Below are 144179 nucleotides of genomic sequence, written 5' to 3'. Positions count from 1 at the left end.
AGAGAAGGCTGGAGTGGGTGGAGAGGGGTGTTCATCTGAGCCACAAGCATTTCCGGGGCCTTCAGACCCTGACTGAGCCCCAGGCGTCTCTCCTCCAACACCTTTGTTCTAATACATTTGTGATTGAGAAACCAAACTTAATTTAAAACCTCCAGAGACTGGCCTTTCCCTGCACCCCCGGCGGCACCCTCCTTTCCTGCTCTGGCTGGGCTGGGTGAGGGAGGCAATGCTCCTGCTCCTCACCAGGAGCCCAGAGAGAGGCAGCAGCTTGATGACTCATGTTCACGCTGTATCTCTGATCCCAAGACTTGGCAAAGGCCTAGATGAGCCCTCCCCATCGCTGCTGAGCACGCAGCCCCTTCCAGGGTGGAACGCAGAGCTGCCCACTCACCTGCCATCACCATTTAAGGTCGTCTTGCACACGGCCCACTCATGCAGGCTGATTAGCAATTTCTGCCAGGAGCTCAGAGAAAGCAAATTGTCTTTTATCCATAATCTCCTGGGTGAGCGGGAGTTCAGACCATCACATGTACATTTTCCCCAACTGGATTTCAAGCTCCTTGCTGCTGGGGCCACGTCTTACGTGCTTTTTGTGTCCCCACAGCACTGAGGGTAGGACTGAGCATGAAAGGGTGCTTGTGAGTGGATATAAATAGTGAAACGTAATCTTCCCATAACCGTGTGTGTAGGCAGAGAAGGGATTATTTAGTCTCCTTTTGCAGGGGAAGTAACTGAGGCTCTAAAAGGTTAAGTGACTTGTCAGCTTCTACATGGCAGGGTCGACATTCAAACCCAGGTCTTGCCCCGGCAGCCCAGCCAATGCTCACCGCCTGGCGGATCAATGCCTGCCTTACAAGGACAGAGCGCAGGGCGGACCCAGGGAGGTGGCCTTGGACACAGACCCCTTCAGGACGGCCTCTGTCCTCAGCTCTTCCTCCCTGATGCTTACCTGCCAGGCCCCTCCATAGCCAGACACTATTCCTTGACTCCTGGCTAGAGTGACCTGCTGGGGGGACAGCATGGGGAAGATCCGGTTCCTGTGTGAGTGTGGCTGGGCCTGGAACCACAGGGCCAAACAGCAGCCTCACACAGGCCCTAGCCCGCCTTCTGACTTGGGGCTGGGGGCTGCCCGCACTGCCGGCAGCAGGGCCTTCAGGGATGAAGACAGAGAGCCCTGGGGGCCACAGTCAGGGAAGTAAAGTCGCCCACTCCAGAGGCAAGTTCTCTCTTGGAAGGGCTGGCTCTGCAAGCCCCATCGGCCCGCCTTCTCCAGGCAGCTGCTTTGGATCTCGCAGGAGGTGTGGAATTGATCTCCTATACTCCCTCGTACACTAAGACCCTTGGCAATGCGCTAAATGACGATATTTGGAGAAACTTTTGTCAGGAGTCAGAGCTGCCTTTCCCGCCTTCTCCAGCAAGGCCCGGTGCTCCTACCACACATTTAGGTCGCTGTTCTTCCAGCGGGCTGGTGGATGCAGCCTCTCCCCGCCCTCCTCCCCCTTCCTCTCCCCTTCCTGGCAGCCTCTGCCCTGCCCCTGGGAGCTGAGTGTCTGGAGGGAGGAGCAGGCAGGTGGTGATCGATTGCCTGGCCTTCTTTGCTTCAGTGCCAGGTCCCCCTGAGCTGCAGAGACAGATGGGCAGCATAATTGAGTACAGCGTTGATAAACTCCAGCCTCCTCACCAGCAGATAAGCGCTGGGTGGAAGGGATGCAGAGGGAGGGAGGGCAGCCCTCCATCTGTACACCTGGCCTCAGCTTCTCCTGGGAGGTGAGCATGGCCCCTCACTCCCACTTTTCATTTAATCACAGACAACCAGGACCTCAGAGCTGAAGGAGACCTCAGCGTTTATCTAGTCTTCCAGAGCCTGAATTCCATAAATAACTTATGGAGCGGAGAAGCCTGGGCTTTGCAAACAGAGTTTGAGCCTGGCTCTGCCTCTTGCTGTGTGACCTTGGGCAAAGTGGGTAACCCTCTGAACCTCAAATGTTCAAGCAGGGAAATGGGGATAAAACACTAGCTGTGAAGAGCACATGGATATAAGGGGTACGCAGTGCTTGTCAGTGCCCTTCATTTGCCCCATCACTGCTGCCTCTCATTGCATCTGACCATCTGCTTCTCATCTCTCACCTTTTGTAATAAACTTTAAAAAATATTATTGAGGTACAGGAGAGTACATTAATGGCACTAATTCTCAGTGTACAGCTGGAATCTCTACGTTTGCAGATACCAGTACAACCACTGACACCCAGATCAAGATATAAATATCTCCAGTATTCTAGAAGGTTCCTGGGAAGCTTCCTTCCTAGTCTATACCCAGCATGCATCTGGAGTTAGCCAGTGTCCTGACTACTATCACCATCAATCAGTTTCATCTTTTCAACCCAGACTTCCCTTTCCTTTTCCATCACAACTTGGGACCACATTCTTTGGAAACTTTAGGGAAGGCCAGGACTTCAGACTTGAAATGCACTTAATTCATCCTCCTCTCCTGAGGGCTATAGCTTTTCTGGGTCTCCTGTTTAATCAGCCATCCCCAGAAAGAGAGACTGATTCCTCCTCGTTCTGTACTTCCCATAGCTAGCGATTGCTCTATGCCTTAGGGCCCTGCTCTGGCTGGAATCCAATGGCCTGGGCCTGTGAGTGCCAACTGCCTCAAGGCAGGGAGATGGCAGGACGACCTCCTGGCCCCACGCACCCCTTGCAACCCTGTGACTCTCAGCCAACTTCCCTCCTTCAAAGCCCTGCTGGGTCTTGGCCACCTCCTGGCGCAGTGCTGCTCACCCCCCTTTCTCCTGCAGACCCCAGGTCTTCTCATTACAGAGCTCGAGGACATTAGGCAAGAGGACAAATGGAAGAGTGTCCAGAAAGGAGGGACCCAGACTCACTTCCAGCGGCCCCTGACCTCTCCCTGGCTGTCTCAGAGGGAGAGACACACTCAACTTGCCCCAAACTCAGCATCTCCCACCAAACCTGCTCTTGCTTCTTCGGTTCCATCTCTGTCAGTCAGCACCACCAGCCACGTTCTCCAAGACTGCAAACATGTGCCATCTTGCCCTGCCCCCCCAACCCCCCCCCCCCCACAGTGCTCACACTTCCCTTTTCATCTCTTGTCTTACCCTTATGAGAGCCTCTTTGGTCTCTCCTCCTCACCCTTAAGTGACCCTCTCACTCCTAGACACCCCACACTCCTGCTAAACGAGACTTGCTACCTCTTTCCACATCTCAGGAGTATCACACCGCCTGAAAATCCCTGCCCCAACTTCAACTACCAATCTCCCCTTCAGCCATAGAAATCCATCCCAAATGCTGCCTCCTCTATGATGCTTTCCCTGATCCCCTTGAGAAGCTTGCTTACTTCCCCCTCCCGCCTTCCCCAGCACCCCTGAAACTCTGAGCAGACCCCACGACAGCACGTTCCTTGCTGTTGGGCTGCAGATCTGTCTTCCCAGCCAGGCTGTGAGCTGTTCCAGGAGAGGATGGTTTCTCATTGATTTCTGTTTCCCCAGAGCCTAGTGCAGTACAGACTTTCCCTGCAGGGGTGGGAGGTGAACGGCAACCCATTAGTGGGTCATGAAAACAATTTAAAGTGGGTCACAATCTGCATTTAAAAAAAAAGAGATAAAATAGAAAATATCAGAGTGAATCGTATGCAGCTAGACTAAGCATTGTTTTGAGAAGTTTGTCCCCTATTTCACACACACATACAGAGGGAGGTACAGGGACATGATGAAAAAAATCATGCTTTTTTTTTTTCTTTTTTGTCTTGGGTTGCAGCTACAAGAGCTTGGAAACCATTATTCTTTCTTGGTAAGGTGAGTCCCTTCAACTCTAGTTTACGCCACTGGAAGGAAGACATGAAGCAAAGTCTCAGAGGAAAGATGTGACATTCCTGAGCACCTTCTGTGTGCCAGGATTTCCATTTGCTGGCCACGCTGTCTACCTCATCCCGTCCTCCAGACAACCCTGGGAAGGAGGCACTTTTTAGATAAGAAACCCCAAGCTCAGTGGAGCTAAGCGATCAGACCAAATTCCCACAGCAAAATGTGGAAGAGCCAGGATTTGAGCCCAGGTGTGTCTCATTTGCCAGCCCTTTCTAGTTCCATGATTTTGGTGCCAGGAGCTGACTTCCAAGAGTAGATGATGGTGCAGGAACCGGGAAGAAAGTTGGAGGGCATCCCATGGAGAAGGATGAGGTTTCTCACATCCACCCTTGCCCTCTGCCTCTCTCTGGAGTTCTCTGGAATGAAAGGAGTCAGTGTTCCCGTAAAAACCCCTTCCTGGGCCTGGGAGGGAAGGGACTTGTCCCCGGGGAACACTCTCTCTCGCTGGCCCCGGGAGAGGGTGTTTGAGCTCTGATGCCTGGAAGGGAACCTGCCTCGTTATTTCTTAATTAGGAGTGGAAGGTGCCAGTAGGAAGCACACAAAGCCACTTCTGCCTGGTTGCACTGCACCAAAAGCGCTGCAGGGGAATGGAGCCAGGCTGCTGGCGCATGCAGAGCAGTGCCATGCTGAGCCCCACCCCCACGCGCTGCCAGGCTTCTGCTGGTCATCCAAGGAAGCCTGACACCTCCACACCGCCCTCTCCTGGGCTCCCCTGGCGCCCCAGCATCTCTCCATCATAAACTTGTCTGTCTGTCTCTCTCACTAGACTGTGAGCCCCTCAGGGGAAGGAACTGTGCTCCAAGTTGCCAGTTCCTCCAACTTCTGGCACATAGTAGGAGCTCAGAAAACGTCGGTGGAAGGAGGGAAAGAGGGAGGAAAGGAGCGGGGAAAAGGCAAGGAAGGGCACGGAGAGAGGAAGGAAGCTGGTTATTTCGGAGCTCCTAAAGACCAGGTGGATCAGAGTTTGGGCTCAGGCCCCTTCTGCCTCCGCCGTCGCCAACTGGAAGGCGGCACACACTGCTCAGGTACATCTTCCTCAGGTACACGCCTCTGGCCGCTGCACAGCCACTTTGACCCTTACCTCAGGGGGAGCAGGAACTTCTCTCTGACTCAGCTTTCCACCTCTGGATTTGACACGACCCACGATGGTCCTCACCCTTCTGGAGCTCTGGCCTCCACTGACCTCTCTGAGGGCTTTAGAGGCGGCTCTGCACCCGAGTCCTGGCGCGGGCTGTGTGAACTTGAGCACCCTCTCTCAGCTTCTCCTACCTCCTGGGGGATGTTTGTAAAGTGCCTGGTGCTCAGGAGAGTCCCTTCCCTTTTCATCCAGCTCAGTTTGTCTGAGGCACAATCCCCGGTTTCTAGCCCATCTTGGTACCTGGCCACCACCAGGTGGTCATGTGGTTTCTACGGCAGGCGTGCTCTCCTAGAAACCCTTCCACTGCAGGATGTGGTCTCTACGGCAGGCGTGCTCTCCTAGAAACCCTTCCACTGCAGGCTGACACTCCTTCCTGATGGAGCTGCCCTCTCCTGGATCAGATATAAGCGTTTCCCGGGGCCTCCAACGGGGTCCTGTTTCTAGTCTCCAGGGCAGCTCAGTTCATTTACAGAGCATGGATGTCTGACACAACTCTCACCCAGTAAACAATCCAGCGCCTCCTGGCTTAGCTGAGCAGCTCCTTGTTTCCCCAGGTGCTTGCTCCTGGGAAGGGTCAGTAGAGAGGGCCCCTCCAGCAGATTTCTAAATGTCCCAGCTTGATGGTGGCCCACAGTCATTCCACGTTGGCCACAGTCACAAGACAGAGGGTCAGCCAAGCCCAGCTGCTGACCCATGAATCTCTCTAGACTTCCTCCCTGTAATTCCTCCCGTTTTTCTAGAATCAGGTGGGGTGCTGGGCAGACCCTGTAGTATTCTTGAAAGGCTTCCTCCCAGAGCCAGGACCCCAGGACATCCCTTTAGACACAGTGGATCCCTGGGAACTAGGAGCACGGGCAGGGGACGGAAGGGAAAGCCTTTAGAGAGATGCAGGCAGTAGTCCTTCCTGCTCCAGTGCCTTTGCATATGCAGGGTCCTTGCCCGGAAGTCCCTTTTTCATCAGTGTATTTCGGGAATGTCTTCCCATGGCTGAAATTTCAGTTCACATTGCACCTCTCTGAAGTCCTCCCTGACCACGGCCATCCACCCTCTTCCGTAATTAATCAATCCCTTGCTCCTTCTTGCATCCTCTAAGAATCCACATCCTGTACCTGCTCATCCATTCTCTCAGAATGAACTGCTCCAGGGCAGCTCTATGGCTTTGTGGCTCCAGAACTAATAGGAAGGGAAGCACCAATACGTTTTCCAGTCTTGTTTGAGGTGAGTAAGGAGTTAGATGGGGAGGTTTGGGTTTCTGTCTCCACAGTGTTTGTGATACTGAGGGAGGGAGCCTTAGGGCACGTTGGGGGCAGATGCTGGCAGAAGGTTTGGGGCTTGGATGGCTGAGAAAAGGCTGCGGCTCAAATGGGGAGAAGACCAGTTAAACAAGGAGAAAGGCCACAGCTCCTCTAATGGAAAAGGAAAATGAAATCAGAATGAAAATTGATGAGGCAGAGAGAAAAGGAGCCGCGTTTCATCAGCACGTTTGCCAGATGAAGCTGAGAGATAAATCACCCAGCGGCGGAAGGAGCCTTGGTGGCTCCTCGGGGCTCACTGCCTGCTCCCGCCGTCAGCTGTCTCAGGCAGGCCTGCCAGATAAGTGGCTGCAGCTGAGGCCTGTGGAAGTTTTTCCCCTCTAAATGCAGTGAGAATGGCCTGTCAGTCCTCACCACCTCCTGCAGGCCTGCCCGGCCATTCCTTCGCTGGGTCCTCCTCCTTGGTCCCCTCGCCAATCCCTCCGACCTCTCTCTCAGCAGCCCCTCCTTGCTGCCTCTTCCCCAGCTTGGGGCCATGCCTACGGAGAACATGTCTCAGCTCTATCGACCTTCTGCCCCCTCATCCTACTTCTCCAAAGCCAGAGGGGGCAGCAGAGCTCAGGACACAGGAACAGGTGGTGGAGAACACAGGACAGGACAGGGCTGGGTTTTAGTCCCAACGTGGGGACAGACCTTGGAATAGGTCCTCTCACTTCTCTAGGCCTTGCGCCCCTCATCCATGAAATGAGGGGTTTGGGCCAGAGCAGTGAGCTGTTCTACAACTGTGGTCTCTGGACCAGCAGTATCAACATGTTAGCAATGCAGGTTCTTGGGCCCACCCCAGCCCTCCTGACTCAGAATCTCTGAGGTGGGGCCTTGTAGCCAGTGTTGGAACAAACCCTCTTTGAAAATCCTATTTGAAAATCGCTGGGCTAGCCAATCGTTACGGTCCCTCCAGCTGAGATTAGAAATGTATATGTATGTGTGTAAGTATATGTATATACATATACGACGAACATCTTATCATTATTCTGACAGATAAGACTTGAGTGTCCAGAACCCCCTTGCACCTTCTCTGTCCTGGACACAAGGAAAATGCTCCCTAATGGGCATTCATAGAGCCCTGACTGTATGCTGGCACTGTGAGGGGCGAGGGTGCAAGGTCATAGGAAGGGCAGGCAGGGAGTCAACAAATGAAAACAACCTCTCTACTATAGTATGATCAATGGGGTCACAGAAGTATTTACCAAGGGCGACAGAGAGGCACAGCCTAGAAGAGAGAGCACGATTCTGCTTCATGTGGGAAGTTGGGCAGAAAAATCAGAGGAGCTTTACTAAAAGTCATTGAATTGTACACAAAAAATGGGTGATTTTGATGGAATGCAAATTGACTTTATTAAAGTTGTTTAAAAAAAAATCACAAGGGAAGTGTTGCCTGAATCGGTAGGTCAGCAGGTACACAGATGGTGGAAGGCATTGCACGCCTATTGGGGACAGCAGGAGCAAAGGTTCTGGGATAAAAATATATGAAGCAAATTCCAAGAGGTGACTCCCCTGAGGTCCCAAGAGTGTGGTTGGGGCGGGAAAGAGGCTGGAGCAGCAGGCCAGAACCAGAATTGTCTGGACACGATGGCAAAGGCAGAGGGCGGCCGAAGGGGGTATGTATGGCCGTGACCACTATAGCCATCGATAATCATAATTGATTAGGACCGGATGCATTTTGCAATTTAAATTCTTCCATATCCACTGTCCTATATGATTTTCACAACAGCCCTGCAAGGTCATAGGTGCCATTACCTCCATTGTAATGGAAAAGATATTAAGTGACTTGCCCAAGAGCATACAGCAAACGAGTAACAGAGCCAGGGCTAGAAGACAGTGTGCTGCCAAGCGAGGCCTTGTTTTCCCAGTGGGATGACAATGATGTTGACGGTTACCACTGACAGGACTGCTTATGAGCCAGGCCTGGGGCTAGGAACCTGATATGAGTGGCTGCACTGAACGCTCAGAACAATGCTATGATATAGAATGATTAGCCCTTTTCACAGATGTGAAATTCTCAAGAATACCCAGCTGGTCGAGCCAGAACTCCAACTGGGTCGTGGCTGGTGCCAAAGCCTGTGCTCTGAACCCTGGCCTGCATTACCCTCCTCCAGGCCCCACTGCCTCGCTCTCCTCGAGCCCGGAAGGAATGAAGAGATTTCTAGTTGACTTCTCCTTATTCAAACTCCCCTGAGCCTGGGCCAGCCCAAGACAAAGACACTGGCCCCTGGCCTATGCGGAGCAGCCCTTCCTCGCGGGAGGCCCTTCTCTGTCTGGCCGAGGCTCCCTCTCTCCCTGAGCCTGCGTATGCCTTCCGAGCCCACTGGGGACCAGGGGCTCCTGCGGACCCCAGAGCACAGTGGCTGGAAACGCTTCCATCCACGATCAATAGCATAATTCAGGGACTGCCGCAAGTACAAAGGAGTGCAGGTTAAATCAATATTTAGAAGCTTCAAAATTAAACTAATTAAGAGCAAGCCTTAATGATTTTTACTGTCTGGGAATAAAAAAGACAAAAAGTCCATCTATACTTCATCATTCTACCTTAGGAGCTTGTAATAATCTGGGAAGAGCAGAAGATGAAAAGTGCTCCCAGCCAGCCCCACTTTCTGCATTGCAGGAAAGGGGAGCACCTTGACCTTCATAGTGAAAGACGAGGAGAAAGGGGATGGGATGGAGCACAGGATGCAAGTAGCATGCTGTAGAAGGCCACTGGCTTGGGGGAGGGACCGTTATGAATTGAACTGTGTCCCCCCAAAAGATACACTGAAGTCGTAATTTCCAGTACCTGTGAATGTCACCTTAATCTGGAAATAGGGTCTTTGCAGATGTTGTCAAGTGACAGTGAGGTGGGCCCTTACCCAATGACTATAACTCCTTATAAGAAGAGGGAAATTTGGACGCAGACACAGAGGCACCAGGAGAGTTCCTTGTGACGATGGACACAGAGACTGGAGTGCTGCAGCTGCAAGCTGACAAATGACAGTGACGGACTGCCATGGCCAGAAGCTGGGAGAAGGCAAGGAAGGGTTCTCCCCTACAGGTTTCAGACGGAGCATGGTCCTGCCCGCACCTCGGTTTCAGACTTCTGGCTTCCAGAGCTGTGAGACAATAGACTTCTGTTGTTTTAAGCCACCCGGTTTACAGCACTTTGATCCAGCAGCTCTAGGAAACTAACACGATCTTGGATGCTAGTTCCCACTCTACACAGTATAACTGTGCAAACTGGGTAAGATGCTTAACCTCTGGAAGCCTGTTTTTCCCTCTGAAAAATGAGGATAAGATCTTCTGTCTTTTGTACAGAGAAGTAGTACAGATGAAATGAAAACATGAGTGTGAAATATGCGCTATGAGCTGTACGTGCTCCATCACCTGGCCTCATCACGAGTGCAAAGAATCTGAGAAGGGACGCAGGAGCCATCTGTCAGATGGGCAGGACATTCTCTGCCAGCTTGTAGGACTTGTCTAAAAATCCAATCAGGTCACAGGTGTGAGGTGTCTTTGCTTCGTTAGACACATTGTATACATGAAGGGTATTTTTATTATCGTTCTCAACAAGGATTTTATTTGCTGCCCACTTGGCCCAAGTTTTCTCATCTATAAAATGAAAGGGTTGGACAACATATTTTTAAAGCACCATTTCAGCAGCATTCTCTGAGCTTATTTATATATTTAAAAAAAAAATTCTTAGCAGCCCAACCTCGTTCTCATTCCTTACACCTCAGCCCAGTCACCCAGGGTAATTCAGAGGGTGCCAACTAAGCACTGTGGCTTTGCTCCCTTGTCCCCTGCTGCCTGGGTTAAGGGAGGGCGGCACCAGAGCACTTCTCCTCTGTCCTCCCTCAAGAGTGTACCAGGCATGGAAGGAACAGGAAACCACGCAGGCAGCAAATAAAAGCTCTATCGATCATGAGATGGCTGGCATCCCAAGTCCGGCTGGCTCCCAGAACTGTTCATCTTCAATAAACGTTCCTAATGATCCACTCGTACTTAATACTGGAGCCGTGTCTTGTTAAAGTGCAGTGGAACCGGGTGGCTGAGCACTGGCGCTACCGCTGCCCCGTCCAGGCCTCTTCCAGGGCTCCAGGGGGAGGGGTTCTCAGGTGGTCTCAGATTTTTGGAAGGAGCTGCACCTTTCAGCAGTGGGGTTCTCCACTGGGGAGACCAATTTTCTTGCCATGTAACAACGAACATTCTTCCCAGACAGCTATCAGTGAGCGAATGAGCATCTGTCTGCACATCACTCTCATAGGAAAGGTGACATTAGCAGTGTCACCATAATAACCACCTATGCAACGCCATCGCCTGGTCTCCCTACCTGCATCCCACCATCTCTGTCAATATCACCAGCCCCACCGTTACCACTGTTCTTAGCTGTGATCACTGAGACCTCCACGCTCACTGCCATCACCACACGTCACCCTGAACACCCACTACTAGCAGAGCATCGGCTCTTCCATCCACTGTCACAATCCTAGTCATCATAAGTACCCTGATAATCAAAAGAAAATTTATATGGCTTCATCACTCTGACATGTACAGAATCTGAGATAGATATGGATTCTGTCACTGGGAAACATCATGAGACAATGAGACCCATTACAATGCTTACACGAGAACAAGTGGATTTGCATATACACAGAGGTGCTCCCTAAGCATGAGCAAAGCGTGAACATGGAGGTGGGATGCTCAGATGGAGAGCACTGGAGGAGAGGGGAGAGGGGGTGGAGGGATAAGTAGGGGACAGGCCTCACTGTGGCCAGGTGAGCGCCACGTTCTGTTTGGGGAAAAATGAGCATCCTTTGCCTCCTATTAGCTCTGTGTTTTTCAACTCTGGCTGCACAATAGCATCAGATGGGGAATCTTTTAAAATAAACTGATGTCTATGTCCCACTCTAGACCAATTAAATCAATCTCTGGAGCATCATATAAAAAAAAACAAAACTCTCCAGGATTTCTTTGCATGCAAATTTTACATCAAAAGAAAAAAGAAAAAACTTGTAAAACAAAACTAAAGTCCATAGTTATTGATACTGAAAAATACTTCAGGGAACAGTGTACTGAAGTCAGCGATTCACTTTGAAATACACAAAAAATAAGATGGATTGAGGGATAGATGGAGAAAGATGTAATAAAGCAAGTCTAGGAAATGGTTAATGGTAGAATATTATAGATGGTAGGTATATGGTTGCTCACTGTAAAATTCCTTCCACTTTGCTGTATATTTGAAAATTTTTATAATAAAATATTGGTGAAAAAAATCCCCAACTGGTTTTAATGTGAAGCCAGGACTGAGAACCACTGCATCTAAAGAAAAAAATCCATAAGCAAGTAAGTTCCTCTTTCCTCCACCCTCCATGTGTAAAAGAATATACCCTCTTTCTAACAAATCAGACTCTGGTTCAGTGCTTCCCAGCCCGTCTCAAGTCGTGGCTCACGTAGAAAGTGTATTTGTACGGTGCACCTGGGGAAATGGAGGTGGCTGCTTGCTTGTAGCAGGAGCCTGTGGCTGGGGAGCTGAGACATGAGGCTGCCCCAGACCCCATAGGGCAGCCCTGCGTGGCTGGGCTGGGCCCAGGACCTGCCACAGCCGTACAGTTCGGCCAGCTCTGCTCTGCTCAAATGCCTACCCTGAGTCTCCCTTTTCTAAAGCCCGGGCTCAGCATTCTTAGCCAGGATTAAATCCTTTCCCAGGCAAACCAGAGCAGAGCCTGACTACGGCAGTGTGTGTGTGCATGTGCGCACGTGGCGTGTCAGATGGGCACCTCGGGGAGGGCCAACCCCATGGCCCATCTGTATGCTCCTCCATACCCACGGGCCCTGTCGGGGACTGCCATGGCAACACCATGCTCTTTAAACACAGGAGTTTGTGCTACCATTGCAAAGCAGCATTAGGCAATTTAATTAAGGAGCTGGCAGCAGACAAACTTTGTGAGTTAGAGGCATTTTATTAAATCCCACTGTATTATGCAGCTCAGTTCCCCCAGGAGCTGCAGAGCTGGGGAGAGGAGAGAATTTGCTGGGGTTTTCTTTTCTCTTTTCTGCTTTTCCTGGCCTCCCTTCTGCTTCACGAAAGCATTCCAAGTGCAGGGAGACCCCAACTGTGATTGTCTGCTCCCCCAGCCCAAGCAGCAGGCCTTGGCATAAGGGCTACAGGCAGCAGTCTAGGGATATAATCACCAGCATTGATCCCATGTATTACCGTTCAGAGAGCACTTTCACATGCATGATCCGGGGCCAGGCCTCCAATCCTGGCTTCAGTAGTCACAGCAGCACATTTCATGTTGCCGGTACCAAGCTCAGGGCTTCCCACGCACGGTCTCATTGAATGTTCCCACACCCTAGGGTAAGAATGCTGGCATTTCCATTATATGGATAAGGAAACTGAGGCTTATAGATGTGAAGTAACCTGTCCAAGATTTGTAAGTAGTGTGAGGCAAAGAAGCAAACACAGACAGGCTGACTGCAGAGCTAGGGTTCAGACCACGACTCTCTGCTGCTACCTCTTACGGCTGGTGATCTCCTCCTATGTCACCCTGCAGACTGGGTTCTACTCCAGTCACCCAGCCAGGGAAATAATTCCACGGTGAAGCTGAGGTGGGAATGGGGTTCTCCAGGACGCTGACCCAACCTACCAGGCCAGAACGTGCTTTGTGAAAGGTCACACCCGGACCTAAGAACTTGCCAACATGCTCAGAGAGCACAAGCTCTCTTCCTGGCCGCCGTAGGGAGAGTGTTTGGCTGGGACTTGAAGTCAAGTTCATTATCCTCTGTGGCTGCATATAGGGAAGAACTTCCTGGATAAGGGAGAGGTACAAACCAAAAAGGCAAGATTCGCCAAGAAACCACCTGACACCTCACCTGCCCTCAGTGGAGCAGGCTCTGGGCCCGTCCATGGGAGGCCATCCCAGGCGCCTGCCCTCAGGCTAGGGAAGGGCCTTGGGGTTCCATAACCTTGAGACTCAGCTCCCACCTCTGGGAGTCCCTTCTGCGTGAGCATGGGTAGGGCAGCTGTGGAGAGGCCCTCGTCCTCTAGGGCTGCAGTCGGCTCCTGGGCCACCAGGCCTCCTCAGCCTCCTGTGGTCGGCTCGGCTGATGGGAGAGCCCAGGTCTAGGTGTGGTGCCAGCAAGGGGCCAGAGGCCTCTCACTCTGCAAACATTCACTGAACCGCTCCGGGTGCACAGCCTCCCAGACGTGAGGAAGAGAGGGTACGTGCCCTGTAGACCTATGCCGGGGACCATTCTCATGGGCTCAGTTTCCTCAATCCTAAAATGGGGCTATCAACTGAATAAAAGTAAAAAATAAATAAAGCGGGGGCAATGACATATGCCTTGAATAGCTAAAACAGATGCAAAAAATAGCTAATTTCATCAAGGGCTTATTCTCTGCTGAGAACCTGCCACTCTTTTATCCTCATAAGTCGATTACAGTGGTACCTCGGTTTTCGAACGTAATCCGTTCGGAAGACCATTCGAGTTCTGACACGTTCGAAAACAGCCGACAGCGAGGCCTCAGGATCTTGCACTGAGAGGAAGCCACGTGACATGTTCGACTTCCGAGGCGTGTTTGAAAACCAAGGCATTTACTTCCACGTTTATGGCGTTCATAAACCGAAATGTTTGTCAACGGAGACGTTCGAAACCAAGGTACTACTGTATATTATCCCCACTGTGCAGATGAGGAAACTGAGGCTAAAAGAAGTTAAGCCTATTGCTCAAGGTCAGACAGCTAGTAAGGGGCAACAACCAGTGCTCTTAACAATCTCATTTTCTCTCTCTCTATGTGTGTATATATATGTGTGTATATATATGTGTGTATATATATATATATATATATATATATATATATATATATATATGCGTATATATACATATATATATCCATATGTGTGTACATATGTATACATGCATATACACATATACATATTATATAATCATATATATTAATACGTTTTGAGGTATAATTCATATACTATAAATTCACAATTGCATTATATTTGAAAAGTAAATTTAATAGCTGTATTTGCCACCCAGCTTAAGGATACGTTATTATTATCTGCTAGGAAGAAAGATTTCGTGAGTGCGGGGCTTCTCCTCTTGGAAGGGGGCTCAGGAGCCACAGCCCTGGAGCGGTGAAGCCCAGCTGGGCAGACCCTCTGGAGGAGGACCTTGTGAGGCCCAGTCCTCTCTGCCCCTCCCCCACTTTGCTCTTCATCCATCACCATCCTCTCCCCGCCCCCACAGGACCTGAGGCTTCCAACGGGCTCTGGGGCCTCTTCTATTGGTCTCCATTCCCTTGCTCCACCTGGCAGAGAGTGAGCCACAGCAGATGCCCTCCAGGTGACCCCTTTGAGAAGTTCGGGGTGGAGGGCATGTGTGTGAGGTAGGCCAGCGAGGACAGAGCTAGCTGCAGGAGAAGGCCAAAGGGCCAACTTGAGGGATGCCCAGTACCACACTCCACAGGGTAAGTCTGCCAGGGAAACAGCAGCCTTTGAATAGTCTAGCAGTAGGAGATCTGGTCTGGGTGGAAATCCAGAGGTTCTAATCCCAGTTCTACCATTTATCAACTATGGGACAATCTCACTGAGTCCCAGTTTCTTCTCATCTGTAAGATGAGGATAAGAATATGTGCCTTGATTTTAACAGGTACAATTCGCTGACTGCTTACTATGATCTGGGCCTTCACAAAGCTTTTTTCTTAGTTAATCCACAAAACAATCCTATGAGAGCAGCAGCGTTATATTTACTGAAAGGGAAATGAAGGCTCAGAGAAGTTAAGCAACGTGCCCAAGGTCACACAGCAAGTACATGTAGAAGCCATGATTCCAGTCAGTGTGATGCCAAAGCCCTCACTCTGCCAGGCTGTGAGGGAAACTATGGGATAGGTGAGTGCAAAGGGGCCCCAGCAGGGGCTACACCACACTAAGGCAGAGGCCTTCCCCCAACCCTCACATGGCTGTGCTATAGTTTGGCCAGTTTTCTTCCAGTGAGATAAGAACAAGTGTTCCAGGGGTTGTGCACCCTCCCCTCCCCTGGAGCAGTGTGGGCAGCTCACGTGTGTGAGTGTGTGTGTGTGTGTATCTGCACAAGCATGCATGTGTGTGTGTGAGCAAGTATGTGAGTGTATCTGTGCACGAGTGTGTGTGAGTGTGTGTGTCTGTACAAGCATGCATGTGTGTGAGTATGTGAGCAAGTGTGTGAGTGTATCTGTGCACGAGTGTATGTGTGTGAGTGTGTGTGTGTGTGTATGTTGGGGGATGTGGCAGGCAGAAAGGCACCATTCTCGGCCAGGTGAACCAGCCTGGAGGGGAACGGATTTGGAGGATGTATTTTGCCAGTGCTTGCTTTCCTGGGCACAAGGCCTGGGTGGTGCCAGCTCATTTTCACAGCCAGTTCCCCAGGGAATTAACAGGGGAACATTCTCCTCTGGAATAATGATAAAAACAATAATAATTAAAAGGGTTGTAGCTAATATTTCTCTAGTGCCTATCTCCCCAGACCTCAAAGCTCTGGGCAAAGAGCAAATCTGCTGGCTTTATAGCCACACCGCAGGGCCCAAGAAGCCTCAGGAATTGCCAGATTTTCTGTCTCCTCCAGCTAGGAGGTAAGTGCAGGCGCATACTTGAGATTGACTTGTGCCAGGAGCTGCCTTTGCGTGCCAGTGGCAGAGCTGGGAAATGACCTAGGTCCCTGCCTCCTGCCTCCCCTCTCTACTATCCCTCATGTTCTGGGATCACCCTGTGCCCAGGAGTAGCTAAGGGACGGATCCAGGTGTCAGCTATCCTCACCCAACCTCCACAAGCCCCCATCAACCTCTGGGCTCCCCTACCCAGCTGGCTCTGCCTCAGGGAGGACTGCCCCTGCTCCTGCAGCCAGTGGGGCCACGTCTGCCCGCATGTCTGGTCCCTGCAGAGGACAGCTGATGGCTTTCTCTGGTCCCAGCCAGGAGTCATTACACACCAAATGTCTAGTTTAAACAAGTGATTAGGCAGCTCTATTAAGAGCAAACGTGCTTCCCACCAGGGAGGTACAGGAACTCCCTGAGGTGGCTGAAGCGGGAGGGAGGGCCAACTCAGGGCCTCACAGCAATGGGCTCTTCTCCTCCAAAGCATTTTCCAGAGAATTCAGTGCAAGGTGGAGCTCCCAGGTTCTGAGACCTGGCATCCTGAGCGGCTCAGAGCCTGACAGATTTTCAGACACAGAGCCCACTCCCGACTGCAGGCAGCCCACCCACACCTGGAAATGAAGGACCTGGAACAATTTAAATGGACAGAGAAGCCACGGCTCTCATGTGGCCGTGACCAGCCTCCCCATATACACTCTTGAAAAGCAATGACTACATCTGAGTTACACTGCTTTTCTTTCTCCAGCAGCTGCAGGACAAGGAAAGGTCAGGAACTGTGCTTATCATCAACATATTCCCCCAGCATCTCCAGAGAGAAAGCCTACTGAATCTCTTGAGTCCACAGAGGGACTGAAGAGTCTGGAAATACCTCCATTTGTATGCTGACATGATTGTGTGTGTGTAAGTGTGTGTGTGCATGGGTGTGTTTTTCTGGGGGGAAGTTCCATAGCTTGTATCGGATTTTCAATGGAGTCTATGACTCTACTCCTTGGTCAGTTCTGAAGGGAATGGGCTGTTCCCTTCCATAAAGGTGACTTCATCTTCCAGAAGCCATAGGTGGACTTTGAGGCCTGGATTCCAGATGCTTGAAGAGGGGCGTTAGGACGAGTTTGGGGACATACTGAAGCAGGACACACTATGACAGACAGACTTGCCCGGCAGAGCCGTGGCTGCCTCTAATCCAGACCAGGTGGCTAAGTACCTTCCTCATCACCTCATTTTTCCTATTGGGACAGCTCCATGTCTACTGTTCCCTGTCACCACAGTGACAGCTTTCTAGTGATGATATTGGCATCAATGTCATATAAATTCCTCCAGATCCCCAGGGGCTAGGAGGTCAGTTTCAGGAAGCTGGGCACTAAAGCTCTGCATAGCAGAGTGGAAAGAACAAAGCCTTTAGCACATGAAAGACCTGACTTCAGATCCTGCTTCTGCCTCTTACTAGCAGTGTAACCTTGAACAAATAACTTAACCTTTCTGAGTGTCAGTTTCTATATCTGTAAAATGGGAATAATACCTCACAGAGTTTGAGGTATTAAACACAGGTTTGAGGTAATTTGAGGTATTTTGAGGATTAAATGAGGTCATGCTGACCGACTCTCTGGCATTGTGCTGGCACAGAGCAGGAACTCAGTAAAAGTTCTCTTTCCCCGCAGGCATGGGTGGGGCATGTACCCCTCTAGCCACTGGCTGTACACTACAATATCAGGAAAAGGGGGCCCAGGGGAATGGTTGCTTGGTAAGATGTGAATGCAGTCAGAAGCCATGTCCCCCAACACGAAGTCTCCCAATCCTTCGCGGCTCGCCGGGGCCTTCTCCTCCGTGAAACTCCCCTTACAGTGCTCTTTCCCAACGTCGCATGATTCCCATTGGGGCTCTTCATGCATCTCATGCAGTCTCCACTCCATCTCTCTCTTTACGATGAGAGAGGCCACTGGCTCATCTAGATCCAAGGGTAGATCCCGAGGCTGCTCAGCAGCAGCCTGAACCGCCCCCAGTCCCATCCTGGCCCACCTCTCCAGTCCTCCCCTCCTCTTCTCTTTCCCTGGACCTCTACAGGAACTGTGCTTTTGTACGCTTTCAGGTCTCTGAGCTTGTTGTTCTGGAATACCCTTCTATTCTCTGCTTGGAGAGCTTTTAATTATCCCCCAAGTGTCAGCTCAATTGTCATCTCTTTTGTGACATCCTGCCTCCCTCCTGCTCCCACAGATCCTACCCTAGCTTAGCAAGAGCCACGAATTGGCCATCCCCCTCCCTAGACTGAGCTTCTCCAGAGCAGGGGCTGGGCCTGCTCCACCCTGGTTTCCCCTTCACCTTGCACAGGGCCTGGCACATGGTTGGCGCTCAGTAAATGAGGGTTGGGATAAAAGAACACATGGCATGGTGGCCCATGGCTGGCAGGGGGGTCCCCTTTAACAGAAGACTTCTTGAAAATGTGGTAGGTAGTCCCCCCTCATGGGTTCTGCTGGAGTAGGTCCAACCCGCTCCAGACTAGATGAGCAGGTGGGTGAGGTTAGAGGGCTAATGCGCTCATCCCACCTGGATTCCGCACTTGTCCAATCCAAACATGGGGCCAGTGCAGAGGGCTTCTGCCAGTCACTCCAGAACCTTCTCTACCTTGCATCTGCAGAGGGAGAGGATGGAGAGGGGATGAGCATGGGAGCTAACAATTGTGAGCCCTGGGGGCATTAGGCCTGGCTCTGTGACACTGGCATCATGAACGCATTGCACAGAGGAGGACACTGAGGCTCTGAGGTGACTCACTTGTTCGGGCTGCGTAAGGAGTCGCACAGGGCTAACATTGGAGTCAGGTTGGTCCACCTCTACAGTGAGGTTCTTTTCTTTCTTTATAAGATGCTGCCTTCTGCAGAAATCACAACATGGCACCCAGAGGAGACAGGAATGGGGAAAGACTGACCCTGGACAATTGTGTGTGTGTGTGTGTGTGTGTGTGTGTGGTATTTCTCTGCCACTGATGATGAACACAAAGTGGGTGGATGGAGGGTAGTTTGAATCAGTTGCCAACATGGCTTTGCGCAGCCTTTCCTGCCACCTGTCTAGATGTGGGTCAGAGGACTGAACATTGGGGCAACCTTCTAAGCAGCTATCTCAGTTACCTCCATCTCCAGTTCTGAGCAGGAATGGCTATTTTAGCACAGAGATGTCTTCCTCTAACTTAGTAACAACCCAGGCAGCTTTATCCCACCCATGTTTCTAACCCACCATGCTTGCTTACTTGCACTACCTTGCCAAAGCCTCCACTCCAAAAGGGGGGGGAGGAAGATGGAAGGAAGAAGTGTGGGAGGGGAGGAGGAAGCCCTCCATGGGGAGAAAAACAGGGGGACTCCAGACAGAAGGGGGAAACGAGGGGAAAGGGTTGGGGGCCAGGCTGCTTGGATTGATCCAGCAGGACTTGAGGGCCTTTATTTTTTATTAGAAATACGTGACCTGAAAAAACCTGGGACTTATTTCTATGCTTTTGGTGTTTTGTTGTGTTACCATTTTTCTTTAGTTTTTAATGAATGCTCCATTCTAAAAAACCACTCTTGTTTCTATTGAATTGAGAGAAAATAGGGATGGTAGGCACCTACAGTACAGCCCCTCAGGGATGGCAGCTAGCAACAGACTCAGGAGAGCTGGGGGAACTGAGGGAAGGTGGTAGAGGGGGAAGGGAGGGAGAACCAGCCGTGGCGCCCAGGAAGGAGCAATGGCCCGGAAGAAGGCAGAAGGCTGGATTTCCGCCCTACACAGGAGTTGTTTCAGGCCCCAGGTTAGATTCCCAAGCAACCCCAAGCACCTAGATTCCAAGCCAAGTTCTATAGCAGCTTTTACAGCTTCCTGCGAGGGTGCCACGAGGATGGCTTGACTCCTAGTGGAGTGGGAAATTCTGACTCCAGGTACCAAAGGAGCAAGGAGGCAAAAAAGGGGCTGGTAATTTAAGGGGGAAAGGCCTCAAGGGGACTGGCGTGGCAGGGTTAACAGTTTCTTTCCTTCAAGAGAGATGTCATGCCACGCTGGAAAAATAAAACACTGCGCAATTGCAAAGGATGGCTTCCACAGTGTATTAGATACCACCACACTGCTACCCCTCTGTCAGCGGCATCAGGGTGACTGATGATTTATCAAAAGTCACTTTGACATTTCCAAATGAGATGTTTTGATAGAGGTGCCATTCAACTGGGCCAAAAAAGCCAGATAGAACCTGAATGTAAATGAGGAACATTTGTCACCTTTGTCTCACCTATTTAAAGTATTCTTGTCTGACAACAAGGCCTTCTCCAGGACAGCACTAGGAGGGAGGGAGGGAAGGAGAGACAGAGACGGAGAGAGAATGAACACTGGGAAATGAGCAGGTGGGAGGGAAGGGAAGAACAGTAGGAAGTTGGGGGCAGCAGAGGCCACGTGAGACTGGCTCTCAGTGACTCAGCAGAACGGAGCAGCAGCAAAAGTACAGGCCTGTGCTGTCCAGTATGGCAGCCCCTTGTGTGGCCGTTGAGCATTTGAAATGTTGCCAGTCCAAACTGAGATGTGCTGAATGTAAATGAATACCAGCTTGTAAAGATTTAATATGGAAAAAGAATGCAAAAATATCTCATTAATAAATTTGTTATACTGATTACATTTTGAAATGATAATATTCTGGGTTAAATAATTTACTAATTTCATGTGTTTCTTTTTTTTTTAATGTTAACTACTCGAATATTAAAATCACATATGTGGTTTGCATTATATTTCTACTGAACAGTGCTAGTATAGACTGTGGATCAGAAAGATGTAGGTTCACCTGTGGCTGTGGAAACGCGGTCCGCACCTTCGGATGTAGAGACGCGGCCCGCATCTGCGGCGGTGGAAATGCGGCCGGCATCCGCAGCTGCAGAGACACAGGGGATCCCAGGATGAAACAGAGAACACAAAAGCCAGGAGGTGGGCTCTTTCCCTGCGTCCCACAGCTGATCTCTCCCGCCGACGGGGAAGCATATCCAGCATTTGAGGCAATAACCTCAGTGAAATCTCCAGTTGGGCCCTAGGCCGGACAACGGACACAAACTCCATACCTGGGTCCCCCCCCCACCCCTTCCAATCCTACCCCCGACCTTCCAGAGACTTAAACTGGCCCCTGAACTGAGGAGTAGTGTCAGATTACAGCGGAGCCTTAGTGCTCAGGCTCTGGGAAGACTGGAGTGCAGCTCTGACCCAGGGAAGAGGCTGGGAAGAGTGTGATTTTTGCTGGGCTAGGAGAGAAGAGACTCCTCCAGCCCCAGCCACCACCTTTTCTGGCCTGTGGGAAGAGTGTGACACGGCTGGGCTGGGAAAGAAGAGACCCCTCCATCCCCAGCCCCCACCCTTTCTGGCCTGCCCAGGGCGGGGCAATTACAACTGCGGAGGCACTCCCAGGGATCAGCAGTAGGTGGCAGATGCAGCTCTGGGCTTTTAGCAGCTCAGAAATCTCCCTCCCACATACACACACACACACACACACACACACACACACACACACACGAAAGAAGTGCCCTAAGACTCAGGAGAACTGGACACAGGGATGGTGGTGCTACTCTCAGTGCACATATGTGCAGGCAAGAGCAGAAACTGCACTGACTTTGTAGAAACTACCATCCAGACCACTCAGCCCCACACATCTAAATCTGCAGTCCCAACGTCACTCTAGGCACCAGGTGACCGACAAGAGTCACCTTTGATGCACACGCAGAGGAGAAGAACGAAGTAGGGCAAGTCAAATATAAAGGACACATACTACATAAGATAACCCAGCAAGAACTAAGAACTCTAGGGGATCTACCTAATACATCAAAGCAAACACAGAGAGTCAGCCAGAATGGGGAAACAAAGAAACATGTCCCAAATAAAAGAACAGAAGAAACCTCCAGAAATGGAACCAAATGAAACAGAGGTAACCAACCTATCAGAGACAGAGTTCAGAACACTGATGATAAGAATGTTTAAGGAGCTTAGAGATGCCATAAAGAAGAATAGAGAAATCATAATGAACGACCAGTTAGAACTAAAGAACACAATTACCGAAATAAAGAACACACTTGAAGGAATTAACAGCAGGTTAGATGAAGCAGAGGATCGAATCAGCGACTTAGAAGACAAGTTAGCAGAGATCACCCAAACGGAACAAAAAGAAACAAGAATAAAAAACAATGAAGATGGTTTAAGAGACCTCTGGGACAACATCAAGCGCAACAACATGTGCATCATAGGAATACCAGAAGGTGAAGAGAAGAAGCAAGGGATCGAGAACATGTTTGAAGTAATAATGTCTGAAAACTTCCCTACCCTGATGAAGGAAACCAACGTACAAGCCCAGGAAGTGCAGAGAGTTCCAACCAGGATAAACCCAAACAGGCCCACACCAAGACATATTATAGTTAAAATGGCAAAGGTTAAAGACAAAGAGAGAATCCTAAAAGCAGCAAGAGAAAGACAGAGGGTTACATACAGGGGAACTCCTATAAGACTATCAAATGACTTTTCTGCAGAAACATTGAAGGCCAGGAGGGAGTGGCAGGAGATACTCAAAGTGATGGAAAACAAAGGCCTACAACCTACATTGCTTTATCCAGCAAGGCTATCATTTAAGGTTGATGGAGAGATAAAGAGCTTCCCAGAAAAGAATAAGCTAAAGGAATTCATTACCACCAGGCCAGCATTGCAAGAAACACTTAAAGGACTTCTGTAAATAGAAGAAAGATGAAAACAATCTAACTACAAATTTAAAAATGGCAATAACTATGTACGTATCAATAATCACTTTAAATGTAAATGGATTAAATGCTCCCATCAAGAGACAGGGTGGCTGAGTGGATAAGAAAACAAGACCATTGTATATGCTGTATACAAGAGACTCACCTCAGATCAAAAGACACACACAGGCTGAAAGTGAAGGGTTGGAGTAAGATATTTCATGCAAATGGAAATGAGAAAAAAGCTGGAGTTGCAATACTTATATCTGACAAAATAGACTTTAAAATGAAGAACTTATTAAAAGACAAAGATGGGCACTATATAATAATAAAGGGATCGATCCGACAAGAGGACATAACCCTAGTAAACATCTATGCACCCAACATAGGAGCACCTAAATATATAAAACAGATATTGGCTGACATAAAGACAGAGATCAACGGTAACACGATCATAGTAGGGGACTTCAACACACCTCTGGCAACAAGGGACAGGTCTTCCAGACAGAAAATCAATATGGAAACAACAGCCTTAACTGACACATTGGACTACTTGGATTTAATCGATATTTTCAGAGCATTTCACCCCAAAGCTGCAGAATACATGTTCTTCTCAAGCACACATGGAACATTTTCCAAGATAGACCATATGTTAGGCCACAAAACAAGTCTTGATAAATTTAAGAAAATTGAAATCATACCAGTTGTCTTCTCTGACCACAGTGCTATGAAATTAGAAATGAACTACAGGAAAAAAACTGGAAGACACACCAATTCATGGAGGCTGAATAACATGTTACTAAATAATGAATGGGTCAACCAGGAGATCAAGGAAGAAATCAAAAGATATCTCGAAACAAACGAAAATGAAAACACCGATGACCCAAAATTTATGGGATGCCGCGAAAGCAGTCCTAAGAGGGAACTTCATAGCATTGCAGGCCTACCTAAAGAAACAAAAAACATCACTAATCAACAGTTTATCTTCACACTTAAGGGATCTGGAAAAAGAACAGCAAAATAAGCCCAAAGGGAGTACAAAGAAGGAGATAATAAAGATCAGAGCAGAAATAAGTGAAATAGAAACCAGAAAAACAATAGAAAAGATAAATGAATCCAAGAATTGGTTCTTAGAGAAGATAAACAAAATTGACAAACCTTTAGCCAGACTCATTAAAAAAGAGAGAGAGGGGACCCAAATTAATAAAATCAGAAATGAAAGAGGAGAAGTGACAACAGAAATACAAAAAATTTTAAGAAATCACTATGAGCAACTATATGCCAACGAATTTGACAATCTGGAAGAAATGGACAATTTTCTAGAGGCGTACAACCTTCCCTGGCTAACTCAAGAAGAAACAAAAAACCTCAATAGACTGATTACCGCCAGAGAAATTGAATCAGTAATCAACAATCTCCCAACAAACAAAAGCCCTGGATCAGATGGCTTTACAGGTGAATTTCACAAAACATTCAAAAAAGAATTATCATCTATTCTCCTCAAGCTCTTCCAAAAAATCCAGAAGGAGGGAAGACTCCCCAACCCTTTTTACGAAGCCGCTATCAGCCTGATCCCAAAATCAGACAAAGACACCACAAAAAAAGAAAACTACAGGCTGATTACTCTAATGAACATAGATGCAAAAATCCTCAACAAAATACTGGCGAACAGAATTCAGCAATACATTAAAAAGATCATACACCATGATCAAGTGGGATTCATCCCTGGTATGCAAGGGTGGTTCAACATCCGCAAATCAATTAATGTGATACACCACATTAACAAAATGAAAAATAAAAATCACATGATCATATCAGTAGATGCAGAAAAAGTATTTGATAAAATCCAGCAGCCATTTATGATAAAAACCCTTAAGAAAGTGGGAATAGAGGGATCATATCTCAGCATAATAAAGGCCATATATGATAAACCCACAGCTAACATCATACTCAATGGGGAAAAGCTAAAACCATTCCCCTTAAGATCAGGAACAAGGCAATGTTGCCCACTTTCTCCACTTCTATTCAACATAGTGCTGGAAGTTCTAGCCACAGCAATCAGACAAGAAAAAGAAATAAAAGGCATCCAAATCGGTAAGGAGGACATAAAATTGACATTATATGCAGATGACATGATACTATATATAGAGAACCCTAAGGACTCCACCAAGAAACTATTAGAGCTGATAGATGAATTTAGTAAAGTAGCAGGATACAAAATTAATATTCAGAAATCAGTTGCATTTGTATATACCAATAATAAAACATCAGAAGGAGAAATGAAAAAAAACAATCCCATTTACAATTGCTCCAAAGACTATATAATACCTGGGAATAAATTTAACCAAAGAAGTAAAAGATCTGTACTCAGAAAATTATAATACACTGAAGAAAGAAATGAAAGAAGATACAAATAGATGGATAGAGGACGTATCAGATATTAAACTGATAAGAACAGATACTACACTTGACCTTAGCCAAAAGGCCGAGAAGCGATTGTATATGCTTACAGGAAGTGGAGTACAGCATTAGGAATAGAGACAGTGGAAATGTAATGGCTCTGTGCGATGTCAGAGGGATAGTGGATGGGGGGAGGGGGCTGCACACAGTGTGAGGGATATAAATGATAAACGTCTAAGTATTGCTTTGTCTTGTGCACCTGAAACTAATAAAATTATATATACAAGAAAAGACATGATGTCTAAATGTAATGTGGTATTCTGGATTGGACCCTGGAACTATAAAAGGACACTAAGGAAAAAAACTGAAGAAATCCAAATAAAGTCTATAGTTCAGTTAAAAGGAAAAAAAAAAAGATATGGGGTAGCTGATAGAATCAAAGACTAAACATCAAATCCTGAAAGGGTAGAGCTAGAGCATCTGTCCCTTTCTAGGATCTATCATTCAGGAATAATGCCCCACCTTGAATCACTCATCTTGAGATTCAAAGACTCAGGAAAGAATGTCTGGCTGGTCTAAGAAAACAGCTCCAATGTCTTTGTGGGGACTTTACATCTTCATTGAAATTCACCAGTATTATCTAAAGTGAGAGAGCTAACTCACAAGAAAGGAGCTAGGAAAAGAAAAAAAACTTTAGTATTTTCTCAATGTTCCTTCTTTTGACTAGAATGGTACCTTGAAACCTGAGGTTTATGTTGAGTAAATGCATACTTTTTCTTCTACATAGTTATGATCATTTTAAGTCATTAATGGTCTATGTTGCATCTGAGAACTTAAGAAAGTTCCCGCGTCAGTCTTGTGGTTATTGATTGTGTTTTCTGGTCCCCTCACCTTCCCCATTGTCCCCACATTCCCCTCCCATCTGGCGACCCTCAGTTTTTCCTCTATGTCTCTTGGACTGTTTCTGATTGGTTCGTTCATTTGTTCTTTTCTTTGGATTCCGCATGTGGGTGGGATGATGTGGTGTTTGTCTTTCTCTGTCTGACAGGGGTATATGAAACTCAATTTGGGAAATGTAATCAATAATGTTGTAAAGATTTTGTAGGGTATCCGATGGACACTTGTCTTATTAGGGAGACCACCTCAGGGATGATGTAGATGCCTGATCACTGCATTGTACACCTGAAGCTGAAGCTGAACAATAATGAATGTCAACTACAAGTTTATATACATATATACATATATATATATATATATATATATATATATATATATATATATATGTATACATATATACATATATATAGTTACAAGAAGTGGAGTACAGCATTAGGAACAGAGACAGTGGGAATGTAGTGGCTGTATGTGATGTCTGAGGGGTAGTAGATGGGGGGAGGGGGGTTATCACTGTGTGAGGGATATAAATGATAAATGTCTATTACATTGCTTTGTACACTGGAAACTAATAAAAAAAGAATATAGTTATGATATTGTGAAATAAATAATAAACCAGTATCTAATAAAACAAAAAAAACAAAAAAAGAAAAAAACCCAAAAAATAAATAGATGGAAACACATACCATGTTCATGGATAGGAAGAATTAATATAGTTAAAATGTCCATACAGCCTAAAGCAATATGCAGATTCAACACAATTCTTATCAAACTACCAACGACGTTTTTCACAGAAATAGAACATATAATCCTAAATTTATATGGGACCATAAAAGACCAAGGATAGCCTTGGCAATCTTGAGAAATGAGAACAAAGTGGGAGGTATAACAATACCTGACATCAGATTATACTACAAGGCTACAGTAATCAAAACAGCATGGTACTGGCATAAAAACAGACACATAGATCAATGGAACAGAATAGAGAGTCCAGAAATAAATCCATGCCTATATGGCCATTTAATCTATGACAATGGAAGCAGGAATGTAAAGCAGGTGGGGTAAAGACAGTCTATTCAATAAATGGTGCTGGGAAACCTGGACAGACACATGCAAAAAAATGAAGCTGGACCACCTCCTTACACCATATACAAAAATAAATTCAAAATGGCTTAAAGACTTAAATGTAACATCTGAAACCATAAAATTCCTAGAAGAAAATACAGGAAGAAACTTCACAGACATTACCCGGAGTAAGATTTTTACTGATATATCCCCTCGCGCAAGGAAAGTAAGAGAAAAAATAAACATGTGGGATTACATCAAACTAAAAAGATTTTTCACAGCAAAGGAAACCATCAATAATACAAAAAGGGATCCTACTGAATGGGAAAAGATATTTGCCAATGATATATGTGATAAGGGGTTACTATCACAAATTTATAAAAAACTCACTCAACTCAACTCCAAAAAAACAAACAACCCAATTAAAAAATGGGCAGAGGACATGAAGAGACATTTTTGTAAAAAGGACATACAGATGGCAAACAGACACATGAAGAAATGCTCAACCTCACTAACCATCAGAGAAATGCAAATAAAAACCACAATGAGATACCACCTCACCCCAGTCAAGATGGCTATCATCAATAAATCAACAAACAGCAAGTGCTGGCGCGGATGTGGAGAAAAGCGAACGCTTGTGCACTGTTGGTGGGACTGCAGATTGGTGCAGCCACTATGGAAAACAGTATGGAGGTATCTCAAAAATGAAAATGGAACTACCTTATGATCCAGCAATTCTACTCCTAGGTATCTATCCAGAGATCCAAAACTCTAATTCAAAAATCTTTATGCACTCCTATGTTTATTGCAGCACTATACACAATAGCCAAGACATGGAAACAACCGAAATGCCCATCGGTAGATGACTGGATTAAGAAACTGTGGTACATTTATACAATGGAGTATTACGCAGCCATAAAGAAGAAAGAAATCTTACCATTTGCAACAACATGGATGGACCTAGAGAACATTATGTTAAGTGAAATAAGTCAGAGTGAGAAAGACAAATGCCATATGATCTCACTTATATGTGGAATCTAAAGAAAAGAATAAGTGAATGAACTAATCAGAAACAGTTTTGGAGACATAGAGGAAAACCTGAGGGTTGCTAGACGGGCAAGGGGTGGGGATAAGGGGGAAGGTGAGGGGATTAGAAAACAGTCAGTAACCACAAGATGGCCACAGGGTTTTGAAAATTAATTTGAGGAACGTAATCAATAATGTTGTAAAGATTTTGTAGGGTATCCGATGGACACGTGTCCCATTTGGGAGACCACCTCAGGGATGATGTAGACACCTGAGCACTGCACTGTACACCTGAAGCTGAACAATAATGAATGCCAACTATAATTATATATATATATATATATATATATATATATATATATATGTATATATATGTATGTATATACTTATAAAAAGTGGAGTGCAGCATTAGGAATAGAGACAGTGGAAATGTAATGGCTCTGTGCGATGTCAGAGGGATAGGGGATGGGGAGGGGGGTTCACACAGTGTGAAGGATATAAATGACAAACGTCTAAGTATTTGTCTTGTGTACCTGAAACGAATGAAAAAATAAAAATAAAAATAAAAACAACTGAGGCAAAAAAAAAAAAAAAAAGATGTAGGTTCAAATCCCACCTCTACCACTTAGACAAGGACTATTGGTTGAGTCTCTTAACCTCTGCGAGACACCTCAATTTCCTCATCTTGTCAAATGGGAAAATATGGTATGTGTTCTTGTGAGGTTGCTGTGATGATTGAATACAAAGATACGTAGAAAACACTGGGTATGATACCAGCTACACGGACAATTAGGAAACATCAGCAGCCCCCCTCCTCCCCCTCCTCCCCCTCCTCCCCGGGAGCTGCAAGAGTGCTCTCCTGGCCTCATCACTAATTAGCTTCATGCTTAGCTTTGTTACCAGCCCTGTGAGAATTTGGGAAACTATTGCCCCTTTATAGACATCGGTTTTCTCAACTGTAAAATGAAGGGGTTGGGTCAAATGACTTCTGAGACCCTCCCAAAACTATATGGCCCTTCATCTGAATTACCTAACCTTTGTGGGCCTCAGTTTCCTCATCTGAATCATGGCAAGTGTCAATAGTGGCCCGAAGGGGACATGATGAGTTTGTGCCTTATGGCAAAGACACCACTGTCCTCTGGGCTGGGCTCTGGAACCAGTGAGGGGCTGTGCTGAAGCGCTCGCACCATTAGTGTCTGAGGCCTGGGCTGTAAGCAGCTCAGTGAGGCCAGGCAAGGAACTCAGAAGTGCTTGATCTTCCAGTGCATCTAGAGAGGGTGGAGGAGACTGTAAAACCTTTAGCCAGGAGCATCATAGCATTGACTAATCCCTGAGGAAATAAACATATTTCCTACAGAGCCTGTCCCTGTTCCCAGTTGCTGCTCCCAACAAGTCCCTCACCTCTCCTGAGGTTCCCACCTTCCCATGCCAGTGCAGTGGGGATGGAGGTCAGAATTATCAGGGGTATCAAGGAGGGAAGAGGGTGCTGACAACAACTTGAAGATCTAGGGTCAACTAGTCCTTGAGGCCTCTGACCAAGGCCAGGTGGGGGCTGATGGTAGAAAACCTCTGACTGAATGCCAAGGTCTCACACATCAGGACACAAGAGCTCTTGGCAGATACGGATCAAACGGGTGGTCCATACAAATCAGAGGGTGGTCCATGGAGCCCTTGAACCAGAACCAGCCAGCCGGGGCGACATTCATTACGAAGATTCCTGAACTCCACCCCAGACTTCCGGAATCGAACTCTCTGGAGATGAGACCCAGGAGCTTGTGTGCCAAACACACCCTGGAGGTGGTCTCTGATAACCACTGATGGAGAGCCCAGGTGACGACCTGTCTAGTGACCGCCACCAGTCTGGCACCCATTTCTCCACTGAGTAGCCTTCATTTCTGCCAACCTCGTCAGCAGGCAGGCATGAGATGTTTGAGCAGAAGGCATTATAAGAGCAAGGGAAAGCTGGGGGTGACTGCACACCTCTTCTCACAGCCACCCAGCCTATATGCAGAACGAGGTTTCCCAGGCCCTGAGGGAAATGGTCACACTGCATCAGTAGGTGTCATGATGAGAATGTCCTGTGATAAGGAGCCAGCTATACTGGAATGACTGGTTTCTTTAGTGAGAAGAGATGGGTACAAAACATGAGCTCTAAGCCCCCTGAGGGGAATGGGCACTGTCGGGGCTGTGGACCCAACCTCCCAACACCCTTCCTTTGGGTCAGGCCGAGGAAGGAGACGTGGCAACCCGTGGAGGCAGACATGGGTGTGGGGCAGCGTAGGGAGAGGAAGAACTCGGGGCAGGTGGCCCAGCCTAAGCCACCAAGACAAGACAGCAGTGGTGAAACCATACAAGGCTGTAACTGGTTGGGTGGGGTCAGGGGGTGGCGGGTGACAGACACTGGGAAAAATGCAAAGAGAAGGTTGGAGAGGAGCAGCTAATCGTGCCTTCTGTCAGGAGGTGGTGAAAGAGGGGCCTGGGCAGGACACAGATGCAGCTGTTCTTCTCCCACGGCTGCGCTCACGGTTGGATGAGTCTCAACTGCTGAATCCTGCATGGCAGACTTGGAAGCCTGAGAGAGGACCCAGTCCAGAGGCCCAGGAAGCTGAGCCTCCAAAAGGAGAAATCGCATCCTCCCTCATTCCCAGTTCATGTATTTTCTACCTCCCCACATGCTTCTGGTTAGTGCTTCCACCAAACTGAAGGATGGCATCTGAGGTGAGACGTAGTAGAGACAAACACGGCATACCAACAAGAGCCTCTTGCACACAACTGCAGGTTTTATTCAAGGGGTCACATGGGGCACTCAGTGCTTATCCGCTGATTTGCAAACACCTTCACTTGCACAGCCTCATTATCACGCAGTCGGTCACCACCTTCTCCACTTTACAGATGAGGAACGAGAGGCTCAGGGGCTTCATGTTACCTGATGATGGTGGCAGGCCTGGACCCAGGCTGCTCCTGACACGATGGGAGCCTTTGCACCAGTCATGCTGTCTCCATGAGCATGTGAGGAGGCAGCACGTGGAGCTGGGATGAGGTCCTGCCAGAGTCACAAAATGCAGAAATAGAGGTACTCGCCCCAAGGTGTAAAGCCAGGACAGGAACTCTGGATTCCCGGTTACAAACTTAACTCCTCAAGCAGCAGTGACTCAGACGTGGGTGGGCTTAGGGTCGCTCCGCAGTTGGGGGCAGAAGCTGGGAGCCAGGGTCCGTTTCCTTACTTGTGGCTGCTCAGGATTTAGGGAGGTTCTCACTGAGGAGCCTCCGGGGGGTTGGGGACCCAGGGCTAAACAGCTCTGCATTTGGAAACCACTAGGCTGTGAGGTCCTTGAGGGCAGGACTAGGTCTTGTCTCTATATCCCAGCACCCTGCATGATTCCCAGTACACGGCTGTGACGGTGAACGAATGAGTGATGTGTGAATGAATGAATCAAACCAAACTAATCAGAAATAAGGCTAAGTGGAGCGAGGCATGTGGTAGAACATGGACTGGGACTCAGGATTTTGCCTTCTCCTCTCCTGTATCAGCGAGTATGCCAGGAATTGTGTTGGGTGTAAATCATGGGCAAGAGAGGACAGAAATGTCCAAGGCGAGAAGGGATAATTAAGCAATAATAAGGAAGCATACGGGTTGTGTGTTCCTGCTGAGCCGGGACCCGGGTTGACCCAAAGCAAGTCCCTGCCCTCTCTAGGCCTCAGTTTGTTTAGTAGGAATTGGTGGTAGACTAAATGATCTGAGGTCACTTCCCACACCGCCTCCCATGACTGGCAGGTGATGGGCACGCAGCCCTTCCCGGCATCAGAGAATTGTACGGGGGTGGGGAAGAGCAAGGCCAGGCAAAAGCACCCTGGCCCAAGGGAGGCAGACAGATGCTCCTGGAAGTTGGGTCCCCAGACACCGTGCAGCCAGAGGTAACTGGCTGTGACAGAAGAGCAAGCCAGTAGTCAATTTCATTCACTAAATCTCTGAATGCCTCGGAGCCCTGTAAATAGCAGGCCCCCCGTGGGCCTGAGGCGCTCTCTGCTTCCCGCCCTCTTGCTGGCACCTGCTTTACTCTGTCCAGCCAAGCCCTGTGCCAGCCTGAAAACGTCCCTCAGCCTCTGGGGCAAGGTGGGCAGCAGAGGGTTACATGTCCCTTGGCAGGTGAGGGCCCAGGCCATAGGGCAGTGGGAGGAGGGAGCCAGAATCACTTACTCCTCATTAGTCCAAATTAAAATCAGGAGTGAGATGACAATTACAATTTGCAGTGGGCTAATTGTTTTCCCTCAGAAGCTGATCGTTTTGCAGATTGGGGAAATTAATTGTTTCAAGTCCCAGGTGGATTAGCTTTGAACCTAGCTGCAGCAAAGCAGTCTCTGCCTCCTCCATCTCTTCACCACCCGTCAGGCCAGCCACTCAGCCTCAGGCTTCTGCTCTTCCAGATCCTCAGGCAAGGAGACACTGAGGGTCTGGGGGTCCTGGGTGGGAGAAGGGGAGAGCACTGGCAGAGAGGCAGGGCTGGAAAGCAGCGGGTCAGAAGGTGCAGCTGCCAGGAGGGGGTGCTATTGCCTGTAGGTGTCCCTGCCTAACCACCTGTCCTCTGCCCAGCTGAGGGGTGGGGTCTGGGAAGCTTCTTTGGACCTGCCAGAAGTTCCTATTTCCACCAAACATCTGACAGTCATTGTAACATTCATTCATTCATTCATTCATTCATTCATTCATTCATTCAACAAACACTAATGACCTACTATGTGCCAACCACTGTTTAAGGAGGGACCCTGCAGTGAACAATACAGACACCATCCCTTCTTTCATGGAACTTATGGGGGGGGGGGGATGGACAATAAGTGGAGAATAAACGTGTAAGTAGGTAAGACATCAGATGGTGACAAGGGCTCAGAACATGGTAAGCAGAATGGCCCTCAAAGATGTCCCTACCCTAGTCCCTGGAACCTGTTAAATCTGTGACCTTATGTGGCAAAAGGGACAGTGCAGATGTAACTAAGGTTATGGACATTAAGATTAGGGTGAGTCTCACCTGGGGGGGACAAATCTAATCAAATCTAAGTCCTTAAAAGCAGAGAACTTTCTCCGGTCAGAAGCAGAAGAGGGATCCAAGCATGCGAGGACTTGATATCCTGTTACTGGTCCTGAGACATAGGGGGTTATGCACTAGGTGTGAAGAGAGGCATCTGGAGTTGACAGCCAGTAAGCAAATGGTGACCTCAATCCTACAACAGCAAGGAGCGGCACCCCACCAGCCACCTAAAGGAGCTAGAACTTCCAAAGCTGACACCTTGATTTTGGCCTTTTGAAACCTGGAGCAGAGAAGAGAGCCAACCTAGATGGACTTCTGACCCACTGAGCTGTGAGACAGCAAATGTGTGCTGCTCCAAGCTGCTACATTTGTGCTTAATTTGTTACGGCAGCAATAGAAACCTAATTCAGGAATGAAACAGGGGGACAGGATAGAGTGACTTGGTGCTGGTTTGCTCTGGGTGCTCAGGTAAGGCCTCTGAGGAGGGGACATTGGGACTGAGACTGGAAAGATGAGGCAGAGCAGGGTGACCAATTCGTCCCCATTTCCTAGCTTGAGCACATCAATTCTGAGTGCCCCCCAAGCGCCTCAGTCCCAGGCAAACCAAGTGGTTGTTACTATAAAGTAGAGGGAACAGCCAGGGCAAAGGCCCAGAAGTGGGGGCTTTCAGGGGAGATACTACAAACAGCATCATGAGGGAAGTGCTGTCAGATACAGGAGCAGGTGACAGGGCTGCTGGGGCATCTTGCTCAAAAAACTCTTTAGAATGGGGACCACGAGATTCTAGCTAAGGTGTGGAAGTTAGGTAAGAACTCTCCTTTCCAGAACCTTCTAGACTCCCCCTCCTCCCAGCTGTGTGCTTAACAATGACCGTTGCCTTCCCAGTCCCACCCCAGGGCTACTTCCTGTCTCCCCTACTCTGCCTTCCTTCCCCAGCTGGTCTCTGTCAGGGCCCAGGTGTCTCCACGGTGCCTGGGTACCAGGTGCGGTGCTGCTTCCTCAGTAGGATGTTGGTGCCTGCCAGCAGCACACAGCAGGGGGAATTATTCAAGGCATCTTTAATTAGTGAGACAATAGGAGGCTGGGAAGGAGGGAAGACAGGTTATGGCTGGCTTCCCACCCTGTCAAAATGTCACCTCTGAGCCTGAAGAATGCCTGAGAGACAGGACAGAGGAAAAGCAGAGATGGACAATGGGCCCCTCATACCCTCCGCTCCCCCCTCCCAACAGCTGCTCCACCTTTACATGAACCCACCCCTCCCTGCTCAGTTCAGCTGGTTACCTCCAGACTGAGACAGGCAGGAAGCAGCTGTTTAGGCCCGAAGCAAGGAGCCCAAGTTGTGTAGTGGGAGAGCAAAGAAGGACCTGAGTTAATATTTTGGCTCTTTGTCTCATTAGCTATTAGCTGTGTGATGTCTGGCAAGTTAATTGCTCTGGGTCTCAGTTTTCTCTTCTGTACAATTAGAGTAATAATACCTACTTTGCAGGGTGGTTGTTGTAAAGATTAGAGATGTCAAAAAGTGCCCCACGTGGAGTAGGTACCGGATAAATGGTATAGCTATTTCGATTATGAGTGCAGAACTTCCCATCCCAAATCCCAGCCCCCTTAATCCAATGTTTCTCAAATCAGAGTGTGCCCAGGAATCACCTACAACACTCGTTAACATGCAAAAACCCGCCCCACTCCCCTCATCCCTATTCTGCAGGTCTGGGAGAGGAACTAGCTCCCAAGGAGGTGGTTCTGAGCTGCGTAATAAGTGAGCTGTCTCCACACTTATTGTCCACACAGGCCAGTGTCTGCCTCCTGGGAAAGAAAGAGCTGGCTGGAGGCTGTCCCACACCTGTTCCCATTTCAGAAGCTGCCTCCACAGATGGAAAGAGCTGTCTGAGAGGTGACACCTTCCCCGACCTTCTACCCTGACTTGGGGGTCTGTGCCTTGGGCAACCTCCACACCTAAGCAAGGAGAGCTGGTCCTCAGCCTCCTGGGAAGTTGTGGATGCTCAGAAGGTCAGAGCTGGTAGGCACCTGTGCAGCCACCTCAGTTTGCTTCCTCATTTTTTTCAATGGAAGAAACTGAGGCCCAGAGCAGGGGAATGACTTGTGTAAAGGCACACACTGCCCCTCTGGGCTTCTGACTGATATGCAATGTGAGAGTTCTTGGCTCCATGACTGCTAGTCTCTCTCAACTCTAAAGCTCTATGTTTGGGAGATTATTTACTCCAGGAGTCGGCTCCACTGGTCCCAGGTGAGGCAACCCTGAGGGACTTCCAAGGCTGACTGACTTCCTAGATGACTAATTGACCTGATTTCCTGACCAGGAGGTTGGCAAAACCTTTATCACATCCCTACTCCAGGTCTTAGTCAGTTTATTGTCTACATTTGGTGGAAGTTTCTCCTTTTCCCTCTTTTTCTTTTTTCCTCCTCCTTTTCTCTTTCTCTCTATACATTCATTGAAGCATTGACTCCCTACCTGCTGTCTGCCAGGAACTGGGGATACACAAGGTGAACAAGACCAGATGTCCTGAGGAAGCTCTAAGCTCAGCTTAGCAGGGCAGACAGACGCTCACAGGTCTGATGTGGCCCCAGGGGCTGTGAGATGTGTCCTGGGCACCAGCCATGTAGGATAATGTAAGTTAGAACAGCCCAGTGGCCCTCAGAGTGTCCCATCTTTCCTCTGTACCTCTCTCCTGCCTCTGGCTATCTGCTGACAAATACACAGCAATTTAGGTACGATACACCACTATTATTGAAGTTAGAAGATATGGAAAAATATATGGAGAAAATTTAAACAATTTCCTTTTCCACTTCCTAATGCTAACCACTGTTATTTTGGTGCATATCTGTCATGCAGGGTGTCATGCGGGGTCTCAGCTCCCACTCCCCACATAAGAACGCAGGACATGGTCAGGCCAAAAAGGAACACCCACGGAGCCATAGGTAGGGGAGTCAACCATTATAGTCTCGCTGGTGGCTGGGTTGGAGACACAGGAAGCAGGAGCCACACGATCCGCAATCCACACTCCGCCAATCAACCTCACTTGCTAGCTGCAATCCACCGTGCTAACTGTAATCCACCGTGCTAACTGCAATCCGCTCTTGCTAGCTCAGCGACCATCTTCTTGCTAGCCCCCAGTTGCTGCTAGCATAGCCATGGCAGTTATATTAGTGGCCAGTGGCTCACTGTTTACAGCTGATGGCCAACTAGCCACAGCTGATGGCCATCCAATCACAGTTGATGGCCATTTACTACCGGAGCCAGCACTTTTCCACGTGAGGCCGAGAGCCTGGAAACTGCACTCCTGGCTCTGTCCCCACAATATCTTTTCAGGCTTTTTCCTATGGTGGTAAATAATCTTACTATTCGTCTCTCTCCCTGGGTTTCATGTCATTTTTCTTGTTTTGGTGGAGCACATCCTTAAGTTACTTTTGAAAAAGAGGGAAGTTTCTTGAAAATTTACATGTTTGACAATATCTTTATTTGATCTCCATAATTAATTGATATATTGACCGGAAATATAATTTCAGATTGAAAATAACTTCCCCTCATATGTTTGAGGGCATTTTTCCATTACTTACAGTACTTGCTTCTAAGGTTCTGTTGAGAAGTCTGCTGCTATCTTAAAACCTGTCTTTTTCTTTCCAGATACTTGCAGACTCTTCACTTTATTCCTGACATTGTATCTTTGTGAGGAGCCTTCTTCATTAATTGTGCTGGGCACCTAGTGGATTCTTGCAATCTGGAAAGTGATCATTTTCATTTGAGGAAACAGAATATAGTTTCAATTTCTAACAGCTCATTCTAGTTCTCTGCATTTTCCTTAAAAAACAAAAATCACCTAAATGTCCATCAACTTGATAAATGGATAAATAAAATGTGAAAAAGCCATACAATGCAATATTATCCAGCCATAAAAAAGAAGAAAGTACTGAAACATGCTACAACATGGATGAATCTTGAAAACATCATGCAAAGTGAAAGACGCCAGACACAAAGGCCATGTATTATATGATTCCATTTATATGAAAACATCCAGGACAGGCAAATTCATAAAGACAGAAAGCAGATTAGTGGTTGCTAGGGTCTGGGGGCAGAAAGAATTGAGGAAGAGTGACAGCTATGGGTCTGTGGTTCCATTTTGGGATGAGGAAAAGTTTTAGAATTAGTGCATAAGGTTGTACAACCTTCTGAGTATATGAAAAAAATCACTAAATTGTATACTTTAAAAGGATGATTTTTATGGTATGCGAATTATATCTCAGTTTTTTAAAAAAGTCCACTTGTTCTTGTTCTGTGGGCATGAAACCCTCCCTTAAGTCTCAGAGAATGTCAGTTGTGGTGGTGGTGGCAGTGGTTTTATGTTTTCTTTTACTCCCTGCATAATGTTTGCTTTCTTCAAGTGGTTTTTTGTTTATTTTGGCATACACTTTTTTTTTTTTTTAAACATTGGACGCTTTCCTTAAAAATCTAGTAATCCTTGGCTGATGGCTCATATTCTTGAGGTAAGGCATTTAAAAGCTGACTGGAAGCTCTGTGCATGCACAGAGCTTGCTGACTGGTGGTGGGTCTCACCATGGAAGGTTTCAGTGAAGTCTCCCAAATGTCACCACTAGCTCAGTTACCAACATTCCTAGAGCCAATAGGAGGAAAAGGGCAGGGAGCTTCTCCGTTTGGCTTGCAAACTTTCAGCAAATCCCCGTTTTTCATATATTGCCTCGTCTCCGCCCATGTCCCCAAGTGAGGGCTTTTGGGTTCAGTCTCTCTGGCGAATAAAGTTCTCTCCACGATGCTGTTTAGGTAGAGCAGGGATAGTTCTATGGTGAAATGGGGTAAGGAATCACTCTGTGGTGTCACTGTCCTGATTTGCGCCCTGCTCCATACCCTGTCTTCAGACGGCACCAATTTCTGAGCCTTCTGTGATTCTATGGCCCATTTCTCATTGGCTTCTTCTTTGGGGTTCTCTAGGTTTTTCTTTCTCTTATCAAGTCAAGTCAGTCAGCTTCTCACCTTCCCAAACTGTTTAGACATCACTGATTTGCTCTGGGCTCCTCTCCGTACCCTTGTGGGCTGGTGCCGATTTTATTCCTTTCTTCTTGTTTTAGTGTGGCAGCACAGAGAAACATGGATGTGTTTAGTCAAAGTCCCTCTTCGCTGTATGTCATTTGAGAAGCAGCATACACTTGGTATTCTCAGGCTTATCACAAAGTGGCATCTTGTAACTACCAACCCGGATGTGACACGAAACAGTGCTGGCTTGCTGTGAGTGACGCAGGGAACGCTCCTGGCAGGCTGGGAGCTGGGTGTCTGCCCTCACTAGCCTTCATTACATTTCTCAGTCATACTTTACTGCCTTTTATGGGGAAAATTACATGGTAGTCTCTATTCCACGAATCCATGAAGGGCTGTGATGTATCCCTTGAGAATGTCAAGGGTCTAGTGTACCTCTGTCGCTATGGAAACTAGTTCCCTGGTGACAGTCAGGCTTAATGACATCCACAATGGCGTGATGCACATGGATTCTAGTGCTGGTAATGGGCAGAGAGCAGTCCCTGGGGAGAGGGCCACACTCACCCTGACGAGTAGCTATATCCTCCAAGATGTCTCCTGGGCCTTGTCTCCCGCTGAGTACCCATCATGGGGCCCGTCTTGGAGGACTTCAGCTCGGAGAATGAGGAGGGAGAGGGTGAGCCTCGCCGGCCCACCAAGAACTGGGATCAGTCAAGTGTCCCTGGAATTGCTTCCAAAGCCACCTCCCAGGACTTCAGCTTCATGACCACCCAAGCGAGGGGGAGTCGGCTCAGAGCTCCCTCAGCGGTCAGCCGTCCACAACCAACTCTCAGAGTGTGTGTGGAAGGAGAACGTAGATAGTTCAAAAGTCACTGGTGCTTGGCTTTGAAACGCATTACTACTTTTTGTCCCTGGCATATTTACTATGCAAATGCATTAATACATGTCAAGGATTTAAAACAGCCTGGCTCATGGTAAGTGCTTTATAAATGTTTGCTATTACAAGTTGTATTTAGCTTGGGTCCATATGAAAACAAATTTGCATTCCCTGCCTCTCTGCCACTCTCTCAACTCAGAAAATGGATAAACTAGAGACCCAGGGATGGAGAACTCCTGGGTCGTCAACTCCTCTTTTTACAAGGAATAAACCACCATCCAGAATATTTTGCTTATTGGTTCACCCCATTCACTGGACTAGTGAATTCACTGCCTGTCAGCCCCACTCCTGGATACTTCACCAAGAACCCACTGGCTGTTTATAAAGCCATTTGTGAGCTCTCTCCCCAGGCTGTGCTCATGGCTGCCCCTCCCTGGCCCAGGGGTAAGAGGCTGGCCCAGCTCTCCTCCTCCCAGGTCCCTCCTCCCTGCTTTGTGCCTGCCCCTCCAGCACATGCCTGGTCTTGATAGGGTGCTCGCTCCTCCTTCCCAGCCATGTATGCTCTCTTTTCCCTTCCGGCTGCTCCTTCTGCCTTTTACAGATGTATCTCCATCTCTCCTTGCCTTTTCTGTCAGAACCACCATCTTCTCACTTTTCCTCTTTTCTTCCCTTAAGGGAGCCCCTTAAGGGCAGGTCTTGTCTGTCTTTACAGTCTGAACACATCACACAGAGCTTGGCGCACAGTAAATGGTTGAAATATCTTTTTTTTTCTTTTTTTGGGATGACAGAATCGTCTTTCTGTATTGCCTCATTTCTGTATCTGCTTTGTGTCCTTTGCCTGTCCCCTCAGATACACACACATACCCTCACACCCTCGCTAGTTTCCCCTCCAAGCTTCTGGGGTGGCTCCTCTGCCTGGCTGGGATGAAGGAGGGGGTGTTTCCAGTTGTGGGAAAGCCTTTCTGACCTCAGCTGCAGGAAAGGCCTAAATGGGTTGCCCAGCTCAGCATGTCAGGACTGATACCTGCTGATGAGGAGCAGGCTTGTTCCGTGCAATTTCCAACTCATTTGTCTTTTCATTTGTAGCTTAAATTGGCCAATTTCATCTGGAATGTGCTTGGACTCTCTGGCAATCCACACATAACAAATGAATGTCCCTAGTAGCTATGACAGAGAGTCAGACAGGGGAATGGGCCCAGATCTCCCACGGCAGCACAGTGATGGTCCTGACCTTCTAGAAGCACGAATGCTTGAAGGATGGTGACCAGGCCTGAGAAGGGAGGGCAGAGAGGAACCTGCAAGGAGAGAGCCCTGGAAATATCTGTTTTTTCTTTCTTATATTTGCTCCTATCCCTCTCTACCTGCCTTGAGGGAGAAGGTCAAGTGCAAGGAATGGAAGATAGTTCTTAGGGCTTTGAAGACTAGGCAGCACTGACATACTGTTGAGTGAAAGAAGCCAAAAACTCCAATCATATAAAACTTAAAACAGGCAAAACTAATCCATGTTGCTAGGATTCTGCACAGTGGTTACCTCTGCAGGTGTTATTGAGGGTGAGGGTGCATGACAGAGCCTTAGCGGCCTGGAGGTTCTATATCTTGATCTGGGCTGTGGTAACATGGAGGCATTTTACACCTGGGAATAAATTCATCAAGTCGCACACTTAGAATCAGTGTGCTTCACTGTATGAGATCTACCTCAATAAAAATGAGAGAGAAGTCACACCAAAAATCTCATCCAAACTTTACTATGCATGAGATTCACACTGGAGCTGATTTGAAATGGAGATTTCTGGACGCCCACCCTGGAATCTATTTAGTTGGTCTGGAGTGCTGTCTGAGAACCTGCATTGGTAACACCCCCCTCCTCCCCAAGGGTGGTCACAGACCAGACAAGACCACATGGGGGTATGGATGTCTGCCCAGTCAAATGGCCTAAGTGCCATCCTGCTGGGAGCCATGAAGGACAGCTGGGTGGTTAAGGGCCCCCAGGTGCCGTTGGCAGGGAGGGTTAGAGTTTGGCCACGCTGTGGCACAGAGGAAGCACTGTCAGAGAGCCCAAGTTGTGGTGGGCACCGAGGGGCTAATTAGGGTCGGGACAGGGAGTGGGCCCCTCACCAGGGAAGAGAATTGCTCCGAGCAAGGAGCCCTCTTGTCCTGAGCTCCCTTTGCCAGAATGGATGGCTGGGCACACATAGGGAGTGGTCTGCTGGTCCCCAGCAGAAGTGGATGTCACAGAATGGCCTAATGGCTCCACAATGACCGGGTTTGGTCAGTTGTACGTTCCCCCGCAAGCACCAGAAAGAAGGAACCCAAGACTGAAGACACATGGCTGTAAAGAGGAGACTCTGGGGAGGGCGTAGGCAAGACAGCATTTCCATAGATAAATGCCAAGACAGACTGAACTTCAGCTCAGAGAATGAGTCTGAAAATGTGTGCAGATGAGGTCTTCTGAGCCATCCTTGACTGGAAGGCCTGGGAGAACTGAGGTATAGGGACGGGGAGCTTGACTCAGGGCATGAGGAAAGGGAAGTGAGCAACACACCTACCATACGCCAGACCCTTAAAAAAACTGTCATTGACCCTCACAATCATGCTCTGACATGGCTCACTTATGTGTACTTCACAGATGATGAAACCAAGACTAAGAGACGTTCACCAACTTGTCCAAGGCCACAAACCTACAAACAGTTGGAATTTGAACTCATGGCCATAGGATTCAAGCCCCACAATCTTTCCATAATTCCTGCTACCTCTCCCTCTCAACCTCTAACAGTGATCGAACATTGAAGAATTTGCAAAACGCTTCCTCACACATTATCTTATTTAATTTTCACAAATACCTTGTGTTAGGCAGGTATGAGTCCCATTTTAAGGATGAATAATTGACCTTCAGGTAAAGAATAACCTGTCTAAGATCAAATAGCTGGTAAGTGCCTGGGAACTGGGCCTTAAACACAAGTCATATGGCTCTAAATTTGTCACAATCCCTTGCCTGGACACCAAGAAACATAATCCAGCCCTGTCATAAGTCTTGGAGAATCTGGGAACACCACTGCTTAGAGCACAGCTTGGTTTCATGATGACTGGACACCGGTTTTCCTAACTCCTTTAGGGACTGAGATGGAAAAATGGTCTCATCGGGGACATGAAAGCCCAGAAAGCTTGGTGAGTGTCTCAATTATACAGGACACTGAGGACGGAGCTGAGATTAGAACCCACGTTTCCTCCAATGGATAATTATCAGAGGCCTTCTGGAAAATTTCTTCCATCTCGTGTTCTCTGCCTCAGGGCCCCTTCCCTCCATTCTTCATTTGGACCATGAACTGACAAAGGTGAGAAGGAAACATCAACAAATGCTGGGAGGGGGCTGGGGTGGGGCAGAGCAGCAGTCGCTGGGGGTTTTCATAGTTCCTCTGCCAAAGCGCATCTGGAAGCATCAGCTCATGGATCTGGGCATGTCAGCCAGGGACAGGCAGGCACAGGGACTGATCACTTCCCTGACACTACCTATAAGGGATTTCCCAGGTCTTCTCCCTGGTTTACCTGGCCATTAGGAAGTCAACACGTGACATGTGAGGAATATGCTGGTGAGGAAACTGTGTTCTGGGGTGACCTGCCAGTATCTGGACTGCTCTGATATGTCACGTCTTTCAACAGCAGCTATCTTGGACCCTCCATTTGGCTTGTGTATACAGTTGGGGATTATTCGCGTGGCAGCTTCTCCCCAGCAAAAATTCTTTGCTCTCCTGGTTTCTCTTCACTGACTAATGTACTCTGGGAAATGCAACCAGTGCTCTCCAAGTCAGCCCTAATTAGCCCAGCAAGTCGGCGGCTCTGAGTCATCACAGGACATTGCAAGCTCAGGGGCAAACGCTGTTTGGACTATCGTGCGAGCTGTTTGTTGTGTCTGTTTGTGTTTCCTTGGTTTATCCATTCTCTGCTCCCTGCCTTCCATCATCTCTCTAATGGAGAGGCAGGGCGCAGTCTCCCACAGGCTGGCATTCATCTTCCCAGCCTGACCTGCTTGCAGCCTATTAAGCTGCTGTTGCAAGATCGAGGAGGGGAGAATAATGAAAACAGTGCAGAGAGCAGAGGAGGGCAAATGGGAGTCTCTTAGAATCCGATCCATTGATAAGTCAGGCAGAGAAGAAATGGCCTCAAGCTTTGAAAAGTGGAGAGCTTCTCAGACAGCAAGGCCAGGTGAATGGACCTCCTTACTGGGTGGTTCACAGGAAGAGGCCTGGCTAGGAGGATCTCTGCAGAAGGCTGGGCAGCCTAGGAGCCCAGGCAAAGGTTACTAAGGTCATTACTTCCCTTGTCTCAATGAAAAAAATTAGCAATTCTCCGTCCCCTCCTCTGCGCCTCTCCTCCCAAAGTATTGCAGGGAGGAAAAAGAAAACCAAAACAGAAGCCTGCAGTCCAGCCCTGTTATAGATTCGTGATTCCAGCTTCACGCAGCCCTCTCTGCTGACCCTTTCATTCCTCTCTCCCTGCTGCCCTGGCACACACTGCTTCTCACTGAGCCTGTACCTGACCTCAGGACAGATGTCCTTGCTGACCTCACGGGGCTGGTGGGATGGACAGGCGTGACCTCCTTTGCCCTCCGTCAGAGCGCCTCTCTCCCCACCCCTCTGCCCCGCTGCCCATTTTCTTCTTTCCCTCTGACTTAAGGAAAGAGGTTTCTTCTTTTTAAAAACCACCCTCATCCCTCCCCACCTCCTCAGGAAACTCAGTCCTTTACTTACTCTCTCTCCACCTTTAAAAACAAAAGAAATGCAACTTTAGTCTGTTATTTCCTTTAAACACAGACCCTACTTGCTTATATCCCTTTGAGTTGCTTTTCAATATCACAGCGCTTCTGATCCAGCAGCATTTTCTCAGCTTTCAGCCTCTGGAAGCTTTTGACTGAAAGCCAAAAACCCTGCATCTTGCAACTCTCGCCCTGTCTCTGGGCGTCCCTGTGCTCCCCTTCCCTCTGAGATCAGCCTCTCGTGTTCTCAATGCAGTTTCTTGTCACGTTGGCAGCTCCACCCTGTGACCATCTCACACTGTCATCTTTTCTCCCATCAATTCCCGTGAGTACCAAACTTCCACTTGGGTCCTTAGAATACTGGTCCTAAATCAGACTAGGAACACCCTCCACCCCAGCATTGGCCCTGCGTCCTAACTGGCCCATTGTCCCAATCGTCCATGTGCTCTCCCCAACTACTTGTTCCATTCTATTTAGGGAGATAATCCGTGAGCTCTTCCTTTGAAGTGCCCGTGACAACAGAGTGATGGTGTACTCCCAGGGGTCCGAGAACACAACCCCAGACGCCTGCCGGAAGTTCACAATGACGCTGAAGCCTTGTTTTAAACTTCCCTGTAAACGTCGTACTTAATCCTGTTTGCTTTCCTCTAACAGTCGCTCCCTGAGTCTCTGAGTCAATGCGGTACCACTGCTGAGACCTGTTCCGCAGCCTCCAGCTGAGTCTCACCCCCTCGGAACACTTTCTCCAATCTCTCTCTTCTACCAGCTACCCCTGGCTTTAGAGCTTGGACAATTTACTCTGGCATTTAATTATTAACACGTTGCGTACGGCGGGGTTTAAATCACTCATACCCCTCTGTTCCGGCAGGTTTTTAAAAGAAACTACTTTAAAATGCACTCTTCTCTTTAAAGCGTAAATGCTTCTATGTCATTTATTATTTTTCTATGGAATTTTTTAGGATTTACTCACCTATAATGTTAGTAATCCCTCCTGGTGTGATACTGCAGAAAGCAGCTTCCCTTGTTATTAACGAATCACAAATAATTCAATAAAATGTGCAAAGTAAAAAGAGTCAACAGTAAAAACGAGAATTTTCGTTATCCGTCCTTAACGCATGGCTCAGAAAAAACGAAGAGTCTCGTGATCCATATGCAACGTGTTAATTGCTTTAGGGTGGGTTAATACAGTTCCCTGACAGCAGGGCCCACAGTCTCACAGTTTTTATCTGTCCCTCCAATCTGTGGCCCTTGGTAAGGCATTGATTTGGACTAAAACCACAGGTTCCCGTTGAGGCCATGAGACATGTTTCTAAAAACCCTCTGTGAAAGTCCCACCCTGGAGACCCCACTTACTCCAATGTGTCGCTTGTGGCTGGGATTGCCTCTCTTGTTACCTCACCTCTCTAGACAGAGGGATGGCAGAGGTGCTCAAGCAAGCCCATCTCCTGGGCACTGTGCCCAAGATTGAGACAAGTCCAACTTGTGGTTCCTTTCCAATCACTTAATTGCGTTTGGCTCTCCACACCTGAGGCTGAGGACTTCTAGCCGCTCCACAAATCCTCCTTAATTAAACCTCCTGAGGCCCCTGCCGAGTGGCAATAACTCTGCTCCTCTTTTATAGGTAAAAGTGCCCTGGTGGACTTTCCAGCTTGGAATGGGCACTTTCAGGACCCAACCCATTATTTCTGCAGACTGCACCAGCACAGCCTGGACCTGTGAATAGCTGGGAGTGTGGTGGTGGCAGAAGCAGGAGCTGAAAGGGCTCCTCTGCAGTGTGCTAAAGTGAGCAACCTGCAAATTAGATGCAAGATACTGTGCAAACATGGCACGTATTAATTTGGAACCATTAGCTTTGGGTATTTTAGGCAATAAAATGTCAGCCCTGTATGTGATCATATTTATTGCCCCAATTGCCCTTTTCTGATATTCCAAGTAAAACTGAAGGTGCAGTTATGGAAGATATTTAAAGGGATATATTCCTCTCTTGTGACTGTTAAGGCACAGGGGTAAGCTGGACATGACTGCTACCTAGGTAAACGTAGATGTTATTTCATCCCCATCCTTACTGGCAAACATTTGCTGAGCCCGTGCTCTGTGTGAACACCGTGCTGGGCGCTAAGAGAAGAACACGAAGGCCTTCATTCCGCTGAGCTCCGTGCAATAAATATCTATTAGGTGCCTATTACTAAACATTTATTAAGTACCACGTACTAGTTGTGTGACCCCAGGCCAGTCAGTTTTCTCACTTGTAAAACGGGGTCTTGCAGGTGTTCTTCAGACTGTGGCAAATCCCTATCACAGAACAGCCTTCAGCAACAAAGAGGAGCAGACTATTGAGATGAACAGCTTAGATGAACCTCAAGGAAATTATGCTGATGAAAAAAGAGCCAGCAGAAAAACATTATAGACTGTATGATTCAATTTATATAACATTTGCCACAGGTTAGGGATAGGGGTGTGTGACTATAAACATCAGCACAACTGTTGGTGGGATTGCAGATTGGTGCAGTCACTATGGGAAACAGTATGGAGGTGTCTCAAAAATCTGAAAATGGAACTACCTTATGACCCAGCAATTCCACTCCTAGGTATCTATCCAGAGAAATCCAAAACTCTAATTCAAAAAACTTTATGCACCCCTATGTTTATTGCAGCACTATACACAATAGCCAAGACATGAAAACAACTAAAATGCCCATCGGTAGATGACTGGATTAACAAACTGTGGTACATTTATACAACGGAGTATTATACAGCCATAAAGAAGAAAGAAATCTTACCATTTGCAACAACATGGATGGACCTAGAGAACATTATGTTAAGTGAAATAAGTCAGACAGAGAAAGACAAATACCATATGATCTCAGTTATATGTGGAATCTAAAGAAAAGAATAAGTGAATGAACTAATCAGAAACAGTTTCAGAGACATAGAGGAAAAACTGAGGATTGCTAGATGGGGGGGTGGAGATAAAGGGAAAGGTGAGGGGATTAGAAAGCACAATCAGCAACCACAAGATGGCCACGGGGTTACAAAAGTCAATTTGGGGAATATAATTAATAATGTTGTAAAGATTTTGTAGGGTATCTGATGGACACTTGTCTCGTTAGGGAGACCACCTCAGGGAAGATGTAGATGCCTGATCACTGCACTGTACACCTGAAGCTGAATATGAACAATAATGAATGTCAACTACAAGTTTGTATATTTATATATAGTTACAAGAAGCGGAGTACAGCATTAGGAATAGAGACAGTGGAAATGTACTGGCTCTGTGCGATGTCAGAGGGATAGTAGATGGGGGAGGGGAGTTGCCACTGTGTGAGGCATATAAATGATAAACATCTAACTATTACATTGTTTTATGCACCTGAAACTAATACAAAAAAAAGTTATTAAAAAGAAAAAAGATCAGCACAAGGGAGCTTTGTGATGGTATATTTAAGTGTCTTGATTGTTGTGGTGGTTACACAAAACTACACACACACACACACACACACACATATCAATGCATGCGTAACTGGTGAAATTTGGAAAAGCTCTATGAATTATATCAATGGCAGCTTCCTGGTTTTGATATTGCACTATAATTATGTAATATGTTAATATTAATATGGGGGTGGGGAGGCTGGATGAAGGGGACTCAGGACTTCCCTGTATGTTTCTTTGCTCTACCAGTGAATCTAAACTTATTTTAAAATAAAAAGTCTTTAAAAAAATAGAGTATACTACCTACAGCATAAGGTTGTTTTTAGGGTATGGAGAGTTAATGTAAAGCACTTAGCATAGCGTCTAGCACATAGTAAGCCTTCATTGTATGTTGTTGTTGTTACTACCACCACATGCCAGGCACTGGAGCTTCAATATGAACAAGCCATGGTCTCTGTCCTGAAGGAACTTCCAATTCAGCAGCAGCAGAAGACGCAGCAAAGAGATTTTTAACAGAATATGCTGAGCATGCTCAGTAATGGGAGGAGGTCTCTGAGCATGCAGGAAGGAAGGTTTCCTGGAAAAGATGCCACGAGAGCTGAGTCCTGAAGCACGGGAAGTGTCAGGAGAGGAGCGGATGTATGAAGGGCATTGGGAAGAAGGAACAGTCGAGCCCAAAGGTGTGGAACAGCTGAGGTGGCTGGGAAACCAGAGGCACTTGGTTTTACTTGGGCATTTGGGAGGCAGAGAGTGGAGGAAAAGAGGCTGGCAAAGTAGGCAGAAGCCAAGCCAGACAGGCCATGTAGGCGCCAGGAGCCCAGACATCACCCCTCAGGAGGTGGGTGAGGAGCCACTGTCCTTCAGCCCAGACCCCGTTGTTCAGTGCTCTGGATTCTCTGGGCACTCCTTCCCTTGGGACCCCAGAGAGGGCTCGATCAGTTACTGTCCCCAGCACTGAATGAGAGACGGACTATGAGTATCCGAGAAAAGCCAGAGGCCCACCACGGGCTCTGCAAAGCCAACCTGGAGTGGCCTTAACTGCAGAGATGGTAAATCTACAAACGAAACTGTGAGACACATTCCAGACCCACCTTCATCTTCCCACCTGATGTGGGGTATATATATATATATATATATATATATATATATATATATATATATATATATATGATCTCACTATTCCTTGTACTGCTGTGCACAATACAGAACTCACCGCAGCCTCTTTTCTGCAAGGATATATGTGCAGCAATACAGACAACACGGAAGTCAGGCCACAAGCACCAGGCTCAAGCCTAAGGCTTTGTTGACCAGCCTGTGACCACATGCAAGTCACTAAACTTTCTGAGCTGTACTTTCCCCCACTGTGAAACAAGTGATCATAACACACACCCAGCTTCCTCGCAGGGGTGGCTCAAAGAACATTAAAAAAGCAAACACCATAATACCATGTTTCCCCGAAAATAAGACCGGGTCTTATATTAAGTTTTGCTCCAAAGGACGCATTAGGGCTTATGTTCAGGGGATGTCCTCCTGAAAAATCCTGCTAGGGCTTATTTTCCTGTTAGGTCTTATTTTCGGGGAAACACGGTATATGTGAAAGAGCTTTGTAGGTGTTCAGACGTGAAAAGTTATTGCTATTGATCCTGAAAGAACTGTTGGTGAAGAGGAGCCTACACCTCTGACAGGAAAATCAGAATAAATCTCCTTTGAATCTGGGCACAGTCTTTAATTGAGGAAGGACAGTGAAGAGAAAAGAAGGGACAGGAACAGGAGCCTTGCTTACACTGTAAGGCAACAGTCATCTGGTCTACCCACGCCACACTCAGAGGGTAGCTTTTCCTCCAGCTTTTTCAAGGAAATCCTTTGTATATAAAAACTTTTCATTAATGAATTCACTCCCCCAATACTTTTGAACACCTAATCTGTGCCAGGCACTAGTGCTACAATAATGAAATTAACAGATAGGGTCTCTGTCCTCATGGGGTCACTGTCTAGTGGCAGAGACAGACATTGATCTAATACACACCCAACTATATAATTAGATACCATAATGTGTGTTGAGAGAAGAGTACAGTACACACAAGAGTGTTTAACAGCAGCCTGATAAAATTCTGGAGGTACCCTAGGGAAGCTTTTCTAAGGAAGAGCTATTTGAGCTGAGATCTGAAAGACAGTAGAATTTAGAGAGGAGAACTATGGAGTGGGAAACGTGATGAAGGGCCAAGGAACAGTACCTGTGAAGGCCATGAGGCAAAGAGGAGCTTAGCAGTCAAGAAACTGTAAGAAGGCAGTGTGCAGAGCATGGGGGTTGGGGACGGGGTGGTAGAACCGGAGAGGTAGGCTCCGGCCAGGTTCCACAGGGGTTGTCAGCCACTGCTCATCCTAAAGAGCCTTAAGAATCATTGAAGAGTTTTGAGAGTGAGAAAATATGACCAGATCGGATTATGTCCTTATAAGGTTATTCTAGCAGCTATTTGGAGACTGAATTAGAGGGGCGAGTGTAGAGCAAGCATGCCAATGAGAAAGTGATTCCTGTGGTCCAGGTGAGAGGTGAGGGCAGCCTGAAGTGTAATAACATAGAGGCTGTGAACATGGGAAAGGCTGCATGGATCTAGGTGCTGTTTTGGAAGTAGATTAGGCAAGACCTGCTGATGGACGGGGTGTAAACGGTAAAGGGAAGAGTTGACAATGACTCCCAGCTTATGGCATACACAGCTGGTGTGCAGTGGTGCCAGTCACACAAACAGGCAATGCTGGAGGGGGATCGGGCAGGGGTGGAGAAGACAGTGGGTGATTTAGGAGGAGAATCATGACTCTGTCTTTGAGGTTTCTTGAGACATCTAACTTAGTCAACTAGGGAGATGGTTATAAGAACATGGAGTTCAGATGAAGAGGCTACAGGTGTAGATTCGGGTCTCACCTGAAGGCGGCTGATAATGGAAGTCATTCATGAGATGGCCTAGGGACACGTATCCAGTCAGAAGAGAATACCTTGAACCAGATTATAAAGAACACCAAGGTTTAAAGATCGAGAAGGGAAGGCTGAGTCAGCAAAGAAGACTTAGGGGCAACCAGAAAAGGCAAGAATATGCGGTCAGAGACCCCAAGGGAGAGGAAAGTGTCAGAAAGGAGGGAAAAATGCTTCTGAGAACTAAAAAATGTTCCCTGTGCTTAGTGACATGGAGCGTTGTTGCAGCAGAGTGACGGGGGAGGAAGCCAGAGTGAAGTGGGACAGAGGAAGTGGGAGGTGCAGAACTGGAGAGAGCTAGTAGAGCCAAGTCTTTCAAGAAACGTGGCTTGTAAGGAGAAAAGAGACAAGGTAGTGGCGGAAAGTGGGGTTGGACTTGAGGAAGCTGTTTGTCGTTTTGAAGATGGGAGAAACTTTAGCATGGTGGGAAGGCTGTTCCAGAGAAGACCAGAGGACAGGATCTAGAGCAGAGGCGGTAGAGGAACTGGCCTGCAACGGAAACGCGTCCTGCAGAAACAGGAGGGAATGGAGGAGAGGGCTGCTGCAGCGGCAGGTACGTGTGAGGGTGTGGAGGGGATGAGCTGAGGGAGTTCTGCCTGACGACTTCTATTTCTCTGGGAAGTAGGAGGTAAGGTCATCAGCTGAGTGAGGGTGTAGGTGGTGGTTTGGGGAGGAAGTTGTGAAATGGCCATTGAGAGTAGGCGAGAGATAACCAGAGGTAACCAGCACTTTTGAAGAATAAATTGGGCTGGTGATGGTGAATTTTTAAAGGTACCAATCTGCCTCATTTTGTTTTTTCTAGCAGGTTGTTGGATAAAGGCAGAAGAAGCAGACAGAGTGATTAAATCCAGACTGGGACCTTGCCAGACTGGGGCAATAAAAAGACAGAGTCACGAGAGTTTAGGATATTGGCAGGAGAGCTCTTAAAATGATGGAACATGGAATCTATCTGGACTCAGAGAAGAAAGACAGAGGAAGGTAATGGACGGCAAGAAAGCAGAAGAGCCAATGGACCAAAGGTCCCAGTGAGGTTAAGGAATGGCTACGTGGGAGTCATTAGACAGCAGGCTGGGAGGCCAGGAGGTGGTGACCAGAAAGCAGGGATCTCTACCAGGTGACCATCAGATGATGGCAAGATCTAAGGTGTGACGTTGGGAACGAGTAGCTGAAGTATGGAAGCCAGTGAAGGGGACGACGGTCTGGGGGCAGGATGAGTTCCCATGTAGTCACTGATCTCGTCAGGGCAATGGACGGACTTAGAAAAGAGAGGATGCCTATGAGTAGACGGCAAAGGCTTCACTGAAGCAGAAAGGTGGCTGGGGATGGCAAGGGGAGGTGGAGATGAGCCTGATTTTACGAGAGTTGGGGAATAACCATCTCTTAGAGAAATTACATTCCCTTACATCTGAAGTACATTCGCCAGAGTGAAAGGTCAGGAAAGAAAGTGGAAGGAATCTTGGGAAGACATAATAGATACAGCCCAGGGCCAGAAGTTAGGAGATATATATCCAGTCCTATGACACTAACACGCTCTGACCTTGGGCAAATCCTTTCCCCATCCTGGGCCACAGGTTTCTCATCCATAAAAATAGGATGGAGGAAATGGCTAAGCTAGAGCTTCCCAACTGACCTTAGAGAGCCATGAACGGGTTACAGGTGTACCAAAATCGTGATCCTCTTTACCCTGGGTCAGTCAGAGTCCCTGAGCCATTGTCATTGTATATGTGTGCTGTGATGTGAATGAGAAGGTGAGGAAGCAGTGGCCCAGACACTCTCCAGGGCCCCAGCCATCTCTGACATTCTGTTTGTACATCTCTGGTATATCGTCTTGGAGGAGGCTGTGGAGAGGCCAAGAGAAGAACAGACAAGACTCCTGCTACAGCCAGAAGTCCGTCAGCTGGCAGAGAGGAAATCAAGCTTCCCAGCTCCCCCTGGCTCTCCTCACCTCCCTCCTAGCACCAACCAAGGAAGCTGTGATCTGTGCTTAGATGCCAAGGTGAATGCAGGTGCCCCTGCTCCTCTTTTGCCTGGTGGCTCGGTGGTCACTGGTGGCCCCTTCAAGCCTCAGCAGCAACTTATGTACTTGGAGGAGCAATCATCCACTGGCTCCTTCTTTCATTTTCCAGTTCTAAAAACAGACTCAGCATTTCTGAGGAGTCGGCAGCGTGTCTCACTGACATGACCCAGACATAGCCATCACAATGCAGATCTTCCTCTTGGGACCAGACACTTCTCAGAAATCCATGGAAGATCCACTTACGTGGTTGACCTTGGGCTACCCTCTCTCTGTTACTAGCCCTCCTTGGCTTCCCTCTCCCTCCATCTCCTGTCAGATACTATATGCTTAGAGAATGCACAGACAACCTAATTTTACCCTAATCATGAAATACCAGGAAAGACCCAGCACCTGCAATAAATATTTACTGAATCAATGAAGGGTATTCTTGAATATTTCAGAAAGAAAACTCTATCAAGCTCACCAGGATTTTCAAAATTATTGATCACATTGCTCCTATTTATTTGAGTAGATAATTAAAAGATTACTTTGAAAATTCTTTCATATTTATTGGTGCCTACTATGTGCCACACGTTTCACAAGTATGAGCTGGTTTCATTTTCACAAGCCGGTGAGATGGTTATGTTAACCCCATTTTACAGACCGGCAAACTGAGGCTCAAAGAGAGCTTCGGAGGCATGTCCAAGGTCATAGAACTGGTGAGCAGTGGCCACAGGATTCTAACCCAGATGTCTGCAACTTTAAAGCTGGTGCTGTTCAGCATACCAGGCTGCCTCATACTAGGGCATAAACAGAATAGAATCAATCGAGAGACAGAAGAAAAGGGGGAGGCAGAGAAGTGTGTAGGAAGATTGCAGCAACACAGACCATCTGAGGCTCCCCACTGCCATGTTCTGGGGAAGCAGTTTTGAGGCTGGGTAAGATTTGCCAAAGACAAGGAGAGAGAGTCAGACCCTCACTAATCTCTCCACTTTGATTGTTTGGCTGGCTCACCCACTACCTGCACAATCTGGCATTTCATTCAGTGCTGCCCGGCTTGGCTCTCTGAGCCTATGAGGGGCCATGAAGATGCAATGACCTGTCCTGTGAATACACTATCCCTGCTCCCCTCCCCATGAGGCAGAGTGACAACTGGGCCCAGGAGGTACCCCTTGTTCTCAGGGCCTGGGGAGCAGGCAGGAGAGTGGCAGAAAACATGAGTGGTCTGACCTGCCACAGATGAACACGGCTGTCAGCCCCCACACCTGCCTGCCTCTGCCTGACAGGTGAGCAGCTGTGTTCTACAGCTGTCTGTCCATCTGTCTCCTTCTGACGCTCCTCAGAGAGGGGAGGCTCCGGATCTGAAGCAGCGACCTCACTCCGGATATTACACAGCAGGGAATAGGAAGGATGGGGCAGAAAGAAAAGTGCCTCCATCTTTAGCCAACACCTGACCCCCTCCCCATTGCCAAGTCCCTCTCACTGCCTCCCCCCCCCACTTCCCTAAACTCTGCCTGCCAACCTCTACAAATTACCACACATGCCAATAAGTCATTAGAAACCAGAACAACAAATGTGGGGTTGCCATGGAGACCGACACCAGGAGCTGGCAGCCCTGAGGGTCAGCCTGTGGCTCAGGTGTGCTGTGGGGAGAGCAGGAAAGGCCAAAGTGCCTAGCAAAGGGAAGATAATGCGCTACGAACTATTGGGGTTCTGATTCCAGACAGGGCACCAGGCTCTGCCTTCTCCTCTCTATCCCCTCCCCAAAGCCCCAGTACTGCCCACGTGCAGCTTGGTAGGTGTGATAAATGCTGCACAGGCTTCGGAAGGGCAGGTGCATCCTGGGCCAGTGGTCCCAGGCCCGTCCCCCACAGACCTGTGTCTGTCTCCAGAGGAGGTGGCTGGGATAAAGCCCACCTGGGGACCATCCCGGAGCCAAGGACCACTGACAGCCCTTAGAAACCTGAGCTGGTGCTTGTGCTTGGAGGAGACTGAGGCCCAGCAAGGGGCTGAAGGCAGAATAGCCCTCAAGCAACATTCTTCCTGCGCTTGGAACTCACTTGGCTTCTGCCCAGCACTTAGCATAGTGCCCGGGCCCTTGTAAGTTAAAACACACACTTGTTGAAAATGGTTGAGAGACTGTGTGTAAGACTGCCAGTAAGTACCCAGAGCTTCTGACAAGACAGAAGCAGGCCCTGGATTGGAGTCTCCCCTCTTCCACTAACTCAGTGTGACCTCCGACAAAGCCACTTCTCTCTGGGCCTTGGTTTCATCATCTGGAAAACAACTGGGATGTGTTTCTGACACGGTTTATTTCACACTGGGCTCTTCAGTTATGAAATGATTCCTCTGGGGTCATGGGTCAGGAGGAGGCAGAGCCAGTGGGGTTCTGGTCCACCCGCTTAGTGCCAACTACAGCAGCCTTGTAGTAAGTTCCCGTTGCTGCTATAACACATTACCATAAAGTTGGTGGTTTAACACAGATTTATTATCTTACGGTGCAAAATGGGTCTCACTGGGCTAAAATCAAGGTGTTGGTAGGTCTGCGTTCCTTTGTGGAGATTCTAGGCAGCGTCTGTTTCCTGGCCTTTCCCAGCTTCTAGAGGCTCCCCACGTGCTTTGGCTCATGGCCCCTTCACTCGTCAGAGCCACCAATGCAGCCTTTCTCGCTCTGACATTGGCTTCTGCCTCTGTCTTCCACATTTAAAGCACCCGTGTGATTACACTGGGTCTACTGGATATTCCAGGACAATCTATGTTAAGGTCAGCTGATTAGCAACTTTAATTCCATCTGCAAACTTAATTCCTCTTGCCATGTAACCTGGCATAGTCACAGGTTCCAGGGCCAAGTACACAGACATCTTTGGGGTCCATTATTCTGTCTATCACACATATGTTTTTAAAAATGGATCAATTTCTGTAAATGTTTGAAAGCCACAGGAGTCTCAGTTGCCATCAGTTTTAAAGTGCTGTGACCTGGACTGTTTTTCTACCTGGGTGATCCTTACAAGGAATTCAGAGGAACTCTGGGGCCTGTCTATCAAGTGCGAACGCTGGCAGACTTAGGCTGTCTTGGTGTGGTGCACAGAGTGATGGGTCTCTATGTCCACCAGAAAAGAGCTCCCCAGGGAGGAAAGAATGAGGGCTGTTTGGGGGAATCCACTTGTCTCAGCTCTTTCCTTTCCATTCTATATGCACATACATACTCAGACTACTCTGCAGTCACCTGTTTCTGTTTTTACTTCCAGGTAAGGTCAGATTGAGCTGGATGTGCGTGCGTGCGTGTGTGTGTGTGTCCATGCATGCATGTGAATGGTCTCTCCCGTCAGACCGGATGAAGGCCGAGGACATGACCCTGTTTTCCTTTGCTCCCCAGTACCCGTCCCCATCCCTTGGCATTGCACTAGGTACAGAGCACACACTGATTTAACAGTCACAAAATTGAGATGCCATCCTTTCTTCCCATACCTTGACCTTCAACACCGTCCTTTTCCCAGATCCATCCAGAGGAGTTCCCAGATTATCATAACAAACTCTAGAAACAGTACCAAGTTCAGAAAGCGTAGGTCTTAGAATCTTCCTGCTAGCATCTTTCCAGGCCCATAGTGACCAACTGTAGAATTTGAAGGTGAGACAGACTCTGACTTGTCCTGAGGGAGATGGTGGCCTCTCATTCGCCTTCCATGCAACATAACATCCGTAAGACATCTCTGCCAACTGCCAGGGACCCGGTGGGGATGAATAAAAAAACTCTTATGAGAAAAGTGTCCTGGGTATGAATCACAGCCCTGGTGTTTTATGATTTTATGCAAATTACCCTCTCTCGACCTTATTTTTTTCCCTCGGTATAAACTGGCAGCTCATTCCTATTCCTACCTCTATCATATGTCCCAGGGGATCCCGGAAGAGAAATGTGATGCGCTAGGGTAAAGCTGCTCTTTGGAGGGGTGGCCCTGGGGAAACTGAGGGGGCAAGGAACTAAGATTTATTGAGCTTCTACTTTGTAGCAGGCACTTTACACAGATTAGCTTGTTTAATGTGGTGGTTGAGAAGCAGAGCTCTGGAGTTAGGAAGATTTGGGGCTGTGTTCTGGCTCTGCCACTTGCCAGCTGTGTGTGGCCTTGGGCAAGTTACTTAATGTTTCCCAGCTTTAGTTTCCTCAACTGCAAAATTGGAGAAAATCATATCCACTTCACAGTGTTATGTGGATTAAGTGAGAATGAATACAATGAAGCTTTGGGCACATCGTAAGCACTCAAAAATGTTAGTTCTTATTATTAACAACTCGATGAAGTGGGTGTTATGAACCAAAATTTATAGACGGGGAAACTGAGGCTCAGAGAGGTTAAGTAAAATGCCCAAGGGCGTGTAGCTAAGGGACGAGCACGCTAACCCAGCTCTAACTGATTCCAGTTCCTCTGGACTGGGAGCCAGGAGGATCGAAGCCTCAGGCTCAGGCCTGAGGTTGTGCCCAGAGCTTCCAGGTCAAGTTTGTGGGCCCTCCTTTCTCAGGCTGCCAGGGCACAGAGGACGGGAGAAGGCTGTTTAGCACAACCGGTTGCCTGTGTGACTCTTGGCTCCTGCTCTTTGGCTGGTGGTGGGGAGAGCGAGGGGAAAGTGAAGGCACTACTGAGGGACCCCACTCCACTCCAGGATATTCTTTCTATAGGTCAGAAGTGAACCAAACCCCAAGACCGAAGGCCCAGGTGGTCTCTCTCCAGGGAAAGGGCAAACTCATCCCTCATGGAAGAATGTTTGCTCATTTTGGCACAATATTATTTCCAGTCCACTATTTATGAAACAAATTGGAATGTGTTAGGAGTAACCTACCAAACAGGAGCCCGGACAGTGAGAGGAAGGGAGAAAAGCAGCCAGCTGCAGACTGGGTAGAAAAATGGAGTTCAAGGAATGGCAGAGAACTGGGCCTGACATCAGCGGGCTGCGGGGCTGGTGGACAGCAACCGATTAGTGGAGGGCAGACCTCGGAAACCACCTGAGAGCTGAGAACTGGAAAGGGGTCCTTCTCAAAGCAAGAGGTGTCAAAGGACAGACATAGGCTAGCAAGAAGGCCGGACAATTTTTTTTTTTAATTAAAATTTATTGGGGTGACAGTTGTTATTAAACGGACAATGGGTTTTCATCCTTTAAAAACAGGGCCGCTCTCCTGACCAGACAGAACAAAGGGGACACCAGAAACCTGGATGGTGGGGAAGGGACTGCTCCAGAGAAAAAGACTGATCCCACCCATGTGTCCTCCCCCTACATGGTCACCTTCTCCCCCTTCCACCTCCACGAGCTACAAGTTCCCCTCTTGAGAACTCCCCCCTCTGCAGAGCCAAACCCCACCCCGTTCTCCAGCCCCCATCAGCCACACCCCCTCGAGGCAGCGTTCCCTATAAACTCCCACACAGAGCTCACAGTTCTGATAACATTTATAGTCTAAATCACACAGTTTAGCACTTGGTTTTAAATACTGTCTGGTATTATTCCCTTGTTATTTCTTGGGAGTATAAGTTTTGCCTCCCCAACGGATCTATAGGTTTCCTTACCAGTAAAGACGTGACTTAACATTTCTTTATATTCTCCCCGCCTCCCACTCCACACTGCCTAGGATTGTGCTCAAGGTCAGATCACATTACCCCCTGCCCCAAAACTCTGCAAAGGCTCTCCATCTCACACTGAGGAAAGACCAAACTCCTCATCCCAGCTCCAGGGCTCTCCAAGATCTGGCCTCCTCCGTGCTCCTCAAACCCACCAGGCACAGCCCAGCCTCTGAGCCCTTGCTTCTGCTGTTCCCTCTGCCTGGTGTGCCCTTACCGGCTTGCAGCCACTTCCTCTTTACTCGTATGTCACCTTCTCAGTGAGGTCTCCCCAGGCCATGCTGTGCAAAATTACAAACTCTCCTTTTCCTAACACGTCCTCTCCTGTCCCCCTCTTCCTTGCTTAATTTTTCTCTTTAGCAATTGCCACCCTCTAATATGCTATTTATTTTACTGTCTCCTCAGACAATCAGGTATAAGCTCCATGAGGGCAGAAACCTCTGACTGCTGGCTGCTCACTGTGTCTATCCCCCCAGGCCAGGTACAGATGCTTAGAAGTTCTTGCTGAATGAAGAGACTCCAGTCCTACCCTGTGTCCGACGTGGCTGAGGCATGGTTTTGCTAAGCAATGGGCAACGGACAGGAACATTCTGTGGGTCCCCTCCTAGGGTTTCCAGGCAGGAATTCCTGCCCATTCTCAGGAATTTTTTCGCTTTCCCGTTCCCGAATCCTGAGAAAAGTTGGTCGGGAAATTGGGAAAATCAGCTCCTTGAACCCAGGTAGTTGGTAGTATGGACCGTCACTGTGGAAACGATTCATCGTGGAGAACAGAAAACAGTTTGTATTTTGGGATTCAGGAACGGGAAAGCGAAAAAAATTCCTGAGAACAGGCGGGAATTCCCACCTGGGAACCCCATCCCCTCCACATGTAGGATTTCACCGTTCCCTGGGCTGACTCTGGGGAAGCACCTTCTGAAGTTCAGGGGCCTGGAGCTGTGTGAGCCCCAGCTGCCTTCATCACCTAGAGAGGTCTACCCAGAAGTGGAAGACGGAGGGGTGGGGTGATCACCAGGCAAGGTAGTCAAGTCCTGCCTCTCCCCATGCACAGCTTTGAAACTTCTAGCTTGTCCACCAGCTGCCCCTCTGTGGCTGCTCCATCTCCTGAAATCACCACCTCTGCCTTCCCAGGCCAAAGACAGACACTTTCATCATCTGCCTTTGAATGCTCACTTTGAGAAGACTACAGAGGAACATGACCTCCTGCCTTTCTTATCTCTTCCTCCTTGTTTTCTTCCCCCCTGAAAGGATCAGGTAAGACAGACCCACTTTTCCTGCAGGACCAATGCTGATTGCCCAGAAATCGCTGCCTATGCTCCCATGTTTTTTTCCTAAAGGATCTGCCCTGTGGGTTTGTAAAAATGAACAATTATATGTGTCTTGTTCTTCCTAAGACATATGAGGCTGCCTTCTTAAGGACACCCCACTGATAGGGGTGTCCCAAACCGTCCCCACCTAATCTGCTTGAGTCTGGGGTCTGCACCCATCCTCACATCTCCCAGAAGTCACCCCTGCATTGTTTCCACTATTATGGCCCTGGGGACTGACGCTTAGGGTCCAGCTTCTCGGAGGCCACTGGCTGTGTGTGGCCTCTGAGGCACAAGGAAACAATGTTGTTTCTTGAGGAGTTGTGATCTGTGGGAGCAAGAGGAAGACACGACACCCTCTCTGAAGGTCCCAAGAAGGGGACAGGCAGCCTCCAGCTTGGACAGTACTTGGGGAGCTTTTTACTGTAGGGAGGGAGGACAGTGGGCTGGCTTACCCCAGAGCATCCTCCAAGCCCAAGGACCACTAGGGGTGGTTAAGATGCAGGGTCAGAAGGAAGGTTAAATCCTTCCTGGGTTTTTTTTTTTTTTCTAGCTATATGTCTTTGAGCAAGTTACTGAACCTCTGAGTCTCAGTTTCCACAGTTTAAACTAGAGATAATAGGGGTATTTTTGAGGATTTAATGGAATAACGTAGGTAAAGCACTTGGCACAGTGCCCAGCACATAGTAAGTGCTCAATAAATACTAGCTGCTATGATTGGTGCCATGACAATGTGAGAAGTGGAGACCGAGAGCCCTCTGCTTGCCCTTCATCTTGGAACTCACTTCAGGCCTATCAAATGCTGAGCAGCAGGGAAGGTGTGGGTGGAAGAAATGTACAGAGAGAAACTGAATTCTAAACCAGATCTGGTTAAGCTCACCTCCTAATAAGTAGCTCCCTCAGGCTAAGGTGTCTCCTAGGTCCCCAAATGCAAGAGGCCAGAGGACAAGGGCTTTGGCAGCTCTGAGTTTGGAGCAGAGACTGCTTGATGGTGGCTTAGAAAATTTAGGAAGTCATAATCATGAGACCAAATCCCAGCAGGAAAGCACCAGGTCTCCTGCCCAAAGACCAACTCTTTTAGGTTGGAGAGTGTGGAGACTTTCTGGGTGACCTGTGAGCCCCACTGGAAGCTCAGCTCCTAGCACTGCAAACAAAGAGGCTGAGGTGGGACATGTCCAACGTACTCCTGACATCCACAGGGGGCGACACATCCCCAACACAGCGCTTTTTCATGATCCCTCGCCCCAGATGCTTTTGGCACCAGTGTCCCCAGGCTCACCACCTCTGCCTGGTTAACTCCCTTTTAAGCCTTGCCCCACATATCACGTGCTGTGAGAACTATTTCCTAATCTGCAGACAGAGATCGTTACCTCTTTATCTGCTCATACCTGTATTATACCACTTGTTTCATTAATGTAAGACTGACTCTCCTATTGAATAATAAGAATATACTTAATCGTATGCCAGGCACTGTTCTAAGCTAATTATGTGTATTATCTCATTTAATTCTCATAACAACTCTAGGATGTTATTAGTATCCCATTTACGCATGAGGAAACTGAGGCACAGAGATGTTAGATGACTTGCCCAATGTCACTCAGCTAAAAGGGGTGGAGCCTGGATTCAAACGCCAGCTACGTAGCTCCAGAATCTATGTTTTTTTTACTGTGAATGCCTGATGTGTCTCTTTGTCTCCAGCACCTAGCACAGGTCTGAGCATACAGGTAGGTGCTTAGAAAAGATGGTCTGATTGGGTAAGCAACTGCCTGCATAAGGCTAAGCTGGGGACTATCCCAGCCTCTGAGCTGCAGGACTGAGAGAAACCAAGGCCTTTAGGGAAGTACAAGATATAGGTGTTCTTATTCACCCAGTCTTAGCAATTCTACCACAGGCTGTGGCCTGTTCTGTCTGGTTGTGTCTTTTCTTGCATGTCTCTTGCCTTCTGGTTTTTGTTTCTCAGTTTACCTTCTGCCTTTGTCCTCTTCCCCTTCTGTTCCTGGTCACTCTCCCCTTTTTCCGCCCCATCCAGCATCTGCCCATCGTCCTTGCCCTTCCCTGTAATTCTTGCAGGCTCAAAAACCTCCCACCCCCATGCTTTGCCTTGGAGCTTTTACAGAGTCAAGGCTTGGCCAGGGAGGCTGAGAACACCAGTGTCACTGACTCATTAGACTGGCCATGGACCAAGGTCTTACCCTCTGACCCTTAATGAAAACAGGAATTTCCCATCAACTCTACCTGAATGCAGGGTGGTGGTATAGAGTGGGGGTTGCCTACCTACAGCTTGTCGCACATCTGTGTAGCATCAGAAAGACTAATGCCCTCCCCACCTTCTCTCTCAGAGTCCCAACTCCTCCAGGAAGCCTTCCCTGATCACTTAAGAAAGCTTATTCATGCAAGAAAATTCTTATGTATTCTGAGGAGACAAGCAGGTGCCTGAAGAGTTTGATTACAATGTAATCCTTAGATAACTGTACAACTTACCAGATGTCAAAGACATCATAGGGGCCAAATGAACTACAAACAATCAGTGATTTCAAAACGGAAACCTATGTGACCTGAGGCAAGTGGCGGATCCTCTCTGGTCCTTGAATTTCCTCAGCTATAAAGGTGGGGATTATAACCCGGGTCTTAGAAGGTTGTCAGGAGGATTGAGTGAGATAATTTCTGTAAAGCTCTGACAGACAGGTGCTTAGTAGGTACTCAGTAATAGATCTGTATCTTTTTTTCCTCCTCTGTCTAAAGCACTGGGCTTCCACTCAGACCATGGCCCTGGGTCTGTAAGCTTTGTGGTACCTGGTATATTGTAAGGAAATGGGCCTGTCATGTTAGGGGTCACTCAGTGTAATAATGATGACGGTTCACTAGGACTGTTCACCCCCCGCCCCCAAGCAGTGGATCTTTGAGAGTCTGGTGGGTACAGAACTAATCAGCTGGGAAGTCCAGGTACAAGTTCAGTTCTGACCTGAGACATGGAAGTTTGTTTAATCAATGTGTCCTTACATCCTAAAATAGTGCTAGGCACATAGTAGGTGCTCAATAAATTGTCGAAGGAAGGAATATTTTTTTAAAAAAACAGTGCATTTCCTTTTTCCTTGCAAATGAAGAAAAGAGGGGTAAAAGGGGCAAATGGTAGGGTACAGGAGACATGCCAGGGAAATGCAGCTGCCAGGCCCACCAGCCCCGGCTCCTCTGCAAAGCGGACACAGCAAAGCACAGAGCACCTGCCTGGCTTGTGATGAAAGCTGCAGTTTATGAAAGAGAAGGGGGAGCAAATGTGAAGACAGAGACCTGGAGGGGAGCAAGGGAGAAGTCTCGGGGAGAAGGAGGGTGAAAGAAGAGGGAGAGCACTGTGAGAAGAAAGGGCGATGAAGAGATGCTTGAGGAAAGGAGTGAAGAGTGAAGGAGAGAGAAAAAGGAAGAAGGAGGAAGGCACAAGGGAAAAATGGGGAGTGGGGAGGAATTGTGGAGAGTGACAGAGGAAACCGCTGTCTCAGCCTGGGTGGAATGTGTCTTAGAAGACCTCTGAGTTCCCACAGGCATCTGGTGTCTCCTTTGGGTTAGGCTGTGCCAGCGGGAGGGTATGGACTGGGGCAGACGGTGCTCCTAGATACCAGGTGTTTGCTAGACCCTGGGCAGGTCTCAGTCTCTGGAGCACTGAGGCCTTTAGTGCCATCCTTTCTAGATAATGACATCCCATGCCATGTCCAGAGGGACCCCCTAGGCAGGAAGGAGGAGACAGTGTGAGCCAGCCCAGGGGAAAGCAAAGGGCCTAGAAGGCTCAGACCTCTAGCTATGCCCCTCTCTTTCCATCTTCTCCCCACAAGGGCACCTGGCCAGTCAGAAAAGTGGGTCAGGCCACCCACATGTGACTTTTTTGTGATAACAACAGGGTCCATAGGTGGGGGCTGGGGGGTTCATGCCTTGTACACAGCCTTGCTCACCCCAAGCTCAGTGCTTTTCGTTGGAGGAAACTGTAAGGAAGAGTGGGCAGTGGGAGGGGATCCTGGCCTTCTCATACAGGAAGAGGACACTGGACCACAGTCCATCCCCGGCTGGTGGGGATGGGAGAGCCTGGCTTGGGCTTGGGCACATGGAAAGACCCAGAGCTCCTGATGATGGTGACCAAGCTGGCAGGGAGCCACCTCTACTCCCCTGACCATAGGAGGCTGTTCTCTCTACCGCCCACCTCCTGGGGTCTGCAAGCAGAGGGCCTGTGCTGTCCATCTCCGCCACTGAGAGCTGTGCCCAGCCCACCCCCTCCCGACCCTGCCATTAGAAGCTGCGTTGCCTTCAACAGATGGGAGCTGCGCAGCCTGAGGAACATAGCACAAAGCCCAGCTGACATTTTCCTTCCTGTTCGTTCGGTGGGGGAGGAAGGCTAGGGACGGGAGTGGGGGAGGAGCACAGCAACACCCCCTAGGCCCGCCCCCAGTGCCCGGGGCTCCAGCACCTCCAGCTTCTCAGCTCAGCCTGGTCACCAGCGGCTCTTCGCTGGCTGGGCAACCAGAGCCTGCGCCGCCCTTGCCTGCAGGACAGACGGACCACCTGTGGCTGGCCAACCCCTCCTGTCCCCTGGGCGCTGCGGTGGGCCCACAGTTGTCCTCGGGATTTCGCTCCCCACTCTCAAGCCCCCAGGCTGAGCCCAAGGCCGGCCCATCCCCCACCCCAGTGTCCCATCCCAGGCTGCGGATAGACTCCTGCCAACCCCGGAGGAGCCTGGCTCCTGGTTCCAGATACTTCAGACAGACACCAAGGCCATCTTGTCCCCTCCGCACAGACACCCGAGCTCCAAGGCAGGCAAAGTCCTCGCGGCTCTAGAGTGCTGCCACCCGGCTGTCCGCCCCCGTCACACCCTCCCTAGCCCCTCTGCCACCTCTTGGCGTCCCGACATCTCAGGGCCCCGCTCTCCCCAGCAACAGTTTGGGGCGGTTCGGGCCCCTCTGGGTGGGTTACGGCGCAGACGGCCCCCTCCCGCCGCCTCGGGTCCAGCCCGCGCGGTCAGCTGCCTTCTTTAATTCTCCAGTCCGCTTTCCCACTGCGCTCGCGGCCGCCTCCCTCCCCGAGTCACCAGATCCCTTGCAGGCAGCTCGGCGGCGCCCGCGGCCGTCCCTTTCTCAGCCTCCGCCTCGTCCCTGCAGCCACACCAGAGGCCCCCGCGCCACCCGGGGTCAGCCCACAGCCGCACACTCACCCCACTGCCGCCGTCCGGGTCCCGGGGCCGCCACGCGGTTCGGCTGCAGCCTGGGCTGTGCTGGAGAACCTGGTCTGCGCCCTTCCGCGCGTCGCCCGCCCAGATCGCGGAGGTTCGTGAGCGCCTTCCCGCCGTGGAGTTGTGCTGGGAGTGGTGCTGGGGCAGAGCCGGGGAGGGCGACCGCAGAACAACGATCTGCCCCGGCCGCCCGAGCCCCACGCCCCGGGCTCCACGCTGCCCCCGGCGCTAGTGGCCGGAGCCTGCGTGGTTAAGCCCGGCACTCCCTCTGCGCGCTGCGTGGCCAAGTGCCCTCAGCAGGGTTCCACGGCTCCCAGCGCCCCTCCGCGCGCCTGCTCCCTGCTTCTCACTCGCCCTCCTCACTCGCTTCGCCGCCGCTCTCCCAAACCTCCCCAGCCCACTCCGGTCGCCTCCTCCTCGTCTATATGCCACGCCACCCCCTCCAGTCCCGCTGCCATTTTAACTCCTGAGTGACCAGAGGCCCCCCTCCCTAACACACAACCACTCCCGGGAGGGAGAAGTTGGGTGGGGCCAGATGCTAAAGCTTGAGTGTCTGGGGCCAGTGGTGTTCTTGTGCCTTTAGAGGCAAGGCTTAGCTGAAAGAAGGGGACACAGCGACTGGTCTGAGAGAAGGGGATGGCTCTTCTGATATTGGCTCTTACCCTCTTGCAATAGGTTCTACCCTTCCAAAGTTAGCATGGACCAAAGAATGCAGTGAAGGGTTAGAATTTGTTCACCGATACAGACAACTCTTACCCTAAAGAATGGAGATGCCCCCTGAGTTCTCATGCCCTTCCAGCATTGTCCCCGTCCCCCAGCAGGGCAGTACTGACGTCTTGGATAACCCCACCCTGGTCCTTAGCACACGATGTCAGTCTACCGAGGTGTTAGGCAGGAACTGGCAAGCCCACTCAGGGCCATGGCTTTGGGGGGAGGGGTACCCACCCGGCAAGCTGGGCATTATGAACACTAGGGAAGGAGAGCAGGAGTTGATCCATGCTGAAGGTTGATACTGGGATGGTGCTGGTGGCTTAGAAAGGCTGGGTCCCTGCCATTAGTCTGGGCTTAGGAGAGTAAGTGTCCTGCTGGAGTGAAGGCTGAAGGCCCATGACTTGGTGGGGCTGTCCACGCAGACCACTCAGAATGCAAGCAACAAGCTCAGCTCCTTGACAGGCCACACCTGCTGTTGCAGAATCAACACTGGAGTGGGTGGGGTGGAGCCCAAGGTATGGGGAGTTCTACCAGGAGGGCACCTGATATGTCTTCCTTCATCCAGAGCTTGAGCTCAGTGCCTCCTGTGAGGTGAGCTCTGGACAGAACATGGACAGAGTTTTATGGCTCTGTCTTTTCCAAGGGCACAGCCAGTGGGAAATCCATGCCTGGAGGCATTTATAAAGTCAGTTTGAAGGTCTGTGTGTTCTGTATGCACAGAGGGGGGTTCTCACCTTCATATATTCGAGAAGCACATAAGTTCCCACAGCACTCTGAAACCTCCCCCATGTCCCCACCCTCCACCCCTGCTGTGGGGCACAATGGCCTCTAGGAGCTTAGAGGGACAAGCTGGAACTATACAAAACAAATTTGTAACATTTCAAGGCAATGCAAGTGCCATAGAAATATAGAAAGAAAAAGCCATCTGGGCTAGGGTTATTCATGGAAGGTTTTAAGGAGGACTTGGATTTCAAGCTGAGTCCAAATGGAGGGGTAGGATTTGAACTGGCAGAGAAAACAGGGACCAGCAAAGGCAGGAAAGTGGAGACAAGCGGAGGAGAATGGGTGGGTTGTCCGGAGGGTAGGAACAAGAGAGGGAATTTATAGAGCTATTGAATGCCAGGTTTTTTCACCTCTTTCTCATTTTTATCCTCAGAGTTGACTTTTACCCCATTGAACAGACAGGGGAGTGGAGGTTCAGAGAGTTCAAAATCTACAGGAAGAATCTGAACTCTTTTTGAACTCACAGTGTCCTTGCTATAACACCACATCGGGTGTAAAGAGTGGAGCAGCTGATGCAGTTTAGCTCCTTTAAGAACACGTGGTTTGAGATGAAAGAGGCCGGAAGATGAGAGGCTAGTGAGGAGGCTGCAGTAGGAACGAGGGGGAGGGGAGCAGTGACAATGGCGAGCAATGGGCCTTTGTAAGGAAGACCTGGCAGGATTTTGACACTAATTGAGCGGAAGGCGTCAAAACCTAACTCCAAGCTTTTGAGCGTGAATATTTGGGTCCCTTGTCAATTCAATGGAGCCCCCTCACCATTCTGAGGGCCAATGTCACTGAATAGAGCCTAACAGTGAAATGGAGGAAAAGTTCCCGGTTCTCTACCAGCTCAAGGGCCTGAGCTCTCAATCCAGTGCCCCGGCCTCCCAGCACCTATGTATGCCGCCTAGTGTGTCTTAGCTCCCGACCAGATGGTAAGCTTCTGGAGGGGGTAAGAATGCTCCACACAGTATCAAAACTAGTACCTTACAGTAGGTGCTCAATACCTGATTATTGAAGAATAAATGAGGTAAAAGCAAGCAATATTTGCCATGTGGCTGGTCCTAAGTGGCAGTCCCTGTAAGACACAGGCTGGGTAAGGGATAAGGGAATTGCATTGCCTGTGGAGACAGAAGGGGGGAAATCTTTTCTTGAGCTGGCTCTAAATCTCTAACAACCCAATGGGACTGAGGGAAGAGCATAAGTTTGAGAGCCAGAGGTTTGAAACTCTGCTTGTCACTTCCTCTGTGTTGCTTCAGGAAAAGTGCTTAATTTCTCTGAGCTCCAATTCTGTTCTGTGTGAAAATACTAATTCAAGTAAGAGCAGGTAATACTTGTGGAACCCCTACTACATGGATGCTGAGCACATCTATGCCTGAGTTCATTGAAAATCCCACCTACCCTAGGACTCAAGGTAGGAAAAAAAAGAGGCTTAGCATTTACATAACTGGTACATAATAGAGCTGAAATTTGAACCCAGAGCTATCTGATGGTGGGGTTGAAGGACTGCCCTACCCTGCAACACTTCCTTAGGCTGAGGGTAGCAATCAGGGTATTCATTCCTACTCATAGGATGGTTGTGAGATGTAATAGGGTTACACGTGTCTGGCAGTGAGCACAGTGTCTGGCATATTACACATCTTGGTAAATGATAGTCTTCTCTCTCAAATCATGGCTGTCATTCTGAGCCAGATACTTTCCTGGGAAGATATCAGGGCTCAATTCAGTCCTTTGGAAGTTCTTTAATTACCCAGAGGATTTAATGGCCCTGTTACTGACCTTTTGCTCTCCAAGTTTAAGCTGTAGGTTTAGCCACGCATAACTTCCTTCCAGGAAGCCTGGAAGGGACTCTGTAACACCAGAGTGCCTCTGGAGAAGGATACTGGGATTACATGCCCCTACAAATGATCCTCGGCTCAACTCTACTTAGTTCTTTTCTCTTTCTTTTTTTTTTTTTTTTTTTTTTTAAAGATTTTATTGGGGAAGGGGAACAGGATTTTATTGGGGAACACTGTGTACTTTCAGGCCTTTTTTCCAAGTCAAGTTGTTGTCCTTTCAATCTCAGTTGTGGAGGGCGCAGCTCAGCTCCAGGTCCAGTTGCCATTGCTAGTTGCAGGGGGCACAGCCCACCATCCCTTGTGGGAGTCGAACCGGCAACCTTGTGGTTGAGAGGATGCGCTCCAACCAACTGAGCCATCTGGGAGCTCAGCGGCAGCTCAGCTCAAGGTGCTGTGTTCAATTTTGGTTGCAGGGGGCGCTGCCCACCATCCCTTGCGGAGTCGAGGAATTGAACTGGCAACCTTGTGTTTGAGAGCCCACTGGCCCATGTGGGAATCCAACCGGCAGCCTTCGGAGTTAGGAGCACGGAGCTGTAACCGCCTGAGCCACCGGGCTGGCCCCTCTACTTGGTTCTTTATGTAGGGTCAGACACTGAGTTAGAAGGCTTGCTATTTGTGTGGTAGGGAGCAGTGAGAAGAGCAGGGCTTCTGGAGCCTGGCAGATGAGCCAACTCAGAGAAGGGAGGCTGGAGACCACTTCCTTCAGTGGCCTCTCCACTGTCGTATGCAGCCTCTGCCGGCCTTCACCTCAGGAGGCCCTAGATGGGGCCTCTGGAATCACTGAGGACTACTGTCCCCACAGTGACCCAACTCGGTAGAGGGTGTGGCCCTAGAGCAGTGGCCCTTAGTCTTAAGCATCCCCAGGAGCATGTGTGCAAATGCAGGCTCACCAGTCTGACCCAGAATCAGAGTCTGCAGTTCTTGGCAATCTCTCCAGGTGATTCTGCTTCAGGGGCCTGGCTGAGCCCTAGATGAGCTACACCGCCTGCGGGGCCCACTGGCCTCTGACCTCTCCTGTCCCGGCTCAGTGGCAGCAGAGCCCGATACTCTGGCTACTGGGGAACAACAGTGAAAGGACACAGGGTCCCTGCCAGACGAAGGCTCATGTGAAGCCGAAGCTTAAGCTGCAGGGTGGCTCACTTGTCGGGCGGAGCGGGGGTCAGCTCCGAGATCCAGGCGTTGGGGAGTGTTCTACATGGGCAGGGAAAGTCAATTTGCAAACAGAAAACATTCTTTATGTAAGCATTGCTGGTAAACTGAATGAAGAGCTGCCAGAAGAAAGGGATTTGGATTTCTAAGGCTCATGTAAATTGTTGTGATCTGTCCAGTTCTAAAGAAATATTACCATTGGACCCAATTTTGTATTTGTTCTTTTTTCAGAGGCCCCACAAAACCTGGATCTTCCCCTGGCCTGTCCCCTGAGGGAGCTCCCAGGATCCACAGACACCCTTGGGTCACAGAGACCAGAACGGCAGGAGGACGTTGCAGATGGCAGAGCTGTGTGGAACTGCAGGGAGTCCTCACATTCTTGGAAAAGGCACTGCAGGTAAAAATGATGTAAGTTGAGTATGGTTTTGCCCAGAAACAATGTAATAATGGAAATCGCATTCTTGTCCAAGGTCCTGGTTCCCAGATTTTTATAGGAATAAGTATAAACACCATATTTAATCAATTGTAAATGATACACCTGTACTCTGTATTTGTTAAATTGAATTGAGTATATAAAACAGCTAAACTGGGCAATATGGTAACCAAGTCCCATTCTGTGTAATTTAATGTTTCAAAAGATTCCTTGGAGAAATGCTCTTTTGGGGAGTGGGTGGAGGGAGCCACGGAGAGGACTGGAGACTCCCACTTCCCTCCCTACAAAATCTGTGTAGGCAAGAGGGAGACTCCCAGAGGTCTGAGCCGGGGAACAAGGGTTTTGTGCCCCATGGCACATCTGAAACAGACGAACAAGGTAGCATCATGTGTGGGCACAGCTGGTTGATTCTGAGATGCATGTCTCTGAAGTCAAGGGCCGCCTACATACCAGGAATGGGGGCCACCGGACAGGACTTGCAGTACCTGGAGTTGGATGAGACTCACCCAGAATGGCTGTCTGGGGGAGGAACGTTTGGAGAGATACTTGAAAGCAGGAGAGGCGAACAGTTAGGTTTCCTGAGAGGTCAGTCCCAAGGACCCTCAAAGACCTTCTCATTTGAATTTTGACCCACCTCACTGTAACCCACAGGTTATCAAGAAGCCTTTGTCCCTAAATGCTCATCACCCACCTTCCATCTCCTTCAATTGTTTTCAAATTGCAGGTGGAGACCCATTAGTGAGTTAAAACATATGGTGTATGGAGTTGTGATGTTCAATGTGTTTCTTACCACGAGTCTCCATCAAACCTTGGCTATTTATTCCCAAAGCATGAAAATAATGTACACACGAGTTGTCTCACATGTTAAAAAATATTTAACCAAATCCAGCCTTTCTACTTGGTATGACTTCTGTTGATTGTCTTCTTTTCCAATCAGACTCTATTCATTTCTGAACATTTCATTTCAGGAATGGTTCACAAGACAAAGAAACGGGTTCCACGTATCCTAATCCCATTCTTTGTTTGCACTGTCTCTGACCCTTACATTTTCCTTCTGATTTTCCCACAGAGAAGGATGTCTTCATGGTATTACTTCCAATTTTTGAATTAATTCCAACATAAATCCTAGAGCTCACAAGGCTCTCCTAAGATTTCTCCAAGCAGCCACTACCTGGCTCTAGTTTTGCTTCTAAATCTGTGCTTCTGAAACTGTGTGTACAAAAGGACCACCTGGGGAACTGACTAAAATGCAGTTTCGTGGATCCCACCCAGTAGGTCTGAAGTGGGGCTCCTGAACTGCACTTATGACCAGCTCTCCAAGGGATTCTGAGGATGACACTTGGAGGACCATTTATAAACCATGGAGAAAATTCAGCTCTTTGCAGGAAACTTTCCCTATTCACTCCTGATTCTGACCTCTCCACTCTGTTTCCCTTCTGCAGGAATAGTCTTGGTTTAGGCCACTTTATATTTATTTGCCATCATTTGCACTTTGTCTGAAAGTTACTTGATCTGGGTATCCTGCCTTCCTACTTAAATTATAAATTCCCCCAAGGAACTGTATCACTCATTACCATTTCCCCAGAGTGCCGGCAGAGGACCTGCTCACGGCAGACTTCCCATGAGCTCTCTGTGCGTAGGACAGAATCCTCCCATATATCCCCCTGCCCCTCCTGGGGTCCCCGCCCAGGAGTGCTCAGGGCTGGGGTAAATGTCTGAGTTGTTCCCTGGATCGAACAGCATTATTGATTGGGTGATTTCAGCTCTGTCTGACTTTGTCCTTTACATCTAACCTCCATGGGTTTAGGGAGAAGTGAATCGGTAAAAACTAATGAGTCCAGATGACACCCCCGGGACTGTGGCTTCATCAGGAGCTCTTACATGCTTCCTGTCCAGAAACACATTGAACAGCCAAAGCAGAGGACTGAGCAGCAAGACTGGAACTAGAACGAGCCAAGCTAGCCTAACGCAGCCTAAAGCAAGCATCCTGGGCCCTAAATCCTGACACTTAGGCTTTAAAATGGACAGAGGGAGAGAGGACTGAGGAAGCCATGGCCTGGGCACAGTCTTGTTCCTAGATTAAATGGTTGTCCAGGCAGAGGTCAGCGTGGTCCATTTTCTTGTCCTGAGGAGCTGTCCTGCGTGATAAGCAATTTGGGAAAAATTGACACTGAGCTCCTGAGTCTGCTGGGAACCTTCAGTATATTGTCTCACTTAGTCTTCCTGAGGTTCACAGTGGCTAGTCTCCCAGCTAGAAGAGGTGCAAACCAGACTCAGCCCCATGTCCTCTGGTCGCAGTCCACTGGGGTTTTTTTTCTTTTTCTTTTTTCCCTCCACAATTCCCCTACCTCTCATGGAAAAGAGACCCCACAATACCCGAGATTTTAATCAAAGGGATTAAAATCTTTACTGCCAGACAGCTCACCCTAACGTTTTATTCTTACTTCTCCTCCCGCTAGAATCACATTTCTTTCTATTTGAGCCCCAGGGTTTCAAAGAACAGCCTATCACTGCCACCAGCCTCTGTATGTGGGACCTGGGGCCTTTTGGTTCATGATGTCTTTTTTTTCTTCAGGTGCTATAAACCCATCTCCTTTGCTGAAGGGTTTCTTTTCTGGAAAAAGAAACAATTATAAGGAGAGGAAGGAGAAAAGTAGGGTAAGAAGAGAGCTGAGGAAATAAATTAACGCCATCTCTCCCTGAGCTTAGAGAGACTGATCTGCCTGAAGGCGGGACATGAGGGGGTGACACCCAAAATGCTGGGCTTTTTACAGGCCAGGACCCTGGGCAGAGCGTCCAGGAGCTTGGGCCACTTCTGTGTATTTCTGCATAAATGATTAACGGTCCAAATCCCTTCCCAGATCCCAGTCTCCTGCCTCTGCTGGGTGAGCCCCACCGTGGAAGGGAAGATAAGAGGCCTCTTCCAGCCTGGGACACCTAGATGGCTCTGTCACAGACAAGTGGGGTGTTTCAGATTCCAGACGGGAGAACAGATCGCTAAGGACTGGGCTCAGGCACCAAGACCCTCTCCTTTCCTGCCCCCCTTCAATGCAGAGACGATCTCCCCGTACACTGTGTAGGGTGGCTGGAGCAGATGACTAATGCATGTCATTTTCAAGATGCTCTCTCTGCACAGGAAAGTACATTCAGATCCAGGTTTTAATTGTGTGTGATTTTAGCTGAGATGGCGTTAATTTATTTCCTTTGCTACTTCAGCGGTTCTTCCTCTTTCATCACGGTGAAATTATCTGGAATGTATCTTTTTTTCTAAAGGACAAAAAGAAGCAGCTGATCTTGCTCCTTTTCCACCGATTGAGGTTTAGAACATTCTAGGGGCTGCCAGATGCTGTTCGGTGGGTGCTTCAGGATGGAGACCCTATGGTCTCCCAGTCCCTAGCCTCCCTGCCCTTCCACTCTCTATCAGATTTATCAGAGGGAATGCTGTATGCAGCAGGACCATTACTACCCAAGCAGACTCTCTGACAAATCCACCACCAGAAGGGCATTTTCCGCCAGCACTGGCTCCAGTCAGTTTCCAAAATGAGAGGTACTTTCTTCCTTCCACAACCTTCAGAGAAAAGCGGAACAAAGGGCATCTTGGAGGAAGAGGACAGAATTAATCGAAGAAAGATGGAGCACGAGGCACCTAAGGCCCCTGGCTCAGTGCTCTGAAGCACAGGCACTCGGACTTTGGTTGGGAGAGGGCCTATCATTTAAGAAAGTGGGTAGGACCAGGGTGAATATGATAACCCCTAATACAATGTTTTTAACTTTTTTTCTTTTCATTTGAACCCTCTTTGGGATAAGCATAAAAATATGCACACACACCTTCAGAGATTCTGCTGCATCTTGCCCCAGAACTTTGCCCTGTTTGAAAATTATTGTTTTGCTGTATATATCCACACTAGCTAATGCCATTTTATCAAGGCAGACTTACTCTAGTTTTTTTAATAAAAATAAAATAATTTTTTCCAAATATAGAAATATAGTATTATTTTGAATATGCTTCTTCAATCTCTATGTAAGTCCCGAGTTGGAGATTTAGCCCTCCACCACTCCCCATTGGAGAATCACTGAATCACTGCCCTAATATCCAGCACAGGAAATCAGAAACGCATTGGTCATGACAGACAGGGATTATTTAAAGACCCTTTTGTCTCTTGTCCAAGTTGCTCCCCCATCCCGTAAAATCAGTGTTTGCTCATTCTGGCAAATAGTAAGAAACTCAGTTAGTATACATTGCATGAATCTTGCAGTATTAAATAATTATCAAGTGCTTGGCACAGTGTTGTTGCCTGGTACCTGAGAAGGTGCTCCATAAGTATTAGCTATTGTTCCTAAGGTCCCAACACCCTGTCTCCTCCTCAGGTCCTGTTAGTCTGCCCTCTGCTAAGAAGCTCCAGCTGCTGGAGATGCTAGTTTTCACACAGTACCCTGGGACGACCTTAGCAACCTCTCATTCTGCAGAGCTTACGTTTCACCCACCTTCAAATGGTGACTACCTGTCCAGATACTGGCTTGTTTTGGCTGAGTCAGAAGCTTAGCACAGTGTTTTGCACATAGTAGGCCCTCACAAAATGTTTGTTGAGGGAGTGAATGGTCCTCTGCTCTCCACCTGACACCCCTCCAGTCAGCTGAGGCAGAATCTGTGGGAAGCTGGGGCTGGACCACAGGGCTCCTTAGTGAGCAATTAATCCTCTGACTGCTCTTGATGCACAGGGCTCCAATTTACTAGCACATCCTCATGGCTTGAAACGTTATCTTTTGGGCAGCCCATCTTTCTAGTGTGTTTAGGGGGTTATTGGAGGCTAGTATCACTCTGCTGTTTAAAATTTGTTTCTGCGTTCTCCCTAGATTGCTTTGAATAGCTTTGGAGTTCAGATAGTTCCTCCTTCCAATTGCTTTTGGTTATTTCCCGGCTGTGTCAGCTGCAGTCTCAATCTCCGTAGGGCGGTAAGTGTCAGTTTCTTTCTCAGCTGGGCCCAGCCCAGACTTGGTGGACGCATCTGGCCATGTGATGGAGATGCTGCAATTCTCAGATGTGCCTATCTGTTCATTTGCCACGACCTGCCGTTTCTTAAAAACAAAACACATACTTACCATATGATCCTGCAATCACCTTCTAGACACGTACCCCAAAGAAATGACAATTTATGCCCACATAGAGTCTTGTACATGAATGTTCATAGCAGTTTTATTCGTAATAGCCCCAGATTGGAAACAACCCAAATGTCATTCAGTGAGTGAATGGTTAGACAAACTGTGGTTCATCCCTGTCACAGAATATGACTCAACAACAAAAAGGAATGAACTATTGATATACACGACTTGGATGGATCTCAGGACCTTGTGTTGAGTGAAAAAGGCCAATTTCAAAAGGTTACATACTGTGTGATTCCATTTATATGACATTCTCAAAATGACAAAATTATACAGATGGAGAACAGATTAGCAGTCGCCAGGGTTTGGGGAGGAGGGGTGGTTAAGGATACGAAGGGTATGACGTGACTATAAAGGGATAGCACAAGTGACCGTTTTGAATGGAATTGCTCTGTATTTTGATTGTAGTGGTGGTTACACATGATAAAATTGCATAGAACGACACACACACACACACGTGCATGTGAAATCTGAACGGGGTCTGTGGATTGTACCAACATCCATTTCCTGGTTTCCAAAAAAAAGAGAAAAAAAAAGAACCAGCGTTTGTTCACACTGTTTGCCAGCCCCTGGTCTGCCTTGGGACCCTGGCATGATATTCAGGTGTGTTTGGAAAGGCCAGACTCTCTTGGCATTCGCAAGTATTAAGAATACAGCTGAAATACTTTAGTTCTCCTTCTAACCCACATAGAATCCATTTTCCCAGAATCATTATAATCTTGTTTGGCAGCTCTACACGTTTCCAGCCTATGCCTTTCTTGTGGTATTGTATTTTAAGTGGGTTATCCACCCTGTGAAGGAGGACTATACACTTACTGTGTTTATTTGGTTATTCTAAGCTTAATCAGCTTCACCTTCAAGTTTAAGGAGGATCCTGAATTCAATTACCACAGAACTTGCGTTCTGTTGCTGCTTTATTTTGAGGTCAAGTATGTATTCTCTGAACCTCTGGTGTGCTCCTGGTGGTCTGAAGCTCTGCCCTGCAGTTGTCGTGGAATGTGCAGGGTTGCCTGCCCCAGCGGAGTCCAGGATGGCAGGCCTGAAAGAGCCATTCTAAGATTTGATTCGTTTAACATCCCCCCAATCCCACGGGAACAACCCCAGCAGATCTGCTCTCTCTCCTCACCCTTAGACTCTGACAGGGAAGGACACAGGCCTCAAGTCACACTTAGCTCCCTGAAGCTCATCTAGACCCTCCCCTGTCCTGGTCTCGTAGGGCTCCCAGGAAGGTGTACAATCATCCAGGAGTGTCGTACTCTTTTTCCTCTCCCCTTACGAAGAGACTGGACTTGCCTAGACACAGCTTCTCCTTTCACAGGTGAAGATCCTGAGACCCGCTTGTAGTTAATGGCAAAGCTGGTCACAGCCCACCGCGGTACTGCAGGCTGCTTCTCTCAGAGAACGACTTCTGTAAGTGTATTTGTGGTTAACAGTTTTGCTTTGTTAATTGGGGAGTTGGTGACGACAGAGGGAGGACTTCACCTGAGCTGCCCTGGCAATAACTTAGAGTCATCCCCGTGGCTCTGTGCCCCCACCCCTGTTTCCCCTGTGGCCAGTTCTTCCAAGGAGCTGAGGGGTGGGTAAAGCTCAGGAAAAAGGAGGAGATGCCTCTGGCTCTTCTGGGGCCTTCTTTGCTTTTTGGTGCTCTGGCCTTTGGCGCATACACACACACACACACACACACACCCCATGGGGTTTACGCATACTTCCTCCTGACTTCTAGTTTGGTGAATGGCTAAGGACACAAAGATTAAGACTTATCTGATCTGGTGTGAATCTTGACTGCCATTCCTGGCCAAGTGACTTTGGACAAGTCATGTAGATACTCTTAGCCTCTACCTCTTCATCTCTAAATAGGGGTAACAAATACCATGTATCTCATAGGAATATCATTAGTACAGAAGAGAATATACGTAAAGTACCCAACCCAGTCCCTTCTGCTCAGTGAGGGCTCCATAAGTGTAAGTCATTTAACAATGCCGATCATGATGATGGTGAGTATGAGTGTGTTTAAATCAGTCCATACTTGTGTCCTTCATGTTTCAGCATAGGCACGACTTCCTCTAGAAAACCCTGCCTGCTCCCACAATAGAGGGAGGGCCCGTCCTCTGGATCCCCGAGCATCCAAACTTGTCTGTGTTAATATTTTTACATTGCACTGTTGGTCTTGCCAACTAGACTGAGTTATTTGAGAAGAGCATCCATACCTTGTTCATTCCTCTATCCCCAAGATTTAGCACAATACCTGACAAATAGTAGGTGCTCAAGAAATATTTGCTGAATGAATGGATGAGTAAAGAGGTGAATGAGTGACTGAAAAGGTGACATGTGAATTGGGACTCAATGTCCCCTCTCCATACTGAGACTACTCTTTCCTCTGGACCTTTCCTCATTCTGCTTCTACCTTCTGGAAAGTCTGTCCCTACCTTTCCATTTTTCTTGAACATTCCCATCTTTCAGGGTCCATATGGAGTCCCTGCCTCCTCTGTGAAGCCTTCCCTGATAACTCTAACCCGCTGTGATTCCTCCTGAGTTGGAACTCACATGGGAATTATGTGGTATTGACTTCGACTGTCAGTTATCTTTTTATATTCATGTCACTTCTCTCCAAACTATAAGTTCCTAGATGGCAAGGATTTCACCTTATTTTGTTCTATACCTCCTGGGTGTTTTATAAACCTCAGGGACTCAATAAATGCTTACAGGTTGAGAGTCAGAGGACTTGTGTATGAGGCAGCAGAGGGCCACAGGCAGGACGCTGAGTGGGTGGCACAGTGCTTCTCCCACTACTAGGTGGGTCACCGTGGGCCAGTTACTTGCTTTCTTGGGGTCTCATTTTCTACAACTGCTCTAGAAAGTACAAACACCTGCTCCAGAGGGTTGAGGTGAAGAAGTACATGCAGAGTCCTTGACACAAGTCATGTCAGCCACCATCATTGTTCTTTCTCCTACATCTTCCACTCCTGTGGTCACCATCTACTGACTTCATTCTATTGCCCCACATTTTATGTCACCTTACCCTAAAAATTATGAGAACCCTGTAAGCAAGGCATTGGTCCCCTTGTTTTAAACATAAGGAAACTAAGAGTCAGACATGGTGGGTGACTTTTCAAAGGTCACGTGGCTAGAAAATGTCAGAACCAGGAGACAAGCCCAGATCTGTCTGACACCACATCCATACATATTACAATAAATTCTGGAAACAGTACTGAAGTCTAGCTCCTGCTCTGCCACTGACTTGCTCTGTGACATTGAGCAAATCAGTAAACCCTCTCCAGTTTCCTCAAAACAAGGGGGTCCAGCGAGCTGGTCTTTAACGTCATAGCTCACTATCGTGTGTGTTGTTCCTACTTGACTGTGAGCTCCTAGGCAGCAGTCAAGGCCCCTTCTCCAGCGTCTCTCATTCTCCTTTCCTAGAGAAGGCCCGTGCAGGTTGTTGATGGACATTAGATTAACTGGGGCTGTGGCGGGAGGGCGGGAACAATGCTGGGGAACAGTGAAAGACTATGAGGAATGGAGCCAGTGGAACCAAGTACTGTTGTCCTTGGCAGAGGGAGGCCTGGCCTGGGCCAGAGGGAGGAGGAGGAGGGGTGCCGACGTCTGTCTGTGCCTGGTTAAAGATGCAGACAGAGTCGCTGAGGCTGGCAGTTCGAAGGACAGGGATTTCTGAATGGGTCCAGGTGAGCTTGTGGTTTCAGTGGCGGTGGAGAGGGGTGATCTTGACTCAGAGCTGTGGCTGCAACTGGTTATCTCTGCTGAACAGTGGATTCAGCAACTGAGTAACCATGACCCACCCAGCTTTCCATGGCTTGAAATAGCTGACTCCTCTTGTCTAGCCGGGAAAGTCAGTTTTTAATACTCAGCTCTGTGACACGTCCCTGGACACCCTGGGAGAAGCCATCCCTCTCCTCTGCTCCGCCAGCATGATTAATTCGAGGCCATGCCTTGACATTTATCACTGCAGAGGAGATCATTTGGGGCTCTTAACAACTGACCAAACACGTGATGTGTTGGAGGCCCACCGCAGAAGCAGAAACGTGGCTGTCAGAACCGGCCCGCTCCCCGCCCTCCCCCTCCCCACCTCCACCCCCACTCCACCCCACTCCCGGGTCCAGTGGGAGTGTCCAGAGTGGCTCCCAGTTCTCCCTGGAGGTCCTTGTACTTAACCCTCCGCACCCTCACGCCTGCCTGCTGCCTTCTTCATGTTTTCACGCCCCCTTTCCCTCTCAGAATCGCACTGATGGATCACCTGCCCACACTGGGCCTGACCTGGAAGTGATGAGAAGGGGGCCCCCAAGTGTTTTGTAGAAGACACTGTTCCCTATGCGACAACAGCACTGCACAACCAAGTGCTAACCTGGGGGCTGTCAGCTACGGACCACGAGGACTGTGTGTAGACAGAGTGATGGCGGGGCCGTCCTTGGGGCAGCATGGGGTCTGCAGTGACTGTGTTATTACTGCCTTCCTTCTGCCAAACCTAATCCTTGGTCATTCTCTGCTCAGCTGCACAGGAGGAAGCTGGCAAGGTAGCCACACGCAGGCTTGCAGGGCAGCAGCCAGGTGTGCTCAGCCAGAAGACAGCAGGTTTGGGTGCATCCTCACTTCTGGGGTGGGGTGGAAGCTTTCTGCTGAGTGTCCCAACATGTGAGCCAGCTTTGGTTTCCTCACTGGTTCCTCGAATTCCTGGAATCATTTTGGAGGGTCTGTGTGTAACAGAGGACCGCAGCTCCCCAGCCCTCAAACAGAGGCCCTGACAAAGCAGACAGGCTGGGAGGGCCCAGGCAGAGGGGGGACATTGTTCCTCTGACTGCTTTATTTCTTTGGTTTGTGGCTATTTGACAACATCAGTAAAAACAGCTTATAAATTAGGTGCCCGGCTGTAAACTGCAGACACAGGTGTGGTGCAGGGAGCAGAGGCTCTCCTCCCCCTGCCCCTGCACGCTCCCCCTGCAGGGAAGGAGCAGCCGGTCCTCTCCCAGCACCCCCAGGCCTATGGCAGGGCTGGGGTGAGAGAGCCCCAGGCTTTCACCCCTAGTGCTTTCCCTCTTCACAGAAGCGTGGGGGAGCTGCTGTTGGCCCCTCAGAGGCTCTTCAAACAGAGAGATGTTTATATCTTTTCAGTGCGGTCCAAATTACAAGCAGGAAACTGGAGCCCAGGGAACATAAACCAAGGGATACAAGGTAGGTGTTTTTTTTTTGGTTTTTTTTTTTAAGCTTGATTTAAATCAGCCTTTAGAAGATCTCAAGTGCAGCCAGTGGGGAGGAAGAGCTGCAAGGAGCCAGGCAGGCCTGGCTGTCAGGAGCTCAGTGTGACCTGATACACATGCCTTTCATGTTTTCTCTCTCTCCCAGCTTGTTCAGAAAGCCAGTTGTTCTAATGGAGGAGGACCCCACAGAACTGAGCCCAGGAGCTCAGTGTAGCTTTGAGGCACTGCCAGGACGGGCCTAGCCTGCTGGCAGCCGTGCAGCCCAGGAACAAGGCAGAGATGGCAGGAGGGGTCATAAGGCCACAGGAGGTGGGTGGCCCAGCCCTCTATTGAAGCACCTCCCCTCTAACCCTAGGCAGGGACAAAATCTGCTCTCCTGCCACTGTACCTTCCAACCTCCGTGGGAGCCTCAGGACCCGGGTCAGAGCCAGGGGGCCTCAGCGTCCACCCTATCGTGCTCAGCGCACACTGAATGTGAAGGGGCCTCGGGACTTAAGTACCAACTAGAGCACCATTAGAGTTCGAGTTAGTTCCTGAACACAGAACACAGCTGTTTGGCCTCAGCACCCCCAGTTCTGTCTCTCTAGTGCTTTCATCTGTCCCCCCCCCCCCCATGGCTGTGTGAAGCTCCTACAACTGGGTCATTCCTCTGCTTTTGTTGATGTGTTTTCTCCGTGTGTGACAAGTCTTTGTGTGCATACCCTACGCACACAAGGACAGCTTGAGGGCAGGAAGAGAAGGATGGGAGCAGGTGTGGCCGCAGGGATGCCAACAGACAGGGAGAGGACACCCAGAGCACCGGGGAGGGCACCCAAGTGACACGTGTGTGCACGTGCTCATGTGTGTGAGCCAATACATTGACACTGAGCTAACACGTCTTGTGGGAGCTGCTCTTCTTCAGGCATTTAGTGTTTTACTTATTCCTTTAACCTGCAGGACAGCTGCCCACACATTCCACCCTGGCCCAAGCCCAGGACGTCTTGGAGGGACAAGTTCCTGGGCTATATTAGACCAACCTTAGACCCAGTGTGTTTTAGACCAGTGAGCTACAAAGCAATGTGCCATTTCTTTGAAAAGAAGACACTTCTGACCCACTGGGAAACATCTGGAAGTATTCTGTCAAATCTAATGAGCTGTGTGATCTTGGGTAAGTCACTTAACCTCTCTGAGTTTAGAGCTTTTATCTTGGAAGTTAGGAAAGTGATCCCTGTGAAATGGCTGCGAGGATCAAATGAGATAATAGATGAGAAAGAGCTCTGAAAAAGTAAAGTGTTTAAAATGTCTAGAATTCTATAACTGCAACAATCATTAGGATTAGTACAGACTGCGGTGAATACCAGAAAGAAGTGAAGGACGTCCCCACAACTACGCTCTGAACACCTGAGTTTTCTAGCCTGATCCTCTCTTTTCTTGTGTAGTGTTTGTGTTTCAGTCATTTTACACCCCCACACCCCCCCACACACACGCTGTTGATTGATGGTCGACCACACCTGCCACCTAGGGTACCCAGGAACCCATATTTACTCACAATGAGGGGTCCTGGACCAGGAGTGAAGGCTCTCAGTGTGAAAGCCCTACTCCTTGTCACCCTGAGCCCACACTGGGACCCAGGAGACTTTAAGATGACTCTGGATATAAATCTAGATCCATCTGGGTGGATCTGGGCCAACAGTTCCTTTGTGGTGGGGTCAGGTGACATCCTGGGACACCCTTTGGCTAGCCTATACCTAGTGTAGCTGTCCCTAGTGTGGGGGGGCCTCATTGGTGGGTAGTCGCCCCCAAAGGTAAGGGTCTGTAAGGTTCAGGAAATGTGTTTATGGGCAATTAGGAGTGGCTGCTATCTCACCAGGTGAGTTTACAACTTAGGAAGCATTTCTATTTTAGCAGAATGAGAATCACAGGACCTTTCTTAGTTTCAATTCTGGAGAAAGTTGTCCCACCCAGCCTGTCCACACCAGATGCTCAGGCTGACCCACGTCCTCCCTCCCAGCGCCAGCTCTAGGGCCATCCAGTGCACAGGCCTGGCACGGGTGTGCCTGCACCTCTGGAAGCTCCCAGAGCAGAGACCAAGGTACGACTCTGAGGCTTTCAGTTGGCTTTGGCCAAACTCCAAATGCAGATTATCTAGGATTTCTGGATCCTAGGGGCTGGATCCAAGATGAACAACATTTAGGAAACACTCCAGTATCCCCATGGATCTGAAATCACAATTAGCAGCAGCGCAGTGGCACACAAGAGGGGCCTAGGGTGTGGCCCCTTTTCTCCCCTGAAGTTTGGTCTCCTGCCACCAGCGAGGGGCAGTGTTGGGTTGGGGAAGGGGCTCTGAGAACTAGGTGTGGGGTGCAGGGTGATGTGTAGCCCCATGGTCATGCCTCTCAGGATCTCTGCTCTGGTTCTATGGCAGCAGGAAGAAAAAGGCCTAACACTAAAGCTTCCTCCCTGCTGCTGTCCTCAGTGCGGCATTTCCCCACCTACTCTTCTGGCTTTGTATTGATTTAAATAGAGAGAAAGCAGGTGCGGGGAGAGAGGAGCGCGACCAAGGGAACAAGAGGCAGCTGAAAGCAGAGAGGGGAAGAGGAAGAGGGACGAGCACCAGGGTGGGCGGGAGAGAGGAGAGGCGAGTGGGAAGGAGAATGAGAGCTGAAAGGGAAGATAAGCAGAGGATGTGGGAGCAACACAATCGAAAGGGAGGTGGACAAGGAGAGGGGAGAGAAGGGAGGGGACTCCTCCCAGGCGGCCCCTCCCCCAGTCAGGGATTTACCGCGGAGGATTGGCCTGCCTGCCTGCCTGCGATCCATCAGAGCCCAGTCAGCCCATGCCCGGGGGACAGAGCAACGCCAGGCTTTGCCAGATCCCTGGTCCTGGTCAGCAACCCTGGGCTTCATGGGATGTGCGTGGGCAGAGCAGTGCCTCCCTCTGTGCCCACCTGATGAGAGACCCCTCCGCTGCTCCCCATGGTGGGGACCAGTCCTGCTGTCCATCAGGTCCCTCCACCATCAGGTCTCTTTCTGTAGAGGAAGCACTTTGCATGCAGGGCTTCCCTCTGTCTGCTCCAAAGCCAGAGGAGACCCCTGAAAGGAGCCCCTGGCAGCTGGTCCTGCCATACACAGTGCCCAGCCATCCTGTGTGCAGTCTCTTTGGAGGTGATCTCCACAGCCAGGGCCTCTCCTCTCTCCGTTCTGTTCGTTCTGTTCAGCCCTGGGGCTTCGGCTTAGGAAAATACTCACACAGTGGTGTTTACAGGCACAGTTGGATTTGTCTGTGTTGCCATGACAACAGTGAGGGCTGCCCCTGTTCTCTCTCCCACCCCATACTCTGCTCCTTTTACAGCCTAATAACCTCTCTGTCTCTCTCAGTTCTCCCCCCACCATCATTCCTAATTTCCATAGAACGTAAATCCCCCTCCCCTTGGAAGGAGTAAAACTTGCACATATTTCTCTTCAGTCCTTCTAAGATTGTAAGTTCCCCAGAGCTGGTCCCAAGCACTGAGGGTGGAGTGGTGTCCTATATTGTGAGTGGAGCAGAGGGGCAAAGGACCCTGGGCAAGGTTTGTGGTCATGGGAAGGCCTCCAGCATACTCTGAGAAACTGCCTTCTCCTTCCTCAGAGTACCCCTCAATGCACCCACCCCAGCCTCCAGGCTTCCCAGAACCCCTCAGCCACCTCTACCCCAAACACCTGTTGTCCTCTTTTTCCCAATTCCCAGTCAAGCTTCCCCCATAAGCTGTTGCTGTTTAAGTCAACCCGACCTCAAACCCCAGGTCCCGCTCTGCATTTAAGTGCACTCCGGAGTATTGATCTGCTTGCTTCTCTCAGACCCGCCCCACATCCCCGTTCTGGGCTGGATTTACGTGTCCCGCCTCCTCAGCAGTACTGCTTTCTGTCCAGCACAATCTGAAATCTTCCTGCCCCAGTATCAGAACTCTTTCCTGTAGCAAACCCGTTCTGTGTAGATTGGAAGGGTTGATCAGCTACCTGTCCTTCATCCTGCCCCACCTGTCCAGGGGACAGGCACCCGGCCAGGCCACACAGCGCTTCTCTGAGACCTGCTATTAGGACGTGGCGCTCTTCCTCTGGACTGTGAACTATAGGACAGTTTAGACTTGGCTTCCAGGGGCCACCTTTCCCTCCACATGAAAAGGAACCAGTAAATGGCAGGAAGCAGTGTCATGGCGAATATATGATATTTACCTATCTTTCTGGAAACTTCCTGAGAGCAAGAGATGTGTCACCCCTACCAGACTGGAGCTCTCCAGGAACAGGAGCTTGGTACCCCATCAAAGTAGGGGCTCCCCAGGGTGGGAGGGTTTCTTAAGCAGATTAGGTGCTAAAGTTTTGGTAGTTTAATTGGTAAGCTATCAGGGATTTAAAGCTCATCACCAGGGTTTAATTCCTTGTTTGGATAACTTTATGAAAAATGCACCTGACTGTAAGCTCTGTCTTGTTCACCATGTGAGGTACTGAGTTTACAGAGAAAGACAAGGCAATCTTTGCCCTTCAGGATTTATAGTCTGGCAGAAAAACTTGTCTGTGTGATGACAGAAGTTCATATAGTGTCCAGTGGGGGCATTGGATGGAATGACAATAGCATCAGAGGGCAGGTCTGGAAAGTCTTCAGAGAAAAGATTCCTGAGCTAGGTCCCAAAAGAGGCAAAGGCGCTTGTCATCTGGGCAGGACGGAGAATGGCATTCCAGACTGAGAGCAGCCTCAGCAGAGGCATGAGGTGGGAACCAGCCGCCAGCTTTGGAGCTGTGAGTGGGTACAAGGTGTGGCAGGGAGGATGGGGCTGGAGAACCCCTAGTGCTCAGGAGCGGTTCCCTTCCCCTTCCCTCCTGGACCCTCCTGGCGGCAGGCCTTCATGGAATCACCTTCAGCTGCTTGGACGCTAGTCTTTCAGGTCAGGGTAAATGTGCTGGGCCATACAAATGCTCAAAAGGACCTCCTTTCTCAGCCCTGGCCTCAGGTTACCGTAAGCCAGAACTCTCAGTTGCCAGTACGGGTAACCACCTTTCTCTGTTAGAAGCATAAATAAAATACAGCATTTATCAAAAGAACCAGTGGGATGTGCTTCATCAGCTTAGGGACAAATCAAGTCACAGATTTTTTTAGTACTTAAGTTAATCCTTTAAGCATCCATCGGCCCAATTTAGCAGGAAGTCCAGTATCTCTTTCTTGATGTCCATCTCCTCTCCTCTTCCCCAACTCTTGCCCCTTGTAATTATTACAAAATTTCCAGGGTTTGTGAAGAGGGAACAGGCCACATAGTAGATAATTGGAGGGCTTGGCCACCCTGTGTTTCCATCACTGACTAATGAAACGAGGCTCCACAGTCAAGTGGGGCTTCTCCGTTTCTGCCATGATCGGCTTGCTGATCAGGTTCTCGAACAGACCCACTCAGGGATGTTCCATTCTTGGGAGCCCTGACATACTGCAAATGAGTATATATGCAATGTGATCATCCACTGTCCCCAAAGGTCACCAGACAAATAGCTGGATCAGAGAGAGGTTCTTGTGTTCCAAAACAAAGTTCAACCGAGTAAACTGGAAGATCTAGTTGGCTTTATTAAGTAATTCATGAATCCAGCAGCATCCCATCCAGCAAGTAGGAGGGTGCTCTGAGGGCTTGTACAAAATGGATGGTTTTTATAGGAAGAAGGGTGGGGCAGGGGAACTGCTAATAAATGAAAAGATTATTTGGGGGCTAGGAAGGGTTTTTATCTTGCAGGTTGCCTTTTCTTTCTATGGGGGTGGGGGATGGAGAGGGTCCAAGTGATGTATTACCTCATTACTGTTGACCATAAAATTTCAGACTGGTTAAGATTAGGTTTCTGGAAGAGGTCGAAACTGCAATTAGATGCGGTATTAAATCTAGGTTTGGTATCATGGGCTTTTAGTACAAGTGACACCATTTTGGGCCTATGGTTTTCTCTCTAACAATTGCCACAGCCATTCTGCCACCAAGAGAATCTAGGCCTCAGTATTAAGACCACAGGGTCAGTCTAGGCCGGTTCTTCTCAAGTTTTATTGTGCATTAGAATTAGCTTGTTCAAGCACAGACTTGGGGCCACACCCTCAGAGATTCTGACTGAGCAGGTCTTGGGCACGGGCCTAAAAATTTGCATTTCTAACAAGCTCCCATACTAGGCTGCTGCTGGTCCAGCAACCACACTGCATAGCCCTGTCTAGATTCTCCTTTCCTCAAGATGAACTCTACCTTGGGGCCCTTGGTGTCCATTCTCACCAGTAATGTACAAGATTATCACCGTCTCAGTCCATCTGGACTGACTGAATTTGAGTAAATAAGAGATCAGTGTCTTGATCCTTTCCTTTCAAGAGGCTCCTTGGGCCCTATGCAAATTGGTCTGGTCCTTACCCAGCTGCCTTTGAATCCTCCATACAGATAGTCCTCAAAGTGCGTTCCCTGGAACCAGCAGCACCTGGGAACTTGTTAGAAATTCAAATTCTTGGGCCTTACACCAGACCTACTGTCCTGTGTGTTCTTGTATGTGATGGTCAGCCAGGTGCGGTCACAAGAAGAGAAACAGGAGAGGCTCAGGGAAACCAAGTTTGCTGTACTCACAGCTTCCAGAAACAGGAGGCATACCACTTAGGGCCATGTGCGGAGGCACCGGCACTGTCGGGAGGCAGAAGTAACAGGAGAAAAGGAAGGGCTTGGGCCAGGGTCCTCACTGGGGTGTCCTCAGGAAAGGAAAGGCAGGGCGAGGCAAACAGTTGAGGATTGGCTAGTATAAATAAGTCCCAGGGGCTCTAAGTGATCCAAGTGGACCCTAGGTGCCCAGTACCTGGCCTTGGGATGCTAAAGGCAGAGGAATATTGTCTCCAGGAGCGTACTTGGGTTGTGGGAGCCACATAGAGGAGGTTTGGCTCTGGATTGGTTAGTTTGCATATCAAAGGCATGTTCCCAGGTGGGCCCTTTGCTGTTTCTAAGAAATGGCTGGCCCTGGGAGGGGTGGGGGGGGGCAGTCTCTCGCCCCAGCCAGAAAGGTTTTTAAGATGTCAAAACATAATATACAAAAATAAAAATATGAACACTACACCTACTGATTTAGAAACTCTCGGAGTGGGTGGGGTTAAACACTCCCCTCCAGGAGATTCTGATTCACACAAAAGTGTGAGCAACATCACTCTACTATCTAACAAAGATGTTAGAAGGCAGCTTTTGTCAAGCCATAAAATAGGTCCTTTAATGTTTCCACACGGGAGCCCCTTCCCCTGGCTTTACCTAAGCGGTGACTCGCTGAATCAGCCCCCTCCACCACCACCTGAAGGAGAGCTGTGGTGACTGCTGGGTGCTGCTGGGGTGGCCTTTCCAGCCAGTCCAGCCACCAACTGGCCTTTGGGCTTGTCACTCCCTTCTGTCTCCTTAGCAGAATGTGGGGACCGAACCTGATGCTCTCGAAGTGTCTTCCAGCCCCGCCTTTCCTTAGCTCTCCCCATCACTCCCCAGGTCCTTATCTGTAAAGTAGAGCTAGTTCTCACCCTGTGTTACACAGATGATGAAACGAGGGGATGTGTGTGAAGCACCCAACGTATGGTAGAGGTTTGATAGTGTTAGTGGAATTTTAAATTATTCTCTTGTCCTGTCAGTTTTGCCCAAACCTTCCTCTTAATTTTAATTGCTGCCTCCACTCTGTGCTTTCCTCAGGCCTCACGGGCCCTCTCTTCTCCAGAACTGTCTTCTCTTTGCAGAATTAGCATCCTTACAGCTCACAAGTATTGTGGGGAGAGGAGTCCCCCATATACTGCCTTAAGAAACAGGTGGTAGAGGGAGGAATTGAGGTCGTGCAGTTTGCATCAGGCAGCGAGAGATGGAAGGCCTCAGACACAATGACAGAAATGGCCTGCTCCAGTCCTCTGCTCAGCTGCTTCCTGCTGAAACCAAATTCCCGTTCCTCTTTCAGGCCTCAGCTATCCTGTCTGAGGAGCAGCTCAGAATATCTGCACCCAGAGCCCAGAGGAGACCCCTGAGTTTCTTCCCTCTCCTGTTACCACCCCCACTCTGTTTCCTCCCCCCACCCCTACCCCTCTCTGCCAGGGAGCCTCTGCCAACGGCTGGTTATTTATATCCCAGAGCAGCTGCTGACAGACAGCTGGGAGCTGGGAGACGGCTGACAGGGATGAGCGAGGCAGAAATGACAGGGTGGTGGGCGGTGCTGTCACTCTTAGCAGGACTGCTGGGCAGAGCCTCCTGTCCCTCACCCAAGGGGGTGAGACTTAGGCAGGGCTGACAGGGCATCTGGGAAGGGGCACCTCAAAGAGGAGGGAGCAAGAGCTATGAGCCTTGGGAGGGGGAGGCAACTGAGCTTGGAGGAAAGTACTTTGACCCAGTTGACCTGTTTTGGAAGGGGAGGGAGCAGCTGTGGCTTAATTACCTGGGCATTTGCCAGTGACATCTGCTGTTCGTAAGCTGTACGACCTTGGGCAAGTCACTTCCTTACTCTGGGTGAAGTGAGCTTGTTGGACACACTTTTCTCAAAGTCCTCTTCCAGCCCGGTTAGTGGCGAGGTTACAAACACAAATCCTGGGGTCTGATTCCTAGCTCCGCCACTTGCTCACTGTATGACCTTGGACAATTTCCTTAACCTCTACAGAGAGCAGAGCTCCCGTTTCCTCTCTGTAAAATCGGGGTTCTGAATAGCATCTGTATCAAAGGCTTTTTGTAGGGAGGAAATGAGTTAATTAATACGTGTGAGTGCGTGAAAGCAGTGCTGGGTACATGGTCACATAGTTTAAACAGAACCCCCATCAAGCCTATGATTCTTTGGAGGTCTCCCCTGGCTTTAACAAGGTAACCGTATTGGAAAATGTGAAGACAAAAGGGTGGGGTCCTCTTTATATATATTGCAGGAAGAAGGGGGCATCCTGCAAATTGGGGAATGTTTGGGCTAAGATTACATTTGTTCTGAGCCTGAGTCCTGTCTTCTGAATATTCTTCCACCTGTTATCTCTGCGGACTATTGTTGTTTTCTCAGAATACCAAAAGATCAAAAGGTTATTGTGCTCTTTATCTGACTCGCATTCTGCTTCTCCTTGCCTCTCCCCAGGCCCTGTCTTCCTTCCAACCCCTTGCCATCCTTCTATTTCAACAACTAATACCTGGTGTTTGAGAGAACCAAATCCCAAGGGTGTAATTAAGTCCCTCGGCACAGCTTGCCTCTAACACCAGCCTGGCGGTCAGGGTGGGGCTTGAGCAGGAATGTGGAGGGTGGGTAACCTTGGCGCAGGGAGCCCAGCAGTCCATCCACCAGCTCTGCGCCCAGCTGCAGGCCAACAGACACCCCGGGTCCACAGCACCACCACCTCAGCTGCTGTGTCTGGGAGCAGTTGAGGTTGGTGTGGATGGCGGCCCCTTCTCTCTTTTTACTAATCTTGCCCCCCTTTTTAGAAAAGGAGTATCCTCATAACAGATGAAGCAAAGAAAGCTGATGGGTTACCATGGAAACCAGCTGAACACAAACTCTTAGCTTCAGCTAATACTTGACTTACAGAAATACTTCCATAACCACAACTTGAACACACACACACACACACACACACACACACACACACACACACACACCTGTCAACGAAGAATAATTATTGGGTCATTTTTCTCTAATCATAGCAAGTAGGTTCCAATGTTGGAGTCCAGATGAGAGGTGAGGAGAAGATGAATCTGTTCCCTTAGATAAGACCCTTGCAATTCACTTCCTTCTAGAAAACTGGGGGCATCGGTTCCAACATCATAACATTGCCCAGGAGTCCTGTCTGGAGGATTACGTCCCCCAAATCCCTTCATCCTTTGCTGAGTCATCCCAGTGACAGACCTACCATGTGTCCCCGAAAATAAGACCTAACCTGACAATCAGCTCTAATGCGTCTTTTGGAGCAAAAATTAATATAAGATCCGGTCTTATTTTACTATAATATAAGACTGGGTCTTATATAATAAATATAACATAAGACTGGGTCTCATATTAATTTTTGCTCCAAAAGACGCATTAGAGCTGATTGTCCGGCTAGGTCTTATTTTTGGGAAACATGGTAAGTTAAAAAGTCTGGTTTCAAATAATCCCCTGCCTTTGGCCAATGCCGCAGCACTGGGAAGAAGGGAGTGTCAGAAATGGTTAGTCATTCATTAAACATTTCCTGATCACCCACTATGTCCCAAACGCCAGGAATTAATAGTAATAAAAATAATACAAATCTGGTCCGTCATCATGAATCTCATAGCCCAGGCCGTGGGTGGTATAACACAAAGTATCTGTTGCTAATAATAAGGGATCCACATTGGCAAATGATTTTCCATATGCACAAATATTGCATTCAAGGTGACTCCTATGATATCATGTGTTCTTGAGAGGAGAAAGTGATAAATCGGGCCACACCTAGGCCTTTCGGCTTTCCCATCTTTGGTCACTCTGCCTCGGCTGTCACACACCCTGACCACACAGCTGCCAACCTAACTTCCTTCTCTCCCCAGAATTGCCTTCTCAATTCAAAAGCTACCTCCTTGTGAAGGGGTCAATCTTGTACCCTACAGAAGGAACACAGGTGCTGTAAGAGCCACAGGGCAGGTATCTTTCAAAGGAGCATACTGCCTGAAGGTCAACGTCCACACACTCTTACATGGTATCTCATTTAACAAGAGAATTGTGAGCCTCAGACAGGTCAAACGTTTACAAGTTCACACAGCTGGTTTGGAGAGAACATGAACTCTCTCCCCACGCAGGTTTGCGGTCTCCGCACTTTTGCCACTGGGTCCGGGCAAACAGAAATTCTGGGTGGCTCTGCTCAAATGTCCCTGTATCAGAGTCCTTTTCTGTCTACCTTTTCCAAATTGTGCTTGCTATTCCTGTTACTCTCTATCCTCTTCATCTGTTTTTTCCCCTTAATACTCATTGCCACTGGAGCTAATATATCTGCTGTGTATTGTCAATCTTCCTCCGTTAGATTGAAAGCTTGTATCTCATTTGTTCACTGCTGTATTCCCTGCATATAGACTATTACCAGGCACACAGTAGGCACTCAATTTGTTTGTTGAATGAGTGAAGAATGAACAAATGGAAGCTCACAGAGCCTGCCTGCCTTCTGCTCGGCCCATTTTATGGAAGCTAAGGGTCACCAGGAACTGGCAGCAGAGGAAGTAAGTGGCCCTGGATCATGCCAGGGGCAGAGAGCTGGGGCCCAGGAAGCACACACGTCATAGCTAAGGCTGGCAGAGGCCCAGAAACCTTCAACAAGACAAAAGAACCTGTGTGGACAGAGCCCCAGAAAGTAGTTTACAGGCTCTCGGCCTCACGTGGAGGGGTGCTGGCTCGGGTGGTGGATGGCCGTAGGCTGTGGCCGGTTAGCCGATTGGCCGCTGATGTAACTGCTGCGGTTATGGAGGAGAGCCGAGGACTGCCGAGGAGTGCCGAGGAGCCGAGCAGAACTGAGGAGAGCGGAAGAGGAGAGAGGAACAGAGTGGAGGAGAGTGCATTGGGTCGTCGGTCGGTCGGTTGGAGGAAAGGCTGACGGCAGGTCGCACGTCCGGTGGACCCAGCCTCCAGTGAGACCATAGTGGTATGACTCCCCTACCTATGGCTCTGTGGGTGTTCCTTTTTGGCCTCACCATATCCTGCGTTCTTATGTGGGGAGCGGGACCAGAGACCCCGCAGGCCGCCCTGCACGACAAATGGCGGAGCGAGCTGGGTCTCCAGCACGACAGAACCAATGGCAATCATTTGGGGTTTGGCGCTGCTTCCCTGTTTTCCCCCCAGTCTCTGCCTCCATTCCCAGAGCCCAGTTCCTCCAGCCTGCACTGACCCTCCCAGAGCTCATCTGGAAACTTCTGATTTGCATCTCCAAAGAAATAAAATAAATTCCACTAAGCGCTGTCTATTTTTCCTTCTGTTTGCCCCGAGGCAAGCCTGTTGTGGCTCCTGGGATCTGGAGTGGGTAATCTAGGCGATTTCTATGGTTCAGGAGCTGAGGAACTGAGGGCCCTTCACAATGAAAAAAAAAATGGGACGGCAACTTCAATTCGAAAGGGGATAGCGGGGGAGGAGGGTGGAGGAAAGATAAACCAGCCACAAAACCCTCCTGACACAATGATAGCCATATTTGCATAACAGAGACTGAGAGCTCACTTAGAAGGAGTGGTAATTAGATTCTCCAGTGATTAGGGACACTTTCCAACGTGCAGAGAGGAGATGGAAATCCAACCTTGAAGCGGAAAAAGAATGTACAGAATTGAGGATCGCTAGCGGGTGGCGGGACCTGAGGGATGGCAGACTCCAGGCTTGGCCGACCTGACAAGCGAAGGTTTGCAACCTTCTACTTGTCCAGGACCCTGGTGTGGGGCTCGGGGGTGAGGGTGGGTATGGGAAGAGGGGCTGTGTTGAGGACATAAAAACCTGCTTTCTGGGAAAAGTTTCCCAGGCAAAGGGACTGGGAAGAGCCCAGGCCCAGCTGAAGCAAGCCTGGATGTTCAGGAAGAGCAAGAGGCCATGTGGCTGGAGCAGGGGAACTGGAGAGTGGGAGAGAGCTCAGAGCTCAGGAATGCCTTGGGCATCAGCTATCCTTCTGGATTTTTACTCTGAGAGAGAGGCCTCTGGAGGGCGGCGGCAAGAGCAGTGACATGACGGAATTCTTCATGAGGACAATTCCAGCTGCTGTTTTGCAGGCTGTAGGGGGCAAGGCTAGACGCAGGGAACCCAGGTTAGGAGGCAAATGCAGTGGTCAGTGTAAGGGTGAGATTCAGGGAATCAGTAACGCAGTTAGACTTAGCTAGTTTGCAGTTTAACTCACTGCATAAGTTGCTATCCAGCCACCTGTAATTAAACTTGCTTTGTGTACAGTTTGATCTATCCTGCTATTCATCTATTTTCTCTTTGTTTCTCCCCTCTCTGATCGACTGAAGAACTCTGCTTGTTCCCTTTGTCAAATACACCCATACCTCATTAACAACATCCTAACCTGGGAAAGAGCAATGTTTTAATCCTCAGGTGCCCGAACACTGTCATCCAGTTTACAACTCCCTTGCAGTATTTACTGGTGACACATTAAAGTCCCAGGCTGCTGTGGCTGAGTCCGAGTCCAGAGTCCAGAGATAACATCGTCTTCAAACAGACCAGACCCCAGGAAGGATGTCAGCCCTCCAACCTGCCTGACCCACTCTGCCCCTTTCCTATGTAAGAAAAAGCTAATTGGAAGTTAGTGCAGTTGTCTAGCAGACTTCTGCCTCAGTGACCCCCCCACCCCGACCCCATCGGTGTTTCTCTCCTAACTACCTGCAGCTGTCCACTCTCAGACTCTGGACTCTGCCCTGGCGACCTCCCCCACCCTCACTGGTGTTTCTCTCCTTACAACCTGTGGCAGCCATCATCTTTGGACACTGCCAAGGGCATTCTCTCTCTGCCCTAACTTTAATAAAAACTTCCTTTGTAGAGTCTGTGAATGCTTTCACCTTTTGTGAATGAACAGGGGTTAATTCCACGCCACAACTGTCAGGGCGCCCAGGTGGTGTCCTGGAGGTGGCAGGAAGTGCTTGGAGCCAGCAGAATTGGTTGCTGGATCAGATGAGAAAGAAAGGATTCAAGGATGATGCCCAAGGTTTCAGCCTGAGCAATTGGAGCTACTGTTTACTGAGGTGGGAAGAATGAGGAAGAGATAACATTTTGTTCTGGAGATATTAGGTTTGAGCTGGTTAAATATCCATGTAGAGCTGTTGAGAAGGTTGTTGGAAATTGGAGTTTGGAGTTCAGGGAAAGCGGCCTGGGCTGGAGATATAATAAATTTGCATATAGATGGCACTTAAAGTAATGAGAATGGATGAGATCAACTAGGGAGCCAGTGCTGATAGGAAAGAAAGGAGGTCGCCTGAGGCTCACGCTGTGTAGAAGTTCTTTCTGGCAGGTCAGTGGGGTAGGAGAGCATCAGTCTGGGTAAACTAAGGCCTAGATTTTAAGCATCCTATCTCCCCACACGATTCCTGTAAAACTCTGTCCTCGGATCCTAGAGATATGAACTGAAGCAGCCCAGTGTCATTAAAGGAGATGGAGACAGAGGACCACTACTGTACCCTGGACAGGTTCTTCCCTCTCCCAGGCCTCAGCTTCCTCCTGTCAAAGGAGGGGTAGATGCTTGAACTAAGGGCCCCTCCAGCTTGAACTCTTAACTTTAATTCCAGAAAGTCTAGTGCACGCCTACAACTGACTTCAGGGAGGCAGTGGGTTGATACCTTGTTCCCCTCATCTGGCTCTCACTGTCTACAGTACAGTTGAGCCTTATTATTTGTGGATTCTGTATTTGCAAATTTGCCTACTCACTGAAATTTGTTTGTAGTAACAAAATCAATACTCTGGGTTTTGGCGGTCATTTGCAGACTTGCAGAACAGCGAAAACTTTGAGTTGCCTGAGGCGCATGTTCTCAGCTGAAGTCAAATGAGGTGACCTCCTGCTTCCTTGCTTTCGCTCTCACGCTGTAAACAAGTGTCCTTTTCAAGGTTTGTTTAGTGCCACATTTTCCTCATCTTTGTGCCTTTTGTTGGTGATTTTGCTGTTTAAAGTGGCCTCCAAATGTGGTGCTGCAGTGCTGCCTGGTGTTCCTAAGTGTGAGACAGCTGTGAAGTGCCGTATGGAGAAAGTACCATTAGGATAGCTTCGTTCCGGCATGAGTTATAGTACTGTTGGCTGTGAATTCAATGTTAATGAAGCAACAAAATCTATTAAATTAGGTGTCTTTATACAGAAACACACATAAAATAAGGTTATGTACGGTACTGATCAATTGACGAAAACGTTGTGACCGGGGCTCACAGGAACCTAACCCTGTATTTCCCCTGGGAGCAATGGTTCAGTATTTGCTAATTCAGTGTTTGCAGCGATTTGTAAACCATAACTACTATGAATAACCAAAAATCAGTTTATTTAACTGTTTATTAAACCCTAGTATGCACACACATGAAGTAATTTCAGAACTGCTAGCCCATACCCTTGTGAGAAGCAATTTTATTGACTAGAGTATAGTACTTGTGTATAGTTCTTTTTGTCTCTAGTCTTTATAGCATCTAGTCAAAATTGTTTCCCCAAGTTTCTTAGGTTAGTTCTTTTCTTTCCCATCCCCTTAAGTGTAGGCACATGATTTATTAATTTGGTTTATTTATTAATTTGTTTCATTTCTTAGTTTGTATTCCTTTTGGGTTGACCCAACATTCTGGCTATTTTTTTTTAAATTTGCACACAGTAAAATTCAGTTTTTGTGGTATACAGTGCAGTAGGTCTTGACAAATGCACAGTTATGTATCCACCTGTACAGACATGACATAGAAAAATGCCATTACTCCAAAATGCCCCTGTCCTGCCCTTTACAGCCAGTTCCTCTCCCCACCACTAAACTCTGGCAGCCACGGATCTGCTTGTCATCCCTATAGTAACGCCTGTTCTGGAATGTCGTATAACGGACTCATAAATGTGTCGCCTTTTGGCTCTAACTTCTTTCATTTAGCAAAAGGCACTTAAGACTCATCTACACTGTGTGTCAGTCAGGAGGTTGTTCCTGTCCATTGCTGGGTAGTGTTTAACTCTGTGGAGGTACCATAGTTTGTTTATCCATTTGCTAGTTGAAGAACATTTGGGTTGTTCCAGTTTTTGGAGATTTTGAATAAAGCTGCTGTAAACATTCATCTACAGATTTTTGTGTGAACATAGGTTTCCATTTCTCTTAAGCAAAGCGAAGTGGGTTTATAGGTCACATGATAGGTGTATATTTGACTTTGTATGACACCATCCAGCTGTTTTCCAAAGTGGCGCAATGTATGAGAGTTCCTGTTGTTCTGTTCCTCATCAGCACTTACTATTGTAGTAAAAATTTAGCCATTCTGATAGGTGTGTAGTGGTGCCTCATTATGGTTTCAGTTTAACGTTTCCTACTGGCTAATGACATTGAACACCCTTTCATAATGCGTATTTGCCATCTCTACATCTTCTTTGGAGAAGGGACTGTTCTGATCTTTTGTCCATTATTTTAGTGGGTGTTTGCTTCCTTATTGTTGAGTTTTGAGGGTTCTTCGTCTATTCTGGATACAAGCCCTTTGTCAAAAATGTGATTTGCAAATGTTTTCTCCCCATCTGTGGCTTATATTTCTAGTCTATTAACAGTGTCACTTGCAGAACAAAAGTTTTTAATTTTGATAATATTTAATTTATAATATTTTTCTTTTATGCTTTTGCTTTGTGACCTAATTAAGGTCACAAAGATTTTCTCCTATGCTTCTTCCAGAAGTTTTAGATCTGTGTTTTACATATGGTCCACATGTAAAATGATCCATTTTAAACTAATTTTGAGGTGATTTTTGTATAAGGTGTGAAGTATAGGTTGTGATTCATTTTTCTGCATATGTTTATCAAATTGTTCTAGAACCATCATTGAAAAGACTAACCTTTGAGTAGTCTTTGAGTCAATTGAGGAAAAAGACTGAGTTTCACAATGGGTTGAAATGGTAATCCAGTTCTGACACCAATTCTGTGTGTGTTTTTTCAATACCATAAAGCAATTAACTCACTTCTGACACTGTCTACCTGGAGACAGCATTAGATCCCACAGGTGAAGGGCTCAGTCCCACAAGACTGACCCCCTCCCTTCAGATGCCCATCACAAGTTCAGTTTGTCACCTGTGCTTCTGACCAACTGGCTATAAATCAAAGGTTCTCACGATCTCCAACTCCCTCTTCAGTTTCCATTAATTTGCTGGAGCAGTTCACAGAACTGGAAATTATAAAAGTCACACAGGAAATTATGGAAAGACTTTGGACTTCCCACAAATCATTAAAACGAGGAAGGGTTGTTGAATCAAACTCAGGCAGAAGGGTTGTTGAATCAAACTCAGGCAGATCTTCTGGGGAAGGGTACGCCTAGCTGATGTCCAAATGAGGTGATGTCCAAATGAGTTCTACCTCCTTGGCTTGCCAGTTAAGGTGGATGCTGCAGCCTGCACTGGAAGCCAGGTAGACTCATTGGTCCAGGGTGAGAGTCTAGGAGAAAGGTTGTTTTGTTTGCTTTCACAGTGAGCCCTGTTGTAACAACACCAAGGTGTCCTGGTGCTTTGACTGTTCTCTCCCTGGGCTTCTAATGGAGATTGACAGAATCTAGCATTCCACGTAATTCTATTGTCAGTTTCAGCAGCCTCCTGCACCTCATTAGACAAAAGTAGAGAGAAACGAGCAAAGAAGGAATGTCAGCCCCAGAGCAGAGGGGGCCTGTTAGAGTAAGCAGCCTGCAGGAGATGACAAGGTAATAGGAAACTTATCTGGGCCTTCCAACTATCCCCTGTAGGTCCTGCATGAGAAACTGGGACATTTACGACAATGCTCTGAGGACTGCAGCCAGTGTGGACTGTTCAGGTTCAGCTGTTGGCCCTACTCACCGAGGGACAGAGTGAGAGAAGGCTAAGAAAGACATCTCTTGAATTGTCCAGTTTTGGATCAGAGGCTCCTCCTGGTCGTGGGACCCATCAGGGAGGTGTCTGTGTAGCTTGGGTGTGAGCAGCAAGTGGATACAGTGTTGGAGCTCAAAGCCTTACTATTTGATTTATCTAGACCTTTAGGATTTCACTCTGTGGGATAAACTGTAAGACCATGGGAGAGAATCCTGCACCTATAGGAAAATAGAGATCTGTCATTGTCCCACACTAATATCCTGTCCTCAGCCCTGGCCAGAAATACACACAGACTCACATAGACACACACATAACACACACAGCACTCACATGTACAGCTTCATGTACAAGAATGCACAAGCCTCACTCGTGTATTCATACACAGTTTTAAACACACAGAATCTAGACCAAATGTAGATGCCAGCTACACATCCATACAATACATAGAGGTTCATGCTGAAAGCATTCATCTAAAAGTTTTTGTTTGTGGCTGATGGCATCAGCCTATTTGCCATCTATTTACATCTTGGATGTATACAGCTCATATACACATTCACACCTACCCACCATTCTCACAACACACAGCACGCACTCAAACACCCATGCCACAGCACATTCACACACACACACACACACACACACACACACACACACACACACACACATGCCTCTTCCATTTTCACCATGCATGAAAGCTCCTGAGCAGACCTAATCACTCAGATGCTACCCCTGCTCCACGTGTGCACACCTACACACTCATGCTCTCCCTCCAACAGGCTTTGGCAGGCTGGGCCAGTGTCCACACAGACTAGCAGAATAGGAGTGCTTTCTGCTTCCCTCCTGTCATTGACATGCGTCACCTGTCCCGTCCTTAGTTCTTTGCAATCTGGCTTCAACTGGGTTGAATGCCAAAATCTGCCTGGCACAGAGCCCAGAGCAGCAGCCAAGAAGCAAATATCCTGTGGGAATGAACTTCCACGAGCTCAGATGGGTGCATGCCAACTCTGGAAGGACCATCAAGGAAAAAGGCTCTATAGGTGACCCCCCACTCCTCACCAGTGCTTGGGAGAGCCATGGGATGAGTCAGCACATAGAATCCTCTTTTCATCCCTCCTTTCTCCTCCTCAAAATCTTGGATATTTTGGGTATTCTATTAATAGGCCCTTCCCAAACTAGACGAATGAGTGTGGCCTGAAAGAGACACCAGCTTAGAGAATCCAGAGTTGGAGTCTGGGCTATTACATTTCCTATTAGCCTTTGCTTGGGCAGCACTATAGCCCTATAATCTGGAACATGCCTGAAACAATTCATTTTAACTGAAAAAATACGAATGTATGTCAGCCTGTGAAAATGGACCCACACTGTCCTGTCTCTAGGGACCACTCCGCATTATAAGGAGATCTCCTTATAATGCAGCTGAGGAATTCTTGCTGTTATTGTAACCTACACCAGGTAAGTAAGTCATTTTCTTCCCCATCTCACGTCTGGCCCTAGCTCCTCCCTGTACCTTGCATTACCTGTTGCTAAGTAATCAGACTAGTTACCAATATTTAAAGAACTGTTATGCTCCAGGTACTATACTAAGTACTTTACCAACATCTCATTTAATCCTCACAACATCCTTGTTGGGTGGATATTACTGTCCCCATTGTATAGTCAAGGAGTCTGAGTCTTGAGAGGCCAAGAAGCTTGCTCAAGTTCACCACTCTAATAAACAGCAAAGATGGGATTTCAACTCAGGTCTTTGTTTCTGAAGCCCATGCCTTCCCCTCTACACCAAGCTTACATTTATGGTCACCAGTCGTAGAATGCAAATTCTGTTTATATATCCATTGTCTAAGTCTAACCCCCTTTTCTTTAACTATAACCAGACTATGAATGGCAGGAATTGTGTTTATTGAATGCATTTCACGGTGCTCAACATACTTCCAGGAAAATATAGTAGAGATTACTGTTTTGAAAAAGTAATCGTTTCATAAATTTCAAATTGTGTCTGGAGTGAACAGACCAAGTTCAAGCTCTGTTCTTAGAAAAGAACAAACTTCAGAGAGAACTGGGTTTGAATCTGGCACCACCATTTGCTGGCAGTGTGACTTTACTTTTGTTACTTCCTCTCTCTGGCCTCAGTTTCCTCATTTGTAAAATGAAGTAGTGCATGTGATGGTCTCTTGGGTTCCTTCCAAACGTGATTTTCCAAGAGCCTCCTGTGTCACGTGATACAGAATGGAAGTGACAACTGAAATCATTTCATGTGCTTTTGGAGCAGACCACTTCCTGAACGCCATCTCTTTCCTCCTCCTGTGCATCTTATCTGTTGGTCTGCTCCTGAAGGAATCCAAAAAGTCAAGATGCAAAACAATAATAATAATAATAACTACTAGGTCTGACAATTAAGTTCACGAACGATCCTAGAAAAAGTGCTCCATGCCTCATTGCTGAATATCACTAAGGTCACCTTCGAAGGACTCCCCTTGGGAAGCTATGCACCAACGCCAGTGCCTAGTCCACCCTTCAAAGCAATTTTGGAACTCTTTTTCTGGAATGGCCATCAGAGCTGTCGTCATATTACCCTTGACGTCATGAAGTCATCAAAATGTCTTCCTTTCAATATTTCCTTTATCTTTGGGTAAAGAAAGAAGTCACTGGGGGCCAGATCAGGTGAGTAGGGAGAGTGTTTTCCAATACAATTATTTGTTTACTGGCTAAAAACTCCCTCACAGACAATGCCGTGTGAGCTGGTGCATTGTCGTGATGCAAGAGCCATGAATTGTTGGTGAAAAGTTCATGTCGTCTAACTTTTTCATGCAGCCTTTTCAGCACTTCCAAGTAGTAAACTTGGTTAACTGTTTGTCCAGTTGGTACAAATTCATAATGAATAATCCCTCTGATAGCAAAAAAGGTTTAAAAAAAGGTTAGCAACAGCATTGCAACAAGTTCTCGAACTTAATTGTCAGAACTTAAATGTGACAGTTGTTGACTAGAGTTATTGTGGTGATCATTTCATAACGTATACAAATATCAAACGGTTATGTTGTACACCTGAAGCTAATATAATTTTATACGTCAACTATACCTCAATAACAATTATGACATAGATAAATAAATAGAAAAAAAAGAAGAAAAAAGTCAAGATTCAAGTCCCCTCTCATTGGAGAACAAAGACACACTTTGACCCAGCTTAGCTGACAAGACAGCTACCAGGAGCTTCCCAAAGCCACAGTCGGTCACCCCAGCCACGTGCCAAACACTGCATGTGCTGAACACTCCCCATGCTCTTAAAGAGCCTGTGTTAGGGGAAAGAAAGTCTGGGGATATGACTGAAGGACTACGAAAAAAAGGGCTGCGGAGGGACAGACAAGCTGAGCACATGGGTGGTCACACTCTCCTGGGTTGACAAGACCTCCAGATATCTGTTGACAGAAAGGGACAGATCCTCACTGATGGGAAGACAACAGCAGCCATGCAGGCCTACCCCACGCGTCCTTTCCCTGTCATTAACAGGTAAAACAGCATCACTGTTGTGCAAAGAGCTAGTCTGGGAGAAGGAGTCAGGATTCTAGACCTGGCTCTGAGGTACTGGTTGACTCGAGGCAAGTCATGCACCTCTCTGAGCCTCAGTCTCCCCATCTGTATGCAACCAGGTTCTTTCAGGCTTCATTCTGGAGGTGTAAGCAAAGAATATGGATCACAGTAATGGTTGCAGACACTAAGGCTCTAGGTCTCCTCAGGAAAAGTACTGGAACCTTAGTCCCCAAATGTTCCTCTTATGGTTCAAAGGCTCCTTGGGACAAGAAAAAAGTGGCCATGACACACTCTTCTTCTATACCCATGATGTCCCCCCTCTGCCCTTCTCCACACACTTGCCCAGTCTCTCCCTTGCGATTCTCCTGTAACTAGAAGCTCTGGTCCTACCTGTGTGCGGTAAATATTTAACGACGAGCTTTGAGGTGAGGGGAATGCCTGATTGTAGGATTTGCCAGTTGCCAAGGTGCAAACACTCCCACCATAGCTAATTTCAAGATACCAAATGTGATGTCATTGAACGCAAAGCTAGGAAGATTCATAGCAGCACCTCATTATATATATAGTATTCTCACCATACGGATACGCCAGACATGAATCACCTCAAGGGCATAGATAATAATAAGATGTAGTAAAATAATTAGGAGGTGATGAATTTTGAGCACTTATTAGCTTTGCTTTTATAATTTATTTAATTGTAGCTTTATGCAATTTATTTTTAATAATGGTTGGGTTTAACAACTGTCTCACGAAATTTCTGAAAAATGCATCGTACCTCCCATTCAATCCTTCTCAGACAAATGCTAAAATTTGCAGAGGTACGTAGTTGAGGCCCTTGCTGTGTGAACTTTGTGGGATAAATGAGCGCACTGATTTCTGCATGCTGCGTCATCTCCCTCTTTAACCTCGGTTTCCTCTTCTGCTGTGTAAGACATTTCTCCCAGATTCCCCCTCCTTCGTTGGAATAGCATTGAGAGAAATAAAGTCAGGGTAGTAGTAATACCTTGCTTCTTGTGGAACCTACAGTTTACTAAGTCCAAATCTCATATTAATTCTCAGCAATTCTGTGTCGTGAGGTTGATAGAGCTGTGAAGTTAATGGACGGAGCATTTCACCCAGGTCAGCAAACTTTTTCCATAGAAGACTAGAGACTAAATATTTTAGGCTTTGCAGGTCTTATGGTTTCTATTGCAATGACCTGATTCTGCTATTGTAGGTTAAAGGCAGCCATAGACAATGTGTAAAAAACGATAGCAACTATGTTCCAATAAACTTTCATTATGGACAATGAAATTTCAATTTCATATAATTTTCACATATCACAAATGTTATTCTTCTTTTGATTTTTTTTAACCATTTGAAAATACAAAAATCACTCAACTTGCAGGCCATATAAAAACAAGCTGTAGGCAGAATTTCACCTGCAGGCAATACCCTCGCAGAAGAGGAAATTGAGCTTTGAAGACAACAATGACTTGTTCAAGTTGATCTCAATGGACAGAATTGGGACTGGCTTGGTTCCTATTCCGTTGACTTTTCCACTAAACTAACCTGCCGCAGAAAGGAGCTGCTCCTGCTCTTTAATACACTTTGAGGGACCCACAGCTGAATTCTCCATTGTGGGTCCTCTGTAGTCCTGAGGGCTTGTGGGTCACCTTCCTTGACGGCTCATTTCTGACTCTTTAACTGCAGTGGGCCTTCCTATGCATCAAAGTTAATCAGAAGAGGCTTTTGGACAATGTATAGTTACAAGCAATTTGTAACTCTGCTCCTTTGCTGTTAAGTCAGAAAGTAAAGCGCCCACTGTCTTTACAACTACTGGTTTTATGACTGTCCTATCTTCACCAGGTACCCTACATTTTCACAAAGTGGGGACTGCTTATCTGTTCATTATTCTGTGTTCTCAAGCATTCTAGTCCAGGACTCTTCCTTCAGGAAGAACTTGGTTACTAACGGCTAAGCACCATCCAGCCATAGTGGTGTGCAACTTACCTGTGGGATTTATTTTCCCTCAGATATATTATGACGAGAAGTCTAAACCTCCAGAGGGGTGTAAAGAATTGCACAGTGAACACCTATGTGCCTGCCACCTAGACTTTATAAATAACCTTTTGCTGCCTTTGATTTATCACGTATCTGTCCATCTATCCATCCGTCCGTCCATTCTTAGGTTTTTGACACATTTCAGTGTAAGTTGCAGACATCGGTACACTTAACCTCTAAACACTTTAGCATTTTATTGTTAACTAGAGTTTGGTATATTTTTATGCTCCTTTTTAATTAATTTATTTTTTGACCTGGCATAAATTTGAGAGGCTCTGGAAGCTGCCTCCAGGAAATAGATCCCTACCTCACTGGCCCCTAAAGACTTTCCTTGGGCATTTCATTCTTTGGCTTTTCCACGGCTTTGATAATGCAGATACCTTGGTGGAGAGAATGCATTTCCACCCACGGGTGGCTGGAGTGGTGGAAATAGCCTTTGGTCTGGGTTTGAATCCCACTCCAAGTTATGTGTCCTTAGACAAGTTTTTAAGAAAAATCTCTCTGTGCCTCTTCACATGTCAAATGTGGTTAAATAGTAACTACCTTGAGGTAATAATAATAGTGAAGATTACAAACTGTTTTGGGGACTTACTTGGTAAGTGACATTACGCTAGGATAACCAGATGGAGAAGTTAACTGCCTGCTTTCCTGACTACAAGCGTGTCACAAAAGAATGACAGCTATTCCAACTTCGCCCCACCCCCCTGGGAAGGCCTTTGAGCTTTGAGTACTGAGCTCCAGGCTCTTCTTATGCCTGGGGGGGGGGCGGGGGGGGGCACTTAACAGCTTAAAAGACAAAACAAAGGAAAACCGACCTTAGGAAAGCCTTTGCTGAGAGAGTTGGCTCCACAGGGAGAGAAGGGAGACTGCTGCTTTGGACTGGAACCGGGAGTGGTTTGAACCCAGGGGAGAGGGAGGAGAACGTGACAGGGTGGGTTCTGTGAGTGGAGACCTGCTCTCCACACCCACAAGCTATGCAGGACACACTAAACCTCTTACGTGGTCGGGGGTCTGGGCCTAGTCAGCGTGGAGGGCTAGACTCTGTGAACAGCCTCCTTGAAGGGACCCTATGGGTTTGATGATGGACAGAAGGCTTCCCGCAAGCTTTCTGAAATGAGTGACTGTCCACTCAGACACTCAAACCACCGAGAGAGGGGAAAGGGTTACCCCAAGTGTAGGGGAATGTCCCACCAGCTGTGTAGGTGGCCTCTCAGAGTCGTATTTCATTTAGCAAATTAACAATCCATTCTTGCATTGTTCCTTTCCTCTTTTTCCTGCCAACAAGGTGGTGTCTTGAGAGACGTGCTGATGGAAGTGGCTACATGGCAGAGGGGAGTTAGCGACATTGGAGAGGTTCTTCCCTTCTGGCAGGTTTCTGGTCAGAGACTGGCCTGAGAGCCACTATGAAGAGAGATCTGGCGCAAGAGTTTCCCCTCCCCCCTGTGGGGAGGAGAAAAGGGCCGAAAGGAGATGAGCGAAGCGAGCCAGCAGCTTGGCATCTGGACGCCCCGACCAGACACAGGTGCTCTCGCTCCCACTTATCTCCCAAGCTGCTGTTTCCTGTAGCTGGTCTGCTGGAGAGTAGAAAACAAACAGAACATGGAACGGGGAAAAAAATTAGCAACAATAATTACAGGTTACAACAAGTCAATCAGAACTGGGCAAATGGCCTCAGGCAGGTAGTCACCCGCCCTCAGTGGCAGCTGCAGTGTGAGTCCCCGACGGGAGGCTGGCAGGAGCGCTGGATGTGATGTCTGAGGACCTGGATTTGTGTCCCACGCCTGCCCTCACCAGCTGCATCAACAGGCCATGGACTCCACCGCTCTTAGCGTCAGTTTCAGCGCCTACATTGAAATAATAATTGTATCTATTGTCGTGGGTTGTTGAGGGACACAAATCTCGAAGGACATGGAAGAGTCAAAAGCACTTTGGAAACTGTGTGGTGCTAGACAGACGGGTCATCTTTTTACCTTCTGATTATCTCTTGAATCCACGCACTGCTCTCCATCTCTACCAGTGGTTCCTTTAAGCCAGTCTCTCGTCTGGCCTGCTGCCCCTTCCCATGGGCCTGTATCCACTCTACCCTCACTTCTAACTTCTTCAGCAGGCTTGCAGCCAGCATGATCTTCTAAAATCCAAAGTGTGGTCATGTCCCCAGGTTTGTCTAATCCCTGCAGACTGGAGGGAGAAGAGGGATTGAGGGTTGAGGTTAAGGGTGGTTTGGATTGAGAAACAAGAGCTAGAGCTGGAGAGAAGGGTGGAACGGACCTCAGTGTGCTTGGTGTGGTGAGAGGTTCTATTACTGTCCTTGTGTTGCTTAACAACTCCGGGGGAAGACAGAGTTTGCAAGTTGAAACAAATGCAGTGCCATTAAACACAGAGCTGTGTGCTTCTGACTGTGAGATACTCCTGCCTGCAGCAGAAGCCCAGGAAGCTCATGATGAGGGCTGAATTAAAGACGGGCCCTTGAAGAGCAAGCTGGGTTAGAATGGAGAGAGGATAGGCTTCTGGACAGGGGGTCATATCGGGCTAAGATTTAGGGGGCAAGGGACAGCAGTGTGGGCCTATGGGAATGCACTGGTTGGGCTATCAGACAGCTGGCTGGGTGGTGAAGTCAGGTAAAGCAAGACTTTAAAGTCCAGCCGGAGGCGATGAGATCTAATTTAGACTAAATGTGGATAATCTGATGAATTATTGATTTGTTCAATGGATAATTTCATAGCTCAGAAGTGGGGGAAGCAAGGAAGAAATGCACTGCCCTGGACTTAACTCTGACCAGCCCCAGGGAGCACTCATTGGCAATCAAGTGACTAGGGCCCTTGGAGAAAGTGACTGTCAGCTTGGAGTGGGTCACAGCAGGCGAGGTGACATGGCAGGCATTAGTGCTAAGCTCCAGGAAAGGGCATTTGAAAAGCCCTGCTTGGGAAAACTGAGAGGTCAGGCCCCTGGGCAGAGATGCAGGATGGTGGTGGTGGTGGCAGGAATGGCAGGGACGGATACCTGAGGCTGGCGGAAGGTGGAGACTCTGAAAATGGGAATCTGCAATACAGCCAGAGAGACTTCTCTAGCTGCGTCTTCCCCATCATCTCTCTCTCTCCTTTTCCCTCTCTCTGTCTCTCTCACATCCTCCGCTCCCTATGTCTGTCATTGCGCATTCAGGCAGTTCATTCTCCCAGACACACTGCTGAGAGCGCCAGGAGCCTTGTAGAGTTGAAAACGGAATGGCGTTCCAGGCTCATTGCAGAGTGCCTGAGGGAGGGAGTCCATGAAGACAGGGATTTCCCCTCCCTCAGCCTCTCTGGGAGGTTCTGTGCCTCTCGGCCTCTACTCCAACCTACCCAGCAGGCCCAGGCTCAGTCCCTTGACGGCCGAGCCCCTGGCTCCCTCCCAGCTCTCCCCTGGTTCTGTGCCAAGTCTCCCGCTATACCCACCGTCTTTGGGTCCCACTTTAGGTTCCTGGTCTGAGATAGGTCCTGTGCCCTGTGCTGTTTGGAGGAGAAGAGGGCAAAAGGGCCAGGCGGCAGGAAAGTGGGGTCTAGAGAGAACCCCAAACCTATCACACCACCGTCTGCCAGCGCTCGACAAAGACAGCTCACCAGGAAGCAGGGACGGTGTTCTCACCCCCTCTCCACGCACCCCACACACACACCATCAGGATGCGTCTTCCTGCCACTCAAGTGCAGTGGCCATTACCGGGTGGGCGTTTCAGGGCTGTATGAATGGGTGGGTGTTCGAAGTACTTACCGAGCACTTCTGTGCTAGGCGTCATTCCCAGCACGTGGGATACGTCAGTGACCAGGCGACAAGAATTCCTGCAACATCCTGGCTTACATTTTAGGGAGGGCAGAGGGGCAACCGCAATAAACATAATAAATAATTATGTCGTGTATTAGAAGGTGGTAAGTGTTACAGGGAAACATAGAGCATAGTAACAGGGATGGGAAGGGCGAGGGCGCTGCAATTTTAAACGGGGTGGTCAGGGCAGGTCTGGCTGGGAAGGTGACATTTAAGCGCAAGCTTGAAGAGGTGACGGAGTCGTAGTGGCACAGACAGTGCAAACAGCCAGAACAGAGGCCCTGGGATGGGAGGGGCTGGGCCCCTTGGAGAAACAGCACGAAGCAGAGAGGAATGGGGTGGGGAGCGTGGGGGTGGGGGGTGGGCAGAGCATGCTGACTTGATAGGAATGAAAAACTGAATTCAGGCCTCAGAGCAGACGTTACCCACCATCGAGGTCCTCCTGGATGGCTCTACACAAAGCAGCACCCCCGCCCCACTGCTCTCTGTCCCCTCACCTTGCTTGTTTTCTTCATTTTCCCACCAACACCCGCATGCTATGTACTTGTTTGCACTGTCTGCCTTCCTAAGAGAGGATGTCAGCTTCACGAGGGCAGGAAATTTACCTCTGTGTCCTCGGCCCTGTTCCCAGGGCTGGACGCACAGTGGGTCCTCCATCCATGTGCGCCAAATGTCAGAACTGTTAGTGAGTGTGAGGGGACAGGGTGTCTTCCATACCAGAGGCTACTGAGGGGCTTTGCAAAGGCAGCTCTTCATTCCCTGCACTGAAAGGAACTTTCTGACCCATGTTGATTCCTGTCATCCTGAAGGGAAGTCCATGGTGGTATGCCACGGGGCTCTTTCACTGCCCCTGGTCGGATGAGAGCAGAGATGAGCAGTGCAGGTAGAGTCCTATGAGGGCTGTTCTTAGACCTTCCTCTTAGGCATGCAAGTATTTTTATTTCATCTGTTCAACAAAGACGTGTATCTGTTGGGCACCTACTATATGCCAAGCACTGAGCTTACTGACTTCGGTTGGGTGAAGAAGAAGGGAGGGGCAGGTGAAATGCTGCCACCCTTGCCCTATCCAGGCCCCCCAGGGCCAGCCTTCATTGTACAAATGGGTAGATATGCCAAGCACATGACAGGCCCTGGGAATGCAAAGATGAATAGCACAGTACCTGTGTCAGTCAAGCTGCTGAGGATCCAGGAGACGTGAGAGACATGAAACACGTATCTGCAGACCCACGGTGATACGTACAATGACTGTATATACTGAGGCCACAGGAGGCTGTCCCACAGGCGTGGGGCCTGCGTGGAGCTGACAGTGAGTGACATGGCTCACCTTGTGGTTGGTGGGAAGCGCCCCAAACCCTTTTCCTGCTGAGCCTGGAAAGAGGAGCTCATTGTATGGGTTACGCATTGTCCTCTCCTGGTGGCCTGAACATACTGATACTCCCAGGAGAGTAACTAACACGCCGCACGATTCATGTGATTTTGAGGTCGGACAATTAAGTTCACAAACCATCCTAGAAAAAGTGCTACTTAACTCATTGCTGAATATCACTATAGTCACCTTCCAAGCACTCCCCTTGGGAAGCTATGCACCAACACCAGCACCTAGTCCACCCTTCAAAGCAATTTTGGAACTCTTTTTCTGGACTGGCCATCAGCTGTCATTGTATTACCCTTGATGTCCTGAATGTCATCAAAATGTCTTCCCTTCAATATTTCCTTTATCTTTGGGTAAAGAAAGAAGTCATTGGAGGCCAGATCAGGTGAGTAGGGAGGGTGTTCCAATACACTTATTTGTTTACTGGCTAAAAACTCCCTCACAGACAGTGCCATGTGAGCTGGTGCATTGTCGTGATGCAAGAGCCATGAATTGTTGGTGAAAAGTTCAGGTCGTCTCACTTTTTCATGCAGCCTTTTCAGCACTTCCAAATAGTAAACTTAGTTAACTGTTTGTCCAGTTGGTACAAATTCATAATGAATAATCCCTCTGATAGCAAAAAAAGTTAGCAACATCGCTGCAACAAGTTCAAGAACTTAATTGTCAGACCTACATCTTCCTACATGTGAGGAGACCAGGTGCCATGTGAGGGGTCTGGGAGAATGGAGTTGGTGAGGGACCCTTTTTCCCAGTTCTCTGTCCCCTCTCCACCTTCAGTGGTCTCCATTTTTAGGTGCCTGTGGGGACAGAGCCAAGAGGGCAGTTTCCAGGCTCTAGGCCTCACGTGGAAAGGTGCTGGCTCAGGTAGTAAATGGCCATCAACTGTGATCAAATGGCCATCAGCTGTAACCAGTGAGCCATTGGCCACTACTATAACTGCCGTGGCTACGCTAGCAGCAAATGGGGACTAGCAAGAAGATGGTGGCTGAGCCTGCAAGCAATGCAGTGAGGGTTGCGAACAGTGTGGCTCCTGCTTCCTGTGTCTCCAACCCAGCTGCCAGCGAGAGTATAGTGGTATGACTCCTCTATCTCTGGCTCCTTGGATGTTCCTTTTTGGCCTCACCATGTCCTGCGTTCTTATGTGGGGGCAGGAGCTGAGACCCCACCTGACACCCTGCCTGACAGTGCCAAAGCTTGCAGGCTGTCTGGGGTGGGCTGGGGGTAGGGATTCTCTCTAATCCTAGAGGGAAACATTTGATAAACACATTATTAACACATTTACCCCATCGGCTCCTGATCTGGGCTTTCCTCAGAGCTATGCTTTCTTCTCTCTCGGGGCAATTAAAAGTTCCAGCTGGAGCAATGAAAAGTCTCCTCCATGCAGCGGATGTGACTTCCTGACCCCTTCCTCACTTCCTGCTTCTGAGGCCAGCCCCTACCTGCCATGTCCTGGCTGTGGAAAGGATCTGATAAATATAGGGTTTCTTGATTTTAGCAGGAATTGGACAAAGTCTCCTCCAATCTCTGTGGACAAACTAGAGGAATAGGTCGGGTGATAGTATATTAGATGGAGACCTTGTTGGTTCAATAGCCAAAAAAGAGTGTTGATTATTGTCATCGTAGAGGTACACACGGGGCTTTTTCATTGACCTTGACTTTCCAATATTTTAATCAATGACTTGGATAAAGTCTAAATGGCATAAATCTTAGAGAAAAAGATAATACAAAAATCAGCAAAATCAGATATCTGAAGACTAGATGAGGAGGACAAACCAGCTTGTGTGTTGGATGCCTCTGGAGGTTCTCTGGTGGGCAGCCAGCAGAATGCAGGGCTTCAAGAACTCAAGTTGGAACCAGTGCTGATATGCAAACTCCTCACTTAACTTGCATTAGGGAGTAGGATATTTCTCATGCTAACAAGGTGGTAACCCAGGTTGCAAAGCTCAGGATCTGTCCCCTTCCTCCTTCGTCATGAATATGTAAGGCAATAGGGCCCCAGTTCCCTGTCTTGGATCACATACGCACACATATATATGGCACTGCAAGCCATGTGCCGCCCAAGCATGGGGTGGCAAGGCTCCGGGGGGACTGTGTCCATCCTGCCAGCCATATGCTTGAGAACCTCTACTTAGAATCTACATTGTGTGTCACTTGTAATGTTTATCCTTGCTCCTTATTCCACAGATGAATGAAAACAAGATTAAAAAAAACAAAAAGATAAAATGTTACATAAGTAAAATATACAGCATCTAGGCTTAAAACATCAATTACACAAGTCCACAAATGGGAGACACCCAGGAGCTTACTGGACTCAGAATGAGCGAGGGAAGTGATCTGGTGGTTGATAAGCCCGTGAGGTCTGTTTCTTCATTAGCAGATGTAGCATCCAGATTTCAGGAGAGGACATTTTGCCCATCTTGCCAGCCCACCTCTGGACCACTGTGCTTAGTGCTGCCCACGCTAGGCCCAGGGAGAGGCAGGGCTGACAGCTGCTGCTGATGTACAGACAGCGTACTTACAAGACTAGTGGAGCAGCCAAGAGAACCCAACTGGAGCAGACTAATTGGTTGAGGCTACAGATTTAGAGTCAAGTTGGCCCAGGCCTATGCCTAGGATTCTAAAGCAGAAGGGAGGGTCAAGAGAGACAGAGCATGGATCTGGATGACTGCATGAGAACCAGGTGGAGAAGCCAAAGCGTACCACACTGAGGGGAACAGAAGCAGGGGTTGGGAGCTAAGTCAGTCACTGCGGAGGGAGGCAGATGAGGGATGAAGTAAAGGAAGAGCAGGAAAGGCTGTTTGCCCTGAGGAAGCTCCAGTACCACTATCTACCTTATTTAAGAAACTGTTTATTCTTTTTATTTCCCCTTCTTCCTCCCCCCGCCCCCCACTCCGGTTCAAGCCATTGTTTCTCAGTCTAGTTGTGTAGGACACAGCTCCCTGGGCCATGCTGGTATTATGAGCCTTGCGCTCCCCCTCCCCTGGGCCCATCCTTCTGCTGAGGCTGCAGGCGGCTCACGATGGCTGCTGGCCACTCAGGACAGCACACAGCAGCCCCCGGCAGCTCATGGTGGCTCACGGCAGCTCACGCCACCTCCGGCTGCTCACGGCAGCCTAGCTCCAGGAGTGCTGCTGTTCATAATCTTAGCTGTAGAGAGTGCAGCTCACGGGCCCAATTGGGAATTGAACTGGCGACCTCGGCATTAGGAGCCCGGCGCTCCAACCACCTGAGCCACCTGGCCGGCCCAAACTATTTATTCTTAAAAAATAATAATAATAATCAAATTAATGCATGGGTACATTTTAAAAAATTCAATAGTATCACTAAGTCTATAATGAAAAACTTGCAATCCTTTTTCCAATTCTCTTCTCTGTTTCTTTTGTTTTTCTCCACCTCCTCTTTTCGAAATGCAGAATTATACTGCTGTTTCTCCGTTTTTCAGTTTTATTTTTTTGGATCCTATATGGAAGATGAGAACTGTGCTCTCTTTTACCAATCTTTCCTGCACTCCTGCCACCCAATATACTCACACAGTTACTTCCTCCCATCCCCCCATTATAGTACTGTCAGCTTGTGGGTGAAATAAATGTTCAGTGTTTATGATGTCATGGAAATGTAATTCACTGCTGATCTAGGTGATACAATAGAAGTTTTATTTTTTGGACAACTTTGTGTTTTTGCCTGATGTTAATAGTTGCCTCAATGTCTGTTTGCTTGCTTGCTTAGTTTTCCATGTGCCTTTCACAAGTTCACTTCAAATTCTCTGTCAGAATAATAAAAATCACCTCAATATGTGCAAACCCGATTCCTTCCCTCATTTAATTGTCTTGGCGTCCTTGCTGAAGATCAATTGACCATAAAAGTGAGGGTTTGTTTCTAGACCCTTAATTCTATTCCATTGATCTATATTTCAATCTGTATGCCAGTACAACCTCATGGTCATTACCGTGTCTTTGTAATAGGTTTTGAATTGGGAAGTATAAGTCCTCCAAGTCACTCCTCTTTTTTAATATTGTTTTGGCAATTTTGGACGACTTTAATTCTTTTTCATGATTAGCTGATCTGGCAAGAGCCTCCAGTAGAGTGTTGAATAGAAGGGATGGGAGAAGACTTCCTTGTGTTGTTCTTGATCTTCGGGGGAAGCATCCAGTCTTGCACTGTTAAATATGTTAGCTGTGGGTTTTTATACATGCCTTTATCAGATAAAGGCACTTCCCTTCTATTCCTAAGTTGTTGAATATTTTTATCATGAAAGAATGTTGGATTTGTCAAATGCTTTTTCTTTGTCTATCAAGATGATTATGTGGTTTTTATCCTTTATTCTGTTAATATGGTATATTACATTGATTGATTTCAGTGGGTTAAATTAACCTTGCATTCCTGGGACAAATTTCATTTTGTCACAGTGTATAATCCTCTTTATATGTTGCTGAATTTGATTTGCTAGTGTTTATTCACCTTTTTTTTTGCATTTCTAGTTATAACAGATATTGGTTTTTGTATGAGGGTGGTACTGGTTTGATAGAACGATTTGGGAAGTATGCTTTATGTATTCCTATACTTGTTTAATAGTTTGGTTGGGTTGAAATGAATTTTCCTTTAGCACAGGGGATAGCAAACTTTTATTAAAAGACAGATAGAAAATATTTTAGGTTTTAGAGGCCACACATGGTCTTGTCACATATTCTTTTTTGTTTTTGTTTTATGGTTTTCTTTTTATAACTCTTTAAACCTTTAAAAAACATTCTTTCTCAGCTCAAGGGCCGTAGGAAAAATAGGCTGTGGGCTGGATTTGGCCCACAGGTCATAGCTGGCCAATTTCTGCTTTAAAATTTTGAAGGCATTACTCCATTCTTGTTTAGTCTCTTTCCTCATCCTTTATCTGTAAACTTTGTTGTTGTTTTGCTTTTTTTTTCTCTGAAAGCTTTTATATTCTTCTATTTATCTCAGATTTCTGGAATTTTCTCAAGGATGTATTCTGATGTAGGTCTTTTTTATTCATTATACTAAGAAATCTGTCAAATGAAAACTGTAAACATGGAAATACATATCCCTTTAGTTTTGAAAAAGTTTTTTCAGTACTATTTCTTTGCTACTTTCCCCCTTGTTTTGCTGTTTTCTCCTTCCTGAACTCTTGTTATTCATGAGTTTATCTTCTAGTTTTCTTAATACTACTCTATTGTTCCCTTTTTTCTCCCCTTTCCCCCATCATTTGTCTTTTTATTCTGACTCCTGGGAGATTTTCTCAACTAAATTTGTCAACATTTTTTAATTTTGAAATTTCTGCCATATATATAATTTTGTATTTACTGTTTCTTATTTCCTGAATAAGATATATGTATGTATATGTGTATGTGTGTGTGTGTATACACACATATGCACGTGCACAAGGTGTGACAAGTTTGCAAACTTGTTGCAACGATGTTGTTAACCTTTTTTGATATCAGAGGGATTTTCATTATGAATTTGTACCAACTGGAAAACAGTTAACCAAGTTTACTATTTGGAAGTGCTGAGAGGCTGCGTGAAAAAGTTAGATGACCTGAATTTTTCACCAACAGTTCATGGCTCTTGCATCACGACAATGCACCAGCTCACACGGCACTGTCTGTGAGGGAGTTTTTAGCCAGTAAACACATAACTGTATTGGAACAACATCTCTACTCACCTGATCTGGCTCCCAGTGACTTCTTTCTTTACCCAAAAATAAAGGAAATATTGAAAAGAAGACATTTTGATGACATTCAGGACATCAAGAGTAATACAAAGACAGCTCTGATGGCCATTCCAGAAAAAGAGTTCCAAAATGGCTTGGAGGGGTGGACTAGGTCCTGGTGTCGGTGCATAGCTCTGCAAGGGGAGTTTTTTGAGGTGACCATAGTGATATTCACCAATAAGGAATGTAGCACTTTTTCTAGGATGAGTTCGTGAACTTAATTGTCATACCTCATATATGTGTTTCCAAGCTCTCTGTCTTATTCTGTGAATGATCTCTTTTATAGAATCCTGTTCTTATTTCATGGATGTAATATATTTCCCTATATCTCAAAAGCTCTTTAAAAAATTTTAAAGTTTTCTTTTGCATTTCTCATTATTCTCTTTTCCCTTGCTGTTTTCTCTTGGGGGCAGACTCGTCTACATGTTGTCCTCCTGTTTGTTGATCCTTGATTGTCCATTCAAATCTAAGAGTGACAGACTTAAAATCTGATTCAAAATTCAGCGAGGCTTGTCAGCTAGAGGGCTTCACTGCTGATGGGGCAGGGAGGGGGCGGACAGGAGTTTGGGAAGAGAGAAATAAATATAAATTTCTTTATTTTTTTCTCTTTTCCTCCATGATCATTCTTTAGTCTCCTGCCTAGGGGTGGCAGGTAAGTGTAGGATTGGAGGCAGGTAGGGGGAGAGGAGGACCGCAGTGTGAGGATCCATAATGTCAGGATGTAGACTGTGGTTTTGTCCCCCTTTGTTGACACTTGGTCCATCTGTGTTGGTATTCCAGGTACAGAGCCCCTCTTGTTCAATCTCTTGAGAGAATAAACCTCCCCTCTTCTGCTAGGGTGGGATTGGGGTATGTACATGGTTCCAGGGGTGGGGGATTGGATTTTCAACTAATCCTCCTATTTCAGCCTCACCTCACAACTCCTGCTTCAGAAATACCAGGTGCCTCCAATTCCAAAACTTTTGCAAAGGTCTGGGTGCTTGCTAGCTGGCTTCTTCTTACTGTTTTTTTGAAGGCTCACTTTTCCTGGTCTGTTAAATTAGTTATCATTTGCACACCAGCATTTCAGCTTCTAAGTCTTTTCAAACATTTCTCTTTTATCTTTGACTCTTATCCTCTTTGAACTTGAGGGATTATGACTTTAAATTATTTTACTCTAACTTCAGCGAAATATTGGAAAGAAGCTCAGATATGTATGTGTAATAAGTCTGTTGTGTTTTAATGGAAGTTATTACCTCCTTTTTAAAGATGATTCCACATACTTTAGCAGTATCTTCACTGAGGTACAGTTACTCCCTCCCTGTCACATCCTGTGGACAATTGGGGCCCCCACTGCTGATTCTTACAGGTTCTGGATCCCCGACAAAGGAATTATCAAATTAATAATCTAAGTTCTCACCTTGAAAACCTAGGAAACAGAAGCAAAGAAAAACAAAACAAACAAACAAAAACAAACAAACCCCGAAGTAAGTAGGAGGAAGGAAATAACAAAGAACAATGGAAACCAATAAAATTGAAACCAGTAAAACAATGGAGAAAACCATTAATCTGGTTCTTTGAAAAAATCAGTAAAATTGACAAACCACTAATAAGACTGACAAAGAAAAAAGAGAGGACACAAATTACCAATACCAGGAGTGAAGCAGGGGATAACACTAAAAACCCTGCAGACACCAAAAAGACAATAAGGGAATGCTACAAACAACTCTATACACATACATTTGACAACTTAGATAAAATGGACCACTTCCTGGAAAAAACAAACCACCACAATTCACTCAATATGAAATAGATAATTTGAATAGCTCTGTAACTATTAGGGAAATTGAATTCATAATTAAAACGTTCCCCCCAAAGAAATCTCCAGGCTCTATATCCTTGTTGATTTTTTGTCTAATTGTTCTATCAATTGTTGAGAGAGGGATGTTGACGTCTTCAGCTTTAACTGTGGTCTGACCATTTCTCCCCGGAGTTCTATCAGGTTTTGCTTTGCATATTTTGCAGCTTTGCTGTTTTGCATGTACACATTTAGAATTGCTATGTCTTCTTAATATACTGAGCTTTTTATTATTATATTAACGCCCCTTTTTGTCTCTGGTAATTTTATCTGAAATTAATATAGCCACATCTGATTTTCTTTGATTGTTTGCATGATATATTTTTGCCTGTTTTTCTACTTTCAGTCTGACTATATCATTCTACTTGATAGAATATAGTTGGTAATGTTTTTAAAGTCACTCTGCCTATCTCTTTCTTTCAATAGGTATATTTAGACGATTTATATTAAATGTAATTATTGATATATTAGGACTTAAGTCTGCCATTTTATTTCTGTTTCCAGTTTGGCTTCTCTGTTTTTCATTTCTCTGAGAATACCATTTTGATTTATCAATAGTGTTCTTGAGTGTATCCCTTTGTATAGCATTTTCAGTGGTTGATCTAAGCATTACATTATATGTAATAACTTACCATAGTCTACTGGTGTCATCATTTTATCAGTTTGAGTATAGTATATGAGGTCTGACAATTAAGTTCGCAAACTCATCCTAGAAAAAGTGCTACATACCTCATTGCTGAATATCACTACAGTCACCTTTGAAGGACTCCCCTTGGGAAGCTATGCACTGACGCCAGCACCTAGTCCACCCTTGAAAGCAATTTTGGAACTCTTTTTCTGCAATGGCCATCAGAGCTGTCGTCATATTACCCTTGATGTCCTGAATGTCATCAAAACGTCTTCTTTTCAATATTTCCTTTATCTTTGGGTAAAGAAAGAAGTCATTGAGGACCAGATCAGGTGAGTAGAGAGGTTGTTCCAATACAGTTATGTGTTTACTGGCTAAAAACTCCCTCACAGACAGTGCCGTGTGAGCTGGTACATTGTCGTGATGTAAGAGCCGTGAACTATTGGCGAAAAGTTCAGATCGTCTAACTTTTTCACGTAGTCTTTTTCAGCACTTCCAAATAGTAAACTTAGTTAACTGTTTGTTCAGTTGGTACAAATTCATAACGAATAACCCCTCTGATATCAAAAAAGGTTAATAACATCATTGCAACAAGTTCGCAAACTTGATTGTCAGACCTCATAGAAATCTCAGTATTTATGTCCCTTTACTCTCCCTGTTTGCAATATAATTTTCTTACATATTTTTACACAAACATTTAGAACCACATCAGATGATGTTACAAATTTTTCTTCAACTGTCAAATATAATTTAGAAAACTTAAGGAGGAATACATTATATCAATCCATATTTTCACTCTTTCTATTTTTCTTTTTCCTATTGATGTTCCTGGATTTCATCTTTATTATTTCCTTTCTGTTTCAAATATTTCCATTAGCCATTCTCTTAGAGCAGATCTAATAGTGACAAAGTCTTAGTTTTCCTTCTTCTGAGAATGTCTTAACTTCCCTTCATCCCTGGCTGATATTTTCATTGGGAATAGGATTCTAGATCGACAATTCTTTTCTTTCAGTACTTGAAAAATATTGCGCTACTTCCCACTGGCCTCCATAGCTTCTGATAAGAAATCTGCTGTCATTCAAATTACTTTTCTCCTGTAAGTAGTGCCTTTTTTTTTCCTCTGAACTGTATCACGATTTTTGTTTATCTCTTTAGTTTTCAGAAGTTTGGTTATGATGTGTTTTGGCATGTATTTCTTTTAACTTATCTTGTTTGGGGTTTTCTCTGATTCTTGATTCTGTGGGTTTATGTGTCTTGTTAAATTTGGGGAGTTTTCAATCACTATTTCTTCAACTACTTTTTCAGCCTTACCTTCTTTCTTTTCTCCTTCTGGAACTTTGATGACATGGGTGTTTCAACTTTTGTTATAGTCCCACAGATCCCTGAGAAAATCTTTTCACTTTTTTCAGCTTATTTTCTCTGTTATTTAGAGTTGGTCATTGCTATTGTTATATCTTCAAGTTCACTGATCCTTTTTTCTGTCTCCTCCATTCTGCTGTTAAGCCCATCCACTGAGCTTTTTATTTTGAGTACATATTGTATTAAGTTATAAAATTTCTATTTGGTTCTCCTTTATATCTTCTATTTCTTTGCTGAGACTTCTTTTTGACTTCTTCCAACCATGTTCATAATTTCTTGTTGAAGCATTTTATCATGGCTGCTTTAAAATCTCAGATACTTGTAACATCTTTGCCATCTTGGTGTTGACATCTATTGATTATCTTTTTTTTAAATTCAATTTGAGATCTTCCTCGTTCTTGATATGACAATTTTTTATTGAAACCTGGACATTTTTATGTTATGTTATGAGACTCCAGAACTTATTTATTTATTTTATTTTATTTTTTAACTTTTTTTGTTAGTTTCAGGTGAACAACACAATTCAATAGTTAGACATTTATCATTTATATCCCTCACACAGTGATAACCCCCTTCCCTCATCTACTACCCCCTCCCCCATCTAATGGCTGTATGTGACATCGCATACAGCCATTACATTTCAACTGTCTCTATTCCTAATGCTGTACTCCACTTCTTGTAAATTATATATGTATATATTTTTATATGTATTTATTATATATATTTATTATAGTTGACATTCATTATTGTTCAGCTTCAGCTTCAGGTGTACAGTACAGTGATCAGGCATCTACATCTTCCCTGAGGTGGTCTCCCTAATGAGACAAGTGTCCATGGGATACCTTACAAAATCTTTACAACATTATTGATTACATTCCCAAAATTGACTTTTGTATCCCTGTGGCAATCTTGTGATTACCGATTATGCTTTCTAATCCCCTCATCTTCACTCTTATCCCCAACCCTCCGTCCCATCTAGTAACCCTTAGTTTTTCCTCTATGTCTCTGAGACTGTTTCTGATTAGTTCATTCATTTATTCTTTTCTTTAGATTCCACATATAAGTGAGATCATATGGTATTTGTCTTTCTCTGTCTGACTTATTTCACTTAACATAATGTTCTCTAGGTCCATCCATATTGTTGCAAATGGTAAGATTTCATTCTTCTTTATGGCTGCGTAATACTCCATTGTATAAATGTGCCACAGTTTCTTTTTTTTTTCTTCTTTTTTTTAAAAGCTGGTTATTTTAAAATTTTATTTAGGAAAGACAAGCTCCTGGCTAGCCTGACTTTTTTTTAATTTTATTTTTATTTTTTTTAAAGATTTTATTGGGGAAGGGGAACAGGACTTTTTGGGGAACAGTGTGTACTTCCAGGCCTTTTTTCCAAGTCAAGTTGTTGTCCCCTCAATCTCAGTTGTGGAAGGTGCTGTTCAGCTTCAAGTTGTTGTTCTTTCAGTCTTAGTTGTGGAGGGCGCAGCTCAGCTCCAGGTCCAGTTGCCGTTGCTAGTTGCAGGGGGCACAGCCCACCATCCCTTGCGGGAGTCGAGGAATTGAACTGGCAACCTTGTGGTTGAGAGCCCACTGGCCCATGTGGGAATTGAACGGGCAGCCTTCGGAGTTAGGAGCACGGAGCTCTAACCGCCTGAGCCACCGGGCCGGCCCTGTACCACAGTTTCTTAATCCAGTCATCTACCGATGGGCATTTCGGTTGTTTCCGTGTCTTGGCTATTGTGTATAGTGCTGCACTAAACATACAGTTGCATAAATTTTTTCAAATTAGAGTTTTGGATTTCTCCGGATAGATACCTAGGAGTGGAATTGCTGGGTCATAAGGTAGTTCCATTTTCAGATTTTTGAGATACCTCCATACTGTTTTCCATAGTGACTGCACCAATTTGCAATCCCACCAATAGTACACAAAGGTTCCCTTTTCTCCACATCCTTGCCAGCACTTGTTGTTTGTTGATTTATTGATGATAGCCATTCTGACTGGGGTGAGGTAGTGTCTCATTGTGATTTTTATTTGCATTTCTCTGATGGTTAGTGAGGTTGAACATTTTTTCATGTCTGTTTGCCATCTGTATGTCCTCTTTAGAAAAAAGTCTCTTCATTTCTCCAAAGAGGACATACAAGTGGCAAATAGACATATGAAAAAATGCTCAACATCACTAATCATCAGAGAAATGCAAATAAAAACCACAATGAGATATCACCTCACCCCAGTCAGAATGGCGATCATCAACAAGACAAATAGTAACAAGTGTTGGAGAGGCTGTGGAGAAAAAGGAACCCTCATACACTGCTGGTGGGAATGCAGACTGGTGCAGCCGCTATGGAAGGCAGTGTGGAGGTTCCTCAAAAAATTACGAATAGAATTATCATATGACCCAGCAAGCCCTCTCCTGGGTATCTACCCACAAAACCTGAAAACATTTATCCATAAAGACAAGTGTGCGCCAATGTTCATTGCAGCTTTATTTACAGTAGCCAAGTCATGGAAACAACCAAAATGTCCTTCGATAGATGAATGGATAAAGAAGTTGTGGTATATATACACAATGGAATACTGTTCAGCGGTAAGAAAAGATGATATAGGACCATTCGTGACAACATGGATGGATCTTGAGATTACAATGCTAAGCGAAATAAGTCAGACAGAAAAATCAGAGAACCATGTGATTTCACCAATATGTGGTATATAAACCAAAAGAACAAAAAAACAAGACAAACAAATGAGAAACAAAAACTCATAGACACAGACAATAGTTTAGTGGTTACCAGAGGGTAAGGGGGCGGGGGTGGTAGATGAGGGTAAAGGGGATCAAATATATGGTGATGGAAGGAGAACTGACTGTGGGTGATGAACACACAATGGGATTTATAGATGATGTCATACAGAATTGTACACCTGAAATCTATGTAATTTTACTAACAATTGTCACCCCAATAAACTTTAATTAAAAAAAAAAAAGAATGGTCATATGAGATAAGGATTAGACTTACTTCTCATGGATTCAGAGAGCAGAGCTGTCCAAGCAGAAATCAGAAACCATGCATCAGAGATACTATGAACAGGTCTCTAAAGGCATGGTCCGTGGACTACCTCCATGAGAATGTTGACCACGTCTGTTAGAAATGCAAATCCTGAGCTGATTGTATGTATGCCCCCACCTCCCCAAATTAACTACTACTACAAAGAAAAAATGGGGAAAATTTTATAACCTGTTGGAGCTCCTCAAACTGAGACTATGATACTCCTGTGGGAATTGCCACAGTCACCCCACATGGGTGACTTTCCATGCTGCTCTTTCGGTTTCTGGTAAAACTAGCCTGGTGAGCAAGGCCAACCCAGTCCTTGCTTATGGGAACAAGCCATGAGCCTTGGGTGTCAGGGTGCTTCCTCCAGGGGAAGGACAATTGGGGGAAGAGAGGGAGAGGGCCGGACCTAGTCAGAAGTGGCAGACAGCAGGAGACTAATGGGATTCATACTTGACATTCATTAGCCAAGGATTCTGGAACCTTGCCAGCCCTCTCCAGCAAATGGCCCAAAATGCCCTCTTAATCGCATTAAGTGAAATTACAAATCAGAGATGCTGGCTGACCAATCTCCTTGGGGTTTCTCTGCAGACACTGTTCAGTGGGGGTGGGGATGATCCTTTAGTGCAGCTGCTGCTGCTTCTCTGCCAGCAGCTGCAGCTCTTAGCCCACTTGACCAGCTCCCCTCTCCTCTGGTCTTAAGGGAAGGAGACTGTCTGGCACAGGTCTGGTCAAGGTCAAAGCTTATTCCTTACCCCATCCCACCCACCTCAGCCCATAGCATAAAGTCACCTTTCAAAGGGGAGCAAGGAGCAAAATGCTCTGTCCCAGCAATTTCCACAGATACAAAATTTATTTATTTATTTATTTAAAATTATAGTTGACATACAATATTATATTAGCATCAGGTATACAGCATAGTGACTAGACATATATATATATATATATATATATACCTTACAAAGTTATCACCCCAATAAGACTAGTACCCACCTGACATCAGATTTATTACAATATTATTGACTATATTCCCTGTGTTGTACTTTATATCCCCGTGACTATTTTTATAACTGACAATTTGTACTTCTTAACCCCTTTCACCTTTTTTGCCCATCCCCCTTCCATCCCCCAGCAATCATCAGTTTGTTCTCTGTATCTATGAGTTTGTTTCTGTTTTGTTTGTTCATTTATTTTGTATTTTCAGATTCCACATATAAGTGAGACCATATGGTATTTGTCTTTCTCTGTCTGACTTATTTCACTTAGCATACTACCCTCTAGATCCATCCATGTGGTTGCAAATGTTAAAATGTCATCCTTTTAATGGCTGAGTAATATTCCATTGTGTATATGTACCACATCTTCTTTCTCCATTCATCTATCGATGGGCACCTAGGTTGCGTCCATATCTTGACTATTGTAAATAATGCCGCAATGAACATAAGAGTGCATATATGTTTTTGAATTAGTGTTTTGGATTTCTTCAGATAAATATCCAGAAGTGGAATTGCTGAGTCATATGGTAGTTCTATTTTTAATTTTTTGAGGAACTATTTTTCCATGGCCACAAAATTTAGGTTGGAGTGGTGTCTTGGGCAGAAAAGACATTTTGGAATTGTGCCAGGAGGGACTTTCTTTTTCTCAACATAGTCTGAGAATAGGTTGCTTGAGAATCCCAGAGGCTTCAGATTGAGAAGAGGGAGCCCTCATTCTTTGGGTACCACTTCTTCTCCCAAGGTCAGGCTCTGCGGCACGGGACCTACTCTGAAACCCTTTTGGGGCTTAGAGACTTAGAGATTTGGTGACTTGAGTTACTGCCCCTCTCTTTCAGCATGTACTTTATCACAGCTCTTGGCTCTGCCCGATCGAAAGTTCTTGGATTCTCCAGCAGACGGCCTGCTGCCTCATCAGACCACTTGCTTGCATTCTCCAATGCCTTGGCCTAGCCAATGGGGTTTAGTGGTGATCCATCATCCTCTGCTTCTCATGACAAGCCTTGATTACCTAGTCACCCACACCCTTCCTTTCTCTTAGGAAGAGGGATGGAAAAGATAACCAAGCCTGGTCGGAAAGTGAGAGCAGACGATTAAGCAGTGTGGGCTCCTGTGGAGTGGCTGAAACCCCAAGGGACCCAGAGCTGGTGGGCCAGATGGGGAGCACCTTAGGTCCCAGGATGCTTCAGTGTCAGCAGCAACCATTAACTCTGCCTGTCAGGATCTTATTGGCTAGGCCTTGTCTCCTGCCAGGAACAGAGTCTTTGCCCCTCGCTGAGACCAATCAGCAGCACAGTCAGCAGCAGAACGGGCCCAGAGCAATTTCTTTACGACATTTCCAAGGGGGGGGTGGGGTTTAGCACAGTGTTCATTTCTATGGGCTCCCTGAGGGTCAGATGGCACCTGAACCTACTACCAGCCAGCACCTCAAAGGCGGGTGTGGATGGTGAGAGTGTGTGTGTGTGTGTGTGTGTGTGTGTAGGCCTGCTGAGGCTTCCCACAGTTTTGCATGCGTGAGTAAGTACAGGTGTTTCCAGGTGCCCAGTGAATAATTTTGTCTATGTACATCAAAATGGGAAATCAATTCTGGTAATTACCCTAATTCTGCAATACTAATATGACATTGATTATAAGATGCACCATTGATTTAACAACTGCTTAAAAAAAAACTTTACAATAAACATGCATATCTATTTTAAGACAAGTTTCTATTTCACAAACGTTAAAATGTATGTAGGGGAAGGGGGAGACGCATATTATAATTAAGAGAAAATAGTAATTGGGAGATGGTCAAAGCAATGCCTGATTGCACCCACCAGCAAATGCAGTCAGTATGATTTATTGGTCTGTACTGTGAGAGAACCTTTATAGAGAAAGATTTTTGTGTCGGTGAGCACCCTAACCAATGACTCAACCACCTTGAGTTCAATTATTGTGCCCCACTCCTTGCCAGTCCCAAGGGCCCTGCCTTCCCAAGGAGCATCTCCTCATAGTCACTGCCATGTGCGGTATCTGATTGCAACTAGGTGATTCCCAGAATTACAGACAAGAAGGTACCCTCATCTCCTTTCATCTGGCGCTGTCTTTTGAGCTCGGATCCTCCCTACAGCTCCCCAGGGATTCAGATTTCCCTTGTCTGGTGTCACCATCATGAAAGGCTCATACCTCAGTCTACATCCAAAAGGGCTGCGCATTCTCCCTTGACCCATTGTCCAGGTGAGGGCTGAGTGATGCCATTATCATTGCCTCTCCCCTTCTGTCCCAGTGTGCTCCGAAGCCTACAGCCAAACTGCCCGTCACTGTCTCGCCAGCACCCCAGCTTTCCTCCCGACCCCAGCCTTTGCTGTATTGTTCCCTTAACCTGGGAGGGCCTGGGGTGCCCAGGATCAACTGCCCAATCTACTGCTTTGAAGAGGGAATGGGTGGGCTTTAAACACACATGGGTTTGAGTGATGGCGCTACTGACAAGACAGCAGGACACCTGGAAGGTCTGAGGTCTGAGGTGGGACGCCTTTGAGAAAACAAAAATCAGAAAATTTTGATCCATATGGGAGAGTGGGAGGAACTGCCTAGAGGCTGAGTAAACAGGGAGAACGGGATGGTCCAGGGAAAAGACAGTCAAGAACCGACTTAAGAGGGAGAGCATCTTTACAAAGTGCTAGAGAAGAATCCCGCTAGGAAGAAGGCAGGGATGATTTCAAGACTCCCTTATACATCTCCCCAGATCTCTAAACCTGGGTTTTCTATCTCTCATTCAGTGGTTCTCAACCTGGGGGGTACAGTTCTTCCTGGCCTAGGGGTGTTTGGAAATGTCTGGGGGAGTTTTCATTGTCCCAATGATTGGGACTCTACTACCATTTAGCAGATTGGGCCAGGAATGTTAAGAATCCTGAAGTTCTTGGGATAGTCTTGCACTTGAACGAATGAATCACCTGTCCCAAACACTAAGAGCCCCTGACTGAGAAACGCTAGGCCCTGCACTACCTCAACTAGACGCTAGGGGCTAGCCTCAGTTTGCCCTGACTCTCCCATTCCCTATTAGACCAAGACTGATTTAAATTTTCTTAAGAAACTAAGAGCAGACAGATGGGGAGTTATCAAAGAAAGGAACAAAGCATAAGAACAGATGAGCACCAACAGACTTCTGAGTCTAAGGAAGACCAAGTCTATTCAGTCTAGTCACAGAAGCACTCTTTTCTTTTTTTTAACTCAACAGTTTTCCTGTGATTGAAGCAATTGACTTGGTGCAAAGACCTCATTTCTCTCCTTACTCTAAGGAAACCACAACCAGTCATAGTTCAGACTGGTCCAGATGCTGTCCTGTTTAAGTTTTCCAGAGGCCAATCCCCAGACCTTTCTCTGGGTGTGACCCAGAAGAATCATGGGCTCAAATCCACTCCAGTCTCCAGCTGCCCTGGCCTTCTGGGCTCTTCCCAATCTCTGGTTCATCACACTATTCCCAAGCATCAGATCTGTCTGAGCAAGGTGTGGTCTTCCCTTTTGCCCCTTAGGGTAAGGCTACTGCTAGCAGCTATAATGGAATGCTCATAAACTCTCATGGTTTAACACAATAAAAGCTTATTTCTCACTCACCTAAAATCTAAAACAAGTATTTCTGACTGGAAGCAACTCTCTTCCAAGTGAAACCTAAGCTCCTTCCATCTGGTGGTCCCTCCATCTTTGATGTGTAGTTTCTAAGGTCAGTATGTGCTTGCCTTCATCGTGGCAGCAGAAGAAGAAAGACCAGAGGGATTGTCTGTGGGTGGTCTTCGTGGGCCAGCCCTGTATTGCCACACATTACTTCTGCTTATATTCCATTGGCAGGAGCAGACACATGGCCTCACCCAGCTGGAAAAGAAACTGGGAAATGTACAGGAAAACAAAGAATTGGGTTTGATGACCAGCCAGCAGTATCTGCTTAAATCCCTCCTTGTATGGAATTTTAAAAGTCCTATTGTCATTTTTATCTACCATTTTTGGCTGGTATACAGCAATTTTCTGGTTAAGAAGAAATGGCTTTTTCTTCAAAAAGTAAAACAGAATTACCATGTGACCCCACAATTCTACTCCTAGGTATATACCCCAAAGAATTCAAAACAGTACTCAAACAAATACTTACACATGTATGTTCACAGTAGTACTATTTGCAATACCCCAAAAGTTGAAACAACCAAAATGTCCATCAATATACAATGAATGGATAAACAAATTGTGGTATATACACATACAATATGGTATTATTCAGCCATAAAAAGGAATGAAGTGCTGGTACATGTTACAATGTGGATGAACTTCGAAAACATTATGCTAAGTAAAAAAAAACAGACACAAAGTCATATATTGCATGACTCCATTGATATAAGGATATCCATAGAGACAGAAAGCAGACTAGCGGTTGCCAGGAACTAGAGGAAGGGCAGAGTGGAGAGTGGCTGCTTCTGTGGACAGGGTCTCCTTTGGAGGTGATGAAAATGTTTTGGAAGTTGACAGAGGTGGTGTTTGCACAACATTGTGAATGTGCTAAATGCCACTGAATTGTTGACTTTTAAATGGTTAATGTTATGATATGTGGATTTCACCTCATTAAAATTTTTTATGGTTCTAAAAAAAAAAAAAAAAGAAGAAGAAGAAGTGGATGGGCTTAAAAACTTTTGTTCCAGTCTGGAATAATGATGATTGACATACTCTGGACTTGATTATTTTTACTAGCATTTTTCAATAAATTCCCTTTTCAGACTATATCAGTCTAAGTCAGTCCTGATGTTTACAATCAGGAACCCTAACAGATGTAGAAGTTGGATCTTAAGTGGTGGTAAACAAATCTTCCGAGAAATGACGCATTTGTAGTGTGCCTGGTTGGAGCTGAAGGCAGTGGACATCCATGGCCAGGAATTCTAGCATCCTGTGGCTCAAGTGGCAAAACAGCTCCTTAAGTTCTCACCAGTGGTCACTGGAGTGAAGCATCCACTGCAGGCAAGGACCTGGAGCCTCTGTAGTAGACGCTCTTCGCACCTGCCCCCTAATTTCAGTGCAGCTGTGGGACGGTCCACACGCAAGCATGTGCCAGTGTCTGCTTTTCTACCTCAAGGCTTTCTCCAAAGCCACAGAAGAACACTCAGCCCATGATCAGTGCAGCCAGGCACCAAGTGTGGGAGAAATTAACATTCTTGAGGGCAAACCTCAACCCAAAGGGGATGGGAGCCAGTGGATTTGTGTTCCTTTCCTTCCGAGGACAATTCAGAGGCGCCTTCTGCAATGTGCTTCTGAAGATGCCCAGAAGGAGTGAGCCCACCACATTTAACAGCTCAGTCATGCATCCTTTGTTAATTTTTCTCCCTTTCCTGTCTCACTCTCCCTGCTCCCTCATCTGCTTCCTGATGGCAACCCAGATAAACTACCTGCACCCAAGTCTGAGTCTCCAGCTTGCTTATAGGAGAGTCCAAACTAAGATAGGGAACAGTATGAAGAAAAGAGGAATTTAAGGACAGGAGGAGGGAGGGGAAATGTCCGGTTGCTTCTGCCAGCACTGGAAGCTTAAGAAGAGAATGGAAAATTCAAACTCATAAATTTGAGCCCAAGGCATGAACAGAAACCCAGGGAATTTCTATGACCTTACTAAAAGGCTTTCTTTTTTTTCCTTCTTTTTTTTTTTTTTAGAGGACATTTATTTATTTATTTGTTTTAGACGTTTGTCATTTATATCCCTCCCATTGTGTGAACCCCCCGCCCCTTCCAGTATCCATCTGACATCACACAGAGCCATTGTATTTCCACTGTCTCTATTCCTAATGCTGTACTCCGCTTCCTGTAACCATATACATACATATATATACATATACATATATATATATATATACACATATACATATATATATATATATATATAATTATAGTTGGCATTTATTATTGTTCAGCTTCAGGTGTACAGTGCAGTGATCAGGCATCTACATCATCCCTGAGGTGGTCTCCCTAATGAGACAAGTGTCCATCGGATATCCTACAAAATCTTTACATTATTGATTACATTCCCCAAATTAATTTTCAAAACCCCGTGGCCATCTTGTGGTTACTGACTTTTCTAATCCCCTCACCTTCCCCCTTATCCCCACCCCCTCCCATCTAGCAACCCTCAGGTTTTCCTCTATGTCTCCAAAACTGTTTCTGATTAGTTCATTCACTTATTCTTTTCTTTAGACTCCACATATAAGTGAGATCATATGGTATTTGTCTTTCTCTGTCTGACTTATTTCACTTAACATAATGTTCTCTAGGTCCATCCATGTTGTTGCAAATGGTAAGATTTCTTTCTTCTTTATGGCTGCGTAATACTCCATTGTATAAATGTACCACTGTTTCTTTTTTTTTTAAATTTTGTTATTTTCAGGTGCACAAGACAAAGCAATACTTAGACGTTTATCATTTATATCCTTCACACTGTGTGAACCCCCTCCCCCCATCCACTATCCCTCTGACATCGCACAGAGCTATTACATTTCCACTGTCTTTATTCCTAATGCTGTACTCTGCTTCCTGTAACCATATACATACATATATATACACACATATATATATATACATATATACATAGCTATATAAAATTATAGTTGGCATTCATTATTGTTCAGCTTCAGGTGTACTGTGCAGAGATCAGGCATCTACATTATCCCTGAGGTGGTCTCCCAAATGGGACACGTGTTCATCGGATACCCTACAACATCTTTACATTATTGATTACGTTCCCCAAATTAATTTTCAAAACTCCGTGGCCATCTTGTGGTTACCGACTATTTTGTAAACCCCTCACCTTCCCCCTTATCCCCACCCCCCCGCCCATCTAGCAGCCCTCAGTTTTTCCTCTATGTCTCCAAAACTGTTTCTGATTAGTTCATTCACTTATTCTTTTCTTTAGATTCTGCATATAAGTCAGATCATATGGTATTTGTCTTTCTCTGTCTGACTTATTTCACTTAACATAATGTTCTCTAGGTCCACCCATGTGGTTGCAAATGGTAAGATTTCTTTCTTCTTTATGGCTGCGTAATACTCCATTGTATAAATGTACCACAGTTTCTTAATCCAGTCATCTACCGATGGGCATTTCGGTTGTTTCCATGTCTTGGCTATTGTGTATAGTGCTGCAATAAACATAGGGAGGGGTGCATAAAGATTTTTGAATTAGAGTTTTGGATTTCGCCGGATAGATACCTAGGAGTGGAATTGCTGGATCATAAGGTAGTTCCATTTTCAGATTTTTCAGATACCTCCAGACTGTTTTCCATAGTGGCTGCACCAATCTGCCATCCCACCAACAGTGCACAAGGGTTCCGTTTTCTCCACACCCACGCCAGCACTTGTTTGTTGATTTATTGATGATAGCCATTTTGACTGGGGTGAGGTGGTCTCTTATGGTGGTTTTTATTTGCATTTCTCTGATGGTTAGTGAGGTTGAGCATTTCTTCATCTGTCTGTTTGCCATCTGTATGTCCTTTTTAGAAAAATGTCTCTTCATGTCCTCTGCCCATTTTTTAATTGGGTTGTTTGTTTTTTGGGAGTTGAGTGAGTTTTTTATAAATTTGTGATAGTAACCCCTTATCATATATATATCATTGGCAAATATCTTTTCCCATACAGTAGGATCCTTTTTTGTTTTATTGATGGTTTCCTATGCTGTGAAAAAACTTTTTAGTTTGATGTAATCCCACATGTTTATTTTTTCTCTTACTTCCCTTGCGCAAGGGGATATATCAGTAAAAATCTTACTCCGGGTAATGTCTGTGAAGTTTCTTCCTGTATTTTCTTCTAGGAATTTTATGGTTTCAGATGTTACATTTAAGTCTTTAAGCCATTTTGAATTTATTTTTGTATATGGTGTAAGGAGGTGGTCCAGCTTCATTTTTTTGCATGTGTCTGTCCAGGTTTCCCAGCACCATTTATTGAATAGACTGTCTTTACCCCACCATACATTCCTGCTTCCATTGTCGTAGATTAAATGGCCATATAGGCATGGAATTATTTCTGGACTCTCTATTCTGTTCCATTGATCTATGTGTCTGTTTTTATGCCAGTACCATGCTGTTTTGATTACTGTAGCCTTGTAGTATAATTTGATGTCAGGTATCATTATACCTCCCACTTTGTTCTTATTTCTCAAGATTGCTGAGGCTATCCTTGGTCTTTTATGGTCCCATATAAATTTTAGGATTATATGTTCTATTTCTGTGAAAAAATGTCGTTGGTAGTTTGATAGGAATTGCGTTGAATATGTATATTGCCTTAGGCAGTATGGACATTTTAACTATGTTAATTCTTCCTATCCATGAACATGGTATGTGTTTCCATCTATTTGTATCTTCTTTCATTTCTTTCTTCAGTGTCTTATAATTTTCTGAGTACAGATCTTTTACTTCTTTGGTTAAATTTATTCCCAGGTATTTTATAGTCTTTGGAGCAATTGTTAATGGGATTTTTTAAAATTTCTTCTTCTGATGTTTTATTATTGGTATATACAAATGCAACTGATTTCTGAATATTAATTTTGTATCCTGCTACTTTACTAAATTCATCTATCAGCTCTAATAGTTTCTTGGTGGAGTCTTTAGGGTTCTCTATATATAGTATCATGTCATCTGCATATAATGACAATTTTACTTCCTTCTTACCGATTTGGATGCCTTTTATTTCTTTTTCTTGTCTGATTGCTGTAGCTAGAACTTCTGGCACTATGTTGAATAGAAGTGGAGAAAGTGGGCAACCTTGCCTTGTTCCTGATCTTAAGGGAAATGGTTTTAGTTTTTCCCCATTGAGTATGATGTTAGCTGTGGGTTTATCATATATGGCCTTTATTATGTTGAGATATGATCCCTCTATTCCCATTTTCTTAAGGGTTTTTATCATAAATGGCTGCTGGATTTTATCAAATGTTTTTTCTGTATCTACTGATATGATCATGTGGTTTTTATTTTTCATTTTGTTAATGTGGTGTATCCACATTGATTTGCGGATGTTGAACCACCCTTGCATACCAGGGATGAATCCCACTTGATCATGGTGTATGATCTTTTTAATGTATTGCTGAATTCTGTTCGCTAATATTTTGTTGAGGATTTTTGCATCTATGTTCATTAGAGTAATCGGCCTGTAGTTTTCTTTTTTTGTGGTGTCTTTGTCTGATTTTGGGATCGGGGTGATAGTGGCTTAATAAAAAGTGTTTGGGAGTCTTCCCTCCTTCTGGATTTTTTGGAAGAGCTTGAGGAGAATATGATAATTCTTTTTTTGAATGTTTTGTAAAATTCACCTGCAAAGCCATCTGGTCCAGGGCTTTTGTTTGTTGGGAGATTGTTGATTACTGATTCAATTTCCCTGGTGGTAATCAGTCTATTCAGGTTTTCTGTTTCTTCTTGAGTTAGCCTTGGAAGGTTTTACGCCTCTAGAAAATTGTCCATTTCTTCCAGATTGTCAAATTTGTTGGCATATAGTTGCTCATAGTAATTTCTTAAAATTTTTTGTATTTCTGCAGTGTCTGTTGTCACTTTTCCTCTTTCATTTCTGATTTTATTAATTTGAGTCCTCTCTCTCTTTTTTTAATGAGTCTGGCTAAAGGTTTGTCAATTTTGTTTATCTTCTCTAAGAACCAATTCTTGGATTCATTTATCTTTTGTATTGTTTTTCTGGTTTCTATTTCATTTATTTCCGCTCTGATCTTTATTATCTCCTTTTTTGCTCCCTTTGGGCTTATTTTGCTGTTCTTTTTCCAGATCCCTTAAGTGTGAAGATAAACTGTTGATTAGTGATGTTTCTTGTTTCTTTAGGTAGGCCTGCAGTGCTATGAATTTCCCTCTTAGCACTGCTTTTGTGGCATCCCATAGATTTTGGGTCGTCGTGTTTTCATTTTCATTTGTCTTGAGATATCTTTTGATTTCTTCCTTGATCTCCTGGTTGACCCATTCATTATTTAGTAACATGTTATTCAGCCTCCATGATTTGGTGTGTCTTCCAGTTTTTGCCTGTAGTTCATTTCTAATTTCATAGCACTGTGGTCAGAGAAGACAATTGGTATTATTTCAATTTTCTTAAATTTATCAAGACTTGTTTTGTGGCCTAACATATGGTCTATCTTGGAAAATGTTCCATGAGTGCTTGAGAAGAACGTATATTCTGCAGCTTTGGGGTGAAATGCTCTGAAAACATCGATTAAATCCAAGTGGTCCAATGTGTCATTTAAGGCTGTTGTTTCCATATTGATTTTCTGTCTGGAAGACCTGTCCCTTGTTGCCAGAGGTGTGTTGAAGTCCCCTACTATGATAGTGTTACTGTTGATCTCTGTCTTTATGTCAGCCAATATCTGTTTTATATATTTAGGTGCTCCTATGTTGGGTGCATAGATGTTTACTAGGGTTATGTCCTCTTGTCGGATCGATCCCTTTATTATTATATAGTGCCCATCTTTGTCTTTTAATAAGTTCTTCATTTTAAAGTCTATTTTGTCAGATATAAGTATTGCAACTCCAGCTTTTTTCTCATTTCCATTTGCATGAAATATCTTACTCCAACCCTTCACTTTCATCCTGTGTGTGTCTTTTGATCTGAGGTGAGTCTCTTGTATACAGCATATACAAGGGTCTTGCTTTCTTATCCACTCAGCCACCCTACGTCTCTTGATTGGAGCATTTAATCCATTTACATTTAAAGTGATTATTGATAAGTACATAGTTATTGCCATTTTTAAATTTGTAGTTAGATTGTTTTCACCTTTCTTCTATTTACAGAAGTCCTTTTAGTATTTCTTGCAATGCTGGCTTGGTGGTAATAAATTCCTTTAGCTTTTTCTTTTCTGGGAAGCTCTTTATCTCTCCATCAACTTTAAATGATAGCCTTGCTGGATAAAGCAATCTAGGTTGTAGGCCTTTGTTTTCCATCACTTTGAGTATCTCCTGCCACTCCCTCCTGGCCTGCAATATTTCTGTAGAAAAGTCATTTGATAGTCTTATGGGAGTTCCCTTGTATGTAACCCTCTGTCTTTCTCTTGCTGCTTTTAGGATTCTCTCTTTGTCTTTAACCTTTGCCATTTTAACTATAATGTGTCTTGGTGTGGACCTGTTTGGGTTTATCCTGGTTGGAACTCTCTGCACTTCCTGGGCTTGTATGTTGGTTTCCTTAATCAGGTTAGGGAAATTTTCGGACATTATTACTTCAAATATGTTCTCAATCCCTTGCTTCCTCTCTTCACCTTCTGGTATTCCTATGATGCGCATGCTGTTGCGCTTGATGTTATCCCAGAGGTCTCTTAAACCATCTTCATTGTTTTTTATTCTTTTTTCTTTCTGTTGTTCTGTTCGGGTGATCTCTGCTAACTTGTCTTCTAAGTCGCTGATTCGATCCTCTGCTTCATCTAACCTGCTGTTAATTCCTTCAAGTGAGTTCTTTATTTCGGTAATTGTGTTCTTTAGTTCTAACTGGTTGTTCATTATGATTTCTACAGCCTTCTTTATGTCGTCTCTAAGCTCCTTAAACATTCTTATCAATGTTCTGAACTCTGTCTCTGATAGGTTGGTTACCTCTGTTTCATTTGGTTCCATTTCTGGAGGTTTCTTCTGTTCTTTTATTTGGGACATGTTTCTTTGTTTCCCCATTCTGGCTGACTCTCTGTGTTTGCTTCGATATATTAGGTAGATCCCCCAGAGTTCTTAGTTCTTGCTGGGTTATCTTATGTAGTATGTGTCCTTTATATTTGACTTGCACTACTTCGTTCTCCTCCTCTGCGTGTGCTCCAAAGGTGACTCTTGTGTTGTGTATATTGTCCTGTTAAAGAAGATCTTTAATTGCTTTTCACCTGTCAGTAGGTGGGGTTAACTCCTAGGCTGACTAGTTGTGAGACTCGGCTCTGCCCACCGCAGGGTGTTCTGCTACGTGAGGGCTGACCGCTTAAATGTGGTTTGGCCTCTATGGGCTCTTGTGCCTGTAGAGAATTCCCTCTGGGTGTGTCACTTGTAGGTCAAACCCGGTAGTACTATGGTTTGGTCTGGAGTTGGCCTCTGGGTATGTTGAATCTTGTGCCTCTTCAGCTGAGCCCTGGTAGGGCAACTTCAGAACAAAGCAAATCACCAAGCACAACAATAACAACAACAACAAAGAAAAAATCAAATACATTCACATGTATAAACAACCGACAACCCCCACTCAACATAGGCAAATATATCAAAGATATAAAGACAAAACAAAACAAAACAAAAAGCAGCACCAGTCTTGGCTTAAGCCCACCAAGTAATCTCCAGGTTGTCCTCTGCTGTACCAAAGAGTCCTCTGCGTATTGTGCAGGCAGAGCCAGTCAACTGGTGCCCAGAATGATGTTGGGACTGCAGATTTAGATGCGTGGGGCTGAGTGATCTGGATGATAATTTCTACAAAGTCAGTGCAGTTTCTGCTCTTGCCTGCACATATGCGCACTGAGAGTAGCACCACCAGCCCTGTGTCCAGTTCTCCTGAGTCTTAGGGCACTTCTTCCGTGTGTGTGTGCGTGTATGTGTGTGTGTGTGTGTGTGTGTGTGTGGCGGGCGGGAGATTTCTGAGCTGCTGAAAGCCCAGAGCTGCATCTGCCACCTACTGCTGATCCCTGGGAGTGCCTCCGCAGTTGTAATTGCCCTGCCCTAGGCAGGCCAGAAAGGGTGGGGGCTGGGGATGGAGGGGTCTTCTCTCTCCCAGCCCAGCCATGTCACACTCTTCCCGCAGGCCAGAAAAAGTGGTGGTTAGAGGTGGAGGAGTCTCTTCTCCTCTAGTGCAGCAAAAATCACACTCTTCCCAGCCTCTTCCCTGGGTCAGAGCTGCACGCCAATCTTCCCAGAGCCTGAGCACTAAGGCTCCTCTGTAATCTGACACTATTCCTCAGTTCAGGGGCCAGTGTAAGTCTCTGGAGGGGCAGGGATAGGATTGGAAGAGCAGGGGGAGGGGTCCAGGTATGGAGTTTGTGTCCGTTGTCCGGCCTAGGGCCTAACTGGAGGTCTCAGCTGAGGTATTTCCTCAAATGCTGGATATGCTGCCCCCTTGGCGGGAGAGATCAGCTGTGGGACGCAGGGAAAGAGCCCACCTCCTGGCTTTGTGTTCTCTTTTCTATCCTGGGATCCCCTGCATCTCTGCAGCTGTGGATGCCAGCCGCGTTTCCACAGCCACAGGTGCGGGCCGCCTTTCCACAGCCGCAGATGCAGACCGCGTCCCCATAGCCGCAGATGTGGGCACCTCTCCACTCCACTCCCTTCCCTCTTCCCCCGCTCGCCCAATTTTCCCACGTGCAAGTAATCCTTGCACGAGTCTCTTAGCTGTTCTGCGTGATGAGCAGAGAGTCCTTTGATGGGTTATAGATGTCCCGTTTGTGGTAAGATCCAGAGGAGAACTCAAAAAGTGCGCCCTGCTGCCGCCATTCCTATGACGTTCCAAAAGGCTTTCTTATAGCTCATAGTTCAGGACTGAGATAGACAAAAACTGTCAAGTTTGATCCTAGATGGTCCAATTGCAAACTTAGTTAAAAACCACAGCTTTTCTACATTTCTAATGTGAAAGGTCAGGTGTTGGCCAGCAAAGATCGAGGCCCCAACAGTTCGAATGAGGATATATGGGAAGATTTGGACTCAGAGTTCCCTGAACCTTTCAACCCCACCAAGCCTTTCATGCTAGAAATAGTAGCTGTTTCTGCCTTGTTTGGAAACCCTATATGCACCCAGCTTATGGAGTTAACTTACAAGGGGAATAGTCACAATCCTTGTTATCTACACACACACACACACACACACACACACACTCACAAGGCAGAGTTCAGTATGATGGGTGGTAGTGGTGGTTAATTGCATAGTAAAATTCTGGAGGAAAATATGTGCACAGCAAAAGTGTTGCATGACATTATGAATTTGAATCACCAAAAATCTGGGAAATTCATGTAAGAGTAAATAAGACCAAGGAGGAGAGGAATTAGATTGCCTGAATTTGAAGATTCTAGGTTGAATGTCTAGCCTAAGTCACTAAGTTCTAATTCTGTGTTTGGTTGATTGAAGCATGGATTCCACATTGGTTCCCACTAAATGGAGTTTGAGAAACCAGAAATTCCTTGGACACAGGGAAGGGTTGTATAGAATTGGAAGGACAGAGATGCTGAAATGGATTTATGCGAGACCCACTCACTTGCTCTAACAGGATCCAGAAGACATTTCTTTACCTCATGGTCTTGAGAAATGTATGTTTACCAAGATGTCTAATGGGTCATGATTTGTTGCCCTGGAATAATGGTTAAGGCCAAAGGGTAGAATGGAAGATACTAAGTGTCACACATTCTAAATCCAGAGTGGTCAACTCACCTCCATGCAGGGCGTACTGAAGGACAGGTCCCAGCGCCACCAACACCCTCCCTGCTCCTACAGTGTGCGGTGATACCTGCAAGAGATCTGCTGGCCTTTGAGGGTGTAATGTTCATAATGAGAAGCTAAAGCAGAAGGGGTGCTCTAAGAGAATCATGTGTAAAGAAAGAAACAGGGAAGACTGCCATTTCATGTCCTGGTTGGATGTCTGCTTAACTGATCTGAGCAAGGGAAAGGAGACTTGAGGAAAGATGATGGGGTAAAGTATGTGTATTGCAGGGGTCGGGGGCACCGGCAGTAAGCCTATACTCCCACCATTTAGCATGGTAAAGACCCATGAGTTTCCCAATGGTTGGGTGGACACAGCAGAAGGGAGCTGGTCTTGAATTGTCTTGTCAGTGACTTCACACAAGGACTACCTGCCCACCAAGGTATTCCCGGCTGCTGGAGGCCCAGCATAATTGCATTTGGCTGCTGTTGAGGGGTGGTGGGGAAATACGGCAAGCCAGAGTCAGTCTCTTGAGCCAAGAAAATGTTCAGTGCAGGTGCCTACAGGCGTTCCTCACATGTGGGACAAAGCCCAGCATTTGGTGCCTAATGAGGTAAATGCCGAGAACTCCAGGACTGGTAAATAGAGGTCTGATTTAAGCTATAATGAAGACCGCAGCCCCTCACTTCTTTCCCATTCCTGAATCAGTTTACTGAAGGTCAACAGAAGGTCAGGCATTATAAATCTTCTAGCTTTCCCTCAAGGGCTCTGTGGCCATGTACCAGGGCTGATATGTACTGATCAGGATAACTGGATTACCCAGCTCTTTCAAGGATTATCAGACATCGGCTCTGGTATAACATTAATTCTGGTGCAACATTAAAGTGGTGTCTGGGACCCACAACACCACTTTATCTGCTGGTCAATGTGAGGCTTCAAGGGCCAGGTGATAAATGAATTTTTACCTGAGTTTGTCTCATGGTAGACCCAGCGGGGCACTTAGCCCATCCCATGGTTATTTTCTCAGTTTCTGATTAAACAACCTCAGCAAATGATAGAATCCCCACCCTGGCTCCTGATCCATGGAGGAAGGGCTGTTGCTATAGGAAGACGTGGGTGAGCGTGGGGAGGCTAGGGTGTGTGTGCGGTGGTGGTGGGGGGTGTCTCTGGACTCTTCCCACAGTCCTGCGGGAGTTACAGAGAACAGCTTCCAGCTTGAGAGGGGCCCAGAGCAAGTGAAGTTGTGGGTCCAGGTCTCAATACAAGCGGCTTCGCCCTGTGCCTCTCATGACCCAGCAGATCCAGTGATGGTCGGTCTGTGGTAGGTCAGAATTCCCTGTGGAGCCGTTGGAGAACACCAACTGGAGAATCAGAGTGAGGGCCCCTGCAGTTTGGGAACGATGATGTCACACTTTGCCCAGTAATTATTCATAGGAGAAGTAGCTCGTAACTTTTTACCAGACCTCATAGTCTGAACACCAGAATACAGGACACCAGGTGACCACGCAACCCACATTGCCTAGTGTGTGCTGGGTACGCTCTGACCAACAAACCACGGAGGGTGCGCCAGCACCGCCACACCGCCAGGTGGAAGCACTGTGTTGGGAACCAGGTCAAGCTGGGCCTGAAGACATCAGCACGTTGCATGTGGCTCACACTGCCAATCTCTTTGCTCCCGTTACAAGGCCACCCTACCCTCAGCACACACCTGTGTCCTCATGGGGAGCTCCTTCTGACCAGTTGACTGTGAAGGAAAAACTGGAGCCTTATTTTCAGGTTGCTGTACATAATATGCTGGCGTCACACAGTAAGGGACTGCCGTGACATTGGAACTGCCCTCGGGGCCAAACTTAAAGGACATCAGAGAAGGCAAATCGCCATAGGGACAGAGCTTCCAGTGGTATATTTTGATCACTCTTCCCAAGAGAAGAGAGGTCCTGAGGGAAGCATCTAAAGTAATTCATGAGCAGTAGCTAATGGTTTGACCAGATGGCCAGGGATTTGGAAGGAACTAGATAGGAGAATCAGTGACAAGGAGGTTTAGAGAAGGGTGAATGGACCCCGACCCCCAAATTACAATACCCTCTACTCTCCCTCCTACTTCCAATACATCCACAACCTGTCCTCCAAGTGATCTTGCTGGCAGGCTAATATGACCACGTCATTCCCCTGACAAAATTTTAATGACCCACCTTTTTGTTTATAAGATAAAATATAAGCGCTTTACATAACCTGTTCCTGTCTATTTGTTCAGCCTCACCTCTTACCACTTCCATCCCTAACACTTTATGCTCCAGTCTGATCCCCAAAAGTATGTCTTTCTTTCCCAGTCTGTTTACCCCTCTACCCAGAAGGATTCTGCCCTCTTCATCCTCCAGGCCTCAGCTCAGAGGCCACCTCCTCCAGGAAGACTGCCCAGATGGCCCCTGGTAGATTTAGGCCAGCTATTACAGTCTACTCTGGAGCTACACTGCTTGAGCTTCCATCATGGCTCTTTCACTTAACCTTGGGCATGTGACTTAACAGTTCAGGGACTCAGTTTTCTTTCCTGTAAAATGGGCAAGGCTGGTATGAGGATTAATATATAAGCATGAATAATAATGAGTAATAATTGTGTTTATAAACAAAATTCAAATAGGTAAGTAAATAATACAGAAGTGGAAATATAAAAGCAGAATTGGGCCTTCATAGCATGAGGGCTCAGGCTGCGCTAATTATTGCTATGAGGTGCTGTTTCATTTCCCAGTACTTCGTACTTGGGCACATGCCAAGCACACAGGGTCAGGGTGTGCTTCCCTCTGGGTGTATTTAGTACCCAGCAAGTGCTGGGCATGTAGCAGGCGCCCAGTAAGTACTTGCAGGATGACAAATGGTGTCTGGAGTCAGGATCAGAGCTACAGCCCCAGTCCTACCGTTTAACAATCATGGGCAACTCACACGGCGAGTAGAAGCTTCAGTTTGCTCACCAGCAAAAGGAGGCCGACAGCACAGCCATTACGCTGAACCATAGGAAAGTGCCATGTTGTAGGTCACAAACAGCTGAAGATCAGCAATTGCATATGCTTCAACGCAATCCTTACATCTTAGGGCTGAAGGGAGGCCCAAATGAGGTAGTGGATGTGAGAATGATTTCTAAGCTGTAAAGTGCTGTACGAATGTCGGTATTGATTATTATCAGATATGTGTGGCAGCCTAGAATTGATATACTGTGTTTCCCCCAATAAGACCTAGCCGGACCATCAACTCTGATGAGTCTTTTGGAGCAAAAATTAATATAAGACCCAGTCTTATTTTACTATAATATAAGACTGGGTCTTATAATATAATGTAATGTCATGTAATGTAATATAATAAAATAATATAATACCAGATCTTATATTAATTTTTGCTCCAAAAGACACATTAGAGCTGATGGTCCAGCTAGGTCTTATTTTCGGGGAAACACGGTAATAGAGTAGAGGAATAATTTCATTGAATTCTATTTGTATAATAAATAGCAACTTAGAGAAACGACTTGAAATTTTAAGTTCTCATACAGATGGCATCATGCTGAGTTTGAACTCAGGACTGAATAGAAGCACCGTGGGTTTGGGCGAGGCTTCGGCCGAGGGAGGAGCACAGGGACGTCTGGCAGAGTGCTGTGAATCTGAAGGAGGCAGCGGCCTGCCCGTCTTCCAGCCGGTTTGCATTTAGTGTTCTGTAGCTGTCCAAACCCCCTCAGGGATCTTTCCAGCACTCTGGTTCCTCCAGGAGCACACATTGTGTTTGTTCACACTCACTACACCTTGCCCAGATTCCCAAGGTGACAGCCTCCCTAGAATTCCTGATGCAGCAGGAACTTCACTGGTGAATGTCAATACACACAGGTCCATGGGAGCCCTCAGCTTCCAGCCTGGACAAAGCCCCTCCCTCCCTCCCAGTGACTCTGCTGAAAGCGATCTCTATATGGACTCGGGCTTCTCCTAGCAAACGTCCTTCTTGCTGTCCCTTCACCAACATGTGACTATGTCAGGTATGATATGAGGAGGGAATATGGGCTTGATGACTTCTGAGGTCCAGGCTGGCCAAGCAGAGTCGGTGACTAGCAGAACTAACACCAAGCTGCCTTTAAATCAGAGCCCCCAGTTACTTCTTTTGTGTATCTTTCACCCTCTTTACTTTCCTGTATAAAAAAGACTCTCAGTCTCCTAAACTTGGTATGAGTTGAAGTCATAGAACCATCCACCATTAGAGCCAGAAGGGTCCTCAGAGATGACCCCCAATTTATAGCTGAGAAAACAGGCCCAACCAGAGATAAGAGGCTTGATTATAATCTAGGCCTGTGGAATCCCAGATTAGTACTTGTGATGCCATGTTACGTGTTTTAAACAATGGACTATCATTTATAAAAAGAAGAGTGTATGACATGAAATAGTCCTGGCTTCACCTAAACTTGCCTTCTACCAGCTATGTGACCTTGCGAGCATCGCCTGACCTCTCAGCCTCAGTTTGCTCATCTGCAGCAAACTTCTCAGTGTTAGAGAGAATCCAATAACATGTAAAGTGCCCAATGTACAGAATACTCATTAAAAGTAAGTTTCATTTAACTGTAGAATAAAGACAAACTTTGTCGAAGGATCAATAAGTGAGATTTTGGGCAACATTGGTCGGGGGGAGAGGAGAGCAGTGCACCCCAACGTACCTGAGGTCACACTATTTTATCCTGCTTTTGTGTAAGATTGGAAGTTTTCTCCTAATTTCATTAAATTCAAGAAGCATATATTGAACATTTAGTATGTGCCAGACTAGGTGAAGTTTTGTTGGTACAGAATATACTAGGACAGACTGGAAGGTGACCTTCTAACTTGGGAGACTGATGGACAAACAACTAACTGACGTTGTTCTGCATAAGGGAGGTGCTAACAGAGGAGTGTATAGGGACAGGCCATTCCAGGCAGAAGGGACAATTTGAACAAGTGCCTGGAGGCATGAAAATCAATTTGGAGAATCTATCAGGTAGGCATAGGCTTAGCAGCTGACAATAGAAAACTCAGAATAGCAGGGGCTTAAGTAAGCTTGAGGTTTATTTCTCTCTTACATTAAAGAAGTGCAGAGCTAAGAAGGCCAGCACTGATGTGGCAGCTCCTGGGTCGTCAGGAACCCAGGCAGTGCACAGTGGCTGCTTACACTACAGACTCCAGAGTCACACTGTCTGGATTTTAATTCTTTCTTAGGCCATGAGATTGTGAGGAAGTTACCTTTCCTCTTTCTTACAGCAGCTGTAGAATGAGGATAATAAAAGTATCCATCTCATAAGATTTCTGTGAGGATTAAATGATTTCATACAGGAAATATGTTTTGGACAGATCTGGTACATAATGGTGCCATATGTTTTTTAATATTTTATTTTTCTGTTCCACCTTCCTTAGCACACGGCTTCATACTCAAGTTCACCTCATGGTCCAGAATGATTGCTGGAGCTCCAGCCATCACATGTCAATTCTAGGCAGCAGAAATAAGAAACGGGAGAACAAAGACCCCTCCCTCCAGGTAAGTCTGCTTCTTTTAAATAGTTTGCCAGAATTTCCACACATCACTTCTGCTTATATGTCACTGGCCGGAACTTTGGTGGCCTCATATAGTTGCAAGGAAGACTTGGAACTCTGATCTTTTAGCTGGGTTCTCTTAGAAAGAAAGAAGAGATACAGATTTTGATTGGCAACTTGCTGTCACCACCACAGGGAATGAGAGACAAGCACCAGCAGGTGGGCGCCAACACCAGGTTAGGGTTAGACCAGATTGTGGACATGCTAGTTGCCCTGGCTGTCATATCACATGCTAGTTAGAGGCATGGGATCTAACCCTCAACAGGAAATTGGGATTGGATATATTTTCTGGGGTCAGCAGAATAAAGGTGGGAGTCTGAGATCTCTTACATATCACAGGCAGAGTGAGATGAGGGGTGAGGAAAGAGGCATATTCAGGTTCTAACATCACGCCTGCCTGGGAATAGGGGTTAGGTTGACGACTGGTTAAAGGTAAGGGAGAAAGTTGAAAAAGTGCCACCCTTTGACAACTGTCTCTCCACACCTCATCTTACTGTGCTATTTTCACGCTGCTCCCTCTTCTAACAGATTTTCATCAGTCTTTACAATTGTCATGCAATGCTGTTGCCTTGAAAAATGAAAGGTGCCACTTTTCAGGAATGTGCTTGCCTGCACCCCCTCCTGACACTGCAGACAGAAGCCTGGAGAATACCAACATCTAGGGAGGAGGAAGCAGAGTCCTTGTGTCTGGTTAGGACTCTGAGCACCCAGCTTACGGGAGACTTTTACTGAACAAATGTCTACTCTGCAGACGTGAGTTTAGTAAGTATGGGGGTGGAGCTGGCCATGATATTTCTCAGAGAACGAGAGGGGCTCAAACATGGTGTTCCGGTGTTCATCCCAAATGTGGTGGGTGGCAGAGTGGTGATCCAATCACAGACCCTTCTGGAAACCAGACCTACTTTGGAAGCTCTACTTTCATGCTCCAGGTCCCAAGACCGCCCCATCTTTTGAGGAGAGGCAGCTTCTCAGCTGGCCCCTTGCAGGGTAAAAGGTTGAGCCAGCTTTTCTCTAGGAGCCAAAATTCTTAGTCCTCAAAGTGTTGCTCCTGGTCTGCCAGTCCCTGCCGCCTTCACCCAGCACAGCAGGCAGACTGGCAGGATGGCGAAAGCAGGGCGCCTGGGCTGCATTGAACTTCAGGGAGATGGAGTGTATTCGTTATCTATTGATGCAAGTCTATTTACCCCAACCGTAGTAGCTTAACACAATAATAAAAACACACATAACAGAAACAAAAGTAATCAACATAGTTTCTGTGGGTGAGGTGTCTGGGAGAGACTTGTCCTGACAGTTCTGACTTTGGGTATCCCTGAAATTGCAGTTAACATGTCCCCCGGGGCTTCAGGCTTCTCAAGGCTGGACTGGGGCAGGAGGAGCCATTCCCCTGATGGTTCACCCATATAACTAGCAAGACGGCCCTGGCCTTTCGTAAGAAACCTCAGTCATTCTCCTTGTAGGTGTCTTCTGGGGATGCTTGTGTCCTCACGACAGAGCAGCTGGCTTCTCCCAGAGCAAGAGAGCCAGGAGAAAGAAAGCAGGCAGAGGCTGTCCCTTTGATGTCCTGGCCTTAGCATCACATTGCATAGCTTCCACCACATTCTATTGTTTAGAACTGAATTACTAAGTTTGGCTCACAGTCAAGGGGAGGGGAATTAGGCCCCGCCTTTTGAAGGAAGATCAAATAATTTGTGGAAATATTTTAAAACTGCAGCATAGGATTTAGGCCCTGGGGATCCTGAGAAGGAAGCCAGAGGTAGAATCAGAGGGAGGCTTATGGGCTCCTAGAAATTTAAAGGCAACTGTAAGAAGTTATGTTGAGTTATGGTGCCACTGGAGGGTCCTATGACCTAATCCAGAAACTTCCAAAATGCCAGGTGCTCCGATGTTGTCTCCGAAACGCCCCCATTTTGTTCATGCTGACACCCAGGAGGCTCCCAAACTGCAAATCGGTATCAGTGTCAAGCCCATTGCCTCCTCCCCAGAGAACACCTTCCTGTGGTGTGTAAATGGACACTGAGGCCAGGAGAAGTTGAGCAATTTGGCTTCTGTCTGCCAGTGAGGCCCAGGCAGTGGTGGGAGGACTCCGAGAAAGGTCTGACCTGTATACCCCAGCTCTCCACGCCAGAGCATCTCCCTCTGACACTCCGGGAGCCTAGCATTTATGGGAAACTTCCAACAAGCCAGCAGTGTGCTAAGTGTGTTTCCGTCATTTTCTCCTCCTCCCGATCCACTAAAGTAAGTACAGATCCCCCATTTACTGATGAGGAAACTAATGCACAGGTACAAAAAGTGATGCTGTAGAAGCAGCTCAAGGCTACTCAGCTACTGGCAGGTACTGTCATTCTAATCCAGCCTGACTGACTCCAAAACTAGTGTTCTGAATCCCTACATTCTCCCACCTCCCAGATGTCTGGCTTCTGGAATTATTAATACATCTGTTCTGCTGCCTCCATGGCACCAGGACATCTCTTAATTTCCTGCATGAAGCTGGGGGTCTCCAAGATGCAGAAGCCAGAGGTCCAAGCTTCCTTTGCAGGAAAGTAGTGTTCATGCTCACTGCCGCCCCGACCCCATGTTCCCTCCCTTCTCACAGCAACCGGCAGTATCTCCAGGATCCTGGAAACAGGAGTCAGAAGTCTACCCCCTCTGTTTACTCAGAGCTCCCACGTCACCAATCCTCTTAATGGGTAGCAGGGCCATACATAGCATGATCAGCTCGGTCTCCAGTTCTGGCAGCAGCTGCAGTCAAGGTCAACAGTGATAAGGGCCAGATTGTCTCTTACTCATCCACCCAAATGGCACAGCCCGCGCGCCCCACTCCTGCCTCCTCCCTCTGGCTCAGTGGACACCAGAAAGGCCAGAAGCCCTGCTCCCTGAGCCCCGCAGCCTGTATTGGTGGGCGCAGAGCCCCAGTCTCCACACCCAGGAAGCTGGCTCTGCCTGGAGGTGTGGTAAGGGGGGTCAGAGTAGGGGTGCAACTTCACACCCATACCAGCCTCCAAAGGGCTCACCTGGACAAAAACTGTTCATTTAAGAAAGGTTGTGTTTCTACCATGTTTCCACGAAATAAGACCCAGCCGGACAATCAACTC

The 144179-nt window shown here is 46.9% G+C and overlaps 1 protein-coding gene, 1 long non-coding RNA gene and 1 pseudogene across 6 annotated transcripts in view; 1 reads left to right on the top strand and 2 right to left on the bottom strand.

The window, feature by feature from the left end:
* The window catches only part of LRRN2 (leucine rich repeat neuronal 2), a 98900-nt gene extending 34163 nt beyond the window's left edge, over positions 1-64737 (bottom strand). Inside the window, exons 1-3 of one of the 5 annotated variants that reach the window (XM_019711389.3) lie at positions 64174-64737; positions 20724-20810; positions 18479-18563 (exon numbers count right to left, since the gene is read on the bottom strand). The gene's annotated coding sequence lies outside the window, so the exon portion shown is untranslated. Of the gene's footprint in view, positions 1-18478; positions 18564-20723; positions 20811-36629; positions 36649-64173 lie in introns of those variants that run through there. The other 4 variants (XM_088801739.1, XR_016022778.1, XM_088801738.1 and 1 more) reach the window with 4 other exon arrangements.
* On the bottom strand, positions 25040-25144 carry LOC141569401 (U2 spliceosomal RNA; annotated as a pseudogene).
* A 10823-nt stretch (positions 64738-75560) lies between the features above and the next one.
* Positions 75561-141025, top strand: LOC141569383 (uncharacterized). The gene is made up of 5 exons (XR_012492963.2): positions 75561-75654; positions 78748-78828; positions 79366-79425; positions 80388-80598; positions 140911-141025. It is a non-coding gene; the product is annotated as an uncharacterized LOC141569383 (long non-coding RNA).
* The last annotated feature ends 3154 nt before the right edge of the window (positions 141026-144179 follow it).

The sequence above is a fragment of the Rhinolophus sinicus genome, chromosome 11 (genome assembly GCF_057876585.1).
Source record: "Rhinolophus sinicus isolate RSI-liver-muscle chromosome 11, RSI-T2T, whole genome shotgun sequence".
Taxonomy (NCBI): Eukaryota; Metazoa; Chordata; class Mammalia; order Chiroptera; family Rhinolophidae; genus Rhinolophus; species Rhinolophus sinicus.
This window is presented reverse-complemented; position numbering and strand designations above follow the sequence as displayed.